Below are 144,179 nucleotides of genomic sequence, written 5' to 3'. Positions count from 1 at the left end.
GGAGGAGAGAGTTGAGAGTCGCGGTCAATGATTTGTAGCCAGAGAAAGAGAGAGGAAGTGACCAGAGAAAATGGTATAAGAATCAACAGTGTCTAACTAGAAATTTGAAAATGATGGATGGTCGAGGAATAAATATGAGAAAAAAAAAAACATAAATCTTCACCGCAGACTGGATTATTGTGTACGACTTTGGGATCTGTTTCCTATAAACCAACTAGGTTCGCTTCTACCTAACTACTATAGGTTCACTTACAGTCTGTTATATTAATTATCACTGCATATACAACCAGCTACAGACCAACATAAAGAAAGCACCAGAAATTTCACTAGATTCAGATATTACGTCACGTTTAAACTGAGTTATAGTGTTTTGGCGACGTAGTGTTATATTAATAACGCAGAAAACTTTCACTTCCCTGTGTGTGTGTGTGTGTGTGTGTGTGTGTGTGTGTGTGTGAGAGAGAGAGAGAGAGAGAGAGAGAGAGAGAGAGAATGTTGAAACTGTTAAAAATCACAACACGAAGTATTAACACACCTCTTTAAGGGCATGGCAGGCCCTACCTTGTCTTCGTCAGGTTTCTAAACAGCAGAAACTTCCATCACTCGGATACCTTCCCTACTGAGTGTCTTCTCGATCATCTCACTTTTATACATCAGCGCCAGGCACAGAGCGACGACGCAGAACATGCTCTGCTCTGCCGCATTTTGCTTGGGTTGACATTTTGTTTTCCGGGATGAATAAACAACGTGACGAGAACAAAACCAGCAAACTTACCTTAGAAATAACAGTAAATGCCTCCCAAGAGAACTGATCGTTGTTGTTATTATTCTTTCTTTAGAGTATCGAGTCCTGAAAATATACAGTATGATATTTGGAGGAATATTTTAGGCCACATATCCATAGTCCAGCTTACGTACTGTATGATATGTAAATGTAAACGATCATAGTCTCATTTGTCCATGTAGTTATGCTTGCTCCAAAATTATCAGCACAATAGAGATTACTACATTATTCTTTTGGTTAATTAATGCAAAATATTTATGTAAGACACAACAGGACATGTAATTTATAATTCAGATTAAATTGTGCAAGGAAAACAGAGCTACCAACAGGTAGCAATGCCCTCACGCAGCTGTAATGTTGTGTGTGTGTGTGTGTGTGTGTGTGTGTGTGTGTGTGTGTGTGTGTTCTTACCTACCTAATTGTTCTTACCTAATTGTATCTTTACAGGAATGAGTCAAGCTCGTACTGTCCCGTGTCTTAAACCATATTTATCGTGCATATCCATAAATTTGTGAATTGTTTTGGCACACACTATTTCATTCGGTAGTGCATTCCACTGATCAATTGCTCTATTTGGGAAACTAAATTTCCTTACGTCTTTTTCACCTCTCTTTTTATGCAGTTTTTTGCAGTGTCCTCTTGGTGATGCTTCCCCATACATTAAGTAATCATTTATGTCTATTTTCTCCTTCCCTGATATGCATTTATGTAGCATAATCATGTCACCTCTTTTCCTTCTCTCTTGTAGTGTTGGTAGATTCAATTTATTTAGTCTTTCTTTGTAGCTTAGATCCCTTAAGCTTGGTACCCATCTTATAGCGGCCCTTTGAACTTTTTCAATCTTGTCTATGTGTTTTTTGAGATGAGGACTCCAGACTACTGATGCGTACTCCAGGGTTGGTCTGATGAATGATGTTATTATCTTTCTTAGCATGGCTTCATTTATGTATGTAAATGCTATTCTCATATTGGCATGCAGTGTATACATATTCCTTAACTTTTCACTGATGTGGTCAGCCGGAGATAGTGATGTGGTCAGCCGGAGATATTCTGTTATTTACAATCACACCTAGGTCCTTCTCTCTTTCTGATGTGTGTAGGGTTTTATTTCCTAACATATAATCCCAATCAGGTCTTTTTCCACTTTTACCAAACTTGATTACATAACACTTGTCTACATTGAATTCCATTTGCCATGTATTACTCCATTCATGAAGTTTATTTAATTCTTGTAGCCCTTTACATGAGTCTGTGTTAGTAATTCTCCTTTGTATTTTTGCATCATCTGCAAACATATTTAGATAGCTTTCATTTCCAGTGTTACTGTCTATATCATTTATATACACTAAAAACATGATTGGTGCCAGCACTGAACCCTGTGGTACTCCACTAGTCACTTCTTTCCATGATGAGTAATTTCCCCTTAGTACTGTTCTCATTTTTCTTTTCATGAGAAAATCTTGCATCCAACAATACAGTTTGCCTCGAATTCCTCCTTGATGTTACAGTTTTCATAAAAGTCTTTGGTGTGGTACTGTGTCAAATGTTTTCTTGAAATCTAAATAGATACTGTCCACCCATCCTTCTCTTTCCTGTAATGTGTCTGTTACTCTGTCATAGTAGCTCAACAGATTAGTAACACATGATTTTCCTTTTCTTAAACCAAACTGTCATTCTGTTATCACATTGTGTTCTTCTAGATGATTTACCCAAGCGTTTCATATAAGCTTTTCTAATACCTTGCTTACAACACTGGTCAGTGACACTGGTCGGTAGTTAAGTGGATTTTGTCTATTCCCTTTCTTGAATAAGGGAACAATGTTTGCTTTCTTCCAAATATCAGGTAGTTTACCTTGGCTCAAGGATTTCTTGAAAATTAAAAATAATGGTTTACTTAACTCCTTTGCACATTCACGTAGCACCCACGATGAAATTTCATCAGGACCATTTGCTTTTCCCTTTGTCTAATTTACTTAGCTCCTCCTGTATTTCTTTTTCTGATGTTTGTATATCTGGTAGTATGTGTGGGCATGCATGTTCCACATAATCCCTTTCAGAATTTTTTTCCTCTGTAAAAACTGATCGAAAATTCTTGTTTAGTGCTTCACAAATATCCCTTTCTTGTGTATAGGTGATTCCATCGTCCGTAATGGATTGTATTTTATATTTTACTTTGGTTTTGCTTCTGATGTAGTTGTAAAATAGCTTTGGTTGATCACTACTTTTATTTATGATATCCTCCTCAAACTGTTTTGGGGCTGCCCTCCTTATTCTTGTATAATCGTTTCTTGCCTGTTTGTAATTATTGTATGCCCTTTCACTATTGTGTCTTCTGTATCTGTTCCACAACAAATCTCTTTTTTCTTCTGATTTTTTACATTCTGTATTGAACCATTTCTTTATTATCTTTTCTGCTTCTTTTTGTTGTGGGATGTACTTCTGGACTCCTATTTCATAAAGTTTCACAGAGTTTTTCATATACAGCATTTAAATCTTGTCCTATAAGCTCCTTTTCCCAAGCAATTTCTAAGAAGTACTTCTATAGGTCATGATACTTTCCCGTTTTATAGTTCAGGCTCTTTTTGTAACTTTCATTGCTGTTATCTAAGTCATATGCAATCCTGAAGTTGCAATTTAGTACTGTATGGTCGCTTTTGCCGAATGGAGGGTGATATATTAAATTGTCAATATCATTTTCTTGCTTATTGCCTCATACAGTAAAATATGAGATCTAGCACTGAGGCTACACCGAGTCCTCTTTTCCTGGTGCTTTCCATTACATGTTGCGTTGTGTGTGTGTGTGTGTGTGTGTGTGTGTGTGTGTGTGTGTGTGTGTGTGTGTGTTCGATAGATGAATGTTAATTTCTTACATTATATTGAAGGCTTAAACAAAGTATTTCATAACAAATCATGTAAAGAAATGCTCTAACATGTTGGTCTGACACTAAGAATCGGTAATAGTTTTGGAGGTCATGGCATCAAGGTTTTCGTGCAAAACCCAACAGTTGGCAATACCAAGTCGTCCACTTTGACCCTATATCATAAAAGATGAATGCCAAAGATTTTGTGAATAATTAATATACTCAAATAAGAGAGAAAAAAAAAAAACATACAGAACGCTGCCTTTTTTCTTATTTTTTCCAGTAAAAAATTTCATTCTTGTTGCTGAAAAAGTCCCACAAAAAATATAACAATGTTGAAACGCAATTATGAACGATGCTCTTCCAGCCCAAATATATCCGTTTGTTATACCACGAACTAATTCTGGCTACCTCTCTCCGCAGAGAGTAAGGTAGAAATTGTTTATGCACGCTTAATAATATGCACATTTACATACAGTACGCATCAAGCACCAAGGCACTGTATGACACAACTCTAGCATGCACACAATATGGAAGGTGGGTGTTAGCGCAAGTCGATGGCATGTGGAGGTGCATAGTACATGGAAGGACTGATGGCCCTGAGGAAACGAGCTTTGAAGCTTGTACCTAGAGTCGGACAAAAAAACAAAAAAAAAACAAAAAAAAAAAGAGGCCCATATAAAATCGCTCATGGGCGAACACATGATCACTCACGTGAAATGTCTGAACAGAGTATAGTAATCTGTGTATATTCCATAACATTCAACCCTAAACCCTCGCCATCCTTTACACAGCATGTTCCTTGAGCTACAGTATATTGCTTCCAGACTGACAAATCTGTCTGAGTGGACACTGCTAGCTGCCCTTTAGCATTCTACATCACCGTTCACAGGATGCTTCTTGCCTCATACAGTAAAATAACCGATTGCAGTTTGAAAAATGACGAATCCTTTAGCATTAGCAACCTCAGTGCATTTTACGTAAAGACTTATATAACCATCCTAGTACATGAACATAATTACCAGCCGCGATAGAGAAGCTGGTACTATTTTCAATTTGTCTGTGTGTGTGTTTCTGTGTCTGTTAGAACGATAACTTCGCATCAGCTTAAAATATCATCACAAAATTTTACAGGTGTGTAGTAGGGAAAATATCACAAAGTTTTACTGGTGTGTTGTAGGGAAAATACAACAAAATTTTACAGGTGTGTAGTAAGGAAAAAAAAAAAGTTGATCACGAGTTCGAAATTGGTGAAAGTAGGTCAAGGTCTGTGTGTCTGTTACCACCATAACTTTGCAACCGCTCAAGATATCATCACGAAATTTTATAGGTGTGTAGTAGGGACGAAATTCTTCTACGAGTATTGTTTTTAGTTTGTCTGTCTGTCTGTGTATCCATGTCTCTGTTAGCACAATAACTTAGCAGCCGCTCAAGATATCATCACAAAATTATACGGGCGAGTAGTAGGGAGGAAAATCTCCTACGAGTTCAAAATTAATGAAGGTAGGTCAAGGTCAAGGTCATATTCCGAGCAGCGCTAAATGTGTATCACCTCGCGGCTGGTGTGATTCCCCCCTTGGGGGGCCTCCAGTTGTCTTTGTTTCTTATTAAACTTATTTTTCTGCTCTTCTATCAGTAGTTTCTCTGCTGTGTTTCTTGACATATTAGTGCTCAGACTACTTTGTTAATCTGTAATAGCCTACTTGTATTCTCTCACCCATACCCTGTGTGCTTCTGCAACTTAATTATAGTAGTAGCAGCAGCAGCAGTAATAGTAGTAATAGTAGTAGTAGTAGTAGTAGTAGTAGTAGTAGTAGTAGGGTAATTTTAATACAGTTTGAGTATAATAGGGATAATGTAAACTCCATAAAATCACAAACTAGAACTACTTACTCAACCCACACAAAATTTTCTATCACTATCTCGTAATTATCACCAATAGTAAATAAACCTTGTTAAGCCAATATGCCTTACAAAACCAAGGTGCCTCTACCTTACCACAACAACACACCACACCCACACATCACACATCACCTGCTGCAGCACCAACACACACACTCTGTCCCAACACCACACACCTCACCACTCACCCCTATACCTTATCGTCTGGAGACCTAATATTACTTAATAACACACACACACACACACACACACACACACACACACACACACACACACACACCACTCTCATCCCTACACCGTAACGCCTGAAGACCCAGTACCACTAAACAAGGCTCCACAGTATTGCACCACACCCATTGGCCACATATTTAACTGTTAAACAAAGACGCGTCGTTTTACTTCATTTCAAACTTTAAATACCTAGCAGTATCAGTTCAGTTGATTATTAATATATGACAGACTAATTAGATATTAAATGATATGCAAAAATAGAGAAAAACGAGCAAACTGCATAACGTCACTATATCATATGAAAAACAGAAGTATAACACGCACATTTTTCCATTTATATCAAATCTAAATTTTAGAATCAAATAGTAACAGTAGTTCTAGTAACAGTAGATTGAATTTTCATTCAAAAGTACTATAAAAAGTAGCCATAATTATTATAGGTATTAATACTGTACCACAGTATAAAAACTTTAACACCATGGCCATGCCACAGTATTGTTGTCAGTGCTCCAGTAGGCAGCATAAGTGCATCAGGTACTCGTGTGCAACAGACAGGTCGCCGTGTACATACTGTAGGCTGGGACCTTTCTGTATGAATATGTTAGGGAATCACAGCCCACCAGAAGCGGCACTTGACCACTTCCAACATGGCAGGCGGCAGAATGGTGACGTGGAAATTAATGAGGCGGTCACTGACAATATACACGATCACACGGATAAGCGTGATGGTGAAAGACCCCATAGTGAAGCTAGGGATAGGGATAGACGCCAAGCTGCAAGAGATATGGAAATGCAGGGTGGGTTAAATCACCATGGGGAAGTGAATAGTAGTGAAGGTGGGGAAGAGAAACATAAGAAGTTTATGACAGAAATGAAACTCAAGATAAAGACCACCATAGAGGAATACCTGAAAGAGGTAAGCATTCAGGTATTATGCGTCCTCAGAACGGTAGTGACGTAAACAATGAGGAAGCAGAACAGCCTCGCAGGTCTATGTGAGAAGGTCATCCCACATGCTGGATGGGCAAGTCCAGAGAAAAGGCAGGTATATACCTGGGTGAACACAACATATAATGAAGTTGTTGGATGGTCGTCAAGTAACTTTTTCACACCTCGCAAATGCAATGCTCTAACTGAGATGATTAAGGAAATCACTCGCCTAATAGCCAATTACAATAATAACTCACTCATTGCCTCATTCTCTCTTAAGGTCCTCGCACTGATATTGCATCTCTTCCTCAACAAGACCCGCCCAAGAGCAAGCATTGTGGAAAACATTAAGGCCATCCAAAGGTGGGTTGAAACATGGAAAAAGGGTGAAATTGACAACCTACTTGAGGAAGCAAGGGCCTTGCAGATGAGAATAAGTAACCGAGGCAGAAGAAACCAGAACACCAACGATGTCGCAAGGATTTTTGGCAGGAAGATGAGACAGGGGAAGGTCTCAATGGTGACAAGATCCCTGTCAGCTGAATCACCAAACGGAGCACTTGACATGACAGAAGAAACACTGCAACAAGTAAAGGAAAAACACCCGACTGCATGACAAGCAAGTGCCCAGTCAAAGCTTGATGGGAACTACACTTCACCCAATCCCATCATATATGACAGGATAACTGGAAACATAGTGTGGAGGAAGGCAATGCACACACAGGGAGGGGCAGGACCGTCAGGCCTGCATGCAAAATTCTGGCGAGTAATCCTCAGTAACATCAAGTTTGGGCAGGCAGCAACAGACCTGTGTAACACCATTGCTTCACTGGCGAGGAAGTCGGAAGGTGGTGAAAGATGATAATGGAGCAGGCAGTTTGCAACCTCCAAGTGTGTGCAGGCCAGAAGGCAGGAGGTGAGGCAGCAGTTCACTCCAAGAGGAATATGTACGAGGAAGAGGACTGTCAAGCAATATTATTAGTTGAAGCCTCAGATGCAATTAATTCCATCAACCGGGAGGCAGTGCTGCACAACATCAAGGTTGAATGCCAAGCATTTCCCCAATATGTGTAAAACACCTACAAAGAACCAGCAGACCTTTACATTATGGGTTAAAGTGCTGCTCACAATGTCGGTGTAATCCAGTCCACAGAAAGAACTACATAGGGGGACCCCGTTGCCACGGATATGTACGCCCTGGCTATGACAGTGCTGCAGCAACAGAACAAATAAGGGGCCACAGTTTTAAAACAAGTAGCCTATGCAGATGATCTCGCAGGTGCTGGCAAGGTGGAAGATGTAGGGAAATGGTGAGACATTGTAACATCTCATGGTCCTGAAATGGGTTACTGCCCTAATGTGAGTAAGTCCATCTTGATTGTGAAACCACCTTACTAACAAGATGCACAGAAGGCCTTTAGAGGCACAAACGTGATAGTAACTAAGGAAGGTCAGAGGCATCTAGGTGCTGTGACTGGAACTAAGGAATATTCAAAGACTACTAAGTGAGTGATAAAGTAAAGACATGGGTAGATGAAATTCATGTATTATCCAGCCACGCACACACAGAACCCATGCAGAGTACAGTGCATTTACGTATGGTGTAAAGCACAAGTGGACCTTCGTGATAAGGACCATAGCAGACATCGAGTTGCTGCTGCAACCACTGGAGGATGGTATCAGGGATTCATTCCTCCCATCTCTGACCAATGGCCATATCCCCACATCAGAAGAGAGGGATCTTCTAGCTGTACCACCCAGGATGGGAGGCCTTGGTATTATAAATCCAGCAGCTGTGGCAAACTACGAACATAGAAATTCACTCAGGCTCACCGAATCCTTGTCACAAGAGATTTGCGCCCAGTGTGAGATGAGTAAAATTGATCATCAAAGGCAGAGAGCCATAAAGACACAGGTAAGCAAGGAGCAAGAAGCAAGACAATAGGACCAGCTGCAGCACAAAACCGAACATCTAACACCAGACCAGTGCAGAAGAGTTGAAATTTCACAGGAGGTTGGGGCATTGAGCTGGCTGACAACCCTGCCCATCAAGGCAAAAGGCTTCCACTTCAACAAACAAGAATTCATTGATGCCATAGCCTTGAGATATGGGCGGCCAATAGAGAACCTACCTCAGCACTGTGCCTGTGGTACTGCCTTTGATGCAAACCATTCAATGGTTTGCAAGAAGGGAGGCTTTGATTGCATCCGACATGATGAAGTACGTGACCTTACTGCCAAAATGCTGCAGGAAATATGCCGTGATGTTAAGACTGAGCAAGCTCTGCTACCCCTTGACAACGACACTTCACCCACAGAACAGCAAACACATCAAATGATGCAAGAGTGGATGTCATGCTCGAGGTTTCTGGACATGTGGGCAGAGGGCGTTCTTCGACATTAGTATTTTTTATCCCATGGCAGCATGCCATCGTGAACTGTCCCTCGAAGCTGCACACTGAAGGAATGTACAAAAAAAACAAAAAAATACAGAAGCTATCATGAAAGGATCCAACAAGTGGACCATGAAGAGAGAACCTGTATTTTTACACAGGAAAAATCACCAGAGAAATTACCAATATGCTGGGAATCGAACCCGGGACTCTCAGGTGAGAGCCAGGCAGCATACCACTACACCACGACCAGATAGAAGTTAACTCACGTTGTCACAATCTTGTAACCAACGTCCCTCCGCCCCCCACTGTGGGCCTCAAGAGGGTGAGTTAACCCCCTGGCACTCGGGCAAGTAGATGCTTTTAATCTATCCCAAGCACTTACGGCAAGTCAGAGAAATTACCAATATGCTGGCATATTGGTAATTTCTCTGATGATTTTTCCTGTGTAAAAATACAGGTTCTCTCTTCATTCTGACTTGCCGTAAGTGCTTGGGATAGATTAAAAGCATCTATCTGCCCGAGTGCCAGGGGGTTAACTCACCCTCTTCAGGCCCACAGTGGGGGGCGGAGGGACGTTGGTTACAAGATTGTGACAACGTGAGTTAACTTCTACCTGGTCGGGGTGTAGTGGTATGCTGCCTGGCTCTCACCTGAGAGTCCCGGGTTTGATTCCCGGCATATTGGTAATTTCTCTGATGAAGTGGACCATGGTCGATTCACTCCCCTTATGATCACAACATCAGGTGGGATGGGTCCAGAGGCGGTGAGATTCTACTCAAGGCTGAAAGAGGTTCTTTCTGAGAAGAAACGTCAACCGCAGAGTTCTATAATGGCCTAGATGAGATGTCGACTGTCATTCTCTCTCGTGAGGTCTGTTCTCCTAAGTCTCAGGGGCAAGAGATCATCAGTCCTCAGGCCTCTCTCTCTTCGTATGGATTACGAAGATACTGTGATCGAGAGTCACATAGACCAGTGACTCCAAAAATTAATGTCTTTATTAAAACTGTAATACTAATAAATACAAAATAAAGTTATAAAAGTAATAGTAGATGGTTGGTAACCACAGCCGTTGGCGTGCTTGGGGCCAACGGATTGTAATATGAGGGTTAGTGCTAACCTTCAAATGACAGCTCAAAATGGTGAACTGTATCAGGAAGATTGGTTTTGATCTTCACAATATAATTCCCCAATGGATGGGGGCGATTTTCGTAGTAGTAGTAGTAGCCATTTGACTACCCTCCCCCCAACTCGCCCCCCCTCCTTCCCTCATATACCTCTCAACTCCATCCCTCCACCTCATCCTCGGTCTACCCCTCCCTCTCCCTCCCTCCAACTCACCTACATACACCCTCTTAGTCAGTCTTTCACTCTCCATTCTATCCACATGTCCAAACCACCTCAGTGAATTTCTCCTAATCTTCTCAACCACATCCACATCCACCCCACAACGTTCCTTCACTTCTTCATTTGTCAACCTGTCCCTCCATGTTACTCCACTCATTTCCACTGCTCTCACTCTTGACTTGTTCCCCTCTTGCAAGGTCCATGCCTCGCTTCCATACGTCAGGGTAGGGATCACAATACTATCATGGAGTGACTTCTTAACTTCCATACTCACCTCTCTGTTTCTCATCACTGCTTTCAGTTAACCAACAACCTTCCTTCCCTGCTGTACCCTTTCATGCTTTTCATCCCCCAAAGTTCCATCCTTACTCATCACACTATCCAAGTACTTGAATGCACTCACATTCTCCATATCCTCATCATCCAACCTCACTGTACACTATGTGACTTCATTCCTCTCAAACACCATAACTTTACTTTTGTTTACTGTAACTTTCAGCTTCCTCCTACTACACACTGTCCCAAATTCATTCACCAAACCTTGCAACTCCCATTCATGTTCACTCAACAATACTGTATCATCAGCAAACAGCGCACCGGAATCTTCCAAATCTCACAATCATTCATTAGAGACTCCCCCACATCCACTGCCCTACCTTGCACCTCCTTTACAACCCCATCCATGTACATATTAAACAGCCATGGAGACATCACACAACCCTGTTTCAGTCCCACACTGAGATCAAAGAACTCACTCAGCTCATCATCCACTCGCACCATAGCCCTAGCTCCCTCGTACATACTCTTCACAGCACTCAAGAAATTCCCCTCCACTCTATATATTCTTAATACCTTCCACATACCTTGCCTATCTATTCTGCCATAAGCATTCTCCAAGTCCATGAAGGCAGCATACACTTTCCTTCCCTTCTCTAGATACTTCTCCAATAAACATCTTTGAACAAATATCTGATCTACACACCCTTCTCCCTTCCTAAATCCCCCTTGTTCTTCTCCAACTAGCTCCTCTGTCATATGCCTAACCCTATCAATGAGTATTCTACCATATATTTTACCAGTCACACTAAGAAGGCAAATACCCCTATCTTTACAACATACTTCTCTCTCCCCTTTTCCTTTGTATAAAGGAACAATTATACCTGATTTCCAGTCCTCTGGAACCCTTCCCTCTTCCCAAGCCAATCTACACAACTTCCATATTCACTTCACCACAGGCTCACCCCCATACCTTAGCATTTCATCACACACTCCATCAATTCCTGGGGCCTTTCCCAACTTAATCTTCTTCATTGCTTCCACTACTTCTGCCCTGTATATATATATATATATATATATATATATATATATATATATATATATATATATGTGTGTGTGTGTGTGTGTGTGTGTGTGTGTGTGTGTGTGAAGCAGATGGGGGACGTGGAAGGTATGTGCAGAATATTTACCGAAGAAATATGTGCAGCATGTGATGTGGTGTGTGGGAGGAAGAGAAGACGAAAGAGGGTGCAAGGAACAACGTGGTGGACTGAAGAGGTGAGACAGGCTGTGGCACAAAAGAAGAAAGCATACAATGAATGGATGAGAAATAGGGGAGTGGAAGAAGTTGAGAGGCGGAAGAGAGAGTTATCTGTAGAAAAAAAGAGAGAGGTGAAAAGATTAGTAAGAGAGAGTAAGAAGAGAGTGGATGAGGAATTTGGAAGGAATTTGAGTGTTAAGTGGAGGGACTGTAAGAAAATGTTCTGGAAAGAGGTGAAGAGAGTAAGACAGGGTGGAAGCGAGGTTAGCAGGGAAATGAAAGATAAAAATGGTAGATTACTAGTGGAGAAAAAGTGGGCAGATGGAGAGAACACTTTAAGGAATTGTTGAACATAGAGGATGGAAGTAATTCTAGTATAAGTGGCTGGGGAATGGCTGGGAGGAGGAGGGAGGTGAGAAGACAGGAAGAAATCAGTAGGATAGAAGATTTGGAAGCAATGAAGAAAGTTAAATGAGGAAAGCCCCAGGAATTGATGGAGTATGTGGTGAAATGCTGAAGCATGGGGGAGAGATAGTAGTAGAATGGATGTGGAAGATGTGCAGATTGGCCTGGGAGGAAGGTAGAGTCCCGGAGGATTGGAAGTCAGGTATAATTATTCTCTTGTACAAAGGAAAAGAGGAAAAAGAAGTGTGTGGTAATCATAGGGGCATTTGTCTTCTTAGTATAATACGAAAAGTGTATGGTAGGATACTTATTGACAGAGTTAGAGAAAGAACAGAGGAATTAGTTGGAGAAGAACAGGGAGGCTTTAGGAAGGGAAGAGGTAGTGTAGATTAGATATTCATCCTTAGATCTTTAGTGGAAAAGTTTCTAGAGAAGGGAAAGAAGTTGTATGTGGCTTTCATGGATTTGGAGAAAGCATATGACAGGGTGGATAGACAAGGATTGTGGAAAGTATTAAGAATATATGGAGCAGATGGGAAGTTGCTGAATGCTGTGAAGAGTATGTATGATGGTGCTAAGGCTGCAGTGCATGCGGATGGTGAACTAAGTGAATTTTTATCATTTAATGTTGGGTTGAAACAGGGATGTGTCATGTCTCCATAGTTGTTCAATCTGTACATGGATGGGGTAATAAAAGAGGTACAAGGTAGGGTAGTGGATGTTGGAGTGGCCCTGGTGAGAGAGGATACTGTTTGGAAACTCCTTGTACTGTTGTTTCCAGATGATACTGTGTTGCTGAATGAAGACGAAGGGGAGCTGCAAGGCTTGGTGGATGAGTTTGGGAGAGTGTGTAAGAAATGGAATCTAAAGGTGAATGTAGGGAAGAGTAAAGTGATGGTCTTTGAGAGAGGTGAAGTCAGTGAATGTACAGCGAGGTTGGATGGTGAGGAATTGGAAAATGTGAGTACGTTTAAGTACTTGGGTAGTGTGATGAGTAAGGATGGAGGTTTGAAGAGTGAAGTGCTTGAAAAGGTACAGCAGGGAAGAAAGGTTGCTGGTTCTTTGAAAGCAGTGATAAGAAACAGGGAAGTGAGCATGGTAGTGAAAAAGTTACTACATGACAGTATTGTGATACCAACTTTAACGTATGGAAGTGAAGCTTGGACGTTATTGGAAGGACACAAGTCAAGAGTGAGAGCAGTGGAAATTAGTTATTTAAGAGGACCCCTTAACCGCGGGGCATCACTTTCGTGACGCTTGGGAGCAAGGGATCATACTGTGTGGCATCACTTTTGTGATTCTGTGTTATTTTGAATTTGCCCGGGCTTTCAAGTGGTGGCTTGTATCATCTATCAGTACTGCCAATGTCCAACACTAGTCTGCACTCCTAATCTCATCTGTACTCCCATCCATTGTTGACAATTGAGTCATTTTTCCCCGTTCTTGACTCCCGTCCCTACCTCCCCTTCATTACCCTATCCTCTCGCCTGCCCGGTCGTGCTACGCTAAGTAAATCTTACCTTGAATTTTTCACTGATTTCATCCATTATAATAAGCCCTATGCCCTATTCTTATACCAAATAATATATACAAGAAAGAAATAAGGTAAGTGATAGTGCCATACACCTAGAACTGGCTAATTATCACCTGACAACACCTCATGTGCACTCGTTCGCTAATTTTCGCTGTAAATTTCCCCTTGAAATATGCCGTATAATCTATATTCGTAATAAAAATATATATAAGAAGGGAAGGGAGAAGCCTAAGTGATATTTACATTTTCCTGGAACTACCTATTTTATTATGTATTGTCTTGGTTTCCTGCCAATCATTTCATTGTTATATATTAGCAGGTCTCACAAGGCTGAAGTTGGCAGTATTGCACTGACCCTAGCCAGGGGGCAGGAGGCCACCACTATCAGTTCACTGTTGTCTTTCAAGGTGAAAATATGTCAGATTCACTCCTGGTAACTTCCGCTACTTTTCAGCCACATGCAACGGGCCCTGTGACCATTACCCCCTACTAAACCTCGTGTGGAAAGAGGTAAAGGCCTGACAATTGAAAGAGAGTGAGTACGATCTTTCTGTTGAGTAAAACAATGCAAGTGGAATTGTAAATAATGTGTAAATAATGTGTAAACAGCAATTGAAAGCAATGAATGTAAATATAAGTGAACAGTGGAAAATAGTTTTATAAGTTACTTCAAGTGACAGTGCATAACACAGTGTAAATAAAATAGAAATGTAAATAATGTAAATAAAGTAGAGAACGTAAACAGAAATGTAAATGAGTAGTATTATAAGAATACGAGTATATATACTAGGAGTAATGAAAGTGAAAGTTTCACTCTAGCATGTATGAATACTATGAGTTATGAAAGTGAAGGTGAAAGTGACATTCACTCTCAATGCTACTATACAAGACGAGAAAGTGAATGCTACGTATTTTACCGAAAGAAATTGAATCCCTACAGTGACAATAAACTACTATTACTGAAGGAAACTTATGGATAAAGACTGTAGATATATATAAGTGTTATATAGTAATAGAAATATAAACTGTGAGTGTTTTTATGAATAATAAATGACACCACCAGCAGCGAACGATCGGAAGTGGGATGGTCATACTCCCTCGTAATTTTCATTGCTTTCACAGTGTTTTTTTTTTTTTAATATGGATTCCAAGCTATTTGAGAATCGTAGAATAGTGTTTCTAGTGATCACATCAGGCTGTAGTAATCATATTACGAGTCGTCGGGAAGTTTAAAGTGGAGACTTCATTACCCAACTTCAGAGGTCTCCACAAGTCCTACGGTACTCGACGAAGGCTCAACAAACACCCTAGGAGAAAGCTGAAGTTATGTGCCATAAGCATATTTGATTTGAATATTCTAGGATTAATAACTGATTTTTGGCAAATATTTTTAGAGAGTCTGTCGGAGCGCGAATTTGCCAGCAGGAGCCACAAGTCAAAGCAAAACAAGCCCGCGGTTTAAGGGTTAAGAGGTGCCTGTGGGTTCAAATGGAGAGACAAGCTGACAAATGAGGATATAAAGGAGTGTTGTGGTGTGGATATGGATGTGATAGGAAGCGTTATGAGGAACACACTGAGGTGATTTGGCCATGTGGAGAAGATGGAGGGTGAGAGACTGACGAAAAGAGTGTATGTGAGTGAGGTGGAGGGAGGAAGAGGGAGGGGGAGGCCGAGGATGAGATGGAGGGATTGGGTGGAGAGGTATATGAGAGAGGGGGGTGTGAGTTGGGAGCAGGGCAGTGAAATGGCGGGGGACAGGGCGACGTGGAGGCGATTTGTTTGTGGCCACCCCAAACGGGATTGAGGCGTCTGCCTATATATATATATATATATATATATATATATTTTATGTGAGGATGAAGGAACCAAAGGCAACGAGCCCGCAAAACTGTTCCTTCCAAGACAAAAACAAAATACAAGAGTGAGCCAAATTCAAGATCCGATCACTTCGAGATATCTGGACACACTGCATTTGAAAGACTAGAGATCATACGAAGCGGGAAACACAGACAGAGGGAGACAGTTCCAGAGTTGACGTGTTGCATAAATGAAGGACTGAGAATAACGGTTAACTCTTGCATTAGAGAGCTGGACAGAAAAGGGAAGAGAGTTTGCTGCTAGACAGGTGCTACGCGGCCGTCGTAGAGGTGGTGGAATGCATGCAGACAGTTCAGAGGAGCAGTGACCATTGAAGTAGCGATAGAAAAGAGATACAAATGCAACAGTGCGGCGAAGAGACAGAGGTTGAAGGGAGTCAGTAAGAGGAGGAGAGTTAATGAGGCGATAAGCCTTTGACTCCACCGTATTGAGAAGTGCTGTATGTGGGGAGCCTTCCCACACATGAGAGTTGAACTCCATGCAGGGGTGGATAAAACCCCTGTATAGAGTCAACAATTGTGCAAGGGTAAAGAAGGAACAGAGTCGACTTAGCACACCCAATCTTTGGAAGCAGATTTTACAAGAGATGTAATATGATCTTTCCAAGATAAGTCCCGAGTAAATGAAACCCCAAGCATGTTAAAGGATGATGTAGGATTAAGCTGAATATTATTAACCCTTACACCACGGGCTTGTTTTGTTTTGATTTGCGGCTCCCGCGGGCATATTCGCACTCCAACAGACTCTCTAAAAATATTTGCCAAAAATCAGTTATTAGTCCTAGAATATTAAAATCATATATGCTTATGGCACATACCTTCAGCTTTCTCCTGGGGTGTTTGTTGAGCCTTCGTCGAGTATCGTAGGACTTGTGGAGACCTCTGAAGTTGGGTAACGAAGTCTCCACTTTACACTTCCCGACAACTCGTAATATGATTACCACAGCCTGATATTATCACTAGAAACACTCATCTATGACTCTCAAATAGTTTGGAATCCATACTCCCCCCAAAAAACACTGAAAGCAATGAAAATTACGAGGGCGTATGACCATCCCACTTCCGATCGTTCGCCGCTAGTGTTGTCTATTATTCATAAAAACACTCAAGCTGTATATTTCTGTTACTATATAACACTTATATAAATCCACAGTCATTATTCATAAGTTTCCTTTAGTAATAGTAGTTTTTTGTCACTGTAGGGATTCAATTTCTTTCAGTAAAATACGTAGCATTCACTTTCTCGTCCTGTATACTAGGTTGAGAGTGAATGTCACTTTCACCTTCACTCTCATAACTCATAGTATTCATACATGCTAGAATGAAACTTTCATTACTCCTAGGGTATATACTCGTATTCTTATAATACTACTCATTTACATTTCTATTTACGTTCTGTATTTTATTTACGTTATTTACATTTCTATTTTATTTACACTGTGTTATGCACTGTCACTTGAAGTAACATATAAAACAATTATCCACTGTTCACGTATATTTACATTCGTTACTTTCACTTGCTGTTTACACATTATTTACAATTCCACTTGCACTGTTTTACTCAATAGAAAGATCGTAGTCACTCTTTTATCAATTGTCAGCCCTTTACCTCTTTCCATACGAGGTTTAGTAGGGGGTAAAGGTCACAAGGCCCTTTGGATGGGGGTGAAAAGTGGCTGAAGTTAGCAGGAGCAAACAGACGTACCTTCACATTGGAAGATGACAGTGAAATGATAGGGGTGGGCCAGGGTGGCCTACCTAGGGAAATGCATTACTGCCAACGTCAGCCTCTTGACAGATGCTAATATATAACAGTGAAATGATTGGCAGGAAATCTAGACAATACAATATAAATTAGGTAGTTCCAGGTGAATATAAATATCACTTAGGCTTCTCCCTTCCCTCTTTATATGTATATTTATTACGAAAATAGATTATACGGCATATTTCAAGCGGAAATAAACAGCGAAAATTAGCGAACGAGTGCACATGAGGTTTTGTCAGGTGATAATTAGCCAATTCCAGGTGTATGGCACTATCACTTACCTTATATCTTTTTTGTATATATTATTTAGTATAAGAATAGGGCATAGGACTTATTTCAATGGATGAAATCAGTGGAAAATTCCGGGGAAGATTTACTTTGCATAGAATACAGTGTGGTGGCCTGCAATAATGAGGCAGTTCCAGGTGAATGTAAATATCTCTTAGGCTTCTCCCTTCCCTCCTTATATGTATATTTATTACGAAAATAGATTATACGGCATATTTCAAGCGGAAATGAACAGCAAAAATTAGCGAACGAGTGCACGTGAGGTTTTGTCAGGTGATAATTAGCCAATTCCAGGTGTATGGCACTATCACTTACATTATTTCTTTTTTGTATATATTATTTGGTATAAGAATAGGGCATAGGGCTTATTTCAATGGATGAAATCAGTGGAAAATTCCGGGGAAGATTTACTTAGCATAGAATACAGTGTGGTGGCCTGCAATAATTATGCAGTTCCAGGTGAATGTAAATATCACTTACGCTTCTCCCTTCCTTTCTTATATATATTATTATTACTAAAATAGATTATACAGCACATTTCAAGGGGAAATAAACAGCAAAAATCAGTGAACGAGTGCACACGAGGTGTTGTCAGGTGATAATTAGCGAATTCTAGGTGTATGGCACTCTCACTTACCTTATTTCTTTCTTGTATATATTATTTGGTATAAGAATAGGGCATAGGACTTATTTCAATGGATGAAATCAGTGAAATTTTCCAGGGAAGATTTACTTAGCATAGCACGGCTGGGCAGGCGAGAGGATAGGGTAATGGAGGGGGGGTAGGGAGGGGAGTCAAGAACGGGGAGAAATGACTAAATTGTCAACAATGGATGGGAGTACAGATGAGATTAGGAGTGCTGACTAGTGTTGGACATTGGCAGTACTAATAGATGATACAAGCCACCACTTGAAAGCCCGGGTGAATTCAAAATAACAGAGAATCACAAAAGTGACGCCCTGCAGTATGATCCCTTGCTTCCAAGCAGCATGAAAGTGACGCCCCGTGGTTTAAGGGTTAAACATTAGTGGATACTCCTTTGGAAGATTTTGTCGGGTTGATAGGTGCAAAAGCTGAGTCTGTGATCCATTAAAAACAATCAGATTATTTTTCTCCCAATTATAGATACTAGCCAAGTCAGACATTAGGTGTGCCATAGCCTCATCCCTTGTTTCTTGAAGTAACTGCTGAGATGGACGTTGCGGGAATCGAATGGAAAGGTGAAGGGTTGAGTCATCAGCATATGCGTGGATAGGGTTTGATGTACATCTTAGAAGGTCATTGATGAATAAAAGGAAGAGAGTTGGTGATAGGACAGATCCCTGATGAACACCACTGTTAATAGATCTAGGAGAAGAACGATGGCCATCTACGACAGCTGCTATAGAACAACCAGAAAGGAAGCTAGAGATGAAGGCACAGATAGAAGGATAGAAACCGAAAGAGGGCAGTTTGAAAATTAAAGATTTATGCCAGACTCAATCGAAAGCCTTTGATATGTCAAGTGCAATGGCAAATTTTTCTCCAAAGTCCCGAAAGGAGGATGACCATGAGTCTCAAAGGTAGGTGAGAAGATCGCCTGTGGAGCGTCCCTGATGGAACCCATACTGATGATGAGAAAGAAGGTTGTGATAGAAGGGATGCTTTAAAATTTTTCTATTAACCCGCCCCATCCCGACGTTTTCTGGGCAGTGGTACGCCCCAGTCCCTGTTAGGACTCCATATTATAATTACAAATCATAATAGATAAATTGATAAATAGATAGATAGAGAGACAGATAGAAGCAGGAAGTCAGATGATGAGAAGGTATTGTGTCTGCGAGAATCGAGCAATGCTAAACATGCTTACACACTCTTAACTCAATGAATGCTTTATAGGCACATGACAGCGCCTAGTGACCATACACACACATACACACGTACTCACACACAGGCTTCTAGAACTTTCCAACCACAGTGTAACACACGTGACACGACCCCTGCTACACCAGAATTTAGGAAGCAGAGACAGAAGGAGAGAGACCATAGAATCGGCAGGGAGTAGGGAGGAAGGCTTAGCAACTTGGAAGAGAGAGAGAGAGCGAGACAGGGAGGTAGCTAGCAGGACTCTACTTATACTCACTCATGTGTGAGAGACTTTGTTAATATTTCCAAGACAAATAAAATAGTCCCATACTCTTCTTTACCTCTCCTGTCATTGCATGACAAATGGGAACCAAGATTATCTACTTACAACAACTCAAGTATAACAAACGCTCGTCCACAAGTCTAATATATATAACTTCTCTACAAGTAACTACAAAGTCTTTTTATGACATTTGGTAGCAGCGAACGTATACGAACCTCGTCTACGAATCAACAGTGAATTCCTACAAAATATCAAGATTGAAAACAAAAAAATACCTCACACAACCAACAACTCACAACCAGCTCCTGACAGTTCTCACCAACCCCCCCTCCGTCTCCATGATCATCACCCTGATGTAGAAGTGATCACACGACGCCTTGCAAGTAGTTTAACAAAATACTGATACAAACAATCTTGCAATTTCTACGACGAATCAACGAACTACAACCTTCTACAATCAACTGCAGGTAACAACTTATAATCTTCTACACGCACCTACAAGTAGCGGCAGTCTTCATCCCACAACGAGTAAATCACAAACAACAAGGACCGAGAATACATCAAGAAAGAAAAAACAAAACAAACAAACGAAGAGAGACACGACTCACAACAACCAGACCTCACCCTCCTCTCTCTGCAACATCCACCCAACCTCCACCGCTGATGCAGGAGTGAAGAGGTCAAGACGACGAAGCAAATACCAAGCCCATATTCACAACTCATCTTACTCACTCACCTTCACTCAAGTTACTCATCGCTACTCATTTACTCACCACAGCTACCAGTGTGGGAAGTCGACGTCACCATACGTGTGCTGAGACGACGACAAGCCGTGTGTCTGACACCCCACAACACGTCAATCAACCTGTGAAGAACAACGCTATCACCACGTGCAACACCACTCACACCATTTCCACCACGGTAAAAATTAGTGAGTTACATAGTTACTTCATCTATACGATACACAGTGATAGACAACACATTTTGCACAAACATATAAAACGTGCTGTATACAGTAGTTACAACTTACGTACACATACTTACTTCAGTTATCTGCATAACTCAAACACTAAATAAGCACCAGCAATAAATATTCTACACTGTATATATTCATTCATTTATTATAGCACTTATTTACTACCAACGAGTGTTACCATTTATACCTACATAAAATACGTTAAAGCTACCTTGTGGAAACAGATAATTTAAGTTACAAGGAAAACCAGAAAAGAAAAGAAAAAAAATGGCCAACACAAATGACGTTAGCAAGAATGAACATCAACACAATCATGAAGACAAAGATTTCCACACAGTGCTGACACATATATTGGCCACGATAGGTACAAGTGAACAACAAGTCAGTGTATATAGTTAATACTGTATATAGTGTATATATATTTTTTATATAAAATAACAAAATATGGGACTATATAATATCATTTTCAGTTATATCTGTGCAATATAAACTAAACCTTAAAAAAGGGTGCTAAGGGAATTAGCCAGTAATTATGCAACCATGAACAACACAGAAAAAGCGTACACAAGCGAAGAAAAACAAACTATAGAAAATCCATAAAAAAAAAGAAAGAAAGAAAAAGTAATAGAGTAAGATCACATAACAAACAAATGAAAATTAGTGTAAGTATTACTACAAATGCCAAAATACCACATAAACTAGAAACAAAAAAGCAAATTGTTGTCTCCACAAGCAAGTGGCATGGCACATCATCACTATCATCGACCGCAGCATGACCAGATTCAATGTCAGGACTGCAATTATTACAATTATGTAACTACAAACGATATGTAACAATTATGTAACGACAAAGGATTGCATTTTGTTACACTTGCGACAATTATGTAAATACGAACGATATGTAACAATTATGTAACTCCATATTATAATTATGTAACGACAAACGATTGCATTATGTTACACTTGCTACAATTATGTAACTACAAACGATATGTAATAATTATGTAACGACAAACGATTGCATTATGTTACACTTGCTACAATTATGTAACTACAAACAATATGTAACAATTATGTAACAGTTGCATTAACAAGATGTAACTTTTATGTAACTTTAACTACAATTATAAGGCCAACACAATTATGTAACAGTTGCATTAACAAAATGTAACTACAATTATAAGGCCAACACAATTATGCATTACCACAATATTTTTTAACAATTCATAAAATGTTACAATTATGTATTACCACATATTACTACAATATTATGTAGTCATACAATTATACCACAATTCTGTATTACCAGTATCATCATACAAGTTAGGTGAAATATTAGACATTACTAAAGGGATAACTCAATATGTAATGTATAACCTAGTAGTATTACCATTGCACAATTATATGCGTATGTCTGTTATACATACATATCTTACAAAATGTTATACAACAACCATTGCATTTATTCAAATATGTATACAACTTGTTTAAAATGTAATATTACTGGATAATTTCTATTTACTATGAATGTTATATGTATACAATATTATAATCAATATTATGTACTAATAGATTAGCATATGTCAATGATAATTCCTGTCGGAGGACCTTCAGCTGCGCGGCCGAGCATATGTTAGGACTCCATATTATAATTACAAATCATAATAGATAAATAGATAAATAGATAGATAGAGAGACAGAAGCAGAATGTCAGATGATGAGAAGGTATTGTGTTTGCGAGAATCGAGCAATGCTAAACATGCTTACACACTCTATACTCAATGAATGCTTTATAGGCACATGACAGCGCCTAGTGACCATACACACACATACACACAGGCTTCTAGAACTTTCCAACCACAGTGTAACACACGTGACACGACTCCTGCTACACCAGAATTTAGGATGCAGAGGCAGAAGGGGAGAGGCCATAGAATCGGCAGGGAGTAGGGAGGAAGGCTTAGCAACTTGGAAGAGGGAGAGAGAGAGCGAGACAGGGAGGTAGCTAGCGGGACTCTACTTATACTCACTCGTGTGTGAGAGACTTTGTTAATATTTCCAAGACAAATAAAAATAGTCCCATACTCTTCTTTACCTCTCCTGTCATTGCATGACAAATGGGAACCAAGATTATCTACTTACAAACAACTCAAGTATAACAACCGCTCATCCACAAGTCTAATATATATAACTTCTCTACAAGTAACTACAAAGTCTTTTTATGACATCCCAACATTTTTGGACCTTTTTTTTTTTTTTTTGGCTCAAACATCCGCTTTTGGTGAGAAACATCGAAAATTCATAGAGAAATCGCTCACCTGAGGTTTAACATACTCGATCTAGGTACGAGTACCTCCTTACCTGACTGGGTTTTCTAACAGGCTGTCACCAAAGAAAACGAGTTCTATGGGAGGGTAACTATTTTATCCACTCATAAACAGTATTTATTTATTTACCTGGTACGGATTTATATGTAGTACAAGAGTACATTGGTTTTCAAACAGTAATATAGGCATTATAAGCATTGTTTCACTCATTAACTCATCACCATTCATGACCTTTTTTTCCCACATTACCTGATCATCATTTCTGACTGTTTCTTCCTCTAATGGTATGTAAACTTTGTCCTCCACATTGTCATCTATTGGGGAATCACTCTGGCCCTGAATGTCTTTATTGGCCAGGTCACTGGTAACAGGTGAATTGCCGAGACAATGGCGTGCAGGGGGGGGGAGAGGTTATGAGGAGTAAGGCATTGTCCCTGCTTGGCATCTTGTAGAGGAATAGAGGAAGGTGTCCCGTGTATACGTGCCAAAAATCACTCGTGAAATCACTCGCGAAAATTAAAAATTGTGCAAATTAGGGACCTTGGAATGTTGCCCCGTTAATTCACGTCTCCAGGATATGAGCGCACATCATGTGAGGACGTGAATTCACGTCTCCGGGACGCGGCAGGTTAAGAACAGACTTGAAAAATTTTGAGATACAGGATGTTAACCCGCCGCGTCCCGGAGAGGTGAATTCACATCCTCACATGATGTGCATTCATATCCCGGAGACGTGAATTAATGCGGCAACATTGCAAGGTCCCTAATTTGCACAACTTTCAATTTTCGCGAGTGATTTTGCAAGCGATTTTTGGCATGTATACACGGGACACTTTCCTCTATTCAACTACAAGATGCCAAGCAGGGACAATGACTTACACCGCATAATCTCTCCCCCCCCTCCGCACACCACTGTCTTGGCAATTAACCTGTTACCAGTGACCTGGCCAATAAAGACATTCAGGGCCAGAGTGATTCCCCAATCGATGACAATGTGGAGGACAAAGTTTACATAACATTAGAGGAAGAAACAGTCAGAAATGATGATCAGGTAATGTGGGAAAAAAAGGTCATGAATGGTGATGAGTTAGTGAGTGAAACAATGCTTATAATGCCTATATAACAGTTTGAAAACCAATATACTCTTGTACTACATATAAATTCGTACCAAGTAAATAAATAAAAACTGTTTATGAGTGGATAAAATAGTTACTCTCCCATAGAACTCGTTTTCTTTGGTGCCAGCCTGTTAGAAAATCCAGTCAGGTAAGGAGGTACTCGTACCTAGATCGAGTATTTTAAACCTCAGGTGAGCGATTTCACTATAACATTTTCGATGTTTCTTACCAAAAGCGGATGTTTGAGCAAAATAAAAAAAAAAAAAAAAAGGTCCAAAAATGTAGGGACTGGGGCGTACCACTGCCCAGAAAACGTCGGGATGGGGCGGTTTAAAGCAATTGGATGATAGATAGAGGGTTGGGAATGGTCACCCTTCTAAGGGACTGGCTGAATGAGAGCAAACTTCCAGCAAAAAGGAAAGATACAAGTTGACAGATAAAGACGAAAGAGTTTGTCTAGGCAATGTCTAAGCACAGAAGCACAGTTCTTGAGAACAACAGGAGGGACTCAATCAGGCCCATATGCCTTATTCGTATTAAGGCCTGTGATGGCAGACAATACATCAGCTGAAGAAATTTCAATGTCAGTCATGAGGAAGTCAGAGAGGGGAAGTGATGGAGGAACAGCACCGGAATCATCTAAGGTGGATTTGGAGGAGAAAGTCTGAGCGAAGAGATCTGCTTTATCAGTAGAAGAAATAGCTACAGAGCCATTAGGGTAGAAAAGAGGAAGGAAGGATAATGAGGTAAAGTTGTTAGAAAGGTTTTTGGCAAGGTGCCAGCAGGAGCTGGAAGAGTTCGAGTTAGAGAGTTGAAAGCATTTAGTACGGATGAAATTATTTTTAGCAGAGCGAATTACAGACTTAGCACGATTCCGGGCAGAAACGTATAAAAGATGTGATTCAGGGGTGGGTTGGCTCCGGTACCTTTTATAGGCCCTCTCCTTGTTGCGGACAGCATTAGAACAAGAGTGATTAAACCAAAGCTTTCGTGCATTAGTCAATGGATATGAGAAAGGAATGTATGCTTCCATGCCAAAGAGAATAACCTCCGTAATGCACAAGGCACACCCAGATGGCTCCCGGCCATGGAAGCAATAATCATTCCAGGGAAAATCAAAGATGTACTGCCTGAGGGCCTCCCAATCCGCAGCTCCAAAATGTCACAGAAGACATTTCTTTGGAGGGTCCCGCAGGTCATCCTGGAGTGATAGGACAGGTTAAGCTGATAAGGTTGTTATCGGAGGAGCCCAAAGGAGAGAAAAAATTAACAGTGTAAGCAGAAGGATTAGTTGTAAGGAAGAGGTCATGTATGTTGGAGCTCTCTCCAAGGCCTTCAGGGATATGGGTAGGGTGCTGTACAAGCTGCTCTAGGTCATTAAGGATAGAAAAGATGTAGGATTGTTCACCAGGTAAATCAGTGAAAGAAGAGGAGAGCCAAAGGTGGTGGTGAACACTGAAATCTTCTCTCTCTCTCTCTCTCTCTCTCTCTCTTTATATATATATATATATATATATATATATATATATATATATATATATATATATATATATATATATATATATATATATATATATATATATATATATATATATATATATATATATATATATAGATAGATAGATAGATAGATATAGATATAGATATAGATAGATAGATAGATAGATTGATGAGAGAGTTCAAATACCTGGGTACAGTGATAGAAAAGAGAGGAAAATGTGCAAAAGAAGTTTTAAGTAGAGCGACACAAGGAAGAAAAGTAGCTGGTGCAATGATGGCTTTGATAAGAAATAGAGGCTTGAGTGTTGCAGCTGCACGAGGCTTATATGAGGGAGTGTTAGTGCCAACTTTAACATATGGATGTGAGACTATGGTGTGGCATGAAAATGAAAAGTCAAGAGTAAGAGCAGTGATGGGACTAATGAGGAATGTATGTGGAGTACAGAGGGTGGATAGGATACGAAATTATGTGATTCGTGAAAGATGTGGATTGAGGAAGTCGATGCACACCAGAATTGATGAGAGTGTACTGAGATGGTATGATCATGTGGAGAGAATGGATAACAATAGAGTGGTGAAAAACGTATATCTGAACGAATTTGAAGGAAGGAGGAGGCGAGGTAGGCCAAAGAGAAGGTGGAGAGGTATGGTGGATGAATGTGTGAGGAAGAGAGGGTTGCAAGTTGGTGAGGCTAGGGAGCTGACAAAAGATCGAGCTGGCTGGATGAATGTTGTGAGAAGTGCATGATCAGGGATTTCGTACCCCTTTTTTACGTGGCAGTGTCCGGACTGACTCAAATGAATACGTTTATGTGAAGCTACAGAACGTGGTGAATGTTTGTGGCGTATCCGATAGAGCCAGGATTCCGTGTGCTTGAGTGATGAGTGAATGGAAGCGTGGCCCATTGGACTGGGCAAATTTGGGCTGTCTGGACATTGATACTCCTCACCCTGCACCAGGGTGGGAAAGGAGGTCCGGATGATGATGATGATGATAAATATCTTTATTTCAACAATTCAGGTCACTGAAATCGACACAGTTAGGCTAGATTCTGTAAACGGGGGGGGGGGGGGAAGGGTTGGTATAGAATTTATTAATTCTCAGTACTAGGGTTCGCTAGTATGCTGATTATGACCATCCAATAGGAGTAAGAATAATGGAAGACTAACAACATTGGCATAAAAACTATAAACCAGTGATGTGAGGACAAGATCTGCGTGGTTTTTGTTGGTCTCCTCCTGATATCCCATTAAGACTATCATCATCAGCCTCGTAAGCTGAATATGACCATGCTAGGAGTAAGAATAATGGAAGAGTAATATCATTGGCATAAAAAGTATGAACCAATGATGTAGGGAAAAGATCTGCTTGTTTTTTCTTGGTCTCCTCTTGATACCCCATTAAGACTATCATCATCAGCCTCTATTGGCTGTTTAGTCGTGTCCACACAAACTTCTTGCTGGCTTGGGAGGGTATGGTTAGGAATCTGGCATCACTGTAACCTATACCATAAACAGTGCCTTCCCTGGACGTAGGTGTATATGCGAGTAACTTAAATAGGTTACTGTGACCCAGAACACCCGCCCGCATCCGCCCTCGTTAGCAAGGATTTGGCATGGCCGTGGCCCAAGACGCTGAGACGCCTCTCTGGGGCTAAGTAATACTGTTTGGAGGTATCAAGGATGGAGTATTCGAGATTGGTGCCATCCTGAGAGGCAAACACAACTGCAGTTCAACGGTTTCTCACAGCAAATGCCACAATGTTTTTAGTTTAATCTCAGGCACGAATATTAATGGATTTAGTCCGTAAAGCAGTTTCTTGTTGAAGTACACTTGTAGACCGGAATTATACTTCACATCATCATTCAGGCACTCATATTTTGATTTTAGGTAATGTTTTCTGTGATGGAAATATCGTAATTCTGAGTTTCGAAATTCACTGCTTACGGTTTAGTATTTATCGTTCAGCTTGATCAGTACTTATCACTGCAACTCTACCTGTTTGTCTCATGGAATAACTTACATGGATGGTATCGTAAATTAATAGTACATGTATTATTTATTCTATCAATGAAGTACTTTACCATGATTTTTTTTTTAACGAGTTTGACACTGGGCAAAGGCTTCAGGGCCTATTCCCAAGTCCCAGTAGTCCTCCCTGGGGCCCAGTAGTCCTCCTACATCTCCATGTGTCACCACTTCGGCGCTAACACCCACCATCTATAATAAATACATGCTAGGGCTGTTACATACAGGATAGTTGTACTGGTATTAGCGGGGGTACTTTTATGACATGTCGGCAGGGCATCTGGTAGATCAAAAAAGTCTACTTTTTAAGAAATTCAAATCCTTAAACTCTTCCCTGCCCCAGCCAGGATTCGAACCTGGGTCCGTTAAGACTGCAGGTCGCCTCCCTGCCAAATCTGCCACCGCCTCCCCCGATGATGACCTGTATTTATAAACGCTTATTAGATTGCCTAGTTCTGCCTGTTCACTGATCTATAACCTCAATTCGTACACTTTAATGTGATACCTAACAAAGTCCTTTCCATTCCTGATCGGCTATTCTAATTTATGTTTATGGTCAATAGTTCATTGGTTGATCCATAATTTTGAGAACTGACAAGGTAATATATATTTTTGAATGTGAAGGATTATATTTTTTAAGTTATACTCTGTTTTCCATCCTTTGAGTTCTATATCATGAAATCGGACAAGAACGCTTCATTTTCTGATCTTAATGAACATCTATAACCATTCATAATAAACACAATTTGATATTCCTATAAGTTATGCATTAGACTATGTATTATCCTTGCCTTCATGTTTAACTTTGGACTACCGTATTTTTCTTCTTGTCGATACTTTAATTGATTTCATTGCACTCATTTATTCACTGTTTGCCCAAACAACCGCATGCCCCGTGTTTTTTTCGTTGCTCCTTCATGCACAATAGAATTTCACTACTATTATTTGGGAGTTTCTTGATTCGTATTTCCCATGTTGGTCGTTTATTCTGTTTATATTTTTGTTAGTGTCATCTCATATTTCATACATTTGATGAGACTACTTGTTTTGAAACACTAAATTACTTTTACTCTCCCCTGTCTCACTCTTAGATACTGTACTATCGCTGCTGCTTTGAAATAACATCTCTGTGTCTGTTTTATGAGATGTACAGTCGGTCTCAAAAGTCCTGTCGCCTGTCCTGCATTTTATTCACCATGAACTTTAATTTGGTCTTGTGAGGTGGGAGCACCCATCACCCATTCACTTAGTGTAGTGGTACCGTGTTTTTAGGGTAGCTGTACATCGAATGGCAAGCCAAATGATTTCCTGTAAACCAGGAAATCATGTACAACGCAGGGTGGTAACCTTATAATTAACCGACACGTCTTTCCTACGTGACATCAAATTGGTTAGAGGAGGGTTAGTGCCCCTCCCCAGAAAACAACTAATTAAAAATACAAATAAGAAGTCTTGGACCAGGAATGACCAAAAGATGACGACTAAGGACCGAACAAAGGACATGATACGGATGGTGGCAGGGAATGTAAGGGGAACAAATGATGAGGTGAAAGAGAAAGAGATTGTCCAGGTGTTTGATGGTGCTAAAGTGGATGGATGTGGATTAACTGAAACTAAATGAAGAGGACAGAGTGAGAGAATGGGAGTATGGATGGGTTATATGTGCAGGAGTAGGTGAGAATGAGAGGGCAAAAGAAGGAGTGTGTATTGTTGTAACAAATGGAGGGAGAATATAAGAGAGTATGGATCAGTTGGCTCAAGGATTGTGTGGGTAAAACTGAAAGTTGGACTACAAATGTGGGCGATTGTGTGTCTGTATGTGCCAATGCAAGATCGTGCAAGCAGAGTGAGAGAAGAGTTCTGGACAAATGTGAAAGTGTGCATGGAAAAGTTTGAAAGGAAGGAGTGTTTTTCATTGGTGATATGAATGGTAAAGTAGGGAATGTGAAGGTGGATGGAGTAGTTGGTGAGTGGGGTGTGCCTACTGAGACAGATGAGAATGACAGTGCTTTAGTGGACATTTATGCTGGGAGGGGGTTAGTGATAGCCAATACCCTCTTCAGACACAAAATGATCCACAGGTATACATGGCGAGTGATGAGAGGGGTGGATGGTGAACTGAATGAAAGGAAGGCACTGATTGATTATGTGTGTGTGTGTGCATGAAAGGATACGAAGATGTGTCGTGGATGCAAGAGCACATAGAGGTTGGGTGAGTGGACTGTCTGACCACCACTTGGTGGTGAAGTTATGGTCTTCCAGAGAGGTGAAGTCAGTGAATGTACAGTGAGGTTGGATGATGAGGAAATGGAAAATGTGAGTGAGTTTAAGTACTTGGGTAATGTGATAAGTAAGGATGGAAGTTTGGAGGGTGAAGTGCTTGAAATGGTACAACAAGGAAGAAAAGTTGCTCGTTCCTTGAAGGCAGTGATAAGAAACAGGGAAGTGAGCATGGAAGTGAAAAAGTTATTACACTACAGTATTGTGATAACAACTCTGAAGTATGGAAGTGAAGCTTGGGCATTTTTGGAGGGACACAAGTCAAGAATGAAAGCAGTGGAAATGAGTTAATTGAGAGGAGCCTGTGGAGCCACATGGAGAGACAGACTGACAAATGAGGATGTGAAGAAGCGTTGTGGTGTGGATGTGAGTGGGATAGGAAACGTTAGAAGAAACACATTAAGGTGATTTGGCCATGTGGAGAGGATGAAAAGTGAGAGAATGACGAGGAGAGTGTATGTGAGTGAGGTGGAGGAGGAGAGAGGGAGGGGAAGGCCAAGAATGAGATGGGGGGATGGAGTGGGGAGGTATATGAGGGAGGGTGGTGTTGATTGGGAGCAGGGCAGTGAGACTGGGGGGGACAGGGTGACGTGGAGATTTGTTTGTGGCCACCCTGTAAGGGATTACGGCGTCTGGCAATAGATAGAGATAGAGTAGTAAACAACATTGATGACAATGATCTATATCTAAAAAAAACTGTCAGTGTCGCCTGCTTCTCATTACCTACAGTATAATTGTTTTTATACATACAAATGCTGGAGATGACGACAGTACCTTTGATGCCGATTATACATTAACCAGGCACCATACCATTCCTTCATGACGCAAACCTCCACCAAAAACTACCCAAACCCTGAGGCACGATATATTGAAAAGTCAGCAGAAAGTAGTTTGGCACCTCGTAATGCTTGGTATGCCTGAACGTTGAAGGATGGACTATGAAGCCATTACACTGCAGTATGGTTCTGATCAGCAGTTGTATGTTATTTTTCACTTTATGTTTCTGAAGTCAATTTGTTTCTCCGTTTGTTAATTGCAAAGTCAGTCTCCTTGTACTTTTTTTTTGCGACTGAAACATTAAGGTCAGTGTATTCGGATATTATGATTATTTTAAATTCACTATGGGTACCATTTCGAGAATACTGGTTTGCAGTCTTACTTATGTTTTAACCCCTAGTCTTTCACTGAAGTCTACCAGTCCTATCAATAACAATCAGTTATTGTTTATTTGTTTCCTGCTCTTGTTTATTACATTTCACAACTCATTAAAACTTCTTTATCATAGAAGGATGCAAAAAAACTATAATAAGTCGATTTTCACCTTATATCTAGTATAAATTTACAGTGGAACATATGCTCTTGTTTTCATGGCTATAAAGCTCAATTCCTTATTAAATAACTCTCCATAATTTTCCATAACGCCACACTTATACCTCAAAGTAAAGACAGCAGGGTCATTCGATACTCAAAAATATTGGTTTCTCATGTCATCAGGATACATCTTGAAAAAAATAAACATCATCTATCTTTAAGGCAAAAAACTCTCAGAGGTTAGATGTTTGCCAGCTTGACTTTTAACATGGACATTTATCACCTCTTTGTGAGGTACAGACCGCATGGTTCGTGTAATTCATCATTTAAGGATATTTGAAACTTTGTGGAGTTCAAGAGATTTCGTTCATTTTATCCCTTCCTCTAATACCCTCTCCTTTGCTGAAGAGTTGCATTACCACGCTTACTGTATTTCATTTATACTTGCTGAGGCGCCTGTACGTCCGAACACACACACACACACACACACACACACACACACACACACACACACACACACACACACACACAACAGAGAGAGAGAGAGAGAGAGAGAGAGATTATGGATTTTTAATACAAGAGTTAACAGGTATGGTCAATTTGTCATATATAAAGCAGGTCATCGTTTCAGTTTAATGTTTAACATTCAGCTGCTTCGAACTGAATAGATCATGATACTGATTTTTTTTTTCTTTTTTAACATAGTTTTTGAAGACTGCTTCTGAAATAACAAGAAATCGTATATACTGGTGCATCTCTGAAGTCGGTGTGTCTGAACTACTAATATATGTGATAAAGTTTTGCCATCTTTTTGCTTTACCTGGTCATCATCATATAACCAAACAAATGCATATCGACGTTATTATTTAAGCAAACTTTGCAATAAATCACAGCCACACCAGCACCACACTTACACTGTCAGCCACACCACCACCACACTAACACTTTCAGCCACACCACCACCACACTAACACCGTCAGCCACACCAACACCACATTAACACAGTCAGCCACACCACCACCACACTAACACCGTCAGCCACACCACCACCACATTAACACAGTCAGCCACACCACCACCACATTAACACCGTCAGCCACACCACCACCGCATTTACACCGTCAACCACACCACCACCACACCAACACCTTCAGCCACACCACCACCAAACTAACACCGTCAACCACACCACCACCACACTAACACCTTCAGCCACACCAGCACCACACTTACACTGTCAGCCACACCACCACCACACTAACACTTTCAGCCACACCACCACCACACTAACACCGTCAGCCACACCATCACCACATTAACACTTTCAGCCACACCACCACCACACTAACACCGTCAACCACACCACCACCACACCAACACCGTCAGCCACACCACCACCACATTTTACACCGTCAACCACACCACCACCACACTAACACTTTCAGCCACACCACCACCACACTAACACCGTCAGCCACACCACCACCACATTAACACCGTCAGCCACACCACCACCGCATTTACACCGTCAACCACACCACCACCACACCAACACCGTCAACCATACCACCACCACAGTAACACCGTCAACCACTCCAGCACCACACCACCATCGTCAACCATACCACCACCACACTAACACCTTCAGCCACACCAGCACGCCTCCACACTCTCAAGACTTACCAGCGTAAGGGCAATGGTCAGGCAGGGGTGGGAGAGGCAGTAGGCGGCGCAGGTCAGGAGGCCAGTGACATGGACAGGCATGGACGCCCGTATTTATGTATTTTTCTACACCAAGGATGTGCATGTACGCATCTGACAACGCAGTATATTGTGGTACTGAGTTGTTTCCTTCTGGTAACATCTGTAGGTGTAAGGCAGGCCAACAGATAAGACTTCAGTGCAAACATCTCCTTTGCAGACGTAGGGCCAAGCTCTATGACTCACCCAAAGCATAACACACTTTTGAATGGAATCTTTCATCTTTTTAAAATGATTTCTTACCTTGCCCTAAGATTATAAATGTCTGACAAATAAATGAGGCAGCTGTACTTAGGGAAACAGGTGAACGCTTACCTGACTATTTTTCCTATAAGCATCTTGTGTTGAATCTGAAATTATATAGATGTATATATATATATATATATATATATATATATATATATATATATATATATATATATATATATATATATATATATATATATATATATATATATATATATATATAATGATGACTGCAAGCCATGCCTTGCCTGGACTCCATACAGAATTGTTGATAGATCAGGGAGTTGGCTATATATGTAGGCAACAGGTCAACTCTTGGATCTGTCTGCCTCATTGTGTAATTCCCTCTCCCAATTATCTCCAGTCTTTTAAACGCAGCTTGTGAAAGCATCTCCAAATGAATGGATCTTGACTTTGGTTCTGTTCCGTTTTTATTTTATTTGTATTTTATTTTTATTATTATTTTTTTTTTTGAGGGAACAACTTACTGCAAGATTCTAGATTTTTGTTCCCTCTTCTCTACAGACAGATACATAGGTAGATAAACAGATAGGTAGGTAGACTGGTATCTGATAAGATTTTTTAAATTATTAATACCTACACTGATAATCCATTATATCAACATCATTAATCATTTATTGTATTACACATATAGCTCTATATTTGCATACAAACATCAAGTAGTTTACCTTTGAAGAGAACTGTAATTGTTTTTTGTCTCAATGTCATTTTGTCATAACGTGGTTGAAAAAGAAAATCTCAGCCTACTGAGCTTTGATGATCGTGGTTTAAGATCCGAACATCGAAATTTCAAGACTATTATGAAGGTGTTGTTAACATTTTAAATATGAGGTGCTACCCAAAAGTTCCAGCAATTGGAACAGAGTGAACAACCGTTTGCAGTTTTGCCTTATGCTGCTAGGAGGAGTCAGCAGCACCCCTTGTGCGTCAGTGTGGACCCTGCCGTGTCTGTGGCGGACGTGTTGTGCTACACTTACTATTGGAACGTGGTGTGTAGGTCGCTTGGCAGTTTTGCAATGGTGGACCAAATAGTGCAGCAATGTCAGGTCGATGTTGATCATTTTCTTCGATATCCAAGGGATTGTTCTCAAGAAATTCGTCCCACCTGGTCAGTCTCTCAACGGAAAGGTTTACTGTGAAGTTTTGCAGCATCTGAGGGAGAACATCCGCCGCAAACGTCCAGAACAGTGAAAGAACAAGGACTGGGTCCTGCATCATGATGGTGCCCCTGCCCACACATCAGTTGTTGTCCAGCAGTTCCTGGCTTTCCACTAATATGGTAGTCATTCCTCACCCACCCTCTTCGCCTGACCTTGCTCCCTGCAACTTCTTCCTGTTTCCCAAGCTAAAATTACCATTGAAAGGGCGTGGATTTGACTCGACTTAGAAGATCCAGACAGAATTGCAGGAGGTGCTCAAGACCATCACGCTTGAAGCCTTCCAGGGATACGTGGACTCATGGAGAAAAATGTTGGGACCACTGTATACATGCCCAAGGGGACTAATTCGAAGGCAACAGTGAGAACTAAGAGGTAAGGTAATAAATTTTCCTACAATATTCAAATTACTGGAACTTTCGGGAAGAACTTCGTATTATATTTTAGTTTACAGATGAACGTAAGGAAACAAAGGAAAGTTTACAAACGACACAACGTTTTGAATATGTCTTCAGATTATTTAATATCTGATCAACGTTTACTAATTATGTCATTCACTCCGAATCGATGTTTACTTTGTTCATTTTTATATATTTGCACACGAAGCTCATTAATTTCATTCGATACCATCTGTTCTCAAAGTCATAATCTGATGTGAACTGACAATACCCTCCTGGAACAGCATAACTGCTTCTCTAGGGTGGAATTCACAAATATATCTACAGTTGACTTCCCGTCACAACATGTAGACGTTTTTACAGAAAGAACTAGACGGGATTTTTTTTTTTTTACTCTTTATAAACCTCTACTATATTTGGTTTCTTAACTAAGATCGGTTTATGAAGCTAGAACAGAAAACAGTTAGATTCGACAGCCTCCTTGTCTTTCCTGCCAATCAAGACCAGAGTTACAGCAGGAAACTGATTTTAAGTGTCTTTGTGTATCTTGATCCTTATATGGAATTTCACTGATAAATCTCAGGTTAACTATAAGAACTGTTAGGTGTGGATATGATTTTTATTTGTCTGTTTAGAGATACAGACCTGAGAATCTAGTGGTATTTCTGAATAACAAATTAGCTTTTGAAGTGAACATTCACTTCAACTATGTCTGAAATATAAATGATATGGTGCGACTGAGAATGTGGTTAGAAATCAGCCAGTAGAAGCCCTCAGACATAACCTTTAACCCTAAACCGTGGGGTTGTTTTGAATTTATTTGCGTGTCCCGCGGGCACATTCGCGCTCCAACAGACTCTCAAAAATATTTGCCAAAAATCAGTTATTAGTCCTAGAATATTAGAATTAAATATGCATATGGCACATACCTTCAGCTTTCTCCTGGGGTGTTTGTTGATCCTTCGTCGAGTACCGTAGGACTTGTGGAGACCTCTGAATTTGGGTAATGAAGTCCCCACTTTACACTTCCCGACAACCCGTAATATGATTACCACAGCCTGATATTATCATTAGAAACACTATTCTATGATTTTCAAATAGTTTGGAATCCATACTCCAAGAAAAAAAAACACTGTGAAAGCAATAAAAATTACGAGCGCGTATGACCTTCCCACTTGCACTCGTTCGCCGCTGGTATTCTGTCATTTATTATTCATAAAAACACTCACACTTTATATTTCTATTACTATACAACACTCATATATATCTGCAGTCTTTATCCATAAGTTTCCTTCAGTAATAGTAGTTTATTGTCACTGAAGGCATTCAATTTCTCTTTGAGTAAAATACGTAGCATTCATTTTCTCGTCCTGTACTCTAGCGTTGAGAGCGAATCTGTCACTTTCACTTCCACTTTCATAACTCATAGTATTCATACATGCTAGAGATAAACTTTCACTTTCATAACTCATAGTATATATACTCGTATTCTTATATTACTACTCATTAACATTTCTACTTACATTCTCTACTTTATTTACATTATTTACATTTCTATTTTATTTACACAGTGTTATGCACTGTCACTTGCAGTCATTTATAAAACTGTTTTCCACTGTTCACTTATATTTACATTCATTGCTTTCACTTGCTGTTTACACATTATTTACACATTATTTACATTTCCACTTGCACTGTTTTAGTCACCAGAAAGATCATAGACACTGTCCATCATTGCCATTGATAAATTAGCCAGTTCACGTTCCACAGCAGTCACTTAGCCCTTTACCCCTTTCCACACGAGGTTTAGTAGGTATAGAGGTCACAGGGCCCTTTGCGTGGGGCTAAAAAGCGGCGGAATTGGACAGGCGCGAATCCGACGTGGTTTCACCTTGAAGACGACAGTAAATTGAATGCTGTGGTGGCCTAGGGGGAGTGCAATGCTGCCAATGTCAGCGTGGTGACAGCTGCTAATATATACACTATGAAATGATTGGCAGGAAATCTAGACAATACATAATAAATTAGGTAGTTCCAGGTGAATGTAAATATCACTTAGGCTTCTCCCTTCCTTTCTTATATATATTTTTATTACAAGAATAGATTATACGGCATATTTCAAGAGGAAATAAACAGGGAAAATTAGAGAACGAGTGCATGTGAGGTGTTGTCAGGTGATAATTAGCCAATTCCAGGTGTATGGCACTATCACTTACCTTATTTCTTTTTTGTATATATTATTTGGTATGAGAATAGGGCATAGGGCTTATTTCAATGGATGAAATCAGTGGAAAATTCCGGGGAAGATTTACTAAGCGCAGCACGGCCGAGCAGGTGAGAAGTGAGTGTAATGGAGGGAAGGTAGGGAGGGCAGTCAAGAACGGGGAGAAATGGCTAAATTGTCAACAATGGATGGGAGTACAGATGAGATTAGGAGTGCTGACTAGTGTTGGACATAGGCAGTACTGATAGATGATACAAGCCACCACTTGAAAGCCCAGGCAAATTCGAAATAACACAGAATCACAAAAGTGTTGCCCCCGATATGATCCCTTGCTCCCAAGCGTCACGAGAGTGACGCCCCCCGGTTAAGGGGTTAAGAAACTTTTCAATAAAAGCCAGCCAATGCAGAGCATGACCCAGCAAGAGCAGCAGGAACGTTCCCTGCAGGTGTGGCAGCCCCGCACCACCTGCCCATCACTTTCCTGCCAGTACCAAAAGGAAAAGATATTACCACACTAACAGCTATAACTTTATGACTGTTCTGTATCAGAGGTATTTATTTTGTAAGCGAAATAAATCATTTGGTAGATGCAGAAGTAAAGTTGAAAAAAACGTTATTAGCAAATGTTTCCAATAATCCAAAGTAACAGATTACTAACAACAGATATGGTGATGATTTTATTGTCTTTGGACTGAGTTTCTGATTCCTCTCTCCTCTCTTTTCTGGCCTCTCATAAACTGAAGCACACAACTTAATAGTAGCAAGAATACAGAAAAATCATCAGTGCTGCAGACCTCTCCTAAGCTTATTAAAGTGTATGGCGACACAGTACCAAAATAACTAAATAAATAATATATTAAACTATAACATTATGCATCTGACAGGGTGGATGTGGTGACTTCAAGGATGTTCTTTCAGTTCTTTATATCCTGGGGTCTGACACAGGTAATTTAGGATCTAAGTGCTGCATTAAGCTATTTGTCCCTCACTTACTGTGGGCATGGCAGAGAATGTAGAGTTGACATCAAAAGTCTTGTCGTCTTTTCTGCTTCTTTCTCTTTCGAAAAATCAGTCAGGTAGGTCAGAAGCAGTTAACACTGATGATGTTAACCTATGGACCAGTGTCATTGTTGTAGACTCTTGCGGTTTTACGAGTCTGAGTTTCCAAGTTCAGTTGGGAGAGCAACAGAACAGAGAACAGGACTCCTTGTGATGACTCGAATATCATGGGAGAGGAGCAGCATGAAACTGTTATACTGTCCTTAGGATCTTATGCTTAAACCTGAAATCGCAAAGTGGGATGCAGCCTCATATGTTTTGAAACCTGTTGTTAGATTTTCCCACCTGTGAAACAGTGTGGGAGTGGGCCTATGGTGTGAGGCCAGCCAGTGAGAAGCAGATGATGAAGGGGTAGCAGTTGCTGGGCAGTAGGAAATTATGAAGGATGGGTGATGTGGCTGGAGAGCAAGGAGAGGAAGTTGGACTGGGAGAGCTATTGCTGAAAGTGTTTGATGAATTCGTTGGGTTCGATGTGGAGAGTCGGGCGATCGTCGGCGGCAGGAGAAGGGCTCCTGGGCGTGGGTTTGCAGGCGTCACAAGACAAGGCATGGTGTTTGGTGGCAGGCGGATTTGTAGTAGTCTTCCCCTTGTTTCTCCTCGGTGATGGTGGGGTGGAAGAAGTGGAAGGGCACACCTCCTGAGTGCACTGGTTGGCCAGTGACACACCGTCAGCAGATGGTGATGGAGTTGCAGGACGGTCTTCCACGTCCTGGAAGATGGGCGGGACGGGAGAGGCAGTGTCCTCCTCGGTAGCTGGCTGTGTGTTGGGCAGGTTTGAATCAGGGTGAGCATTGTCGGTGTTCATGGGCTGTGGAGGGCTGGTGGTGGTGGTGGCAGTCGGCCTGTTTAGTGAAGCGTCGAGCTGCAGCGGTGTTCTGCGGGGTTGGGGAGGCTGCAGCTGAGGGGCACGACACTCCTGACGAGGGGCTCCCTGTCTATCATGAGCGAAGCTCTGTGGGATGAAAAGGCGCGGCAGCCCGTTCTTCTCGAAAATCTGAGGAAGAAGAATGAGCATCGCTGCCTTGTCATCACCACAGAAAGCCTTCGCCGTCGTGATGCACATGGCGACAATGGTATCCACATCCCCAGGACACCAGGGATCCACAGGCCGGCGCCCCTGGGCTGTGGGGCATCACCATGCATAGGCAGAGCCTTGCACAGCTGCACCCCCCGGTCCAGTGACGTCCTTGGGACCCTTCGGTGTCTGGTGAACGTGGAACTCCACTGTCTTGCCCTCACGTAACGAGCGCTGGAGGTGCCGTGAAGTGGGACCAGCGATCCGCAGACGATGTACAAAAACATCAATGCCAGTGTCCTGGTGCCTGATGAAACCATACCTCGCCTTCACGCTATACCACTTCACGACTCCTGTGATGGTAGGCGCTTGTGGCGACTCTTCAATGCCTGTGGTGGCCCCCGTTGATGGGTCGAAGGCCGAGGTAGCAGGAGAAAGCATGGCTGAGGAGATGTTGTCGCCACCGCTGCTGGACACAAACTTATGTTTTGAATGAGTTTTCGAATGCGGAAAAATATTGGAACGTATTTGTCCATTCAATATGGTTGCTAACTGCGTTCTGAAGTGCGGGAAAAAGGCTAGCCACACGAAATATCCACAGACGTTCCATAAATGAAAGTAAAAAGTTAGGGGTTTCTTCTCCAATTTTCGATTTAAGGCTTATGCATACGACTTTAGATTCACACTGTTTCACACACAGTATACATACACAATATTTCTATAGCTCCTCTACCAGAGTAATATATATATATATATATATATATATATATATATATATACAGTATATACATATGTATATATATATATATATATACATATACACATATATACATATATATATATATATATATATATATATATATATATATATATATATATATATATATATATATATATATATATATATATATATATATATATATATATATATATATATATATATATACATATATATATATATATATATATATATATATATATATATATATATATATATATATATATATATATATATATATATATACAGTATATACATATGTATATACTGTAGGGGGGTTTCAAGAATACTCTCCCAGTATCCCTGCTTGTCGTACGAGGCGACTAAAAGGGTTGGTGGTGGTTTAGTGCCCCACCCCGTAAAAAGAACTAACTAAAAAAGCGAACAAAGCGCCTCGGACCCGGACGGGCCATATGTAAGGAACGGATGAAGGACATTTTTAGGGTGGGAACGTGGAATGTGAGAGGAGTGAATGATGAAGTGAAAGAAATTGTTCAGGTGCTTGAGGATGCAAAAGTGGATATATGTGGATTGACTGAAACTAAATGGCAAGGTGAAAGGGTGAGAGAATGGGAATATGGTTTAGGTGTATGTGTGGGAGTCAATGAAAATGAGAGGGCAAGAGAGGGAGTATGTCTGATGATAAGCAAGAAGTGGAAGGAGAATATAAGAGAGTATGGAACAGTGGGTGCAAGGATTGTATGGGTGAGGATGAAAGTAGGTATACAAGCGTGGGCGATTGTATGTGTGTATGCCCCAACAGAGGATCGAGTGGCAAGAGTGAAAGATGAGTTTTGGGCGAGTGTAGAAGCGTGTATGGACAAGTTTGAGAGGAGCTAGAGAGTGCTGTTGATTGGAGACATGAATGGCAAAGTTGGGAATGTACGAGTGGATGGAGTGGTTGGTCAGTGGGGTGTGCCAGCTGATGTAGATGGGAATGGAAGTGCTTTGGTAGACATCTGTGCTTGTAAGGGGTTGGCAATAGCCAACACCTACTTTCGGCATAAGATGATCCACCAGTATACATGGAGAGTAATGAGGAGGATGGATGGTGAACTTGTTGAACGAAAGGCAATGATAGACTACGTGTGTGTGGATGAGCGAATGAGAAGACAAGTGTTGGATGCAAGAGTATGGAGTTGATGGGGGAATGGAGTCTCGGACCATCACTTAGTGATGGCCAAAGTAGAGCTGCAAAGAAAGTGGTTGAGGAGACGAAGGGGAAGACAGGAGGAAGCAACTTCTGTGAGAAGAGTGGAGAAATTGCAAGATAGTGAGAAAATGACAGAGTATAAGAGCATAGTGGAAGAAAGATTGGGAAGGTATGAGCTAGAGCAGATGGAAGGGGTGGAAGACGTATGTAAGATATTCACGGAAGAGATAGGCGCAGCATGTGAGGCGGTTTGTGGAGTGAGGAGATGCAAGGGTGTGCAAGGGACAGCATGGTGGAATGATGAGGTGAAACGAGCTGTGGAACAAAAGAAGAAGGCATATAGTGAATGGTTAGCAAGTAGAGGTAGGGGAGAAGATGAGAGAGAGAAGAGAGAGGTATATGTGAGCAGGAGAAGGGAGGTTAAGAGACTGGTGAAGAAGAGTAAAAAGAAAGTGGATGAGGAGTTTGGGAGGAATCTGAGTGTGAACTGGGGGGAGAGTAAGGAACTGTTTTGAAAGGAGGTAAAGAAAGTAAGGCAGTGTGAAAGGGGAAATAGTAGGGGAGGGAAAGATAGGAATAATAGATTGTTGGTGGAGAAGAGCGAGAAACTGAGGTGATGGAAGGAGCACTTTGAGGATTTGTTGAATGAGGAGAGTGAGAGCAGTGCGAGTATAAGTGGTTGGGGAATGGCTGGGAGAAGAAGAGATGAGAGGAGGGAGGAAGAGATTAGTAGGGCGGAAGTAGTGGAAGCGATGAAGAATATTAAGTTGGGAAAGGCCCCAGGAATTGATGGAGTGTGTGGTGAAATGCTTAGGTATGGGGGTGAGATTGTTGTGGAGTGGATATAGAAGTTGTGTAGATTGGCTTGGGAAGAGGGAAGGGTTCCAGAGGACTGGAAATCAGGTATAATTGTTCCTTTATACAAAGGAAAAGGAGAGAGAGAAGTATGTGGTAACCATAGGGGTATTTGCCTACTTAGTGTGACTGGTAAACTATATGGTAGAATACTCATTGATAGGGTTAGGCATATGACAGAGGAGCTAGTTGGAGAAGAACAAGGGGGATTTAGGAATGGAAAAGGGTGCGTAGATCAGATATATGTTCTAAGGTGTTTAGTGAAGAAGTATCTAGAGAAGGGAAGGAAAGTGTATGCTGCCTTCATGGAGTTGGAGAAAGCTTATGGCAGAATAGATAGGCAAGGTATGTGGAAGGTATTAAGAATATATGGAGTGGAGGGGAAATTGCTGAGTGCTGTGAAGAGTATGTACGAGGGAGCTAGGGTTACGGTGCGAGTGGATGGTGAGCTGAGTGAGTTCATTGATCTCAATGTGGGACTGAAACAGGGTTGTGTGATGTCTCCATGGCTGTTTAATATATACATGGATGGGGTTGTAAAGGATGTGCAGCGTAGGGCAGTGGATGTGGGGGTGGCTCTAATGAATGAGGGTGAGATTTGGAAGCTTCCGGTGTTGCTGTTTGCTGATGATACAGTACTGTTGAGTGAAGATGAATGGGAGTTGCAAGGTTTGGTGAATGAATTTGGGACAGTGTGTAGGAGGAGGAATCTGAAAGTTAATGTAAACAAAAGTAAAGTTATGGTGTTTGAGAGGAATGAAGTCACAGAGTGTGCAGTGAGGTTGGATGGTGAGGATATGGAGAATGTGAGTGCATTCAAGTACTTGGGTAGTGTGATGAGTAAGGATGAAACTTTGGGGGATGAAGTGCGTGAAAGGGTACAGCAGGGAAGGAAGGTTGTTGGTGCACTGAAAGCAGTGATGAGAAATAGGGAGGTGAGTATGGAAGTTAAGAAGTCACTGCATGATAGTATTGTGATCCCTACCCTGACGTATGAAAGCGAGGCATGGACCTTGCAAGAGGGGAACAAGTCAAGAGTGAGAGCAGTGGAAATGAGTTACTTGAGAGGAGCATGTGGAGTGACGTGGAGGGACAGGCTGACGAATGAAGAAGTGAAGGAACGCCGTGGGGTGGATGTGGATGTGGTTGAGAAGATTAGGAGAAATACACTGAGGTGGTTTGGACATGCGAAGAGAATGGAGAATGAAAGACTGACTAAGAGGGTAAATGTAGGTGAGGTGGAGGGAGGAAGAGGGAGAGGTAGACCGAAGATGAGGTGGAGGGATGGAGTTGAGAGGTATATGAGGGAAGGGGGGGTGAGTTGGGGAGAGGGTAGTCAAATGCTGGGTGACAGAGCGACTTGGAGGCGTTTTGTCTGCGGCCACCCTTTGCGGGATTAGGGTGTCGGGCTATATATATATATATATATATATATATATATTTCGTGACGATTGGGAGCAAGGGATCATATCGGGGGCAACACTTTTGTGATTCTGTGTTATTTCGAATTTGCCTAGGCTTTCAAGTGGTGGCTTGTATCATCTATCAGTACTGCCTATGTCCAACACTAGTCAGCACTCCTAATCTCATCTGTACTCCCATCCATTGTTGACAATTTAGCCATTTCTCCCCGTTCTTGACTGCCCTCCCTACCTTCCCTCTATTACACTCTCCTCTCGCCTGCTCGGCCGTGTTTCGCTAAGTAAATCTTCCCCGGAATTTTCCACTGATTTCATCCATTGAAATAAGCCCTATGCCTTATTCTCACACCAAATAATATATACAAAAAAGAAATAAGGTAAGTGATAGTGCCATACACCTGGATTTGGCTAATTATCACCTGACAACACCTCACATGCACTCGTTCTCTAATTTTCCCTGTTTATTTCCTCTTGAAATATGCCGTATAATCTATTCTCGTAATAAAAATATATATAAGAAAGGAAGGGAGAAGCCTAAGTGATATTTACATTCACCTGGAACTACCTAATTTATTATGTATTGTCTAGATTTCCTGCCAATCATTTCATAGTGTATATATTAGCAGCTGTCACCACGCTGACATTGGCAGCATTGCACTCCCCCTAGGCCACCACATCATTCAGTTTACTGTCGTCTTCAAGGTGAAACCACGTCGGATTCGCGCCTGTCCAATTCCGCCGCTTTTTAGCCCCATGCAAAGGGCCCTGTGACCTCTATACCTACTAAACCTCGTGTGGAAAGGGGTAAAGGGCTAAGTGACTGCTGTGGAACGTGAACTGGCTAATTTATCAATGGCAATGATGGACAGTGACTATGATCTTTCTGGTGACTGAAACAGTGCAAGTGGAAATGTAAATAATGTGTAAATAATGTGTAAACAGCAAGTGAAAGCAATGAATGTAAATATAAGTGAACAGTGGAAAATAGTTTTATATATGACTGCAAGTGACAGTGCATAACACTGTGTAAATAAAATAGAAATGTAAATAATATAAATAAAATAGAGAATGTAAATAGAAATGTAAATGAGAAGTAATATAAGAATACGAGTATATATACTATGAAGTTATGAAAGTGAAAGTTTATCTCTAGCATGTATGAATACTATGAGTTATGAAAGTGGAAGTGAAAGTGACAGATTCGCTCTCAATGCTAGAGTACAGGACGAGAAAATGAACGCTACGTATTTTACTCAAAGAGAAATTGAATGTCTTCAGTGACAATAAACTACTATTACTGAAGGAAACTTATGGATAAAGACTGCAGATATATATGAGTGTTATATAGTAATAGAAATATAAAGTATGAGTGTTTTTATGAATAATAAATGACAGAATACCAGCGGCGAACGAGTGCAAGTGGGAAGGTCATACGCGCTCGTAATTTTTATTGCTTTCACAGTGTTTTTTTTTCTTGGAGTATAGATTCCAAACTATTTGAAAATCATAGAATAGTGTTTCTAGTGATAATATCAGGCTGTGGTAATCATATTACGGGTTGTTGGGAAGTGTAAAGAGGGGACTTCATTACCCAAATTCAGAGGTCTCCACAAGTCCTACGGTACTCGACGAAGGCTCAACAAACATCCCAGGAGAAAGCTGAACGTATGTGCCATATGCATATTTAATTCTAATATTCTAGGACTAATAACTGATTTTTGGCAAATATTTTTGAGAGTCTGTCGGAGCGCGAATGTGCCCGCTGGACACGCAAATCAATTCAAAACAACCCCGCGGTTTAGGGTTAAAGGTTATGTCTGAGGGCTTCTACTGGCTGATTTCTAACCACATTCTCAGTCGTACCATATCATTTATACTTCAGACATGGTTGAAGTGAATGTTCACTTCAAAAGCTAATTTGTTATTCAGAAATACCACTAGATTCCCAGGTCTGTATCTCTAAACAGACAAATAAAAATCATATCCACACCTAACAGTTCTTATAGTTAACCTGAGATTTATCAGTGAAATTACATATAAGGATCAGGATACACAAAGACACTTAAAATCAGTTTCCTGCTGTAACTCTGGTCTTGATTGGCAGGAAAGACAAGGAGGCTGTCGAATCTAACTGTTTTCTGTTCTAGCTTCATAAACCGATCTTAGTTAAGAAACCAAATATACTGGAGGTTTATAAAAAGTAAAAAAAAAAAAAAAAAAATCCCCTGTCTAGTTCTTTCTGTAAAAACGTCTACATGTTGTGACGGGAAATCAACTGTAGATATATTTGTGAATTCCACCCTAGAGAAGCAGTTATGCTGTTCCAGGAGGGTATTGTCAGTTCACATCAGATTATGACTTTGAGAACAGATGGTATCGAATGAAATTAATGAGCTTCGTGTGCAAATATATAAAAATGAACAGAGTAAACATCGATTCGGAGTGAATGACATAATTTGTAAAGGTTGATCAGATATTAAATAATCTGAAGACATATTCAAAACGTTGTGTCGTTTGTAAACTTTCCTTTGTTTCCATACGTTCATCTGAAAACTAAAATATAATACGAGGTTCTTCCCGAAAGTTCCAGTAATTTGAATATTGTAGGAAAATTTATTACCTTACCTCTTAGTTCTCACTGTTGCCTTCGAATTAGTCCCCTTGGGCATGTATACAGTGGTCCCAGCATTTTTCTCCATGAGTCCACGTATCCCTGGAAGGCTTCAAGCGTGATGGTCTTGAGCACCTCCTGCAATTCTGTCTGGATCTCCTAAGTCGAGTCAAATCGACGCCCTTTCAATGGTAATTTTAGCTTGGGAAACAGGAAGAAGTTGCAGGGAGCAAGGTCAGGCGAAGAGGGTGGGTGAGGAATGACTACCATATTAGTGGAAAGCCAGGAACTGCTGGACAACAACTGATGTGTGGGCAGGGGCACTGTCATGATGCAGGACCCAGTCCTTGTTCTTCCACTGTTCTGGACGTTTGCGGCGGATGTTCTCCCTCAGATGCTGCAAAACTTCACAGTAAAACTTTCCGTTGAGAGACTGACCAGGTGGGACGAATTTCTTGTGAACAATCCCTTGGATATCGAAGAAAATGATCAACATCGACCTGACATTGCTGCGCCATTGGTCCACCATTGCAAAACTGCCAAGCCACCTACACACCACGTTCCAATAGTAAGTGTAGCACAACACGTCCGCCACAGACACGGCAGGGTCCACACTGACGCACAAGGGGTGCTGCTGACTCCTCCTAGCAGCATAAGGCAAAACTGCAAACGGTTGTTCACTCTGTTCCAATTGCTGGAACTTTTGGGTAGCACCTCATATTTAAAATGTTAACAACACCTTCATAATAGTCTTGAAATTTCGATGTTCGGATCTTAAACCACGATCATCAAAGCTCAGTAGGCTGAGATTTTCTTTTTCCACCACGTTATGACAAAATGACATTAAGTTTGAGACAAAAAACAATTACAGTTCTCTTCAAAGGTAAACTACTTGATGTTTGTATGCAAATATAGAGCTATATGTGTAATACAATAAATGATTAATGATGTTGATATAATGGATTATCAGTGTAGGTATTAATAATTTAAAAAATCTTATCAGATACCAGTCTACCTACCTATCTGTTTATCTACCTATGTATCTGTCTGTAGAGAAGAGGGAACAAAAATCTAGAATCTTGCAGTAAGTTGTTCCCTCAAAAAAAAAAAATAATAATAAAAATAAAATAAAAATAAAATAAAAACGGAACAGAACCAAAGTCAAGATCCATTCCTTTGGAGATGCTTTCACAAGCTGCGTTAAAAAGACTGGAGATAATTGGGAGAGGGAAATACACAATGAGGCAGACAGATCCAAGAGTTGACCTGTTGCCTACATATATAGCCAACTCCCTGATCTATCAACAATTCTCTATGGAGTCCAGGCAAGGCATGGCTTGCAGTCATCAGTCATATATATATATATATATATATATATATATATATATATATATATATATATATATATTATTTCAGATTCAACACAAGATGCTTATAGGGAAAATAGTCAGGTAAGCGTTCACCTGTTTCCCTAAGTACAGCTGCCTCATTTATTTGTCAGACATTTATAATCTTAGGGCAAGGTAAGAAATAATTTTAAAAAGATGAAAGATTCCATTCAAAAGTGTGTTATGGTTTGGGTGAGTCATAGAGCTTGGACCTACGTCTGCAAAGGAGATGTTTGCACTGAAGTCTTATCTGTTGGCCTGCCTTACACCTGCAGATGTTACCAGAAGGAAACAACTCAGTACCACAATATACTGCGTTGTCAGATGCGTACATGCACATCCTTGGTGTAGAAAAATACATAAATACGGGCGTCCATGCCTGTCCATGTCACTGGCCGCCTGACCTGCGCCGCCGACTGCCTCTCCCACCCCTGCCTGACCATTGCCCTTACGCTGGTAAGTCTTGAGAGTGTGGAGGCGTGCTGGTGTGGCTGAAGGTGTTAGTGTGGTGGTGGTATGGTTGACGGTGTTGGTGTGGTGCTGGTGTGGTTGACGGTGTTACTGTGGTGGTGGTGTGGCTGACGGTGTTGGTGTGGTGGTGGTGTGGTTGACGGTGTAAAATGTGGTGGTGGTGTGGCTGACTGTGTTAATGTGGTGGTGGTGTGGCTGACGGTGTTAGTGTGGTGGTGGTGTGGCTGAAAGTGTTAGTGTGGTGTTGGTGTGGCTGACAGTGTAAGTGTGGTGCTGGTGTGGCTGTGATTTATTGCAAAGTTTGCTTAAATAATAACGTCGATATGCATTTGTTTGGTTATATGATGATGACCAGGTAAAGCAAAAAGATGGCAAAACTTTATCACATATATTAGTAGTTCAGACACACCGACTTCAGAGATGCACCAGTATATACGATTTCTTGTTATTTCAGAAGCAGTCTTCAAAAACTATGTTAAAAAATGAAAAAAAAAAAATCAGTATCATGATCTATTCAGTTCGAAGCAACTGAACGTTAAACATTAAACTGAAACGATGACCTGCTTTATATATGACAAATTGACCATACCTGTTAACTCTTGTATTAAAAATCCATAATCTCTCTCTCTCTCTCTCTCTCTCTCTCTCTCTCTCTCTCTCTCTCTCTCTCTCTCTCTCTCTCTCTCTCTCGTGTGTATGTGTGTGTGTGTGTGTGTGTGTGTGTGTGTGTGTGTGTGCGTGTGTGTGTGTGTGTGTTTGTATGTACAGGTGCCTCAGCAAGTATAAATGAAATACAGTAAGCGTGGTAATGCAACTCTTCAGCAAAGGAGAGGGTATTAGAGGAAGGGATAAAATGAACGAAATCTCTTGAACTCCACAAAGTTTGAAATATCCTTAAATGATGAATTACACGACCCATGCGGTCTGTACCTCACAAAGAGGTGATTAATGTCCATGTTAAAAGTCAAGCTGGCAAACATCTAACCTCTGAGATTTTTTTACCTTAAAGATAGATGATGTTTATTTTTTCAAGATGTATCCTGATGACATGAGAAACCAATATTTTTGAGTATCGAATGACCCTGCTGTCTTTACTTTGAGGTATAAGTGTGGCGTTATGGAAAATTATGGAGAGTTATTTAATAAGGAATTGAGTTTGTTAGCGATGAAAACAAGAGCATATGTTCCACTGTAAATTTATACTAGATATTAGGTGAAAATCGACTTAATATAGTTTTTTTGCATCCTTCTATGATAAAAAAGTTTTAATGAGTTGTGAAATGTAATAAACACGAGCAGGAAACAAACAATAACTGATTGTTATTGATAGGACTGGTAGACTTCAGTGAAAGACTAGGGGTTAAAACATAAGTAAGACTGCAAACCAGTATTCTCGAAATGGTACCCAAAGTGAATTTAAAATAATCATAATATCCGAATACACTGACCTGAATGTTTCAGTTGCAAAAAAAAAAGTACAAGGAGACTGACTTTGCAATTAACAAACGCAGACACAAATTAACTGCAGAAACAAAAAGTGAAAAATAACATATAACTGCTGATCAGAACCATACTGCAGTGTAATGGCTTCATAGTCCATCCTTCAACGTTCAGGCATACCAAGCATTACGAGGTGCCAAACTACTTTCTGCTGACTTTTCAATATATCGTGCCTCAGGGTTTGGGTAGTTTTTGGTGGAGGTTTGCGTCATGAAGGAATGGTATGGTGCCTGGTTAATGTATAATCGGCATCAAAAGTACTGTCGTCATCTCCAGCATTTGTATAATAAAAACAATTATACTGTAGGTAATGAGAAGCAGGCGACACTGACAACTTTTTTTAGGTATAGATCATTGTCATCAATGTTGTTTGCTACTCTATCTCTATCTATTGCCAGACGCCGTAATCCCTTACAGGGTGGCCACAAACAAATCTCCTCCACGTCACCCTGTCCCCCCAGTCTCACTGCCCTGCTCCCAATCAACACCACCCTCCCTCATATACCTCCCCACTCCATCCCCCCATCTCATTCTTGGCCTTCCCCTCCCTCTCTCTCCCTCAACCTCACTCACATACACTCTCCTTGTCATTCTCTCACTTTTCATCCTCTCCACATGGCCAAATCACCTTAATGTGTTTCTCCTAACGCTTCCTATCCCACTCACATCCACACCACAACGCTTCTTCACATCCTCATTTGTCAGTCTGTCTCTCCATGTGGCTCCACAGGCTCCTTTCAAATAACTCATTTCCACTGCTCTCATTCTTGACTTGTGTCCCTCCAAAAATGCCCAAGCCTCACTTCCATACGTCAGAGTTGGTATCACAATACTGTAGTGTAATAACTTTTTCATTTCCATGCTCACTTCCCTGTTGCTTATCACTGCCTTCAAGGAACGAGCAACTTTTCTTCCTTGTTGTACCATTTCAAGCACTTCACCCTCCAAACTTCCATCCTTACTTATCACATTACCCAAGTACATAAACTCACTCACATATTCCATTTCCTCATCATCCAACCTCACTGTACATTCGCTGACTTCACCTCTCTCGAAGACCATAACTTTAGTCTTCCCTACATTAACTTTTAGATTCCGTTTCTTACACACTCTCCCAAAATCAACCATCAAGCCTTGCAGGTTCCCTTCGTCTTCACTTAACACACAGTATCATCTGCACACAACAGTAAAGGGAGTTTCCAAGCATTGCCCTCTCTCATTAGGGCCACTCCAACATCCACTGTCCTACATTGTATTTCTTTTATAACCGCATCCATGTACAGATGGAACAACCATGAGGACATGACACATCGTTGTTTCAACCCAACCTTCAAATAGAAAAACTCAGTTCACTATCCACACGCACTGCAGCCTTCGCACCCTCATACATATTCTTCACAGCGTTCAACAACTTCCCATCTACTCCATATAGTCTTAATACTTTCCACAATCGTTGTCTATCCACCCTGTCATATGCTTTCTCCAAATCCATGAAGGCCGCATAGGCTACAACTTCTTTCCCTTTCCTAGAAACTTTTCCACTAAAGATCAAAGAATGAATATCTGACCTACACAACCTCTTCCCTTCCTAAAGTCTTCCTGTTCTTCTCCAACTAATTCCTCCGTTATTTCCCTAACTCTCTCAGTAAGTATACTACCGTATACTTTTCCTATTACACTAAGAAAACAAATGCCCCTATGATTACTACACATTTTTTCCCCTTTCCCTTTGTACAAAGGAATAATTATACCTGACTTCCAATCCTCCAGGACTCTACCTTCCTCCCAGGCCAATCTGCACATCTTCCACATCCAATCTACAACTATCTCTCCCCCATGCTGCAGCAATTCACCACACATTACATAAATTCCTGTGGCTTTCCCGATTTTGACTTTCTTCATTGCTTCTACAACTTCCATCCTACTGATTTCTTCCTCTCTTCTCACCTCCCTCCTTCTCCCAGCCATTCCCCAGCCATTTATACTGGCATTACTTTCATTCTATATGTTCACAAGTCCTTAAAGTGTTCTCTCCATCTGCTCACTTATTCTCCCTTCTCAACTAGTAATCTACCATTTATATCTTTCACTCCCCTACTAACTTCATTTCCACCCTGTCTGACTCTTTTTACCTCTTTCCAGAAAATTTTCTTACATTCCCTCCACATGACAGTTAAATTCCTTCCAAATTCCTCATCCACTGTCTTCTTACTCTCTCTTACTATCTTTTCACCTCGCTCTTCCTTTCTACATATAACTCTCTCTTCCGTCTCTCAACTTCTTCCACGCCCCTATTTCTCATCTATTCATTATATGCTTTTTTCTTTTGTGCCACAACCTGTCTCACCTCTTTATTCCACCATACTGTTCCTTGCACCCCCTTTCGTCTTCTCTTCATCCCACACACCACCTCACATGCTGCACATATTTTTTTTCTGTGAATATCTTGCACACATCTTCCACATCCCCCATCTCCTCCAGTTCATAATTATCCAATCGTTCCTCCTCTTCTCTCTTATATCCTGCCTTTTTCTCATCCTCTTGTAACCTTTCCACTCTCCTTGCATCTACTCCTTCCTCCCGTCCTTCCCTTCTTCTGTTTTTCCATTTTACTTGGACCTTGATTCTGACCACCACCAAGTGGTGGTCAGACAGTCCACTCACCCAACCTCTATGTGCTCTTGCATCCACTACACATCTTCGTATCCTCTCATGCACACACACACATAATCAATCAGTGCCTTTCAATCAGTTCACCATCCACCCCTCTCATCACTTGCCACGTATACCTGTGGATCATTTTGTGTCTGAAGAGGGTATTGGCTTTCACCAACCCCCTCCCAGCATAAATGTCCACTAAAGTACTGCCATTCTCATCTGTCTCAGTAGGCACACCCCAGTCACCAACTACTCCATCCACCTTCACATTCCCTACTTTACCATTCATATCACCAATGAAAAACACTCCTTCCTTTCAAACTTTTCCATGCACACTTTCACATTTGTCCAGAACTCTTCTCTCACTCTGCTTACACGATCTTGCATTGTCACATACACGCACACAATCGCCTACATTTGTAGTCCAACTTTCAGTTTTACCCACACAATCCTTGAGCCAACTGATCCATACTCTCTTATATTCTCCCTCCATTTGTTACAACAATACACACTCCTTCTTTTGCCCTCTCATTCTCACCTACTCCTGCACATATAACCCATCCATACTCCCATTCTCTCACTCTGTCCTCTTCATTTAGTTTCAGTTAATCCACATACATCCACTTTCGCACCCTCAAACACCTGGACAATCTCTCTCTCTTTCACCTCATCATTTGCTCCCCTTACATCTTACATTCCCTGTCACCATCCGCATCATGTCCTTTGTTCGGTCCTTAGTCGTCATCTTTTGGTCATTCCTGGTCCAAGGCTTCTTGTTTGTATTTTTAGTTAGTTGTTTTCTGGGGAGGGGCACTAACCCTCCTCTAACCAACTTGATGTCACGTAGGAAAGACGTGTCGGTTAATTATAAGGTTACCACCCTGCGTTGTACATGATTTCCTGGTTTACAGGAAATCATTTGGCTTGCCATTCGATGTACAGCTACCCTAAAAACACGGTACCACTACACTAAGTGAATGGGTGATGGGCGCTCCCACCTCACAAGACCAAATTAAAGTTCATGGTGAATAAAATGCAGGACAGGCGACAGGACTTTTGAGACCGACTGTACATCTCAAAAAACAGACACAGAGATGTTATTCCAAAGCAGCAGCGATAGTACAGTATCTAAGAGTGAGACAGGGGAGAGTAAAAATAATTTAGTGTTTCAAAACAAGTAGTCTCATCAAATGTATGAAATATGAGATGACACTAGCAAAAATATAAACAGAATAAACGACCAACATGGGAAATACGAATCAAGAAACTCCCAAATAATAGTAGTGAAATTCTATTGTGCATGAAGGAGCAACGAAAAAAACACGGGGCATGCGGTTGCTTGGGCAAACGGTGAATACATGAGTGCAATGAAATCAATTAAAGTATCGACAAGAAGAAAAATACGGTAGTCCAAAGTTAAACGTGAAGGCAAGGATAATACATAGTCTAATGCATAACTTATAGGAATATCAAATTGTGTTTATTATGAATGGTTATAGATGTTCATTAAGATCAGAAAATGAAGCGTTCTTGTCCGATTTCATGATAAAGAACTCAAAGGATGGAATAGTGTGTGTTTGGAAAATAGAGTATAACATAAAAAATATAATCCTTCACATTCAAAAATATATATTACCTTGTCAGTTCTCAAAATTATGGACCAACCAATGAACTATTGACCATAAACATAAATAAGAATAGCCGATCAGGAATGGAAAGGACTTTGTTAGATATCACATTAAAGTGTACGAAGTGAGGTTATAGATCAGTGAACAGACAGAACTAGGCAATCTAATAAGCAGTTTATAAATACAGTTCATCATCGGGGAAGGCGGTGGCAGAATCGGTAGGGAGGCGACCTGCAGTCTTAACGGACCCAGGTTCGAATCCTGGCTGGGGCAGGGAACAGTTTAAGGATTTGAATTTCTTAAAAAGCAGACTTTTCTGATCTACCAGATGCCCTGCCGACATGTCATAAAAGTACCCCCGCTAATACCAGTACAACTATCCTGTATGTAACAGCCCTAGCATGTATTTATTATAGATGGTGGGTGTTAGCGCCGAAGTGGTGACACATGGAGATGTAGGAGGACTACTGGGCCCCAAGGAGGACTACTGGGACTTGGGAATAGGCCCTGAAGCCTTTGCCCAGTGTCAAACTCGTTAAAAAAAAAATCATGGTATAGTACTTCATTGATAGAATAAATAATACATGTACTATTAATTTACGATAACATCCATGTAAGTTATTCCATGAGACAAACAGGTAGAGTTGCAGTGATAAGTACTGGTCAAGCTGAACGATAAATACTAAACCGTAAGCAGTGAATTTCGAAACTCAGAATTACGATATTCCCGTCACAGAAAACATTACCTAAAATCAAAATATGAGTGCCTGAATGATGATGTGAAGTATAATTCCGGTCTACAAGTGTACTTCAACAAGAAACTGGTTTACGGACTAAATCCATTAATATTCGTGCCTGAGATTAAACTAAAAGCATTGTGGCATTTGCTGTGAGAGACCGTTGAACTGCAGTTGTGTTTGCCTCTGAGGACGGCACCAATCTCGAATACTCCATCCTTGATACCTCCAAACAGTATTACTTAGCCCCAGAGAGGCGTCTCAGCGTCTTGGGCCACGGCCACGCCAAATCCTTGCTAACGAGGGCGGATGCGGGCGGGTGTTTTGGGTCACAGTAACCCATTTAAGTTACTCACATATACACCTACGTCCAGGGAAGGCACTGTTTATGGTATAGGTTACAGTGATGCCAGATTCCTATCCATACCCTCCCAAGCCACCAAGAAGATTGTGTGGACACGACTAAAGAGCCAATTGAGGCTGATGATGATAGTCTTAATGGGGTATCAGAAGGAGACCAAGAAAAACCACGCAGATCTTTTCCCTACATCACTGGTTCATAGCTTTTATGCCAATGATATTACTCTTCCATTATTCTTACTCCTAGCATGGTCATATTCAGCTTACGAGGCTGATGATGATAGTCTTAATGGGATATCAGGAGGAGACCAACAAAAACCACGCAGATCTTGTCCTCACATCACTGGTTTATAGTTTTTATGCCAATGTTGTTAGTCTTATTCTTACTCCTATTGGATGGTCATAATCAGCATACTAGCGAACCCTAGTACTGAGAATTAATAAATTCTATACTAACCCCTCCCCCCCCCCCCCGTTTACAGAATCTAGCCTGAGTGTGTCGATTTCAGTGACCTGAATTGTTGAAATGAAGATATTTATCATCATCATCATCATCATCATCATCCGGACCTCCTTTCCCACCCTGGTGCAGGGTGAGGAGTATCAATGTCCAGACAGCCCAAATTTGCCCAGTCCAATGGGCCACGCTTCCATTCACTCATCACTCATGCACACGGAATCCTAGCTCTATCGGATATGCCACAAACATTCACCACGTTCTGTAGCTTCACATAAACGTATCCATTTGAGTCAGTCCGGACACTGCCACGTAAAAAAGGGGTACGAAATCCCTGATCATGCACTTCTCCTCACAACATTCATCCAGCCAGCTCGATCTTTTGTCAGTTCCCTAGTCTCACCAACTTCCAACCCTCTCTTCCTCACACATTCATCCACCATACCTCTCCACCTTCTCTTTGGCCTACCTCGCCTCCTCCTTCCTTCAAATTCGTTCAGATATACCTTTTTCACCACTCTATTGTTATCCATTCTCTCCACATGATCATACCATCTCAGTACACTCTCTTCGATTCTGGTGTGCATCGACTTCCTCAATCCACATCTTTCACGAATCACATAATTTCGTATCCTATCCACCCTCTGTACTCAGTAGTCCCATCACTGCTCTTATTCTTGACTTTTCATTTTCGTGCCACACCATAGTCTCACATCCATATGTTAAAGTTGGCACTAACACTCCTTCATGTAAGCCTCGTGAGGCTGCAACACTCAAGTCTCTATTTCTTATCAAAGCCATCATTGAACCAGCTACTTTTCTTCCTCGTGTCACTCTACTTAAAACTTCTTTTGCACATTTTCCTCTCTTTTCTATCACTGTACCCAGGTATTTGAACTCTCTCATCAATCTCTCTCTCTCTCTCTCTCTCTCTCTCTCTCTCTCTCTCTATATATATATACCTATCTATCTATATATATCTATCTATACCTATCTATCTATATATATCTATATATATCTATCTACCTATATATATATATATATATATATATATATATATATATATATATATATATATATATATATATATATTGTTACATAGCCTATGATTTCATCATCCTTTGTGTAATTCTAACGTACAGTATGCTGCATGTTTGATCACGAGCGTGTTCTACCTCACTCCCCCCTTCTACCCTTATAGTAAAGTAAGTCGTTCTTTCTGTTGTTCAGAGCAGGATTGTCAACTCTTTGTCCCCATGGCTTCATTTGCGCGTCTTTCTTACAAGTTGTATCAAGCTCTGCCGGCCCCTATATAATGAGCTCAGTCTCTACATCATTGCCACTTAGATCTACTCCTCATTTTGTTCACATCTCTGTCCTCCCCTGTACAGTTGTTATTATTGTGAGTGCTCAGGAAGTTTCCAGCCATCTAGCAGCATTGTAATTTGATTATAACTGTTACTGCATTTTTTCTTGTACAGTGTAGCATAAGGTGTTAATTCTTAGGCCTAGTGGGGTTTTTGTGATTAATGTAAAGTTTCATGTCAGCCATTGTTCATAATATTTCGTATCTGTAATAATATATCTTGCATTCACTGAGTATTATCTGGTATTTTCATTTTATCAGGGCTGACTTAGATAAATTTACTCATGCTAATTTCATGTTAATAGAGGCTATTGCAGTTAACCATATATTTAACCTGTTTTTGCCATTACATTATCCTTATGAGTCCTGAATGTTTTGTTGTTAGTTTGAGCATTAAACTTTAACTTGTAATTTTACCTAACTCTTTTTGTTTTGAACCTGGAACTTTATGGGACAGTAGTGATTTTTAGTATTCTCACTTAAAGTGTACATTATCTTTCCCTGTTCCGTAACATAAATTTGGCGACCTCTCATCAGGATATTCAGGATATTATCATAAGGATATTGCTTGATATTTTGTGACTGTGATTTATTCATGATGTCTACTATTACTACGCTTGATGAAGCCAAAGATTTTTTGTCAAATGTGCAAACAGTGTGTGATGTAGAAAACAGAACAAAGAATGAACTTAAGCTTGTTGCTCAACAATTGGGAATTGCTGTTCGCTCTCATCATTCTAAAGATCAAATTGTTGACATGATTAATGAAGGCTTGTTTAATGTAACTCCTCGAAATGAGCAAACGCAGATTGAATTAGCTAAGTTACAGCTAGCCCTGCAGGAGGCTCGTGCCAAGGAGGCTGAATTTCAGGCAAAAGCTAAGGAGGCTGAGGCACAAGTTGAAATTGCTAGGATTCAGGCAGACCATGAGTATCGCATGGAACAAGGTGGAACTGGATCATCTAGCTCTGATGATTTTGATGTGGCTAAAAATGTTAAACTTGTCCCTCCTTTTAATGAATCTGATTTAACAAAGTATTTTCAGTTGTTTGAGAGGGTAGCTACAGGTTTTAATTGGCCCAAAAAGTATTGGCCAGTACTCCTTCAAACTGTTCTCACCGGTAAAGCTCAAGTAACTTATGCATCTTTGCCTCAGGATCAATCTGATAATTATGATGTAGTTAAGAGCTTGATTCTTAAGGCCTATGAGCTTGTTCCTGAAGCCTATAGAGTTAAATTTAGGACAACTTATATATATATATATATATATATATATATATATATATATATATATATATATATATATATATATACTTGTGTAAAGAGAGAGAGAGAGGGAGAGAGAGAGAAGATTTCAGTGTTCACCACCACCTTTGACTCTCCTCTCCTTTCACTGATTCACCTGGTGAACAAGCCTACATCTTTTCTATCGTTAATCACCTAGAGCAGCTTGTACAACACCCTACCCGTATCCCTGATGGCCTTGGAGAGAGCTCCAACATACTTGACCTCTTCCTTACAACTAATCTTTCTGCTTACACTGTTTTCTTTTCTCTCCGTTGGGCTCCTCCAATAACGACCTTATTAGCTTAACCTGTCCTGTCGCTCCAGGATGGCCTGCGGACCCTCTAAAAAACGTCGTCTCTGGCACTTTGGAGCTGTGGATTGGGAGGCCCTCAGGCAGTACATCTTTGATTTTCCCTGGAATGATTATTGCTTTCATGGCCGGGAGCCATTTGGGTGTGCCTTGCGCATTACGGAGGTTATACTCTCTGGCATGAAAGCATACATTCCTTTCTCATATCCTTTGACTAATGCACGAAAGCCTAGGTTTAATCACTCTTGTTCTAATGCTGTCTGCAACAAGGAGAGGGCCTATAAAAGGTACCGGAGCCAACCCACCCCTGAATCACATCTTTTATATGTTTCTGCCCGGAATCGTGCTAAGTCTGTAATTTGTTCTGCTAAAAATAATTTCATCCATAAATGCTTTCAACTCTCTAACTCGAATTCTTCCTGCTCCTTCTGGCACCTTGCCAAAAATCTTTCTAACAACTTTACCTCATTATCCTTCCTTCCTCTTTTCTACCCTAATGGCTCTGTAGCTATTTCTTCTACTGATAAAGCAGATCTCTTCTCTCAGGCTTTTCCCTCCAAATCCACCTTAGACGATTCCGATGCTGTTCCTCCATCACTTCCCCTCTCTGACTTCCTCATGGCTGACATCGAAATTTCTTCAGCTGATGTATTTTCTGCCATTACAGGCCTTAATACTAATAAGGCATATGGGCCTGATTGAGTCCCTCCTGTTGTTCTTAAGAATTGTGCTTCTGTGCTTAGACATTGCCTAGGCAAACTCTTTCGTCTTATCTATCAGCTTGTACCTTTCCTTCTTGCTGGAAGTTTGCTCTCATTCAGCCAGTCCCTAAGAAGGGTGACCATTCCCAACCCTCGAACTATCATCCAATTGCTCTGACATCCTGTATCTCAAAATTTTTCGAGTCTGTTCTTAAAAGAAAAATTTTAAAGCATCCCTCCTATCACAACCTTCTTTCTGATCGTCAGTATGGGTTCCATCAGGGACGCTCCACAGGCGATCTTCTCAACTACCTTTCAGACTCCTGGTCATCCTCCTTTCGGGACTTTGGAGAAAGCTTTGCCATTGCACTTGACATCTCAAAGGCTTTTGATTGAGTCTGGCATCAATCTTTAATTTCCAAACTGCCCTCTTACTGTTTCTATCCTTCTATCTGTGCCTTCATCTGTAGCTTCCTTTCTGGTCGTTCTATAGCCACTGTCGTAGACAGCCATCGTTCTTCTCCTAGATCTATGAACAGTGGTGTTCGTCAGGGCTCTGTCCTATCACCAACTCTCTTCCTTTTATTCATCAATGACCTTCTAAGCCGTACATCAAACCCTATCCATGAATATGCTGATGACTCAACCCTGCACCTTTCCATTCGATTCCTGCAACGTCCATCTCAGCAGTTACTTCAAGAAACAAGGGATGAGGCGATGGCACACCTAATGTCTGACTTGGCTAGTATCTATAATTGGGAAAAAAATAATCTGATTGTTTTTAATGGATCAAAGACTCAGCTTTTGCACCTATCAATCCGACAAAATCTTCGAAAGGAGTATCCACTAATGTTTAATAATATTCAGCTTAATCCTACATCATCCCTGAACATGCTTGGGGTTTCATTTACTCGGGACTTATCTTGGAAAGATCATATTACATCTCTTGTAAAATCTGCTTCCGAAGATTGGGTGTGCTAAGTCGACTCCGTTCCTTCTTTACTCTTGCACAATTGTTGACTCTATACAGGGGTTTTATCCACTCCTGCGTGGAGTTCAACTCTCATGTGTGGGAAGGCTCCCCACATACAGCTCTTCTCAATAGGGTGGAGTCAAAGGTTTATCGCCTCATTAACTCTCCTCCTCTTACTGACTCCCTTCAACCTCTGTCTCTTCACCGCACTGTTGCATCTTTATCTCTTTTCTATCGCTACTTCAATGGTCACTGCTCCTCTGAACTGTCTGCATGCATTCCGCCACCTCAACGACGGGCGCGTAGCACCTGTCTAGCAGAAAACTCTCTTCCCTTTTCTGTCCAGCTCTCTAATCCTAGAGTTAACCATTACTCCCAGTCCTTCATTTATGCAACATGTCAACTCTGGAACTGTCTCCCTCTGTCTGTATTTTCTGCTTCCTATGATCTCTAGTCTTTCAAACGCAGTGTGTCCAGATATCTCGATATGATTGGATCTTGAATTTGGCTCTTTCTTGTATTTTGTTTTTGTCTTGGAAGGAACAGTTTTGCGGGCTCGTTGCCTTTGGTTCCTTCATCCTCACATAATATATATATATATATATATATATTAAGCAACGTTGGGTCTGGTTAGTACTTGGATGGGTGACCGCCTGGGAACACCAGATGCTGTTGGCATCCCTACGTCAAGTGGGGTTGGTGGAGGATTAGTGCCCCTCCCTGTAAAACAACTAACTCTAAGCCCTAGGCCACCCTGTCTGGGATACATGGCGTCTGGCAATGAATGAATGATGAATATATATATATATAATGTGGTTGTTTGTCTAGGAATGTAATAGGAAGATTGTTGGATGTGAGAGTTCTGAGAGGGGAGGGTGGAGGTATGTCTGACCACTACCTGGTGGAGGGAAAGTTAAGAGTAGGTAAGAGATGGGTGAGAGCTAGGAGGGTTAGGTGTGGCAGGGAGGTTTTGAAAGTGAGTGAGTTGGATAAAAGAGAGAAAAAGATAGAGTATCAGGAGAAATCGAAAGATGAGTGGAACGCAGTGAAAGATCGGGAAAATGGCAGCGTGGAGGAGGAATGGCAGTTGTTTAAGAGTGCTGTGGTGGGGCATGCAGAAGAGGTGTGTGGTGTGAGACGTGTGGGTGGTGGTGTAAGAAAAGGAAGTGAATGGTGGTGCGAGGAAGTAAGTATGGCTGTGGCTGAGAAGAGACGGGCATATGAAGTGTGGCTGCAGAGAAAGGATGAGATGTCATATGAAAGGTATAAGGAAAAGAGGAATAGAGCGAGAAGGGCTGTGCGTGATGCTAAAGTGGCAGCAGATGAGAGGTGGGGTAGGCGGCTGACAGAGAATTTTCAACAGAATAAGAAAATGTTTTGGAAGGAGGTGAAAAGGGTGCGAAAGGGAGAGTCTGGGAAGGAAGAACGAGTAAAAGCAGAGGATGGAAGGATGTTAATTGAGATGGATGCAGTAAGGAAGAGATGGGCAGAGTATTTTGAAAGATTGTTAAATGTAGAGGAGGAAAGGGTGGCTGAGATTGTGGCAGATGGAAGGGTGCAAGGAATAAATGTGTTGGGAGAGTTGAATGATTCTTTGATCACGAAGGAAGAAGTGGAGAAGGGAGTAAAGGATATGAAAACAGGGAAAGCTGCAGGTATGGATGGGTGTGCTGTGGAATGCCTGAAGGGTGGTGGAGTGACTATTGTTGACTGGTTAGTAAGATTGTTGAATGTGTGCTTTGAGAAAGGTATGGTGCCAATTGACTGGGCAAGTGCTTGTGTGGTCCCGTTGTATAAAGGCAAGGGTGATAAGTATGAATGTACTAGCTTTAGGGGTATAAGTCTGTTGAGTGTTGTAGGTAAAGTGTATGGCAGAGTGTTAATTATGAGAGTTAGAGAGGGTACAGAGGGAGTGATTTGTGATGAGCAGTGTGGCTTTAGGAGAGGGAGGGGATGCGTTGATCAGGTGTTTGCTGTGAGACAAGTGTGTGAAAAGTATTTAGCGAAAGGCAAGGATGTGTTTTGGGCATTTATGGATTTAGAGAAAGCGTATGATAGAATTGATAGGGAGGCTTTGTGGACTGTTTTAAGATTGTATGGACTTGATGGTAGGTTACTAATAGGGGTGAAAAGTTTTTATGTAAATATTAGAGCGTGTGTAAGAGTGGGAAATGCTGTGAGTGATTGGTTTCCCGTGAGAGTGGGGCTGCGACAGGGATGTGTGATGTCGCCTTGGTTGTTTAATATTTACATGGATGGTGTTGTAAGGGAGGTGAATGCAAGAGTTTTAGGTGGTCTGAGTCTGGTAAATGTTGATGGAGGAGAGTGGAATCTGAAGTAGCTGCTGCTTGCAGATGATACTGCACTGGTGACTGATTCAGAGGAGAGATTGAGACAGTTGGTAGAGGAGTTTGGAAAGGTGTGTGAAAGGAGGAAATTGAAAGTAAATGGGAATAAGAGTAAAATGATGAAGTGTACGAGGTTGATAGATGGTAGGGGGATGAATATAGTTTTGAATGGTGAGTTGCTTAAGGAGGTAGATTGTTTTAAATATCTAGGGTCACATGTTGCTGTGGATGGAAGAATAGATGCAGAAGTGAAGTTTAGAATAAATGAAGTAGGAAAGGTGCTGGGAGGAATGAAAAAAGTGTTTAAATGTCATTTGCTTAGAATGGATGTAAAGAGAAGGCTGTATGAGGGTGTTGTGATACCGACTGCATTATATGGGGCTGAAACATGGAATGTGGGTGTAGCAGAGAGGAAAAGTTTGAATGTAATGGAGATGAGATGTCTGAGGAGTATGTGTGGAGTGACGCGTATGGATCGAGTGCGAAATGATGAAGTGCGAAGAAGAACTAGAGTTGTTTGGGAGATGGCTGGTAGAGTTGAGCAGAGGGTGTTGCAATGGTTTGGGCATATGGAGAGAATGGATAATGAACGATTGGTGAAAAAGATAACTAGATCTGATGTGAGAGGTGTAAGGCTGAGAGGGAGAAACACGAATAGGATGGATGGACAGTGTGAAGAGAGCGCTGGATGCGAGAGGGATGTCTGTTGAGCAAGGAAGAGTGGCTGTGCGTGACAGAAATAAATGGAGAGAAATTGTGAATGAATAAGTGATGATGCAGCCCTGAGGGGATATTCTCCCGCATTTGGTCTGATCAGCTAGTCAGGTCAGGTGCGGGTAAGGGGATGGGTCTGTTATGATGTGGCAGGGGTAAACCAGTTCTGCTGTCGGGCCCTGCTGCGGATGTCACTGATTGCATTGCACAGTTGACCCTTGTGCGGTGTGATGCGGTGAGGATCTGTCCGTTCTCCCCTTTGGGGCTAAGATGCGAATGAATGTGTTTGAATGGATGAGTAAATGGAGAGTGAGTCGTCCTGTCTCGGCTACCTCCCTTTCCTTGGGGGAAGCAGCCTAGGTATATATATATATATATATATATATATATATATATATATATATATATATATATAGATAGATAGATAGATATATTAATCCTAGGATTGGCGCTGTCATTTGATGGTTAGCACTAACCCTCATATTACAATCCGTTGGCCCCAAGCACGCCAACGGCTGTGGTTACCAACCATCTACTATTACTTTATAACTTTATTTTGTATTTATTAGTATTACAGTGTTAATAAAGACATTAATTTTTGGAGTCACTGGTCTATGTGACTCTCGACCACAGTAGCTTCGTAATCCATACCCGCCAGAGAGAGAGGCCTGAGGACTGATGATCTCTTGCCCCTGAGACTTAGGAGTACAGACCTCACGAGAGAGAATGACAGTCGACATCTCATCTAGGCCATTATAGAACTCTGTGGTTGACGTTTCTTCTCAGAAAGAACCTCTGTCAATCTCGAGTAGAACCTCACCGCCTCTGGACCCATCCCACCTGATGTTGTGAACATAAGGGGAGTGAATCGACCATGGTCCACTTGTTGGATCCTTTCATGATAGTTTCTGTATTTTTTTTTTTTGTTAATTCCTTCAGTGTGCAGCTTCGAGAGACAGTTCACGATGGCATGCTGCCATGGGATAAAAAATACTAATGTCGAAGAACGCCCTCTGCCCACATGTCCAGAAACCTCGAGCACGACATCCACTCTTGCATCATTTGATGTGTTTGCTGTTCTGTGGGTGAAGTGTCCGTTGTCAAGGGGTAGCAGAGCTTGCTCAGTCTTACCATCACGGCATATTTCCTGCAGCATTTTAGCAATTATGTCGCGTACTTCATCATGTCGGATGCAATCAAAGCCTCCCTTCTTGCAAACCATTGCATGGTTTGCATCAAAGGCAGTACCACAGGCACAGTGCTGAGGTAGGCTCTCTATTGGCCGCCCATATCTCAAGGCTATGGCATCAATAAATTCGTTTGTTGAAGTGGAAGCCTTTTGCCTTGATGGGCAGGGTTGTCAGCCAGTTCAATGCCCCCACCTCCTGTGAAATTTCAACTCTTCTGCACTGGTCTGGTGTTAGATGTTCGGCTTTGTGCTGCAGCTGGTCCTTTTGTCTTGCTTCTTGCTCCTTGCTTACCTGTGTCTTTATGTCTTTCTGCCTTTGGTGGTCAATTTTACTCATCTCACCCTGGGCGCAAATCTCTTGTGACAAGGATTCGGTGAGCCTGAGTGAATTTCTATGTTCGTAGTTTGCCACAGCTGCTGGATTTATAATACCAAGGCCTCCCATCCTGGGTGGTACAGCTAGAAGATCCCTCTCTTCTGATGTGGGGATATGGCCATTGGTCAGAGATGGGAGGAATGAATCCCTGATACCATCCTCCAGTGGTTGCAGCAGCAACTCGATGTCTGCTATGGTCCTTATCACGAAGGTCCACTTGTGCTTTACACCATACGTAAATGCACTGTACTCTGCATGGGTTCTGTTTATGCGTGGCTGGATAATACATGAATTTCATCTACCCATGTCTTTACTTTATCACTCACATAGTAGTCTTTGAATTCCTTAGTTCCAGTCACAGCACCTAGATGCCTCTGACCTTCCTTAGTTACTATCACGTTTGTGCCTCTAAAGGCCTCCTGTGCATCTTGTTAGTAAGCTGGTTACACAATCAAGATGGACTTACTCGCATTAGGGCAGTAACCCACTTCAGGACCACGAGATGTTACAACGTCCCACCATTTCCTTACATCTTCCACCTTGCCAGCACCTGCGAGATCATCTGCATAGGCTACTTGTTTTAAAACTGTGGCCCCTTATTTGTTCTGTTGCTGCAGCACTGTCATAGCCAGGGCGTACATAGCCATGGCAACGGGGTCCCCCTGTGTAGTTCCTTCTGTGGACTGGATTACACCGACATCGTGAGCAGCACTTTAACCCATAATGTAGAGGTCTGCTGGTTCTTTGTAGGTGTTTTCCACATATTGGGGAAATGCTGGGCATTCAGCCTTGATGTTGTGCAGCATTGCCTCCTGGTTGATGGAATTAAATGCATCTGAGGCTTCAACTAATAATATTGCTTGACAGTCCTCTTCCTCGTACATTTTCCTCTTGGAGTGAACTGCTGCCTCACCTCCTGCCTGCTGGCCTGCACACACTTGGAGGTTGCAAATTGCCTGCTTCATATCATCTTTCACCACCTTCTGACTTCCTCGCCAGTGAAGCAATGGTGTTACACAGGTCTGTTGCTGCCTCCCCAAACTTGATGTTACTGAGGATTACTCGCCAGAATTTTGCATGCAGACTTGACGGTCCTGCCCCTCCCTGTGTGTGCATTGCCTTCCTCCACACCATGTTTCCAGTTATCCTGTCATATATGATGGGATTGGGTGAAGTGTAGTTCCCATCAAGCTTTGACTGGGCACTTGCTTGTCGTGCAGTCGGGTGTTTTTCCTTTACTTGTTGAATTGTTTCTTCTGTCATGTCAAGTACTCCGTTTGGTGATTCAGCTGACAGGGATCTTGTCACCATCGAGACCTTCCCCTGCCTCATCTTCCTGCCAAAAATCCTTGCAACATCGTTGGTGTTCTGGTTTCTTCTGCCTCGGTTACTTATTCTCATCTGCAAGGCCCTTGCTTCCTCAAGTAGGTTGTCAATTTCACCCCTTTTCCATGTTTCAACCCACCTTTGGATGGCCTTAATGTTTTCCACAATGCTTGCTCTTGGGCGGGTCTTGTTGAGGAAGAGATGCAATATCAGTGCGAGGACCTTAAGAGAGAATGAGGCAATGGGTGAGTTATTATTGTAATTGGCTATTAGGCGAGTGATTTCCTTAATCATCTCAGTTAGAGCATTGCATTTGGGAGGTGTGAAAAGGTTACTTGACGACCATCCAACAATTTCATTATATGTTGTGTTCACCCAGGTATATACCTGCATTTTCTCTGGACTTGCCCATCCAGCATGTGGGATGACCTTCTCACATAGACCTGCGAGGCTGTTCTGCTTCCTCATTGTTTGCGTCACTACCGTTCTGAGGACGCATAATACCTGGATGATTACCTCTTTCAGGTATTCCTCTATGGTGGTCTTTATCCTGAGTTTCATTTCTGTCATAAACTTCTTATGTTTCTCTTCCCCACCTTCACTACTATTCACTTCCCCATGGTGATTTAACCCACCCTGCATTTCCATATCTCTTGCAGCTTGGCGTCTATCCCTATCCCTAGCTTCACTATGAGGTCTTTCACCATCACGCTTATCTGTGTGATCGTGTATATTGTCAGTGACCGCCTCATTAATTTCCATGTCACCATTCTGCCGCCTGCCATGTTGGAAGTGGTCAAGTGCCGCTTCTGGTGGGCTGTGATTCCCTAACATATTCATACAGAAAGGTCCCAGCCTACGGTATGTACACGGCGACCTGTCTGTTGCACATGAGTACCTGATGCACTTATGCTGCCTACTGGAGCACTGACAACAATACTGTGGCATGGCCATGGTGTTAAAATTTTTATACTGTGGTACAGTATTAATACCTATAATAATTATGGCTACTTTTTATAGTACTTTTGAATGAAAATTCAATCTAATGTTACTAGAACTACTGTTACTATTTGATTCTAAAATTTAGATTTGATATAAATGGAAAAATGTGCGTGTTATACTTCTGTTTTTCATATGATATGGTGAAGTTATGAAGCAGTTTGCTCGTTTTTCTCAAGTTTTGCATATCATTTAATATCTAATTAGTCTGTCATATATTAATAATCAACTGAACTGATACTGCTAGGTATTTAAAGTTTGAAATGAAGTAAAACAACGCGTCTTTGTTTAAGAGTTAAATATGTGGCCAATGGGTGTGGTGCAATACTGTGGAGCCTTGTTTAGTGGTACTGGGTCTTCAGGCGTTACGGTGTAGGGATGAGAGTGGTGTGTGGTGTAGCGGCAGTGTGTGTGTGTGTGTGTGTGTGTGTGTGTGTGTGTGTGTGTGTGTGTGTGTGTGTGTGTGTGTTATTAAGTAATATTAGGTCTCCAGACGATACGGTATAGGGGTGAGTGGTGAGGTGTGTGGTGTTGGGACAGAGTGTGTGTGTTGGTGCTGCGGCAGGTGATGTGTGATGTGTGGGTGTGGTGTGTTGTGGCGGTAAGGTAGTGGCACCTTGGTTTAGTAAGGCATATTGGCTTAACAAGGTTTATTTACTATTGGTGATAATTACGAGATAGTGATAGAAAATTTTGTGAGGGTTGAGTAAGTAGTTCTAGTTTGTGATTTTATGGAGTTTACATTATCCCTATTATACTGAAACTGTATTAAAATTACCCTACTACTACTACTACTACTACTACTACTACTACTACTATTACTGCTGCTGCTGCTGCTACTATAATTAAGTTGCAGAAGCACACAGGGTATGGCTGAGAGAATACAAGTAGGCTATTACAGATTAACAAAGTAGTCTGAGCACTAATATGTCAAGAAACACAGCAGAGAAACTACTGATAGAAGAAGAGCAGAAAAATAAGTTTAATAAGAAACAAAGACAACTGGAGGCCCCCCAAGGGGGGAATCACACCAGCCGCGAGGTGATACATATTTAGCGCTGCTCGGAATATGACCTTGACCTTGACCTACCTTCATCAATTTTGAACTCGTAGGAGATTTTCCTCCCTACTACTCGCCCGTATAATTTTGTGATGATATCTTGAGCGGCTGCTAAGTTATTGTGCTAACAGAGACATGGATACACAGACAGACAGACAAACTAAAAACAATACTCGTAGAAGAATTTCGTCCCTACTACACACCTATAAAATTTCGTGATGATATTTGAGCGGTTGCAAAGTTATGGTGGTAACAGACACACAGACCTTGACCTACTTTCACCAATTTCGAACTCGTGATCAACTTTTTTTTTTCCTTACTACACACCTGTAAAATTTTGTATTTTCCCTACAACACACCAGTAAAATTTTGTGATATTTTCCCCACTACACACCTGTAAAATTTTGTGATGATATTTTAAGCGGATGCGAAGTTATCGTTCTAACAGAGACACAAACACACACACAGACAAATTGAAAACAGTACCAGCTTCTCTATCGCGGCTGGTAATTATGTTTATGTACTAGGATGGTTATATAAGTCTACGTAAAATGCACTGAGGTTGCTAATGCTACAGGATTCGTCATTTTTCAAACTGCAATCGGTTATTTTACTGTATGAGGCAAGAAGCATCCTGTGAACGGTGATGTAGAATGCTAAAGGGCAGCTAGCAGTGTCCACTCAAAGACAGATTTGTCAGTCTGGAAGCAATATACTGTAGCTCAAGGAACATGCTGTGTAAAGGATGGCGAGGGTTTAGGGTTGAATGTTATGGAATATACACAGATTACTATACTCTGTTCAGACATTTCACGTGAGTGATCATGTGTTCGCCCCTGAGCGATTTTATATGGGCCTTTTTTTTTTTTTTTTTTTTCTTGTCCGACTCTAGGTACAAACTTCAAAGCTCGTTTCCTCAGGGCCATCAGTCCTTCCATGTACTATGCACCTCCACATGCCATGGACTTGCGCTAACACCCACCTTCCATATTGTGTGCATGCTAGAGTTGTCTCATACAGTGCCTTGGTGCTTGATGCGTATGTAAATGTGCATATTATTAAGCGTGCATAAACAATTTCTACCTTACTCTCTGCGGAGAGAGGTAGCCAGAATTAGTTCGTGGTATAACAAACGGATATATTTGGGCTGGAAGAGCATCGTTCATAATTGCGTTTCAACATTGTTATATTTTTTGTGGGACTTTTTCAGCAACAAGAATGAAATTTTTTACTTGAAAAAATAAGAAAAAAGGCAGCGTTCTGTATGTTTTTTTTTTTCTCTCTCTCTCTTATTTGAGTATATTAATTATTCACAAAATCTTTGGCATTCATCTTTTATGATATAGGGTCAAAGTGGACGACTTGGTATTGCCAACTGTTGGGTTTTGCACGAAAACCTTGATGCCATGACCTCCAAAACTATTACCGATTCTTAGTGTCAGACCGACATGTTAGAGCATTTCTTTACATGATTTGTTATGAAATACTTTGTTTAAGCCTTCAATATAATGTAAGAAATTAACATTCATCTATCGAACACACACACACACACACACACACACACACACACACACACACAACGCAACATGTAATGGAAAGCACCAGAAAAAGAGGACTCGATGTAGCCTCAATGCTAGATCTCATATTTACTAGGCAAGAAAATGATATTGACAATTTAATATATACCCTCCATTCGGCAAAAGCGACCATGCAGTACTAAATTGCAACTTCAGGATTGCATATGACTTAGATAACAGCAATGAAAGTTACAAGAAGAGCCTGAACTATAAAAAGGGAAAGTATCATGACCTAAAGAAGTACTTCTTAGAAATTGCTTGGGAAAAGGAGTTTAGAGGACAAGATTTAAATGCTATATATGAAAAACTCTGTGAAACTTTATGAAATAGGAGTCCAGAAGTACATCCCACAACACAGAGAAGCAGAAAAGAAAATAAAGAAATGGTTCAATACAGAATGTGAAAAATCAAAAGAAAAAAGAGATTTGTTGTGGAATAGATACAGAAGACACAATAGTGAAAGGGCATATAATAATTACAAACAGGCAAGAAACGATTATACAAGAATAAGGAGGGAAGCCCCAAAACAGTTTGAGGAGGATATCATAAATAAAAGTAGTGATCAACCAAAGCTATTTTACAACTACATCAGAAGCAAAACCAAAGTAAAAGATAAAATACAATCCATTACGGACGATGGAATCACCTATACACAAGAAAAGGATATTTGTGAAGCACTAAACAAGAATTTCCAATCAGTTTTTACAGAGGAAAAAAATTTTGAAAGGGATTATGTGGAACATGCATGCCCACACATACTACCAGATATACAAACATCAGAAAAAGAAATACAGGAGGAGCTAAGTAAATTAGACAAAGGAAAAGCAAATGGTCCTGATGAAATTTCATCTTGGGTGCTACGTGAATGTGCAAAGGAGTTAAGTAAACCATTATTTTTAATTTTCAAGAAATCCTTGAGTCAAGGTAAACTACCTGATATTTGGAAGAAAGCAAACATTGTTCCCTTATCCAAGAAAGGGAATAGACAAAATCCACTTAACTACCGACCAGTATCACTGACCAGTGTTGTAAGCAAGGTATTAGAAAAGCTTATAAGAAAAGCTTGGGTAAATCATCTAGAAGAACACAATGTGATAACAGAAAGACAGTTTGGTTTAAGAAAAGGAAAATCATGTGTTACTAATCTGTTGAGCTACTATGACAGAGTAACAGACACATTACAGGAAAGAGAAGGATGGGTGGACAGTATCTATTTAGATTTCAAGACAGCATTTGACACAGTACCACACCAAAGACTTTTATGGAAACTGTACCATCAAGGAGGAATTCGAGGCAATCTGTATTGTTGGATGCAAGATTTTCTCATGAAAAGAAAAATGAGAACAGTACTAAGGGGAAATTACTCATCATGGAAAGAAGTGACTAGTGGAGTACCACAGGGCTCAGTGCTGGCACCAATCATGTTTTTAGTGTATATAAATGATATAGACAGTAACACTGGAAATGAAAGCTATCTAAATATGTTTGCAGATGATGCAAAAATACAAAGGAGAATTACTAACACAGACTCTTGTAAAGGGCTACAAGAAGAATTAAATAAACTTCATGAATGGAGTAATACATGGCAAATGGAATTCAATGTAGACAAGTGTCATGTAATCAAGTTTGGTAAAAGTGGAAAAAGACCTGATTGGGATTATATGTTAGGAAATAAAACCCTACACACATCAGAAAGAGAGAAGGACCTAGGTGTGATTGTCAATAACAGAATATCTCCGGCTGACCACATCACTATCTCCGGCTGACCACATCAGTGAAAAGGTAAGGAACATGTATACACTGCATGCCAATATGAGAATAGCGTTTACATACATAAATGAAGCCATGCTAAGAAAGATAATAACATCATTCATCAGACCAACCCTGGAGTACGCATCAGTAGTCTGGAGTCCTCATCTAAAAAAACACAGACAAGATTGAAAAAGTTCAAAGGGCCGCTATAAGATGGGTACCAAGCTTAAGGGATCTAAGCTACGAAGAAAGACTAAACAAACTGAATCTACCAACACTACAAGAGAGAAGGAAAAGAGGTGACATGATTATGCTATATAAATGCATATCAGGGAAGGAGAAAATAGACATAAATGATTACTTAATGTATGGGGAAGCATCACCAAGAGGACACTGCAAAAAATTGCATAAAAAGAGAGGTGATAAAGACGTAAGGAAATTTAGTTTCCCAAATAGAGCAATTGATCAGTGGAATGCACTACCGAATGAAATAGTGTGTGCCAAAACAATTCACAAATTTAAGGATATGTACCATAAATATGGTTTAAGACACGGGACAGTACGAGCTTGACTCATTCCTGTAAAGATACAATTAGGTAAGAACAATTAGGTAGGTAAGAACACACACACACACACACACACACACACACACACACACACACACACACACACACATTACAGCTGCGTGAGGGCATTGCTACCTGTTGGTAGCTCTGTTTTCCTTGCACAATTTAATCTGAATTATAAATTACATGTCCTGTTGTGTCTTACATAAATATTTTGCATTAATTAACCAAAAGAATAATGTAGTAATCTCTACTGTGCTGATAATTTTGGAGCAAGCATAACTACATGGACAAATGAGACTATGATCGTTTACATTTACATATCATACAGTACGTAAGCTGGACTATGGATATGTGGCCTAAAATATTCCTCCAAATATCATACTGTATATTTTCAGGACTCGATACTCTAAAGAAAGAATAATAACAACAACGATCAGTTCTCTTGGGAGGCATTTACTGTTATTTCTAAGGTAAGTTTTGCTGGTTTTGTTCTCGTCACGTTGTTTATTCATCCCGGAAAACAAAATGTCAACCCAAGCAAAATGCGGCAGAGCAGAGCATGCTCTTTGCCTGGCGCTGATGTATAAAAGTGAGATGATCGAGAAGACACTCAGTAGGGAAGGTATCCGAGTGATGGAAGTTTCTGCTGTTTAGAAACCTGACGAAGACAAGGTAGGGCCTGCCATGCCTTTAAAGAGGTGTGTTAATACTTCGTGTTGTGATTTTTAACAGTTTCAACATTCTCTCTCTCTCTCTCTCTCTCTCTCTCTCTCTCTCTCTCTCTCTCTCTCACACACACACACACACACACACACACACACACACAAGGAAGTGAAAGTTTTCTGCGTTATTAATATAACACTACGTCGCCAAAACACTATAACTCAGTTTAAACGTGACGTAATATCTGAATCTAGTGAAATTTCTGGTGCATTCTTTATGTTGGTCTGTAGCTGGTTGTATATGCAGTGATAATTAATATAACAGACTGTAAGTGAACCTACAGTAGTTAGGTAGAAGCGAACCTAGTTGGTTTGTAGGAAACAGATCCCAAAGTCGTACACAATAATCCAGTCTGCGGTGAAGATTTATGTTTTTTTTTTCTCATATTTATTCCTCGACCATCCATCATTTTCAAATTTCTAGTTAGACACCGTTGATTCTTATACCATTTTCTCTGGTCACTTCCTCTCTCTTTCTCTGGCTACAAATCATTGACCGCGACTCTCAACTCTCTCTCCTCCTCAGTTATCAGTCCATTCCACTCCGTTTTGCTCCATACCCGCCTCACCTCCTCCAAGATATGCGAGACTCTGTACTTCGAAGCTCCTGCCTCTTTCACACCATCACCCCATCTCCTCTTTGGTATCCCTGTTCCGTCATTGCCTCTACCTTTAATTTTATTATTACTTTGGTAGTCTCTCATCACTCTTCTCAAGACCCGTGTCAGCCATAGGCCTTTACTCTTGTCGGCTAAGGAAACTCCCAAACACCTCTGTCTTAGCGATGTAATTTGGGATATGGCTAGTTATTATCAATTCCTACATTATTTATGATGAATGTCGTGTTATTTCAGTTATTTAAATGACCTGCAAGATGATAATAAGGAGTAATGTGCAAAATAGATTGCATAGATGAGGTGTTTGGGAGTTTTTTTTAACCGACGGGAAAACGGCCTATAGTATTACAGGGAAAGGAATGGCACCACGAATGTTGACTATTCCAGTTCTATACAACTGTACTAATATGCATGAAGGAATGAAACTAACCATCAATAAATAGATAAAAAATGTAGGCAGAAGAAAAAGAGGTGAGTGTATAGACTGATTTGTGTCACTAAACCGATTTTGATGGAGACTGCGTCTAACACAATCACTACGAAGGTTTAGATTATCGTGAATAACGTTGCCTGAAGGTAAAGGGAATACAAGTACAGAAAACACCATATTACTGAAGGATCAAATATAAAAGCAAGCAAAAAAAAAAAAAAGTCAGAAGAACAGTGTGCTTAATATTAACGAAAACAATAGTGATTTATTACTGCAGAGAAATGAGTCCAAGGCAGGACTGCAGTCAATGAAAGGAAAAGTCTTAGAGTACAACATGTTTTATAAAGCAGATATTACCCATACCCGACATCCGTACACTGCACAAGGGACAATACGGATCCTGTATAGAGTCGGTCAGTGTGAAGGATCTTGAGGAATACCAAGCATCCACACTCACAGTACTCACAATCTCTTTGAGTCCAATATGCAAGAGCAATAATGTTACCTTTCCTAGAGACAGCACAACATTGAGAACACTTATCATGATAAATTAATAAAATAAGCAGAATGAGATTATGATTCACATAGTAGCCAGTCCATTAAAGGTAAGGGGATAGTCATTTATGTGACTTTGGACACAGACTCAGCAATCCAAACGACACTTTGGCAGAGAGAAACACACCATCACATGTCGCATGTTGGACATTAACCCACCGCGTCCCTTTGATGTATATATACGTCTACAAGTTTTGTCACTGCCACTCCTGTTGACATATATAAATGCGGTTCAATTGCAAGGTCCCTAATTTGCACAATTTTCAATTTTCGCGCGTGATTTTTGGTACGTATACACGGGACACCTTCCTCTACAAGATGCCAGGCAGGGGCAATGCCTTACCCCGCATGACCTACCCCCCCCACACGCCATTGTCTCAGCAGTTCAGCTGTTACCAGTGACCTGGCCAGTAAAGAAATATTGTGCCACGGTACGAAATTCAGGGCCAGAGTGCTTCCCCAATCGATGACAATGTGGAGGACAAAGTTTATGTGGCATTAGAGGAAGAAACAGTCAGAAATGATGATCAGGTAATGTCGCCAAAAAAGGTCAGGTATGTTGATGTGTTTGGTGAGTGAAACAATGCTTATATTGCCTATATTACTGTGTGAAAACCAATATACTCTCGTACTACATATAAATTCGTACCAAATAAATAAATAAATACCGTTTATGAGTGGTGTGGAATAGTTACCCTCCCATAGAGCTCGTTTTCTTTGGAGCCAGCCTGATAGAAAACCCAGTAAGGTAAGGGGTACCCCTACCTGTATAGAGTATTTTAAACCTCAGGTGAGCGATTTCTCTATGTTTGGTTTGAGCCAAAAATTTTTTTTCCAAAATTGGTTGGGATTGGGGGGAGTCAGTGGTGGAAAATCGGTTGGGACGGTGCGTGTTAATACTGAATCATCTGTACGCAAACATTCTAGCTTGAATGTGATTGAATTAACGGGGGTATATTACATAATGTGCCAGTCAGTCCTGTGAAAGTTTAGTAAACAGTCAGAAAGAAATGCAACTCCATAACTTATTCCGTGATCCAGCTAAGATTTATATCACGATCTTACCTCTCATAAGTTGCGCTAAATTCACGTTTCACGCATTTGAGGTCTTCGAAATCATTAAAAAAAAAATCATCATCTATGATCTCACTGATAATAAAGTGGGAGGTTACAAGGAACAGAAACAGAAATTATAAAATAACCATGAAGCAATGACCGGTAACTAGTTCACCCATCCTCTCAGATATCGATATTCTTTTATTCATTTCACAGGCCAAACGATTCACACGAACCTGGACTTCAGAATGCCTGTGAAATAAAGCTATGCCGTCGACTGCCAAATTAAACAAGTGGTTACAACCCTCACTGAACTTGGCAGCCGACGGTGTGGTTCCATGCCACAAGCAGAATAACATGGACAAAGAAACCAAGAGGAACAGATGAGAATTTTAAAGTTAAGGTTTATCCTCCATTTAACTATCTCGGTGACCACTCATATTTTCTGAATGCCTGCTGCCTGGGACTCGGAAGACAGGAAATTGGGCTGCAAAATATTCAATATATCACCTTGCCAACGCCTCATAAGAAACTGAAAAAAAAAAAAAAACAGTGGTTGGTTAATTCGGCCTTGTAATTCCTAGCACCATATTTAAGCTCGTGACTCTTGGTGATCAAACTATTCGAAAATATTGTTAATTTTTTCATGCCAGCTGGTGATGCATTCGTCAGTCAAATCAGCTCACAACTGGGAGAACCTGAGTTTGTTTTTCAACATTGTGTTAGGGACCTGGATGTAAACTGATACTGCGGGTCATATCCTATGGGAAAACTGAGACGGGGATAAAAGCTGTCTGCAATAACCATCCTGGAGCTGTTAATAGTCAGATCTAAAGCTTGTATTCTGGAAGCTCCCAGACACCTCTTCCTATCGATTTCATTAGGGATATTGGTGGGTAATATTTATTTTTGCTTGCGTTATTTATGCTGGGTATGGCGATACTGGAAGTGTTTCTGTAACAGAAGAGGACATTATGATATAACAAATAAATTGTATCGCCTAGGAAAAGGTGTTAGGGAACTGCCTTAGCCGACGAGATGCGGGCATCAGTCGTTTAAACATTTCATCACAGTACCGTCTTAAATTAGTTTTCCTGCTGGCAGTTAATATTATTTTGGGAGAGACCATTAGTAGAGGTGAAGTTAATGAAGACTATATTTCACTTTCCCAGGGTCATGTTCTCATCAGATAAGGAAGCTCCCTAACACCTGTTCCTTAGTGATTTGTTTTTGAACAAGGCTGGTTAATATCAGTTTGTATTTAATTTGCGCTGGGAATGATAGTATTTTACATATTTTAATGAGCAGAGTAGGACAGGAAAAAGTATCTCGATAAGTAAATAAATTGTCAAGGAAGAGCAGTTATCGAGCTCCTAAACCGATGGAAATACAGACACCAGTCCGAAAAGTTTATCCTATTCCGAAAAGAATTATCTGGAGGTGTGAAAATTATAAAAAAAATAAATATATTGGTGATTAACCCCTTAACCACGGGGATGTCGGGAATGCGCCGTGCCCGTCCCGCGGGGATAATCGCGCTCTGACTGACTTTTTAAAAATATTTGCCAAAAATCAGTTATTAGTCCTAGAATATTACAATTAAATAAGTGTGTGGCACATACCTCCAGCTTTCTCCTGGGATGTCTGTTGAGCCTTTGTCGACTACCATTGGACTTGCGGAGACTTCTGAAGTTGGGTAACGAATCACAACTTTACACTCCCCGATACTCCATAATACGGTTACCACTGCCTGATATCTCTATTCTATGAATTTCAAGTAGTTTGGAATCCATATTCCAAACAAAAAAAAACACTGTGAAAGAAATGTAAATTACGAGCGCATACAAGCTTTCCACCCGCGCTCGTTCCCCGATGGTATTCTGAGGCGGAGCTGTCATTTACAGTATTATTCATAAACACACTCACACTTCATATTCCTGTACTTTATTACACTTATTTAGATATACAGTATTTACCCGTAAGTTTCTTTCAGTACTAGTAGTTTATTTTCACTCCAGGCATTCACTTCCTCGTTCAGTATACAAGCGTTGAGAGCGAAGCTTTCGCTTTCACTTTCATTACTCCAAGTATTTATACACGTTTGAGCGTAGCTTACACTTTCACTTTCATTACTCATCTTCTTATATTACTAATTATTGACATTTCTATTTACATTTTCTATTTTATTTATATGATTTACATTCCTATTTTATTTACACTATGTTATGCACTGTCACTTGCAGTAACTTATAAAACTATTTTCCACTGTTCAATTATATTTACATTCTTTGCTTTCACTTGCTATTTACACATTATTTACATTTCCATTTGCACTGTTTTAGAGTCACCAGAAAGATCGTAGTCACTGTCCATTATTATCATTCATAAATTAGCCAGTTCACGTTCCACAGCAGAGTCACTTAGCCCTTTACCCCTTCCCACACGAGGTTTAGTAGGGGCAGAGGTCACAGGGCCCTTTGCAGTGGACTCAGAAGTGGCGGAATTGGACAGGTGCGAATCCTACATGGTTTCACCTCGAAAGATGACAGTAAACTGAATGATGTGGCCTATGGGCAGGGAAGGATTGACATTGTCAGCACAGTGACAGCTGCTAATTTATATGCTATGAAATAATTGGCAGGAAATCTAGACAATACATAATAAATTAGGTAGTTCCAGGTGAATGTAAATATCACTTAAGCTTCTCCCTTCCTTTCTTATATATATTTTTATTATGAGAATAGGTCATACGACATATTTCAAGGGGAAATAAACAGGAAAAATTAGCAAACGAGTGCACGTGGGGTGTTGCCAGGTGATAATTAGCCCATTCCAGATGTATGGCTTTTTATATATTATTTTGTATAAGAATAGGGCATAGGGCACATTTCAATGGATAAAATGAGTGGAAAAATCCGTCCAGGATTTGTGTAGCACAGCACGGCTGGGCAGGCGGGAGGAGAGGGTAATGGAGGGGAGGTAAGGAGGGGAGTCAAGGACAGGGGAAAAATGGCTAAATTGTCAAGAGTGGATGGGAGTACAGATGACATTAGTAGAACTGACTATAGCTGGATACTGGTAGTACTGATAGATGATACAAGCCACCACTTGAATGCCCGGGCGAATTCAAAATAACACAATCACAAAAGTGATGCCCCGTGGTATGATCCCTTGTGCCCAAGCGTCACGAAAGTGACGTCCTGCAGTTAAGGGGTTAATAAGTAAACATAGGAACTTTGGTTTTGCTGATATAGGAATAAATATCTTTCATAATATAATCTTGAAATCTCCAGGCGATTTTATTGAGGTTGGGAGAAAACAATCTGAACCTGATCTTGGGCAGTCAGATGTATCTTTCATGAACCCCTTGAATATGAAAAATTCTTCCTGAGATTAATATTATTTTCTGGGGGTAACAATAAACTTATGACACCATCTCGGCAGCCTAACCAGGTTAATCATCTTGACGGTTTTATGCACCTTGTAATAGACTTGATATGACCTTCAGTAAACTCTTCAACAAATGTTCTTCATACTTGCAGTAAAACTGTTTAGTGAAGGCCTGATAAATTGAAAAAGACGTCATCGGATTGAGGTTAACCCTGTCCCTCATGTTACGTCTTTACGTTATTACTAACACAGCCCGGTGCTTGTGCTATGGTGAGGGATGGGCGAATCCTCTCCTTTGTGCAGGCACACAGATTTCTTTGTAAGTTTTAGTGTTTAGTGCTATTAGTGTTTATATTTTATTCCTTTTACTTTATCGTATCGTTTGATTCACTGCTGTCCGGTGCGACAAGGGAGTTGCACAGTCGTTTTTTTCTACAGGTTCATCAATCACTCAATCCTAACAGCACCAGATGATTACAGTCAGTATTGGGAGTGGTTTCCCAAACTACCTTGACTGGATATACCAGTAAAAAACTCCTTTACAGTTTGAAATCCTTTTAAGCTGAAACTAAATTATTTGGATAGAACACAAATACACTGAAAGGGCGTCATCGGACAGGAGATAAATACAGTATTTTATGGCAGGTCTATCTGCATTTTGGATGCACAGAGTTTTTCATCATCATCATCATCATAATCATCATCATCTCCCTCTATATGGCTTTTCCCTTGCGGGGGACAGGGGACAGGGCGACATGGATATATATATATACAGGGTGATTCAGACTTGCCTACATTAAATTTGAGAACAGCCTCCTTGCATAATTCTAAACAACAATTACTCTGTAGCATAATATCGAAATAGACATAGTTTGGTTGTTACAACACAATTACGGTGCTGTACTAATGAAGGTGAAACATGCAGGGGAAACCCACGTAGAGTTCTTTACAAGTTTATTTACAGTCCGTTCCCAAGTGTATTCACACCTTAATCATGGCTTAAGCATCTTTTAGTGACACGTAATTCACAACTTTAATCACAGTTCACACCTCTCTTTGTTACAGGCTAGACTTGCCTACATTAAATTTGACCACGACCTCTTTGAACAATTCTAAACAACATTTACTCTACTGTATAGCAAAATCTTGAATTATACATAGTTTGGTTGTTACAGTACTTTTCGATGTTACATGGACTGTGTACTACCAAGTGAGGTCAATCCTCATTCGGTTATTCATGTTGTCTGGGGTTCAGCTGTGTTCGAATGAGGTAAACGTGGTGGGGAAGGGGATTTAACGTGGAGTGGTTAGGGTGAACCCCACATCACTCCCAGCGAAGCCACAATGCAGGCCAGACATATCTCTACCTTGCTGGAGATACGGTGTAATACAGGTATTTACTAAATCCATTGACGGATGTGTGATGTATACATTTTACATAAGTGACTGTTGTACACTTGTTACTTAGGACTCTGCTTATACTGTACAGTGTGATAACAATGCAGTATTGCTTCTAATCATTTCTGCCAACGTTTGTTCTCTTACATCTCTAGGTCTCGTGTGGGTACTGGATCGGGGTGCTCATCACCATGAACGTCTACACAGATGTGGAGTATGCAGATATGCACCTCATGTTAGGGGCAGCAGGTGGGAATTCTGCACAGGCTGCACGTCTTTATGCAGAACAGTATCTGAACCGACGGCACCCAAACCCACGAACATTTACAGACATTGATCGTAGGTTGAGGGAAAGGGGATCTGTCCGTCGATTTGCAGAAGGCGCTGGAAGATATCGACACAGGGCCCGGACAGATGAGGAAATCCTCAACCTGGTAGAGGCACATCCACACACCAGTACACGAGCAGTTGCAGCTGCATTGCATGTGTCTCAGTCACATGAGTGGAGATCACTGAACAGAAACCACCTGTACCCATATCATCACCAGAGGGTGCAAGGGTTGGAGCCGGCGGATTATCCAGAAAGGATTGCATTCTGTCAGTGGTATTTACGACAGCATGCCGCTGATCCTCAGTACACCAGCATTGTTCTGTTCACTGATGAGGCTACATTCACACGTGATGGTATCTTCAATACACACAACGCACATACATGGGCAGGTGCAAACCCTCGCACAACAACACGCAGAGCACACCAGGTGAGGTTTTCCATAAATGTATGGGCAGGCATTCTTGACGACTACATTATCGGACCTTATCTGTTACCGCAGTGGCTGACAGGTGACGTGTACAGGAAGTTCCTGGAAGAGACACTGCAGGTGCTACTTGAAGATGTGCCACTGGGAGTACGACGTCGCATGTGGTTCTTGCATGACGGTGCACCTGCCCATTTTTCCCGGACATCAAGGGATTATCTAAATATGCTTATCCCAATAGGTGGATAGGACGTGCTGGTCCTGTTCCCTGGCCACCCCGCTCTCCAGACCTGAACCCTCAAGACTTCTATTTGTGGGGTCATCTAAAGACCTTCGTGTATGACACAGCAGTTCAAACAAGACAGGACTTAAGACGTCGAGTCTGTGACGGGTGTGAGCACATTCGACACAACCCAGGCATCCTGGAACGCGTCAGGCAGTCGATGGTACAACGTGCAAAGGCATGCTTAGTGGCACGTGGGGGACATTTTGAACATTTTCTCTAGCCTGTAGCAAAGAGAGGCGTGAACTGTGATTAAAGTTGTGAATAACGTGTCACTAAAAGATGCTTAAGCCATGATTAAGGTGTGAATACACTTGGGAACGGACTGTAAATAAACTTGTAAAGAACTCTACGTGGGTTTCCCCTGCATGTTTCACCTTCATTAGTACAGCACCGTAATTGTGTTGTAACAACCAAAGTATGTCTATTTCGATATTATGCTACAGAGTAATTGTTGTTTAGAATTATGCAAGTGATGAGTCCATATTATAATTACAAATCATAATAGATAGATAGATAAATAGATAGATAGACAGCTCCATGCGAGCCTGGGAAAGGGAAATGATCTTGCAAGTTAACTGAGGAAATGTCGACGACACATAGGAAGTAGCAATGTCAGGAGATGATGTAGGTAGTGTGTCAGCGAGATAGTAGGGGAACAAAGCCTAGTGACATACACACATACTCACACACAGGTTTCTGGAACTTTCCAACCACAGTGTAACACACGTGACACGACCCCTGTTTCACCAGAATTTAGGAAAGAGAGCTCAGAAGGAGGCTAGCATTTGAACAGACAGGTAGTGGAGAGAGTGAACAAGAAAGAGGGGCTCAACTAGACTTACTTATTATATTGTCTCTGTAAGACATACCCTGCTCAACTTAGATTTCTCTGAAGATAATAAATTAAGATCAACTCCTGTATTCATCTTTAATTTCTACTACAAGAAATCGAGAGTGACAACTAAACCACAAAACTTCTCTACAAGTAACTACAAAGTCTTTTATGACATTATTACTAAGTCTTTCATGATATTATTTGGTGGCAAGCGGAACTACGGACATCGTCTCCAAATCAAAAGCGAATTTCTAAAAAAGCAGGCAAGACTCTACAAGATTAGCTTCAGTTCTACAGTGAATTCCTACAAAATACAGCCTACAATGCAAATAGCCTACAAGTCTACAAAACAACTCTATAATCTTCACGTAACTTCAAGCAGCAGCAAGAAGAATAAAAAACAAAGCAAGTAAAGAAGAGGAAAAACCAAAGCAACAAGCAAACAAACCCCCACCACTCTCTCCCGCCTACCTCCATCGCTGACGCAGAGGTCAAGACACGCAGCAAAACACCAGAGCCACATTTATAACGCGACTTACTCACCTTTCTTCACCCAGCTTACGCATCGCTACTCAGTATTCACCACAGCTACCAGTGTGGGAAGCCGACGTCACCATATGCTGAGATGACATCACAACGCGAGTTTGCCACGCCAAGCAACGTGTGACTGACACCAGGCACTTCTCACCCACTACTCATTACTCATTATTCACATAGCTCCTACTCATACTCATTTATTTCCACAGTATTGAGTTGGAAATTCGACGTTCTATGCTGAGGTTTGCCTGTGACAGCTGTTAACCATCACAAGCACCAGGCCATGGAATTTCCTGAGTAATATCGTCCATCAACACAGCACTAGAATTATCAAGAGATCTTCAATCAACCCTGCATTTTTCTTCCGAGATCGACAGTTGCATCGACACACCTCTACGATCTGTATCAAGTGGGTAAAATTATACTTACTCATTTCTTCTCAGTGCTAAAATTAGCTATATTCAACTTCTTTATTTATTTCTATATATACACTTATACACTCACTATCTATCATTTATTTCAACTCATTTACTCATCTATTTAGTTGGGACATAAATAAACAAAAGGCGTATTTCATAACACCATATCTTAATGACAGGAATATTTTCGCCACCACCCACGTTAATACCAGATGACACACAATTAGCCACAACAACAGATTCACAATTAGGAGAGCACCAAGGCAACACACCCCTTGTACAAACCTCACTACAAATTAAAGACCAAGAAATAAATACGTCAGTTCCAGATGATGAGTGGGAAACCCCCTCTGACGTAGCAAGTGAGGACTTTGTCGCTGACTTGCACACGTATGCCAATACACTTAACAGGGTTCACCGTTCCGGCCGAATATATTCCACCATTCCCTCACACAACGATAAACAAGTCCAAGTTAAATTAACAGAGCAAACAGTGAAAATGAATCACGAAACAAATACCGCGGATCTAACAACCCCACCCCATGTGTACGTGTACCATGAAGATAAAACTGCCCCAAAATTCTCTGGCACAGTAAATGATCGCATTGATGTAATTTCATTAGTTAGTCAGTGCGAACAAATGTTCATCAAGCGCCACATACTAGATGAACAAGAGAAAATTGCCATTTTTTCATCTTGCATAAGCCAGGAAAGATGTCCAGCAAGCAATTTATTGAGATCAGACAAGCTCCTTAAAGCTAGGACATATGATGAATTTAAAACTGAATTTTTGAAGAAATTTTCTGGAGGTATGAACTTCTTGCCAGGTATAATTCCAGAATTACATAAGATTCTAGATCTTGTAAGGGAGCACACTACAAACCATGTGCTCAGTGAAATAACTGCTGATGTTTCCACAATCAAAAGAACATTGTTAGTTACTTTGGAAAACTCAAATTGGATAACAGATGATGGAAAGATGTCCCCAGACCTCGTCGTGGACATCATTGGTTATGTAGCTGCCTTGTGTAAATTACCTGATAGGACCCTAAAGATCGCCAAAACGATCGCGTACACCCCAGGCATGTGCTTACTAGACTTAATGAACGAGGTAGAGATGCAGTGCAGTAAAGCAGGTATGGTCGACACACCCGCACATTCTAGTAGAATGAGAATACCTGAGACAGTATCAGCTGTGAAAACATCTACACCGACCCCAAACAGAGAACAAAATCAATCGCGACCCGAAAGCAGGCAGAGCAAACAACCAAACGTGACGAGGGCTCGATCACAGACACCAGGCTACAGGCAGTTTCATAAGTTTTCGCGCAGCCCGAGCAGGTCTCGCGCCATAAACAACACTACTTATGGGAAGTCACCTCGTAGGTCACAGTCAAGAGATAGGTCCATTCTATGTCATTATTGTGCAAAACCAGGACACACAAGGTATGAATGCAAAAGAGGACAGACAAAAGACACAAGGATTTGGTTCTTACTGTAGGCATCATAGATACCAAGGGCACTGGACCAGTGACTGCAAAACAGTAGAAAAAACTGTGTCTGTGTTCAAATCGGGGGAAGACCAAGTCATGACAAAAAACGAACAAACGTAAAGAAAAACAAATCTAAAATTCACATAGGAGGCATGTTGGGAAATGAGTGTATCTTGATACCAGCTGTATGTGAGGATCAAAACGTTTCCTTATTTTTAGATACAGGCTCTCCAGTGAACTTAATAACACATGAAGAAATAAATAGAATTCTTAAAAATAAGAAGAAAGTAACTTTTCTGGATGAAGCTGATTTAGATTTATATACGGTAGACAGAAACCAAATTACAGTGAAAGGTATGATAAGATTAAATATTAGTTTCACAGAGACTACAAGACCATTATCTGCATTTTTCTATATCGTTGAAAACTTAGCAATTAAAGCTCATATGTTACTGGGCTTAAGATCCATGAGAGCAGAGAACATAACTATACTCCCACAAATGAATGGAATAGACTTTGACAATGAATTCATAAAGGAAATACCATCAGAGCCCTCATCGATTGGTAAAAGAGAGCCAAAAAGAATTGGTAATATTAAAGGCTTAAACAAACATACACAAACAGATGAGTGTATAGATCCACTCCCACCACCAGCCCCATCCTCCAGAATTAGTGACCCAGATAACAGTACTGATTTATCAGTTTTTCCAGCCCATCTCACCAATGATTTAGTTATACCACCTAATTCCTACATGAAAGTTACCATAAAGAGCAAATTTCGGAATAATACTGTTCTTGTCTTAGAAGAATTATGTAAAGTAAAGGGATTGTCAGTAGAAAACGCATTATATCAGATGAACGACGAAGGGCAAACTCAGATATTCATAATTAATCACATGAATGGGGAAGTTCAGTTGAAAAAGGGGACTTGCATAGTTAATACTGAAAAATGTCCTGCCCCTGTGAAGGAAATAGTTATAGCTGGAGTGACAAGTGAGATAAAATCTACGGATAGAAAAAGAATTAAAAGAAAATTTAATTCACTCAGGTGAATTTGATGAAGAAAATGATTTGTTAACCCTGCTGGAAACACACAGGGACACCATAGCATTACCCGGAGAACAATTAGGGTGTACTAACTTGATTAATCACATGATTAATGTGCACCCAGAAACACCACCAATTTTCGTACCAGCTTATCACATCCCACACTCCCAACGTACACTTGCAAATCAGTATGTCGATGAAATGTTAAAACTTGGAATTATTGAGCCTTCAGTCTCCCCGTGGAATACCCCATTATTCTTCGTGCCCAAACGAAATGGAGAAATGCGTGCGGTAGTAGATTACCGTAAACCAAATAATCACACAATCCCAGACCGATTTCCCATGCCATTGCTAAGCGACGTTCTACAGAATATTGGACCTGAGAATAACATATTCTCAACCATCGATCTCCTAAACGGCTATTATCAGATCCCGGTTTCGGAGGAGTCACGTAAATACACTGCCTTTTCCACAAACAGAGGCCATTACCAATATACAAGAATGCCAATGAGACTGAGGACAGCCCCAGGCACATTCCAGCGTCTTATTAATTACGTATTGTCCGGAATTTTAGGACAACGAATATTTGTTTATCTTGACGATATTATAATCGCAACGAAGAATATTAAGGATCATCTCAGGAAATTAGACTTACTCTTACAAAAGCTTAGTGATGCTGGTTTAAAAATTAAGCTTTCTAAATGCAAATTTTGCCTTAAGGAAATAAATTTCTTAGGCCACAAATTAAGCTCTAATGGTATTCACACCACTGATGACAAAATACAGGAAGTGAGAGATTTTCCTGAACCCACTACGACTGACGAAGTTAGACAATTTTTAGGTCTGGCTGGGTACTCATTCGTACCACAGTTTTCTCCTATAGCCTTTCCTCTATTCCAACTACTCAAAAAAGATGCTATATTCCAATGGGAAGAACAAAAAAGGGCATTTAACAATCTACAAATTAAACTAACAAATGCACCTTGTTTAGTATATCCAGATTACACAAAATCATTTCTTATTTGTACAGACGCATCAGTTAAAGGATTAGGGGCTGTACTGATGCAGGAAGATAAAAGAGGAAAAAATCAACCAATTGCATTTGCCAGCAGACAAACAAGAGGTGCAGAGAAAAATTATTGCACTACAGACTTAAGAGGCACTTGCAGTGGTTTTTGCATTACAAAAGTTTCGAGATTTGGTATATGGTTACGAAATCCACTTATTCACCGACCATAAACCACTAGTGGGTATGTTTAAAGAAAAACTCCTCTCTGGGAGGAGAGCAAGATGGAAATGTACAGTTGAAAACTACAATGTACAAATTCATTATATACAAGGTAAAATGAACATAGTAGCTGACGCATTATCTAGGAACCCGAACACAATTCAGGTCGCGGCATTAGATCTCAAAGGAAATATCCCAAACCACGATGATATCACAAAGGCACAAAGACTTGACCCAATATGGTCTAAAGTTATATACAAGTTAGAAAGTGGAGATGACATACAATTACCCAAACTGCATGTCCCACTCGAACAATTCACAATGGTCAATAATACATTATACAAGATTAACTCTAAACAACCAAAACGCCAAAGAAATATTAACCAGTTGGTAGTACCTAATGACATGATACCCCAAGTATTACGAACGATACACGATAGCCCACATGCAGGACATCCTGGAAAGGATAAGACATTCAAACAAGCCCAGCTGTTATATTACTGGCCTTCATTAAGAAAAGATATAAACAATCATATAGACAGATGCGAATCATGTGCGAAACACAAAGGATACCCAATCACACCTGCACCGATGGGTAATTACCCTGTACCACATCAACCTTGGGACGTTGTCGCTGTTGATTTACTCAAGATGCAATTATCATACAATAATAACCTATACCTATTCGTAGCAACGGATCATTTTTCCCGTTATGTCATTTTAGCTCCAATTAAAGATAAGACAGCAGAGACAGTAGCAAAGGCAATAACAGATAATGTAATATGTCGCTTTACTACCCCAAAGGTACTAATAAGTGATAATGGAGGAGTATTTAATTCAGAGATCTTACAAGAAATATGTAAACAATACAACATCAAAAAGGTTAACGTTTTAGCCTATCACCCTGCATCGAATGGGTTGGTAGAGAGACAAAATAAAAAAGTATTAGATGTGCTACGACACATTCTCAGTGAAAATTATGCAAGCTGGGATGATTGGATTCCCAGAGTAGAAGCCTCAATTAATGGATCTATAAATAAATCCATAGGTGACACACCACATTTCATTATATATGGGACAGATAAAAAACTACCATATGAGCTCCTAGAAGGTGACAGTCTGCCCATATACAATTACGATGATTACTCTAAACTCCGTTTACGTGAATTCCAGGACATACACAAAAGAGTCAAAAGACAATTAACGATGTCCAAGGAAGAAATGACGGAGGCATTTAACAAGAAGGCAAGAGATTCACCTATCAGCTTAGGAGACATTGTTTATGGTATCATTCATACGAGAGACAATAAATTATCCCCAAAATTTGATGGCCCATACAGAGTAATTAACATAAAAGCAAACAAAGTTTTAATTAAGTCACTGTCAAGTGGCGAAGAGAAACAAGTTCATATTGACCATTTAAAACGAGTTTCAAGGGAATTATCCAATAATTATTCAGCATCGGATACAACCGAACAGGCGAACGTACCTCAAGAAACCAAGCAGGAAAACAACAATGATTACAAAAAGAAATTAAGGTCGCATACCAAACAATCGAACATAGGAGCAACTGTTCCAATAAAATCTACAGTACATCATTTACGAGAATTAAATATCGATTTAAATTCCTTCTATAAATGAAATAACAATCAACTGTAACGCACATCATTACTATCATCGACCACAGCATGACCATATTAGGAAATTAATAGATTTTTTTTTCGGTAGGTTACGATGAAGGAACTTATGCTATGGATTCTCCTCTACATAGCAAGAGGATATGCGCACTTAGACCCCCAACACATAGTACGACAAGGATGCCTCATAGCTCCAACGGCCACGATTACAATCGTTAAGGACGTCATGAGTACTGAAATAAGTCTAGATTACTTGTATGAATTACCTACTTATCTAGACAATCTTGCGAAGCCTATGCGAACTCTGGACTTCATGATAGGAAACTATGTTTCACAAGCACATAACACAAAGGAAGTGAATGAAATGGTAAAGTTAGTGAAATGGAAACTAGAACAGGCAAAGTCAACTATGCTCATCATGATCCAAGATCTCCCATCTTATGGAACGGAGGTATTGAGCGACAGGAACAACATCACACGTACTCGCCAAAAGCGCGGTTTGTTCGACCTGGGTGGCGCAGTTCTTGGGAACATCTGTGGATTGGCTACAGAGGATGACCTTAAAGAAATAAACAACAAATTTAATAAAATAGCTCAGATACTAACATACCAAGATAAATTCATCACAGGACAGAACTCAGCAATGAAGACAATTGTGAAAAATCTGAAAAAAGGCAGAAAACATAGCTCTCGAAAGTGTAGATAAAATAAATGAAATGGAAGGAAACATTACACTTTTCCAACACTTCTCCATCATCACAGAACATATTGACACGATTCTACTCCAATTAGACAACACTAGAGATCGTTTCAGGGCACTTATGCAAGGAATTTCGAATGCTGGTGATGGCAAGATCACAACTGACTTACTCCCAGTTCATGAGCTACGTCAGATAATTAGTCAAGGCATACATAAACATAAATTGAAGCCTTTGTTCCGAAGTAGGGAATTCATGCAATATTATCCATATTTAGAAGCAACACTAACACCAACATCAGTAGTAGTTCATGTACCATTCATAACTGAAGACCTGTTCACAGTATACCAAATACACCCCTTCCCCTATAAAAATAACAACACTTTGGTCATCATCAACATCAACACAGACACCGAACTCATCATGGTCTCCAAGAGACGGAACACTGTCACTTTCGCAAGTGAATCAACGATTGAACGAAAGTGCCACACATCCTTACATGCTGTTCATCTTTGTCCTGCGTACATTTTCACGTTTCAGCCTACTGATACAGTCCCTTGTGAAATGGCTATCATCAGAAATGACAATATTCATAATCATTGCAACTTCACTTTTGCTCCAGATAAACTTGTACACCATCAACGCATCGGACACTCACAGTTTTTTTATTTCACTCATAACACATCAGTTTACATAGTCTGTCCAGATATACCACCATCTCATACTTCAGCCTCAGGATTATACATAGCACCAGACTACTGTGCGGTATTTACACCAGCCATGTCTACTTTATCCACCATCAATCACTATGCCATCCTCAATCATACACACAAACATTTCCACCCACTGCCTGATATGGACTTAAACATGAGCACAAGTATTAAGTTGACTTCACCTAAGTTTGAAACTATGCAGCTGATCAATGAAACAATGAAGCCCTGGGAAGATTTGAGTTTAAGTATGTTCAACCCATAATATGTGTATAGCCCAGCACCTACTGTCTTTATAATCTTCTGCATTGTATTTGCAGTACTGCTGTTCGCAATGCACAGAATGTATGCAAGAATTGCTAATTTGGAGTCAGTATTTAGTGGGGGGAGAGTTAACATCCAAGTTAACCCCCCTGAATGAAGTGTACATATTTTGTGTATAGTATTATATTTATAAAAAAAAAATTACAAAGAAGAATGACCCATGATATAGAAGTATGGCATACCAGTACCATTATCTTTAAATGAAATATTAATAACTCTTACCATAATCTTAATTTTAAACTATTTTTTTCTTGCATGTATGCATTTCACTACAATAACCCAAGTACATACTGTATTACAGTTAAATAGTTTACCTTTAGTGCATTTATTCAAATATGTATACAACTTGTTTAAAATGTAATATTACTGGATCATTGCAATTTACTATGAATATTATATGTATACAATATTATTATCAATATTATGTACTAATGGATTAGCATATGTCAATGATGATTGCTGTCAGAGGACCTTCAGCGGCGTGGCCGAGCAATGTTATGAGTCCATATTATAATTACAAATCATAATAGATAGATAGATAAATAGATAGATAGACAGCTCCATGCGAGCCTGGGAAAGGGAAATGATCTTGCATGTAACTCTGAGGAAATGTCGACGACACATAGGAAGTAGCAACGTCAGGAGATGATGTAGTAGTGTGTCAGCGAGACAGTAGGGGAACAAAGACTAGTGACATACACACATACTCACAAACAGGTTTCTGGAACTTTCCAACCACAGTGTAACACATGTGACACGTCCACTGTTTCACCAGAATTTAGGAGAGAGCTCAGAAGGAGGCTAACATTTGAACAGACAGGTAGTGGAGAGAATGAACAAGAGAGAGGGGCTCAACTAGACTTACTTATTATATTGTGTCTGTAAGACATACCCTGCTCAACTTAGATTTCTCTGAAGATAATTAATTAAGATCAACTCCTGTATTCATCTTTAATTTCTACTACAAGAAATCGAGAGTGACAACTAAACCACAAAACTTCTCTACAAGTAACTACAAAGTCTTTTATGACATTATTACTAAGTCTTTCATGATACAAGGAGGCCGTTCTCAAATTTAATGTAGGCAAGTCTGAATCACCCTGTGTATATATATATATATATATATATATATATATATATATATATATATATATATATATAATAACCTAACCGAACTCTGCTCAGTTGAATGGTCCTCATTCGCATTCACTCACGTCTCAAAGTTGCAGAATCTTGACTCCACTTCACAGATATCAACATCCACATACATCCCTCTTCAAGCAAGACACACGCCTCCCCCGATGACTCAGAAATATCGATATTCGATTATTGACATGGGTCGTTCTCCAAGACTGACTCCATTTAACTACACCAAACAGTGTAAGTAGGCCATTATATACACCGATCGGTTGTAATGCTCATAGTTTTATGTAAATTTGCCACCTAGCACATTATTATTTTTTTTTTCACTTTGAAGTTCATGTTCATATTATTTTGGAATTTGACTCTGGCAGTTGCATTGCAAGATTTTATTTCAGTTAATTGATGAGTTAATAATTATTTTTAAAGAGATATCTTGGAACCTTTTCTTGGCTGAATATTCTGGACATAATGTTTGGAAGGAATGGTTCTTAGCCTATCTTTCTTCACCTACCGGCTCATAGTCAATAAGCTCATTTCTTCAGACGTCAGTGATCCGCACGTTACACAGAAACCCTAAAGCTTTAGAAAGGAGCATTCCTTCCAGAGCAGTATAGGGTTAACAGTAAGAACAACACAACAGAGCCACTTTCACACACGCCTCGAAATTAACAGTGTGTAACCTGAGTGTTTGTTGCCCCAGGTTCATCTGGTTGGGAACCCAGTGAACTGCAGGCTGAAACTGCATTTCATCTAAAGTTCACCATCCTCGTTTCGAATGAAGGGAGAAAGCTGTTGAACGTTTGTTTAACCAGGAAGTGGAGTCATCCAGTCATATAGGTGTCACCATGCAAAGGCGTCCTTGTAAAGAACCTCGATACACATGAAAAACAAACAAACAAACAATGGCGTCCTTGTGAAGAACCTCGGTAGGTTACAAATAGAAGGAAAGGACACTTTATTCCTTAGTGGAGTATGATACTCTCTAAGAGAGTGGAATATATTTCTCCTATTATCTTCGAGGATCAGAATCAGACTTAGGATAAAAGATGAAGATTTGTTATTTTGTCACTACACAAATCTGTTTCTGCACGAAGAAATACAGGCATAGGGAGGTTGTGTACTCACATTTCCTTATCCTTTTGCAAAAAAGAGGTAATGGTGGTATTGTTACCTCTATATTAATGTAGCAATATCTCTTACTTCCACCGTATTATGCACAGTCAATAAATAACCTTCAATTAAGTATTAGGTAATGTAAGTTGCGGGAACTAGTCCAATGATGGGGTAATTTAGTCTGGGTTAAGGCACACTCAGATCTTGTGACCTTGAGTACTGAGATAATCTGCATAAGCATATACAATTGAATATATGCTTATACCATACTGTATATATTGTATTAGTTGCAACCCTTGGCTCATGTGAACATAAACCTGGTGGACTGTAGACTAATGTTTTTCTACTGTAGTCTAGCATCTTCCAATTGTAGGATTGAAAGGGAGTTGATGGATGTTTGTGCTGTGTGTGTGTGTGTGTGTGTGTGTGTGTGTGTGTGTGTGTGTGTGTGTGTGTGTGTGTGTGTAACCTCCCACAGGAACCACGTTGTCATTGTGGGGTGCATGCATACCCCATAAATCTGGTGGGCCATATCGGTGGGGGGGAGATCCCTTTGGCCTCAACAGATGTACAGGGTTACCCATGCTGAAGGGTCCATCAGTGAGGGGTCAGACTGTGTACCCATCCATCCTTGGATGCGTTAAGGCTACGTGAGTAAACCCCGAATATGAAATTCGTGAGTGATGTCCTCCAGAAGGCAGGGCATGACAGCCAGAGCTCGGGCAGACTCCTGCAACCCTGGTCAGTAGATAGGTGCTGTGAATCTTCATGTCACCGTCACAGACTATGAAGGGCCACGTAATATGGCGGTAGGACTGCGCACTCTCACCACCACACCAAATGCTTTCATTGTACAAGCACACCGGTATATTCACCTCCCATTTAACCCAATCATCAAAACTAAATGCCCTATGGCGACAGGATACGGTGATTGTGACAGATCGTGGAAGGTAGAAGTCGCTAGCTCGAGTCCTGCACATTGGCTGCATTGGCCCAGTGGTCGCTGGCATAATGGCATAGGAGCATGCCATGCCCTCAGCAGTATCCATTGCGACTAAGCAGCCAGAAATGGGCACCCAGCTGGTTAATCTGATGAGGAGGGGTTTAGAAAAGGTAGCCTAAACATTTGGTGCTCTACACCTGGTCAAATGACCGCGTTTGTCAAGGCATTCCACGCTACGGTCAAAGAACCAAAAGAGTCCCTCTGACTCATGTAACCAGGAATAAATGGACCATGCTTGATTTTGACCAAAACCCAGAACCACGCCGTAGGATTACCCTTACTGCCCTTGAGCTAAAACAATACTAAACCGACACTGCTGCTGTACCTGAGACTCACCTCTCCAGAGAGGACAACTTGATAGGAGGAGAAAGGTATAATTATTTCTGGAGAGGATACTCAGACAACCTACCATAGAAGATCCAAGAATCACCTGTGGGTATATCAGAGATGCTGATGTCCTGGCACAAACCTCTCTTTAATGTCAATATAAAACACTCATCAGTGCCTATGCTCCAACGCTTGACTCTGAGGACATCGACAAAGATGCCTTCAACGACTTTCTGGATGCTACCATTTTCCCAAAACCACATAATGACAAACTCAGCCTGCTTGAAGATTTTAATGCCAGAACTGGAAAAAATACACCTCTGGAAAGCCATTCTAGGCCTCCATGGAGTTGGTAACGTGAACGACAATGACCTTAGACTGCTTTCATTATACTCATAACACAGTCTTGTCATCATCAATGCCGTTTTTCAACTTAAGAATAAACAAAAGACACGTGGATGCATCCACGATCTAGACACTGGCACCTAATTGATTATGTCAATATAAGGCAATGAGATCAAAAAGAAGTTCTTATAACCCAGTCAATAAGAGGTGCTGGATGCTCAGCAGACCATAACATTATACTTGCCAATCTGCAACTGGTCATACGCACACATATGCACCGTAGACCATCCTCCAAGAATATGAACTTCACTATTTTAAAGGATGCAGCAACTTGTAACAGCTCCTGCAGTACTATTACAGACAAGCTCTCTCAATGCCCACCACTTGACCTAAGCAACAATGCAACAAACCTAGACACAGAATGGCCGAAAATGAAGACAATGCTTCACGGCACTGCAGAAGGAATCCTAGATTTCTTTACCCACTGCCATAATGACTGGTTTGATGATCATGCTGAGGACATACATTACCTTCTTGCAATGAAGAATAGAGCACATAACAACTGGTTGGCTCATCGTAGTTCCCTAACCCTAAAAACTGAATTCCAGGATCTTATAAACGAAACCCAGAGGCAACTGCCTGACATGGAGAATAAATGGTGAACTGAGCAAGCAAAACAGATGCAAAGACTAACTGATATTTATGACGAACCTGGATTCTACAAGTCCATGAAAACAAAGTCCGAACCAAACACAACATAGACATTATACGTTCACCCGAGGGTGAGCGCCTGAAAGACAAGCAAGCAATCCAAGAAAGTTGGGCACAACACTTCAACACCTTACTGAATTGAAGAAACCCAGGGTAACACAATATCCTTCATGACATCCCAAATGCTCCTCAAGCAGCAGGTCTCAATGTCCAACCTACACTTGGAGAAACTGTGCAGGCCATCCGATTTATATAAAATAACAAAAACGCAGGCACTGTGGAATACCATCTGAATTAATTATTGAGGGTGGCCAGTTAGTCCTCCAGTGCCTTGATAATCTCATTCTGAATATCTGGAATAAAGAATAAATTCCATCTGAATGGTGTACTTCTGATACTGTAACCACCTAGAAGAAGAAATGGGACTGCTCAAATTGTGACAACAGTAGAATTATCTCCCTCCTGGTGAATGCTTGCAAAGTACTAGCCAAGATAATGTTATCCAGACTGAAAAATCATCTGACTGAGTCAACACTTCTTGAAACACAATATGGATTTAGTAGGGTAAAAAAGTTCCTGTGATACGATCTTATGATCTTTGTTGCCAGACAGATACAAGAGAAATGCCATGAACAGAACTGTTAACTGTATATATATTGCATATTCGAGAGCTGATCTTGCAAAAGTATTTGACATTAACAACAGAGAACTTTTATGGAACGCCCTCTCAAAATTCGGAGTTGAAAACAAATTTTTTACTATCCTGAATAGTCTGCATGACAACATGAATGTTCGTGTGTTCATAGGTGGAAGCAAATCCGTGCCCATCAAAGTGGACATTGGGATAAAGCAAGGATGTGTTCTGGCTCCTGTTATTTTCAACATCTGTCTCACTGCAGTCGCCCTTTTAAGTCACCAACAAACGAATCCTGATGATTTAATAAAAATCCATTTCCGTCTAGACGGTAACTTATTTAATCTCTGACGTCTTCAGTCACAGTCAGAGACTTCACTTCTACAGTAGAGCTTAGAGCTATGCTATTCTTACACATACCGCAAAAACCCTACGGCAGAGTGTTGCCATCATTTCTAATATATACCATGCAATGGGATTCTGAATGTCAGTAAAACAGAAAAATATATCAGAGAAACACCATAGCAGAGCCTCATACATTTCAGATAAACGGCTACAATGTAAAACAGGTGGAGAATTTTACCTACCTTGGATGTGTGTTCACAGATAAACATAACATTGATGCAGAAGTCCTTGCACGAATTAACCACGTCTCGGCATTTTCTGGACGTCTCAGACTCAGTGTCCTCGAATGTATCAGCCTGAGTATCGAGAGAAATGTTTCAGTATATACATCTGTATGCCTCGCCACTCTCTTATACGAAGCTGAATTCTAGACTACCAACAGGCTTCATATCAAACAGCTTGAGTCATTTCACATGCAATACTTGCAGTGCATCCTAGGATTCAAATGGGACGATAAAGTCCCTCAGTTGCAAATCCTCCAGTGGGCAAAGTGAACCAGCATAGAAACCATGATGTCCTAAAAATTTCTGAGATGGGTCGGACACGTGTTCTGCATGCCAGAGCACAACTTCCAAGCCAGGTTCTGTATGACCAACTTCCTGCAGCACATCACAACCCAGGGGGACAGAAGAAAAGATAATTATAAAGATCATATAAGGACAACTCTGAAGAAATGCCATAAACATACCAAAAGATCTTGAAACCAATACCTCGGACAGAGAACAATGGCAAGCCCTCTGCAGTGAAGGAACAATTCTTCTTGAAGAAAACCGGAAACTGGCCTGAGAAAAGCGTAGACAATGGAGGCACAACCAAAACAGTTCTCCCATCAAACCAGGATGTGATATGCCGACTGTGGGGTAATGTTTGTTGATCCAGCATTACTCCGCACAGTCACACACGTTGGCATAAAGACAATGAGAAACACACCATCCTAGTGAGTATAGCAGGCGTTGTCTTCTATAGCAGAAGGACAGTTTTAAGTACGTAAGTGTGTGTGTGTGTGTGTGTGTGTGTGTGTGTGTGTGTGTGTGTGTGTGTGTGTGTGTGTGTCTGTCTGTCTGTCTGTGTCTGTCTGTGTCTGTGTGAGAAAGAAAGAGCAAATATGCATCGCTGTTACTCAAACATCAGAAGATCGTACAAGAAATTACTGGATTATTTTGATTTAATATTTCATTCATACCTTAGCACATAAATAACGCTGCATTAATGTTTTGTCTGACACTGTGAAGTAAATTCCTAAGCGTCTAATCCTATACCCATCTGTGATGGCAGTTCGTTTGCATATAGTGAGGATGTGGCTGGAAGGCGTATCGGTGAAAGACATTGCCCTGGAGACTGGTGCAAGTGTCTCCTCGATCTACAGATGGATTCACCGCTGGCAGCAGGAGAGAAACGTGGATGCCAAAGCTTGTCAGAGAATACGTCAGCTCGGAACCACATCCTGGACTACGAGTATAGCGACAGGAGACGACACACTATCCCAGCAACGCCATTTCATTCCCATGCCCACAGTTATTTGTGCAAAATTAAACATTGTCTCTTGGGACGCACATACTCTTCCTTTTCATGCTTAAGAAGTCAGTACTCTTGGAATAGCCAAATAGTCATTGTGGGGATCAATAAATAATACGAAAATCGCGGGACATCTCTTGGAGTCTCGTGCCTCGATCAGTTGCCAATCAGTCTTGATTTGAGGTTACAGAAAAGCGTGACAGGACTAAACTGGCGGCGAAACTTGGAACGCAAGACACTAAAGCTCTTTAGGAATACCACTGTGTGTGTGTGTGTGTGTGTGTGTGTGTGTGTGTGTGTGTGTGTGTGTGTGTGTGTAATAAGGCAAAAGTCTACATAAATAACAATATATCCTGTCTACGTTTACGATCCTGAGTGTAAATCCCTTTGCCTTCTTCATATCAGTCTTTCTCTCATTTGACGATCATTATTATTCTTTTAATGACATATTTTACGGAAGGAGTTTCATTGAGGATGATTCTGACTCCTTCCCGGCAAGAGGAATTCTTATCAGGAGGTTAAAAAAATAATATTCTGCAGTATGTCACAATGTAATTATTTAGCAGTTTTGTATAGTGTGCATTAGTGCCGGATTACTTTCCTTGCTTGGCAGCAGGATACCATTGCATATCTCTTAAACCACTCACTGCGATGTATTAGTTACTCTGGCAACCCACAACCTATTTCATTCAACTGGGGAGACATTTCATAGTGATGGGGTGATTAACGTTATATCGAACCCCTCCACTTTGAAGACGTGAATGAGTTCACTTTCAATACATAACTTGCTCATCATCTTCAGAATGTGAAATCGTATACCAGTAGATGAAAATACATCTCAAGTGACTCATTAGTACCCTGTCCTAGTAACTGCTTAAACTGGCCCATGATTTTCGGTGTAATATATTGTCTAACTGAATAAATGTATATGCTTATCTCATTCAGTATCATAATATGTTTTCCAGGTAATTTCATTGATTACTAAAGTGCTTTGTGGTAGGTGGTGGCGACCATCATCCACTCACTTGATGTAGTGCTGCCTACTTCTTCCTTAGCCTTTATCATTCTTTTTCTGTGCCTGCCCTCCTCTCTTCCTATTTCTCCCATCTTTCCTGTCACTTCTTATTGCTTTTCTTTCCTTTACAGGTGGCTTTACATTAAGTTACAAGCCAAATGGTTTCCTGTAAGCCAAGAAACCATTTACAACGCTGGATGGTAACCATATAACCAAACAATGCGTGCTCCCTACGTGTCAACAAGTGGGTTGGTGGAGGGTTAGTGCCCCTCCCTGTAAAACAAATAACCCAAAGTCAAATGGCCACCCCTTTCAGGATTGTGGCGTCTGGCAATAGATAGATAGGCTAAAGTGCTCAGATGGTGGAGAATTTGGCATTACGTTTCTCCGGTTCTCTGAGACGAAAACAGACAAGCAGTAATTGTCAGACACTCTGGCCTCTTGGCGCAAACGAATCATTGTGAATATAACAATAATCCAAGTTAATCATCTTGGGGGATCCTAGGAAGGCACCTGTAACCATCCAGGAGGCCCTAGGAAGACTAATTTCTGACCGGTCTCTCAGTGACACCGACTCTGTCAGACTGGCCCCTGGGCCGGTCCGTCACAGAATAAAACCGTAATGAGATATAAGGGTTGGCGTACTCATAAAACATGTCAGCGTTGTTAAGTGCTTAACAGACCAGGATAATTTCTTCAATATATTCTATCGGTTATAATAAGAATGATCTCCCCCCCCTCCCATTAAAGACAAATTGGCAATTGGTGAAATTGATGAACGCAATGAACAGTAATATTATTTTGGCACTAACTTAAGTACACGACAGTCTCCGAAAGTCCCGTTCCTCCTCCTGCCGCTCAGCAACTCGTAACCTAATATTAGATGGATTAAGATTGCATACAGTCACTGTAATATGTTTTGTTACTTACACAATTTAGTTTTACCCAGTTGTTAGTTACAATTACTATATATATTGATTGAGTTACAAATGGGCAGCAGAAAGAACGAACATTTTGAAACAAGAGTGCATTTACGTCAGTTTCAAATATAAATAAATTCGTTGTCTTCATGTTTTTCATCCTCTCCCAATCTGCCTTTTATATGGGGAAGACAGATCCTGACCATTGTTCTTTAACTTGCTAAGAACAACAATAAGTGAAGGGAATAATGGGGACAGTAAATATGAAACAAAATTATCAACAGAGCGTTGCGGCTTTGTGTACCTGAAGGTTAGATGACAAAGTCTCGGATTTTCGTCACTGAAGGAAGCTCCATACCACCACTTCCTTGTGGACATCTTTTTGGATATGGATGGTTACTTTATTCTCTAGGTTGTATGTGCAGAGTAAGGCGAAATTGGTAGGATTTATGCAACACAAAAGAGGACAGGAAGGTGTAAAAAAAATAAATATATCGCCAACGAAAAGGTGCTATAGATCTTCCTCAACCAACGAGAGTATGCGTCTAATTAACTGTGGGTGATGAAGCAGGCCCTGATCAACGACACGGCTTTTGGTGATGATTATACAGTCTCCTTCACCAACCCGCGTCTGCCAGGTCCTTAAGATGTACAGTTACATTCGTTAATACACCTACACTCATATTTAGTTTCAGTGCACTATTTTATGAGTACATTTGAAGGATATGTGTGGTGGGTATCGGAAGAGCACATGCCACAGAAGTGTGTGTGTGTGTGTGTGTGTGTGTGTGTGTGTGTGTGTGTGTGTGTGTGTGTGTGTGTGTGTGTGATCACTGATCAATGTAGTATTAGTGGTAGTACCAGTAACTGCAAATCCCGGCTCATCAGAAATGTGAACCCGGTGGACTGGGGACTAAACTTACTTTCCTGCTACATCTCAAAATTATCCTTCTGGGAGATAGGGAAGTAGATGAGGGACATTTGTATAACCTGGCGGTGGAGCCGCCTGGTTCCATCTGTGACACTGCATAAAGGTGTCCATCTTTATCACAATGCATTTCTTCTTCAACTATATCATTACTTCAAGTGTCTGTCTGGGCACTTAGATGTATGTGTATTTTTCTTTATGCATGGAAGAAGAAATCAAAGGGCGGGAGCCTGCAAGTTTTACCTTAAGGAAATAACAAAAACAAGGTTAACAGATAGCCAAGTTCAAGATCCAATCATTTAGAGATGCATGGACACACTGTGTTTGATTGATTGGAGATCATTGGCAATAGAAAATACAGACAAAGGGAGACAGTTCCAGAGTTTTGCTGCTGCATAAATGAAGGACTGTGAGCAGTGGTTAACTCTCGCATTAGAGAGCTGAACAGAAAAGAGATGGGAGTTTGTTGTTAGACGGGTGTTATGCCCTCGCCGTAATGGTGGAGGGATGCAAGCAAAGAGCTCAGAGGAGCAGTGATCATTGAATCAGCGATAGAAAAAGAGATAAAGCAACAGTGCAGCTAAGGGACAGAGGTAGAAGGAAGCCAGTAGGAGGAGGAGAGTTAATGAGATGAAAAGCCTTTGACTCCACCTTGTTGAGAACAGCTGTATGTGAGGAGCCTACCCACGCATGAGAAGTGTACTCTACACAGGAGTGAATAAAACCCGTGTATAAAGTCAATAACTGTGCAGGGGTAAAGAAGGCACGGAGTCGGCTTAACACACCCAATCTCTTTTACGAGAGAGGTGATATGTTCTTTCCAAGATAAATCCAGATTTAATGAAACCCCAAGTATGTTTAAAGGTGACGCAGGATTGAACTGGATTTAATAAAAAATTAGGGGGTACTCCTGTGGAAGATTTTGTCTGGTTGATAGATGTAAGATCTGAGGTTTGATGCATTAAAAACAAGATTATGTTTACCCCAATCAGATGTATGAGCCGAATCATACATTCGGTATGCCATGGCCTCATCCTGTGTTTGCTGAAGTAACTGCTGAAATGGAAACTGTGGTAGGTGAATGGAAAGGTGGAGGGTGGAGTCATCAGCTAATGAGTGGATAAGGTCACATGTAAAGCTTATAAGGTCATTAATGATATAAAAGGAAGAGAATTGTTGATAAGACAGAGACCTGAGGAACACCACTATTGACAGCTCTAGGAGAATAAGGGTGCCCGTCTACAACAGCAGCAATAGAATGAGCAGAAAGGAAGCTAAAGATGAAGGCAGAGAAAGCTAGAAATAGTAAAAGGGCAGTTTGCAGATTAAAGATTTATGCCAATTTTTAATATTTATGCCAAACACGATCGAAAGCCTTTTAGATGTCAAGTGCAGTGGCAAAGCTTTCTCCAAAGTCCCGAGAGGACGACGACCAGGAGTCCGAAAGGCAGGTGAGAAGATCGCCAGTGGAACGTCCCTGGCGGAACCCATTCAAGTGATCAAAAGCAAGGTTATGATAAGAAAGATGCTTTTTGTTTTTGTTAAAAATAGACACCAAAACATTTGAAATACAGGATGTTAATGTAATTGTTCGATAGTTAGAGGGCTGGGAATGGTCACTATCCTTTGGGACAGGCTGACTGAGAGCAAACTTTCAGTAAGAAGGAAAGGTATAAGTTTACAGACAAAGGCGAAAGAGTTCATCTAGGCAGAGTGTAGGCACAGAAGCACAGTTCTTGAGGACAACAGGATGGATCCCGTCAGGCCCATATGTCTTGTTAATACTGAGACTGGTGATGGCAGAAAATACATCAATTGAAAGCATTTTAATTTCAGCCATGAGGAAGTCAGAAGGGGGAAGTGATAGTGGAACAGCACCGAAATCGTCCAAGGTGGAATTGGAGGAGGAAGTCTGAGAGTAGAGTTCTGTTTTATCAGTAGAAGAAATAGCTACAGAGCATCGGAATGGAAAAGAGACAGAAGGATGATGAGGTAATGTTGTTAGAAGGGTTTTTGGCATGGTGCCAGAAGGAGCAGGAAGAATTGGAGTTTGAGAGTTCAAAGCATGTAGTACAAATGATATTACTTTTAGCTGAGCAAAGAACAATTAGCTCAATTCTGGGCAGGAACATAAAAGAGATGAGATTCAGGAGTCGGTTGACTCCAGTACCTATCGTAGGCCTTCTCTTTGTTGTGGAGAGCATTAGAAAGAGCGTGATTAAACCAAGTTTTTTTTAGCATTAATCTGAGGACATGAGAAAAGAATGTATGCCCAAGGGAATAACATATGTAATGCACAAGGCACACTCAGATTGCCATGGAAGCAATAATCATTCCAGGGATAATAAAAAAAGTATTGCCTGAGGGCACCCCAATCTGAATCTTCAAAGTGCCACAGCCACTGCTTCTTGGGAAGGTCCACATGCCTTACTGGAGCGATAGGATAGGTTAAGATGATAATGTTGCGACTTGAGGAGCCCAATGGAGAAGAAAGTGTAACAGTGTAAGCTAAAGGATTAGTTGTATGGAAGAGGTCGGGTATGTTGGAGCTCTCTGCAAGATGATCAGGGATATGGGTAGGGTGCTGTACAAGCTGCTCTATGTCATTAAGGATAGAAAAGATGTAGGTTTGTTCACAAGGCGCATTAGTCAAAGGAGAGGAGAGCCAAACATTGTGGTGAATATTGAAATCTCCTAGAATGGAGATTTCTGAGAAAAGAGAAATCGATAGAATGTGTTCCATCTCAGAAGTAGGACAGTTGGAGAGATTTTCATAGTCAGTAGAATTAGGGGATAAGTAAAGAGCAGAGATATATTTACTCAGAGAATGACAGGAATGCAGAAGCCAGAGTAGAGAATTCAGAAGATTAAAGTTCAGGAACACAAGAGCAAGATATGTCGTTGTGTACATCTGCACAAAAACCACCTTTGGCTTTGAAATGAGTATTGGCAAGGAAGAAGGATACAGAGAAGGGTTTGCTATCAGTCGCCTCAGACAGATGGGTCTCAGTTAGGAAGAGAAGATTAGGTTTACAGGAGGAGAGGTGGTGCTCAACAGAGAGAAAATTGGAGGACAGGCCGCGAATGTTGCAGAAAGGAAGAAGTGGGTCAGATTGTGGTTAAAGGTATCTCACTGGGTCGTCACTGGGAGAAGGGGAGATGGTCGGGGTTTTGATCTCCCCCCTTCTCCCTCGCGGACTCCGAGGCTTGGTTAATATCTACAATTTTTCGTTTGTAAAATTTTTAATAGGAAGTGAAGTGTGTAATGTGCATGAAGTCTGGTGTTGACAGTTAGAGGAACTTGTATTGGAGAGCATGTGGCCTATTCGCTTTGTTACTGAAACATAATAAAAGTTCAGCAAAGGGGGATGGTCAGGAGCTAGTCCCGAGGACTGATCAAATGGGAGCTCCAGCACTCCCTGTGTCTGCTATACATGCCACAAATTTACAAGCTTCAGTGCCACATATTTGTTTAGTTATAGATAAAGACCTGAGAAAGGCCACACATACCATGTGGACATCGCTTTAGGTTTGGTAAAGGGTGTGTGTGCTCTGTTTCAACTACCCACTAGAAATTTATTCACGTTTTTATATATAAAGTGAAACATTGCGTGCCCACAAAGAAATGCAAAAGAATTTAGACTGAACCACTGGAACTGCATTTAGACTTTCAAGTGAAGAGGCATAGCCTCCGACATTAATTGTCCTGTTAGAAATATGCATTGTTTTCCGGTTACAAGAATGGAATTTTGGATATATTTGCTTACAGGCTAAAGTAGGTGTTTGACACGATAAGATTTAGGCTTGGGGACTAAGCACAACCTTAATCCTTGACCCTCCACCCCCCCTGCCCAGAAAAATGAAGAGTAATAGTTTTCTTGGTTGAGGAATGAAATCTCGCATTAAATGTTGGGACTGAGTATCCCAACCCCAGGATTGTACAGTTCTGATGCACAGAAAGGGATTAGATGAATGAATGGAATGAAATCTCTTGTGTGCATTAACCCCTGCGCGTCAGCTAGCCGTCACGATTCAGGCGGTGGAGTGCCACTGACTGACCGGATATGCTGCAAGCACCTTTCCAGCACCCTTTGAACTCACGACCATTTTCTATGACAACCATACGGTAGGTAGGTAACCAAGGTACACCACTGACACACGGCTCTGTCTGTACAGGGCACTGGTAGAGTGTAGAGTGATGTCTTCCTTATCTTCCTCGTCCGATTCCGATTGTATCATCAACCTCTGGAAAAGTTCTGCCTTTACTGCCGGGGAAAGGGCTCAGTGACTGTAGCAAGTGTGTGGGAAATTGTAAATACTTAACAGATATGCACAAGTGTTTTTTTTTTTTTTTATACATAAGTGAAATGTAAGATATAAGTTATATCTAGTGTTATGAAATAAGTGTTTTACAATAAGTTTTATAAGTGCATTGCAATAAGTGATACTGTTTATGGTTATTTGTGAAACAATGATTGGAAGTACCTTGAGTAACCCTATCTAGTACAATGAAAGAAAACCAAAAGTGCATTGGAGAGGGAGATCACATTGTTGACTGTAACTAAATTTTTCCCCTCGTTACTCAGAAAATAATGGTATGTGAGCATTAATGTATTTGTTAAGTAAAGTACAAGAAATGTAAGTTGTGTATATCATTAGTACTATTTTCACGATGCCTCTGATTACTACAAATTAGTCACAATTTCTGTATAATTACCTCATACCCAACCACATTTCGTGAAACAGCCAGAGCATTTACTTCTCAAAGTGCAATTTTTTTTTTTTTTTTTTTTTTTTTATGTGTCCGACTCTGGGCATAGGCTTCACAGCCTGCTATCAAGGCCCAGCAGTCCTCCTACATACCATACACCTCTACATGTCACCACTTCGGCGCTAACACCCACCGTCCATATTGAATACATGCTAGGGCTGTCTCATACAGGACTGGTGTATTGGTATTAGCGGGGGTATTTTTACGACATGTCGGCGGGTCTTCTGGTAGATCAGTAAAGCCTGATTTAATGAAATTCAAATCCTTAAACTATTCCCTGCCCCAGCCGGGATTCGAACCCGGGTCCGTTAGGACTGCAGGCCACCTCTCTCCCGATTGATACAACCGCCGTAATCGTGACGTCAAGTGCAAATATAAGTGCTGTAGTAGGGGGAAATTATTATAACTGACGCAAGAAGTGAGTACAGAAAATAAAGAGCTGCTCTTTTCCTATACATCTATGGGGCATAATGGCACTGTGAAACGGGTGGAAAAATCTATGGGGAGCCACATGGACAGGGTGATGACTCATCCTTTTGGTGGCGAGTAAGGAAAAGTCGAAAGAATGGATGGAATTTTCCAAGAGGCCGGGCAGTGTTACAATCACCACTCCAGTCAGTGCTGCCAATGCTAGCCAGAAAGTCCAAGGTCACTGGCAGTAGGGCGCACCCGGATTAGCCCGCCAAAACATGGAAAACCAGTCATCTTTAACATATCCTTACTCATTGATGGGACCACTTGCAGACTTTGAGATAATTTCATTTGAAAGACGAAGAGTTGAAGAGTCTTACATATACTGACTTTCTTCTCTAGTTATAATAATTTGGAAGATATCAGGGTTTGAAATAAGGGTACTTTTCCCAAAATCTCGGAAGTTCCCTGTAAGGAGGAGTGGACAGTGGTGGGAAGGTCCCGGTAGATAAGGGTTAATATGGACTAAAATAGGTCACGGGGACCAATAGATGTAAATACTGACCTACACTTCAGATTCTCGATCCCTCATCATCCCCCCCCAAAAAAAAAAAAAAAATTCTCCAAGATCAGTAGATGAATTAGTGGATGTGTTATTTGGTGAAGAAATTTGCGTGATTGCTGTTTCGTCCATCCACGAAATTGTCTACCTTTAAGGATTTATAAAACACCGTCATCAATTTTCCGTAATATGGCTAGCTTTAGCAAAGATGGGTAGCATGGCAAGTTGCATGTAAACACAATTTGGCTTCACATTACAAACAGAGGGAGGCTTAATGTTGATTTTGTTGTCAGAGGCTCATCTTTAGGTAAGTCCAATGGACTGCAGAGTGATGGTGCCCTTCTCTTGTAGTCCACAATCTTCCTTCCTAGAGAAAAGGAGTGAGTTGTGGGATATTGTATAAACAGACTGTGGCTCCTCAGTGCCAGTGTGTGAATGTGCCCCTCTCCATTTTGTTTTGATAAAATTATATTAATGACCAGGTGGGCAAGTCAGCATTTAGTGAGCTGCACAGTTAGCTCCTTTCACTTCTGCTGGATGCAGCAGGGAACTATACCCCCAAAATTGTGGAAAGAAATGCAGCCAACAAAAATGGAAAGCTGGCAAACGTGAGTATAATCCTCTCATATTCTTATCCCATTACCCCTTCTCTGTCCTTCCTTTGCTCAACGCTGGTGTCGGTCGGCAAGGCAAGTCATTCTCTCTCTCCATTCAGTGCATGAACAACATCTGGGGACAGTATCCGTCCTCTACGAGCTGTGCACTAGCATTTTCTCGACTCTGTGTTGCAACTTTCACGGTTGCATGGTAAGCCTGCATTTGCGGCAAGTGCCCTTGTTTCATTTTGTGTGTGTGTGTGTGTGTGTGTGTGTGTGTTTTCTAGTTTCAGTCTGTTAATTTCTGGTTTGCAGCCCCACACTATGTGCAGTTTTTCAGTTGATATGACTGCAGTGGTTTGTTTCCGCCATGCTAGGCTGTCAGGAATTGAACTGCTGTCTTACTATACGACATCTGAAAATATGTTTTTTAGTGTGGCTGCTGGCTCCTCATGGAGCACAGATTTCATCAAGTAGGGCAAGCTTCCTCTACTGCACGGTGCTCATCCTAGACTCTGCTCGCATGGAGCTACGACATGTTTTGTTCCATTTGTGTTATTTTTCGTAGTTATAAGCTTTTTGGCTTAATTGCCTTAAGCCCCAAGGTCCACACAGTGGTCTGTCTGTCCAAGCATGACGAGCTATTTCCATCACACTATACTTTTCCTCTCAGGCCAGATTTTAGTTTTTTACAATTCATAATGTCAATATAGAGTAGTTTTAGTATGCTGTGTGAGAATGAGGTTCACAACTTTTTCACTGTATTGTAGCTAGGCAGAATTCTTCTGTCATGGTATGTTTACCGAGGCCATAATTGGTCTAGTACAGTAGTGTGTGGCTTGCACAATTGCACACAGTTTTCAGTCTGAATGGGCACAACGAGCTATTTCCATCATACGACGCTCTCCCTTGTTTTCCCAAGGCTCTACTCATTGTTTTCTCCTGATGGATAATTTAGCATTAGTTCCAAGTTCAATTGGTTTTTCTGGCCCATGTGGCACACAGTGTTTACACTGAGCAAGTACTGTGAACTGCTGTCACTGCTTTAGCCCGAGGCTCAGGCCATGGTTTTACTTCTTAAAGCTTACTTTGGTGATTGCCTTCACCACATGGTGTGCAGCTTGCAATCTGCATGTGCCTGGCAGGCTACCTCCTTCCCAGTTTGTTTGCCCTAGGTCATGTTCGCCCTGGTCTCCGGCCTTAGGTTCCTGCCATGATATTTTCTATCTATCTATCTATTGCCAGACGCCTCAATCCCGTTTGTGGAGGCCACAAACAAATCGCCTCCACGTCGTCCTGTCCTCCGCCATTTCATTGCCCTGCTTCCAACTCACACCCCCCTCTCTCATATACCACTCCACCTCATCCCTCCATCTCATCCTCGGCCTCCCCCTCCCTCTTCCCCTCTCCACCTCACTCACATACACTCTCTTCGTCAGTCTTTCACCCTCCATCCTCTCCACATGGCCAAACCACCTCAGTGTGTTCCTCATAACACTTCCTATCACATCCACATCCACACCACAACGCTTCTTTATATCCTCATTCGTCAGTCTGTCTCTCCATGTGACTCCACAGGCTCCTCTTAAATAACTCATTTCCACTGCTCTCACTCTTGACTTGTGTCCTTCCAACAATGTCCAAGCTTCACTTCCATACGTTAGGGTTGGTATCACAATACTGTCATGTAGTAACTTTTTCACTTCCATGCTCACTTCCCTGTTTCTTATCACTGCTTTCAAAGAACCAGCAACCTTTCTTCCCTGCTGTACCCTTTCAAGCACTTCACCCTCCAAACCTCCATCCTTACTCATCACACTACCCAAGTACTGAAACATACTCACATTTTCCAAAGCTTCCTCATCCAACCTCACTGTACATTCACTGACTTCACTTCTCTCGAAGACCATAACATTACACTTCCCAACATTCGCCTTTATATTCTGCATCTTACTCTCCCAAACTCATCCACCAAACCTTGCAACTCCCCTTCGTCTTCACTTAACAACACAGTATCATCTGCGAACAACAATATAGGGAGTTTCCAAACACTCCCCTCTCTCATTAGGGTCGCTTCAACATCCACTGCCCTACCTTGTATCACCTTTATAACCCAATCCATGTACAAACTGAACAGTAATGGAGACATGACACAACCCTGTTTCAATCCAAACTTCAAATAAAAGAATTCACTCAGTTCACTATCCATACGCACTACAGCCTTAGCACCCTCAGAAAAATAATTTCACGGCATTCAACAACTTCCCATTTACACCATATATTCTTAATACTTTCCACAATCCTTGTCTATCCGCCGTGTCATGTGCTTTCTCCAAATCCATGTAGACTGCATACAACTTCTTTCCCTTCTTTAGAAACGTTTCCACTAAAGATCTAAGAATGAATATCTAATCTACATAACCTCTTCCCTTTCTAAAACCTCCCTGTTCTTCTCCAACTAATTCCTCTATTATTTCCCTAACTCTGTCAAGAAGTTTCCTACCATATACCTTTCCTATTACACTAATAAGACAAATGCCGCTATGATTACCACACACTTCTTTTTCCCTTTTTCCTTTGAACAGGGAATAACTATACTTTACTTCCAATCCTCCTGGACCCTACCTTCCTCCCAGGCCAATCTGCGCATCTTTCACATCCATTCGACTACTATCTCTCCCCCATGCTTCAGCATTTCACCACACACTCCATCAATTCCTGGGGCTTTCCTCGTTTTCACTTTCTTCATTGCTTCCACAACTTCCAATCCTCCCAGGCCAATCTGCACATCTTCTACATCCATTCTGCTACTTTCTCTCCCCCATGCTTCAGCATTTCACCACACACTTCATCAATTCCTGGGGCTTTCCCCCATTTTGACATTCTTCATTGCTTCCACAACTTCCAACCTACTGATTTCTTCCTTTCTTCTCACATCCTTCCATCTGGCAGCCATTCACCAGCCACTTATTCTCGCATTACTTTCATTCTCTATGTCCAAAAATTACTTAACCCACCGCGTCCCGGAGACGTGAATTCACGTCCTCACATGATTTGCACTCATATCCCGGAGACGTGAATTAACATGGCAATATTGCAAGGTCCCTAATTTGCACAATTTTCAATTTTCGCGAGTGATTTCGCGAGTGATTTTTGGCACGTATACACGGGACACCTTCCTCTATTCCTCTACAAGATGCCAAGCAGGGACATTGCCTTACACCACATAACCTCTCCCCCCCCTCCTCGCCATTGTCTCGGCAATTCACCTGTTACCAGTGACCTGGCCAATTAAGACATTCAGGGCCAGAGTGATTCCCCAATCGATGACAATGTGGAGGACAAAGTTTACATAGCATTAGAGGAAGAAACAGTCAGAAATGATGATCAGGTAATGTGGGAAAAAAAGGTCATGAATGGTGATGAGTTAGTTAGTGAAACAATGCTTATAATGCCTATATTACTGTTGGAAAACCAATATACTCTTGTACTACATATAAATTCGTACTAAGTAAATAAATAAATAGTGTTTATGAGTGGATAAAATAGTTACCTTCCCATAGAACTCGTTTTCTTTGCTGCCAGCCTGTTAGAAACCCCAGTCAGGTAAGGAGGTACTCGTACCTAGATCGAGTATTTTAAACCTCAGGTGAGCGATTTCTCTATGAATTTTCGATGTTTCTCACCAAAAACGGATGTTTGAGCCAAAAAAAAAGAGGTCCCAAAATGTCAGGACTGGGGCGTACCACTGCCCAGAAAACGTCGGGATGGGGCGGGTTAGAGTTCTCTCCATTTGTTCACTTTTTCTCCCTTCTCCATAAGTAATCTACCACTTTTATTTTTCACTCCCCGACTAATTTCTTTGACACCCTGTCAAATTCTCTTCACATCTTTCCAGAACATTTTCTAACATCCCCTCCACTATACACTCAAATTGCTTGCAAATTCCTCATCCACTCTTTTCTTACTTTCTCTTACTAATCTTTCACCTCAATCTTCCTCTCCACATATAACTCTCTCTTCCGCCTCTCAACATCTTCTACGCCCCTGTTTCTCATCCACTCACTATATGCTTTCTCTTGTGCCACAGTGTGTCTCATATCCTCATTCCACCATGCTGTTCCCTGCACCCCATTTTGTCTTGTCTTCACCCCCACACACTACCACACATGCTGCACAAATTTCTGTGAATATCTTTCACACACCTTCCACATCCCCTATCTGCTCCAATCCATAATTACCCAATCACTCCTCCACTTCTCTCTTATATTATGCTTTTTTTCCATACTCTTGTAACCTTTCCACCCTCCATGTATGCACTACTTCCTCGTGTATTTTCCTTCTTCTATTTCTCCACTTCTTTTGGACCTTGATTCCCTTTCAAGTACTTCACTCTCCAAACCTCCATCCTTACTCATCACACTACCCAAGTACTGAAACATACTCACATTTTCCAATTCCTCACCATCCAGCCTCGCTGTACATTCACTGACTTCACCTCTCTCAAAGACCATCACTTTACTCTTCCCTACATTCACCTTTAGATTCCGTTTCTTGCACACTCTCCACCAAGCCTTGCAGCTCCCCTTCGTCTTCACTCAAAAACACAGTATCATCTGCAAACAACAGTACAGGGAGTTTCCAAACACTATCCTCTCTCACCAGGGCCACTCCAACATCCACTACCCTACCTTGTACCCTCTTTTATTTCCCCATCCATGTACAGATTGAACAACCATGGAAACATGTCACATCCCTGTTTCAACGCAACTCCAAAGAGAAAAATTCACTTAGTTCACCATCCACACGCACTGCAGCTTTAGGACCATCATACATACTCTTCACAGCATTCAACAACTTTCCATCTACTCCATATATTCTTAATACTTTCCACAATCCTTGTCTATCCACCCTGTCATATGCTTTCTCCAAATCCATGAAAGCCGCATACAACTTCTTTCCCTTCTCTAGAAACTTTTCCACTAAAGATCTAAGAATGAATATCTGATCTACACAACCTCTTCCCTTCCTAAAGCCTCCCTATTCTTCTCCAACTAATTCCTCTGTTCTTTCTCTAACTCTGTCAATAAGTATCCTACCATACACTTTTCCTATTATACTAAGAAGACAAATGCCCCTATGATTACCACACACTTCTTTTTCCCTTTTCCTTTGTACAAGGGAATAATTATACCTGACTTCCAATCTTCCGGGACTCTACCTTCCTCCCAGGCCAATCTGCACATCTTCCACATCCATTCTACTACTATCTCTCCCCAATGCTTCCGCATTTCACCACACACTCCATCAATTCCTGGGGCTTTCCCAATTTAACTTTCTTCATTGCTTCCACAACTTCTATCCTACTGATTTCTTCCTGTCTTCTCACCTCCCTCCTTCTCCCAGCCATTCCCCAGCCACTTATACTCGCATTACTTCCATCCTCTATGTTCAACAATTCCTTAAAGTGTTCTCTCCATCTGCTCACTTTTTCTCCCTTCTCTACTAGTAATCTACCATTTTTATCTTTCACTTCCCTGCTAACCTCACTTCCACCCTTACTCTCTTCACCTCTTTCCAGAACAGTCCCTCCACTTTACACTCAAATTCCTTCCAAATTCCTCATCCACTCTCTTCTTACTCTCTCTTACTAACCTTTTCACCTCTCTCTTTCTTTCTACATATAACTCTCTCTTCTGCCTCTCAACTTCTTCCACGCCCCTATTTCTCATCCATTCATTGTAAGGTTTCTTCTTTTGTGCCACAGCCTGTCTCACCTCTTCAGTCCACCACGCTGTTCCTTGCACCCCCCTCTGTCTTCTCTTCCTCCCACACACAACATCACATGCTGCACATATTTCTTCTGTAAATATCCTGCACACACCTTCCACGTCCCCCATCTGCTCCAATTCATATTTGCCCAATCGTTCCTCCACTTCTCTCTTATACTCTGCCTTTTTCTCATCCTCTTGTAACCTTTCCACTCTCCTTGCAACTACTCCTTCCTCTTGTCTTTCCCTTCTTCTATTCCTCCATCTTACTTGTATCCTAATTCTGGCCACCACCCAGTAGTGGTCAGAAAGTCCACTCCCCCAATCTCTATAAGCTCTTGCATCCATTACACATCTTCGCATCCTTTCATCCACACACACATAAACAATCATTGCCTTCCTTTCATTCAGTTCACCACCCACCCTTCTCATCACTCGCCATGTATACCTGTGGATCATTTTATGCCTGAAGAGGGTATTGGCTATCACCAACCCCCTCCCAGCATAAATGTCCATTAACGCACTGCCATTCTCATCTATCGCAGCAGGCACACCCCACTCACCAACTATTCCATCCACCTTCACATTCCCTTCTTTACCATTCATATCACCGATCAAAAACACTCTCTCATTCCTTCCAAACTTTTCCATGCACACTTCCACATTTGTCCAGAAGTCTTCTCTCACTCTGCTAGCACAATCTTGCGTTGGCGCATACACACACAGAATCGCCCACATTTGTATTCCAACTTTCAACTTTACCCACACAATCCTTGACCCAACTGATCCATACTGTCTTATGCTCTTCATCCATCTTTTACTCACAAGTATACATACTCCTTCCTTTGCCCTCTCATTCTCACCTACTCCTGCACATATACCCCATCCATACTCCCATTCTCTCACACTTTCTCCTCTCCATTTTGTTTCAGTCATTCCACATACTGTACATCCACTTTTGCACCCTGAAGCACCTGGACAATCTCTCTCTCTTTCACCTCATCATTCGCTCCTCTTACATTCCACGTAGCCATTACCAAGTCCTTTGTCTGGTCCTGGGTCGTCATCATTTGGTTAGTCCTTGTCCGAGGCTTCTTGTTTGTTTTTTTAGTTAGTTGTTTTCTGGGGAGGGTCACTAACCCTCCGCCAACCCTTTTAGTCGCCTTTTACAACAAGCAGGGATACTGGGGGAGTATTCTTGAAACCCCCCCTACCCCCAGGTGGGTAATTCAATGTTTTTTTCTTTGTTCTCAACCACATGGTTGCCGACCCCCACCCACAGCTCCTCTAGGAACAGGAATGGGCGACCACCTGTGTATCTTCCTATGAGGAACTTTCCTGCTTAATCCTCTTTCCCCCTCTACCCCCCCTTCTCCCACTAATATTTGTCCCTGGGGTTTTGTTTTATCTTTAGGGTCATGTTGCTAGGGAGGTTCCCTTGAGCAGAACTTCCCCTAGTCCCACGTGAAGAGCGACAGGGGAAAGGGGAGGAGGTAGCAGTCCTTTGTTTCTAACTTCTGTGATTCTGTGCATGCCTCCTTCCCAGGCTGACATTCCCCATCCAAGATCAGTCTTCTCCTTCGGAGGATGCTCTGGGAGCCTATGTAGGGATGGCCATATGCTTTGGAAGTCTCATACCTGATGTATGGAGGGCTATTTCTTCATTTTCCAGTGTTGTGGCACCTGCTGTCTGTGGTGTGATGCGCTGTCTACTGCTTACAACTTGGACAGCCTCCTGGAATACACCTGCCTGGTAGCCCATCGGAAGAGGGCTCAACAGTCAGCAGCTCACCACAGAGAAAGCAGAGAGAACAGTGAGATGGTTATGAAACTCGGTTTCCGTTTGTGAAGGATGTCCGGTGATACAGCTCCGTCCTTCAACATCTCTGCCCGGTCTGATGAGGCACAATTAGAGGGCAAGACAGTAGCCATAGATGGAGGTGTAACAGCACTACCCGTGACAACGCACGTGCACCTGGGGTATCAAACAGGAAATTCATCACTGCCTGCTCCAGCCATCCAGAGCATAGAGACAGGTGAACAAAGGCCATGACATCCCCCACACACCCACTACACTCTCTCCTGAACCATAGCAAGGCTCTCACTCACCACTACCAACAATCCCTGCAGCAGAGGGTGACTGCGGAGATCGATTGCTACCACTATTCATTCCCTCTCACCTCACTGACCCACCTCACCTTGCTCCCATGTCTCCATTCCTTCACTTACTAAACACTGGTATTCCCAAAGGCCCCCTTCGTCACTGTCCTCCCTCTCCTCATCCCCTGATTCTCGTAAGTCACTTGACTGGGAGTCCAAACGGGGTTCTCCGGTCCAGAAGGGGAGCAGTCCCCAACCCTCTTTAAACAACTACACACCCTTATAGTCACAGGGGGAAGGGAACGAGGAGGACGAGATAGCCAGACTTAGTGAAGACCACCTGCTTTAACTGTCAGTTAGTCCTGAAAGGTTAGGAGCTGCTTGTGCAGGTCTCATCCATTAAAATTTTCACAGAGCATTTGGACAAATCATTATTGGAATGCCAGAACATAGAACAGTGATGGGTCTTAACAGTGCAGGAATCCATGGAAGTCCAGTTCCCCCTATCTGGCTTTCGATGGTGCAAGCAAGAGCAAGGCCTTTCACGACCAATGCTACAGCCATCACAGATGCCTACAGTGGTGAGGTAATTGCCGTACCTTCCACTGAAAAAGACAGCATTGTGCAGCTAATGGTTTCAGAAGACAACACTACCAACATTGATGGTGATGCTGTCCTTTTCCTGGGCCATATGGGAACTTGACAACCACGACATTTGGAAGGGGGCAATGTTCTCAGAGTAGTTCGCCCTCTCATTGTCACCAGCCTACTTCCTGCCATGCATAGAGGAATGGACTGACTCTTACAAAGTTCCCTATAGGATCATGCCTATTCAGTTCCCAGTGTCAATGAAAAGCAGTGAAACTGTCATCAAACTACTCAGGTTCTGTGCTGGTACTCGCATCTCAGTTTCAGCAATAGTTTAAATGGCTTGCTATTAATCTCCATTGCAGACAGTGACAAACTGCATTAACGTGAAAAACATGGCGTTCATCACGACGGAGTGAGTGGCAAGGGAGGCAATCATCTGGGAGGCTCCCTTTTCTTCTAATCATGTCCTGGATGCATACGTAGAGGAGGCATATACTCACCTCCCACGTACCATACACCCCCCGATCTCTGCTCTAACCTTTCTCATGCAGCGGAGATCGCCTTCTCCTCATTACAACAAGCTCTCCAAGTGTACCAGACTGGACGACAAGGCACCAGCCTCATCGCTGAACACATTCAGCATGATAAAACGGCACAAGGCCCCTACTCTTTAAAACTTATCACTAGCAAACGAGTGTCACACAACAAGCACTGATCTAGAAGGCTTACGTACTTACCAGTCAACATGCTGGCCTATCGGTCTTTGCCTAGCTCGTCATGTCTTCATCAGACTAACAAAGGTGCTGGTGCATCATATCGTGACAGAGGGGATCAATGTATTAATGTATTTCAAGAACTGGCTTCTTGCAGCAGCCACCAAGGAGGAGTGGCAAGAAAATTCAAGCTAAGTAATCGAGTCATGTGGGGAGCTTGGCTTCAAAATCAATATGGAAAATCTTTGTTGACCCCTGTGAAGCAAGTAATCTGGTTAGGTCTGGAGTAGAACACTAGGCAAGTATGAGTTCGTTTTTCCCCGGGCAGTGCATGTTGCCTTCGTGAAAATTGTTTAGGACACTTCATGCCAACCTGAAGTAATGAGGACGTGGAGTGCCACTGTTGTGGGTACTGAACTTGGCTGGTTGTGCCACTACCATCTACCACAGGAGTTAAAGGTGATCCCAGGAAAAAGGATGTTGGACAGGAGACGTGCTCCATCCAGTCCCTGCCAGCCCCAGGAGGCTACTTTCATGATGGATGGTGCCAGACTCCTACGATTGTAACCAATGCCTAAGACTTGGGAAGGCATTTTGTCATGAGTGGGGCACCAACAACTGGGGGCTTGGACATAGAATGTGTCAAGCACATAAATATCAGGGAATTAGGGGTGATGCAAAGGCACAACCAACTGGCGATGCATTGCATGAAATAGTATGGTACGTCAAGGTCTGAGCCCTTCCTGGCACAGACAGAACAAATCCAGTGGCTAACTCACCATTGCCATTGGTACCTGTCGGCTCAGAATATTCTTGGGAGGAGAACCAGAGGACCAATGCACACTCCAGGTTTAAGTTAGTCTCAGTTGAATGGACTTTCTGGAGGGTTATATTCAACTCATTGGTTCTCAGGTATGGCCACATGTAGGTGTACCTCTTTGTCACCAAAGACACATTGCAGTTACTGCTCCATCTATCCAAGGTGCACTGTATGCCGACAAGTGGCCCAATTGCGATAGAGGAGGACTGGATGAAGTCGACACTCACATACCTGTTTCCCACATCTGCAACCAAAGTTCTCCTAAACATAGTTAGCGATTTCAGCCTTGATTGTGAGAAGTCTGGTCCTAGTACCAGAGTGCTGCAAAGGGTAAGCCCCAACCCATTGCCTCTAGGGAGAGAGTGCCTCACCAACCCGTAACAGAGAAGCTCCGAGCAACATTGAATTTTCATGCATGATATTTCTCTAGTGGGTTCTATCCTCTGCCGAATTTCGTGGAGGATATGCTACAAACGTTATGGGCCTCCTCCACCAATCCCTCCGGACTGCTTTCCTCTGTTTCTGAGTGGAATAGAAAGGCCCTTTAGTAGCAGAGTCCCAGGTCCTGTCATTACCTCCACCAAGGAGGTTATGTCTTACCCTGCATTGGTTTGTTTGTTTGTCTGTCTGTCTGTCTGCCTGTCTGTTAGCATGGTTACTCTAGAAGTTATGAATAGATTTTGACGAAATTTTGTGGAACTGTGGGCCATGGGCAAAGGAATAAGTGATTAAAATTTTGGGCCAGATACGGATTCAGAGTATCCCGCACAAAATTCTCCAAAAGTTCTCAGTGAATTTCAGTTAAATTTTGTGGAAAGGTGCGCCAAGGACCAAGAAAGATTTGATTAAATTTGGGGTCGTATCCGGATCCTGTATCCACGGATCCGGATCCGGGATTACTCAGAAACTTGTGAATGGATTTTGATGGATTTAGTGGAAGGGTGGGTCAGTGGCCAAGGAAGAAATTGTTGAATTAGGGGAGGATCCGAATCCGGATCCGGAGTATCCCACACAATATCTCCAAAAGTTCTCAATGATTTTCAGTGAAATGTGGAAAGGTGGGCCATGGACCAAGAAAGAACTGATTAAATTTTGTGGCGGATTCGGATCCGGACCCGGATCCATTTTAAGGGAAATGGCATTGGTGAAGATATGTGCTCTGTGAGAGCTTTCTAGTTTGTATCGAGTTTGGTACAGACGAAAGGCAGGATGGGGACTGTCTTAAATTTATACACCGTTCCCAGCATGCACTATCTTTGCATAGGATGGATTGGCGGTGTCCCTAGTGCCATCTCCAAGGTCGCTCGCAAAAAACGAGAAACAAGACTTCAGGCTTGCTCCTCTCACAATCCCAGCCTGTAGGATATGTACTGTCCACCATCATCTATGCCCAGTAGCAGCGCTTAAGCAGTGCCCGGAAGTTTCAATAGGCCAGACTCGAGAGAGACATTGTTCTGTGCAGATCTGGGTGCCCCCTTTTTCAGTGAGGGCACTCTCAGCTTTGCAGAGAGTCTACTAGTAGTCTACTATCACCCGTGAAATAATAATGGAAGTAGACTTGGTAAGTGATCCGTGAACACACGGTCTTCAGGGAATAGTGGCATCCCTGGCATTTCTTCATACACACACTCACTCTCACTTGAACAGAGAGGTGGCCTGTGAAGTTCAGGGACGTCCTTCATCATAACATACATAAATCACGCCTTGGGGGATGCACCATGCATAGCAGTAAGCGTCTTCCCAGGCAATAACCAAGAAAAATAACACTGCACTCCATACCCTCATAGAAGTGACACTTACACTTTCTCTCGCTGTCATGCTACTCCATACCAGTTAGGAGACGCCTGCGCAATGTGCACCATCCCACCACTGGGTTAGCGGGGAGGGAATTTGTCAAAATTGAGCACTTGGTGACAAGTTTTGGAAATTTGGCATGATGGTAGATATGACCTAGGAGATTTCAAAAACCATCGCATACAAAGTGAGACTGCCCCCTGGTGGCCGGTATGTGCAAAATCCAATATGGCCACCATGAAAAAAGAAAAACGTCATATCACAGTCAGTATTTGTTCTAAATTCATGGGTAATACTTCTTTTTCAACATTTTTGATGATGGAAAATGTGTTTCTGGTGTTGTTTTGTAACTTAATGTTGTTTCTTTTTCAGAGTTTCAAGGTGAAAGTTGTTCCTGTGAACCTGATGTAACTGCATCCGTATCAACATGAGTGAAGATCAACCCAGTGTAGGAAGAAGGACTACAGACTGGGTATTGTGTTGCCTGTGCCAAAGCAAATCTAAAAAGGATTTGCGCTGTCCATTCAAGAAAGAATGTCATCATGAGGCGTACAAGTCTCTTGAGAAGGATCTCCTCAATTTTGTTGAGAATGATATCCCGCTGCCACTTGGTGTTACCTTGAACTGTCTTGATGATGGTTCTGGAGTTGCAATCACTTTGTTGAAAAATGAGGCCAAATATCACAATGGGTGCAAAAGTGGATTTTGCTCCCATGTGGTACAGAGAGTTGGAAAAGAGGGCACGGGATGATAAATCTGATGAAGAGGACATGGTTAGTCCTAAAAAGACAAGGTCAAGTTTCAGTGCCTCACTTGATAGAGATAAAAAACAGTGTGTCTGCTGTGAAGGGTTTGAGGAGGAGGAAGAGGAGAGATTGTTCAGTGCCAGAAGTGTTAATTGTGGAAAGAATTTACATAAATGGGCCACAGAATCAAAGAACTGGGTCGTTGTTGCCCGCCTGAGCACTGCCATCAACCCTGATGATGCAGAGGCTGCAGACATCCACTACCATGTATCCTGTTACACGAAGCTAAAAAATGAAGCCAGAGCAGCCATGGCAAAGGAAGCAAATGACAACAGTTCTCCAAACCAAACCTATGATCCTCTCATAATTGCTCAGATTGTGACTCACATGAAGGTCAGCCAGGCTGTCTTCAAGTTGGCTGATCTCAGAAAGCTCTACGACAAGCAGCTGGACCAACTTGGTTCTGACTGGCTTGGAGTATATGTTCACCCAACGAGGTTCAAAGACAACCTGCTCGAAAAGCTGGGGTCTGAGTGGTCTTACTTTTCAGTTGGACGTGATGTTTACATCTCGCACAAGAAGAAGGTCGGTGCTGCTTTGGCTGAAACTGCCAGGCTGCAAGTTACAGATGATGAGGCAATGAAGATTGTAGAAGTACGTCTTATACTTCGCAAGTAAGTCTTGCTGCAGCATATGCCCTTTGATGGTTCATTTTCCTCACAAACCTCTTCTCACCTTGATGAATGTCTTACTTGAAGGGTCGAGTTCCACTGAGGAGAAAATTGAAGAAGATCAGGCTAGTGTCAGTGGTAGAGTTAAAGTGGCTTGTACCATTTCACAGCTGATATGCAGCAATGCTGCGAGGAGAGCAAGTGGCGCCCTCACACTGTATCAGAGGAAGGAAAGAGAGACTCTATTTCCTTTGTATGTGGGACTGAAACTCCATGCAAGTAACAGACAGAAAGGTATGATTAACACGTTTCATTCCCTTGGGGTGTCTGTTTCTTATGAACGGGTCATGGAGGTCAGGAAGAGGATAGCCCTTGCAGTGTCAAAGCGCTTCTCTGAGGATGGCGTAGTGGTACCCTTGAACATCAAGAAAGGTGTGTTCACTACAGGTGGGGTTGATAACATAGACGAATCAGGTCGTGTAGAGCTACATGGCACTGCAATCTCTCTCACAAACCACCTCACTGCCAATAACCTGGGAGTAAACCCACCTCCTCTGTCACTCGCTGACCTAGAAGATGCCTCAATCAAACTTCCAGAAGAATTCTCTGTTGTGCCCTACGTTGATGATTATGCTGGGGAAATAACTCCATCACCAATGCAAGATGGTACAGCCCTGTCAATGTGTACTGCAAACCCAGCAAGTATCCCTGAAAAGGGATGGCTTGACCATGTCCAAAGAGTTCTCACTCAAAATCAGGGAGAGTTACAAGAGCTGCCTGTGAAATATTCTGGCTTCTTTTCTCACAGTCAGTCTGACGATGTCAGGCCAAGGGCTGTCGTGGGAGTTTTTCCAGTCTTCTATGAGAAGGTCTCATCTATGGCCATGCAGAAACATTCCATGCTTGTGGTGAAGAATGCCACACAGTTTGCAAATCCAGGCCAGGTTCCGGTCATTGAAGGGGACTGCCCTCTGTGCGCACAGCAAAAAAAGTGTCAGTGGTTGTTCCCCGAGGAGGTTGGGGAGTCAAAGATGATTTGCTTCATGGGCTTCCTCCATGTTGAGATGGCGTCCCAAGAGTGTAGGGGCAAGCTGTTGGCCGGCTCCGGTTGGGAGCACATGTTTCATCAGGCTAACATCTTCACACCAGGTGTTGCTGCCTCCCTTCTTGCAGGGAAACACAAAGAGGACAAGGTATGTGTACCAGCTGACACTGGCCTGGCTCCATGTCCTGGAGAAGCAGGCATATGAGGAGTACTGCAATCAGACCTCTGGTCCTCACCTGAGCTTGATGTGGGAGCAGCAACTTGCACACTCTAGCCCAACAGTTTCTTACTGGACAATGGTGAGAGACTACCTGCTTGTCAACAGCCAGTTTGTCCGTGGACAGCGGACAGATAACTGGCCTCTCACCTTGGAATCTTGCAGTGGGCTGTGTCCATGGTTCTTCGTATTTAGACACACAAACTATGCTCAGTAGATGCCTGTCTTCCTGTGAGACATGGCCCAACTTCCAACGATCCACCCCTCAGTCCACCAGGCCTTTATGGAGAGCAAGTTTGTCGTCCAACGCAGTGAGAGGAAGTTCTCTCTGATGGCTTTAGACCAAGGCCAGGAGCACCCAATAAAGTTCTTGAAAGAGGACGGAGGAGCAAAGGGCCTGTATGGGCAGCAGGAGGAGAAGGAGGTGATAGAGCTGTCAAAGCCCGAAGTTGGAGTTTGAAACCAGTTGCTCTTTCACAGAAGATAGTAAGCTGAGTATTGAACACCCTGAGTCAGCTGCTACCGACCAGAAGCAGTTTCTGAATCATCTGAAATCCCTGCTAAAACTTGTCAGTGAGGGTGTGATCATTGACCCCTTAACAGAGACTGGTCCAGAGTTAATCACCTTAGACACTAGTGAGGTAATGGACCCTGAAGTAGCCAAATCATTGAGTGATGCACCAAACATTGGTAAAGCCATGTTTGCACAGTTTGTAGAGGAGTGCATTAAGAAACGCGTAAAACCTTTGTCTGATGTCATCAAGAGACCAAACATGTTCACATTCTCAAACAGACCCCCTGAAGATCTGAAGAAAGGGGCTGACAAGATCGGGTCTGCTAAGGCGAACTCTGCACTGGTCACAAAGCTGTTCATGTCTCTCCAAGCCCGACCTGATGCTGATATAGATGACTTCTTCAAGCATGAGAACAACAGTGAGCCTCCATCCCTATCAGATCAGGGTAAACTTAGGTCAGGGACTAAATCAGACATCCTTCGTTGGCTTCCAGGTATGCCTGATGCTGGTCGCTCTCTTGCAGCAAAGGAGGCTGCCGTGGTAGTGTTGGATAAGGCAGCAGTGGTTCACTTTGTGAAACCCCCATGTGCTAGAGGCTTTGTAGAGTACACTCAAATGCAGTTGTTGCCCTACTTGCAGAGCCAGATGACAAACAGTACAACCAGAGTGGATGCAGTGTGGGACACCTACAAAGAGTCAAGTCTCAAGTCCCAGACCCGTGGCAAGTGGGGTCAAGGCCAAAGAACCAGAGTCTCACCCACGGTTCCTCTGCTCAAGGGTGCTCAGTGGCAGAATTTCCTAAAAGACAACCATAACAAGAATGACTTCTTCCAGTTTGTGAGTTGGGAGCTGCAGAAATGCACCACAACACCTGATCCACAGTTCCACCTGTTAACCACAAGGGGAGAACTTGTCTTGACCGACAAGCAGGTTGACCTCAGCAGCTTGTCTCCATGTCAGCAGGAGGAGACTGACACGCGGATGATGTTGCACCTGCATCATGCCGCACAGCAAGGTCACACAAAGACCTATCTCAGGACTGTGGACGGCGATGTTGTGGTGCTGGCCATCAGCCTCTTCCAGGAGTTGGGCCTATCTGAGCTGTGGATTGGGTTTGGCCATGGCAAAGCATACAAAGACATTCCAGTCCATTCAATTGTACAGATGCTGGGGCCTCAACACACTAAAGCACTTCCAGTCTTTCATGCCATGACAGGCTGTGACATTGTATCAGCTCTGTATGGCATTGGCAAGAAGACTGCATGGAATGCTTGGAAAAGCTTTCCCCAAGTCACTGAGACCTTTGTAGCTATACTTCAAGACCCAGCATGTCTCAAACCTGATTCTCAGCACATGCAACACCTGGAGCGCTGGGCTGTACTCATGTACAGCAAAAACAGTGACACAGCTTCACTGGATGAAGCAAGGAGGCAGATGTTCAAAAGTAGTTTAAAGGACCTAGATTCCATCCCACCAACCCAGCATGCCTTCCTCCAGCATGCGAAGCGAGCACTTCTTTGTGCTGCATTTATCTGGAAGCAGGCCCTCCTCAGAACACCAGAAATTCCATCTCCTGGCGACTGGGGCTGGACATGGAATGCCAGAACCAGAGAGTGGGTCCCACACTGGACCGACCTGCCAGTTGTGAGCCAAGCATGTTCTCTGCTGCTGCATTGTGGGTGTACAGTTGCCTGTAGCGGCAACTGCAAGTGCAATAGAGCTGGTCTTCGCTGCACTTCTTTGTGTAAATGTCAAGGAGGCTGCACAAATAGTACCTCATAGGAACCTGTCCGATGGCATATTCTGTTGCTTAGGTTTGACTGTCACCTATGATTAAGTATGATTAGACCCTAAAAATGCACTTTAACCCACCCCGTCCCATTGACGTATGGGTATGTTGCAACGTTTTGCATTTGCCAGTCCCAGCGACGTACCGGTACGTTGTGCAATTGCAAAGTGCATAATTTCCACAATTTTCAAATTTCGCGCTTGATTTTCGGTACATATCGTCGCTTGACCTTCCCCTACCTGCCACCAGGCGGGGACACTCGGCGACCCGCGCTCACCCGCGGCTTGTTCACTCACCTGTTAGCAATGGTCCTGCTCAGACATGGCGATGAGAGGTCTCTCAGAGGTCGAAATTCAAGCCGCCCTGGACGCCTTTACAGGCGATAGTGACTCCCCACTGGATGACGAGGTTGTTGACAAAGATTATGTGCAGCCAGAGGAGGAGGAAACCACCAGCAGTGATGAAGAAGTCCCATCCCCCAGGAAGCAGCAGTACGTGACTTACCGTGCTGCTAGAGAGGGGCAGCCAGCCAAAAAACCACGTACAACATCCTATGCCCAGCCCCAACGTGATGTGGAACTGGAATTTGATGACGAGGACGAGGACAGGATGAGGACGGAGCCGTGGGACGTGCTGCAACATGGTATGGACGTGAGGTGATTACTCATCGTGGCCCCGAGCGCACACCACGTCAGACGAGCAGGTATGGGCCTAGTATTTTGTTTGGGGAGGTAGGAAGTGCCGTGGAGGGAGTGGGGAGTGAAAGGGAAAGTGCAGGGAGGAGTATGGAAAGTGAGAGTGGTGTGAGTGAGTCATCGCTCTCCCTAGGTAGTGTGAGGCGGCGGGGTGTATCACGTGGGCGAGTGCGGGTGCGTTCTGTATCACGTGGGGTTGTGATGGAGGGGGAAGGTGGGGAGGAACCACTCCCAAGCACGTCTTATGCTCCCCAATATCCCCAAACACGTGGGCGAGTGAGGGTGTGTGAAAAATCATGTGGTGTTGTGATGGAGGGGAAAGGTGGGGAGGAACCACTCCCCAGCACGTCTTATGCTCCCCAATATTCCCGAACTTCATCCCCACAGCCCCCTAATGTTCCTCAAGGCCGTAAGGGTAAGGGAAAGGGAAAGGCAGAGGGAAGAGGAGTGAGAGTGGGGAAGCCCTCCACACTCCTTCTCCCCAACCTCCCCCACCAGCATCTCCTCCCCACCCAGACGAAGGCAGTGATGGGGACGAGGGATTTGTGGGATGGAATTGGGAGGATGGGAGTGATTTTTCTCCCCTCATTCACCCCTTCACTGAGCATGGACGTGCTGGCTGCATTGCTCCCAGAATTCACCATAATTCCACCAGGATGGATTTTTTCCACCTGTTTTATAGTGAGGCATTCGTGGAGCAGATTGTTGACCAAACCAACAGTTTTGCAAGCACCCACCACCGTGAGAGTGAAAGATTGGGAACAAGGAGCAGGCATTCTATCATATATGATTACCCTGTCTCCAATTCAATTCAATTCAATTTCAATTCAATTCAAACAGTTTATTAGCCATATATATATATAAATATATAGGTACATTTTTTTTCTTTAATACAAGATATATAAACGTGGCTGGGACTGTTAAATGAAGCATTTTTTACAGTCCCCTAAGAAAATATAAAGAAAATAACGACGCCTTGTAAATGTCCAGTACTTATATACAGACAAACTTTTGCATATATTGTACATTGCATATATGATCAACATATAAATCGCAATAATTATATTTACAATGAGCTTAACTTCCAAAATATATACATGAGATTCTATTAACGAATTAATACACATAAATATAGAAACACTTGTATATACACATACATACTCATATGAATGCCTAGTGGATGAACAATATATGAATGACTAATGAGTAATTAATATGTGCTAAGTATATATTTCTTTGTATTTATTTTAAACGTGGCTTTGTTATTAATACATTTTAAGTGTTCAGGCAGATCATTCCATTTTAAACATCCATAATACGTTACAAATCTTTTTTGAGATTCAGTAACTGGAAAAAGTGGTCTAATCTGATTTCTATTTCTGGTATTTATATTATGTATTTGATATGCTCTCTGCAGTTCAACAGAATTAATTATATACAGTTGTTCATGGAAATATTTTAAACATTCAAGTACATAAATATCGCTAATTTTAAGAATTTTGTAGTTTTTAAATATTTGTTCAGTGTGTTCATAATAGTTAACCTTTGCTATAGCTCTTATTATCCTTTTCTGAAGCAACTGTAGTGGTTTTAAATTAGTCATGTGTGCCATACCCTAAACAACATTACAATAATGTAAATGAGGATAAATTAATGTGTAGTATAGTGTGAGGAGTGTGTCAGTGGTTAATAAATGTTTTACTTTATGTAGTATGCCCGATAATCTAGAGACTTTATTGTGTATATATGCTATGTGGTATTTCCAATTAATATTTTGATCTATCAAAACTCCTAAGTACTTAACTGAATTCGAACTTTGTATTGTTTCCCTGCATAATTTGATCGTAACATTTCTTTCCAAGATTTTATTGCCAGCAAATACTAGATACTTTGTTTTTTCAATATTTATAGATAGTTTGTTTGCTGTTAGCCAAGTTGTAACATAATTTAATCCAAGATTTAATGTCCTTGACAACAAGAGTATATCATATGCTGAATAAGTGATATTTGTATCATCAGCAAAGATAATAAATTTTAATAAGTCTGATGACTTAACAATATCATTTATGTATATCAAAAATAGTAAAGGACCTAATATTGATCTTTGGGGAACTCCAGTTTTGATTTCTACATCTCCGGACAATATTTTATTTACTGAAGTATACTGCTTTCTATTGCATAAATAGCTCTGACACCATTTAAGACATGTTTTTCTTATACCATAATGCTGCAGTTTCATAATTAAGATTTCATGATTTAATGTATCAAAAGCTTTTCTTAAATCCAAAAATACTGTTATTACATACTTGCCCCGCCCTAATTCCTGCAGCACATGGGTCATTAATTTTGTAATTGCTAATTTAGGAGAAAGATTCTTCCTAAATCCAAACTGAGATTCAGTTAGGATTTTATTAGTTGTAAGAAAATAATTCAGTCTATCGTACATAGTTCGTTCATAGATTTTACTTAAAACGGGAAGTATTGAAATCGGTCGATAGTTGGAAACGTCATCCATTTTTCCCCCTTTGTGAATAGGTATGAGTTTAGCCACTTTTAACCTCTCTGGAAAAATACCTGATCGAAAAGACAGATTAATTAATTTTGAGATAATGGGAGCCAGGATTGTTACGGTTAATTTTATTACCGTAACGTGAATACCATCATATCCAGGTGCTGAATCTTTTATAGATTTTATTATAGAAATAATTTCTTCCTCTGATGTATCCAGCAGTATAAAGTCTTGGTACGTGTTTGACATATAACACATGGGAGATAAATTACAGGTTGGAAGCTTACTAGATAACTGAAGACCGATATCTGAGAAGTAGTTATTAATGTAATCACTTATAGTTTGTGGATCACTAGTATCACAGTTGTTGATGTTCATACATTCTATGTTTTGGTTGCTTTTATCTTGAGAGTTGATCATTGATTAATTTCCACGTTCCTTTAGAATTACCTGCAGTGTCTTTAAATTTAGTATTATAATAACGCTTCTTGGCTGTTTCCAACATGTTGTTAACCCTGTTTCTGTATTCCCTATAACGAGCTCCAAATGTCAAAGAGCGTTTTATATCTTTCTTGTATAATTTATGTCTCTCCTTAATATGCCCAAGTAGCTCGGATGTGACCCATGGTTTGTTGACTTCTTTTGCTTTAATTTTTATTGTTTTAAGGGGAATATTTTCTTCTACTACATTTGTTATGGCATCTGAAACTATATTGTATGCAGTGTTTGGATTATTATCCATGTGTATGTTATTGAACTCCTCTTTCACAGCCTGGCATAAAAGCTCTTGATTGACGTTTTTATAATCTCTATATGAAAATATTAATGGTTCTTTTTCAATCTTATACAATGAATAATTGGAGCAAAATGATCAGTCACATCGGTCAACAAAATGCCGGATCCTGATATATAATCGAGGCTGTTAGTCCATATATGATCAATGATCGTGGCACTCTTCTTATTTACTCGTGTTGGTTTATTGATGCATGGATAATATCCAAAACTGGCTAGTAAATCTATGAACATTCTAACATTTGTTTGTGAATTATTAAGTAAATTGATATTAAAATCTCCTAACAAAATACATTTTTTACCAGTTGCAGCTATGTCCTTAAGAATTTTTTCTAATAATTCTATAAATGACAGGATGCTTGCATTTGGTCTCCTATACAGAACACCACAAATTATGCGTTTACTTAGGTAAGAGGCTTCAATAAATACTGTTTCAATAGTATCACTCATCATACATAAACTATCACAAACATGGCAAGAAATAATATTTTTCACATACAGACAAACCCCCCCTCCATAATGATTCCTATTATTAGTATATAATTTATATCCTTTCAGTTTATATAAATCCTCAGTATCTTTGGAAAGTCGTGTTTCACAATAAGCCATTATATCAATATTATGACAATTTGCAGAGATACCAGAATATAATAAAAACTTTTCTAAATTAGTGGAAATACTGTTTATGTTGTAGAGTAACAATATGGGACAAGAAGTTTTACTGTTTAACAATCGATCAAAATCTTCTTGATTATGATATTTAGAAACAGGCAATGAAACACTTAAACCACTTAATTCATCAGATTTACTTAAATCATTTGAATCATAATTTACACTAAAATGATAATGTAAAGTATTAAATTCATCGTATGTTAACACTGATGAACTCTCATGCAACAGCTCAAGAATTTCATCATCATCCAAGTGAGGAAAAAAAAACCATTATAAATGAAAACTGTACATTATTTGAGTACTATACAATTTTTCATATCCATACAAGTACTTACAGGGCACCTCTTATCTTTTTCGATCTTGTACTTCGGACCATTGCGTTGTCTCTGAGCTCCTCATCTGCCCGGTCGGCTAAATGACTTGGAGGGCGCTGCACTGACGCAGCCTCAGCAGTAGCTGCACTCGCAGCTGAGCGGCTCCCATCTAGCTGAGCAGCAGCCCCCAAGCAGTCAGCACCGGCCGGGACAGCATCAGCCACAGCACTCAAATCAGCCCGATGTTCCTCTGTGGTCTTCGTGTTGAATCCCTGCAACAGTGATATCCTTTCCTTCCTCTCTCGAATGATTAACTTTGTATGATTGAAGTAGGCAATTTTCCCTTCAGCTCTTGCCCTCTTTAGCTCCGGTAATTGGGCTCTTCTTGCTTGTACAGACGATTCACACAGGTCCTCACTAATATAAATGTTTGTGTTTTTAAGTTTGGCAGAGTTTCGTAGGGCAAGCTGACGATCTTCAAAGTTATTGAAGCGAGCCACCACAGCACGGGGACGAGTGACTCCCGAATTGGCAGTATGGCCCACTCTGTGAGCCCGATCAAGCTGAACTGGGCCCAATTCCAGCTTATCTCGAAGCAGTCGCTGAATCTTGGCCTGAGTTTGTTCCCACGTCTCGTTTGGGTTTTCCTCGAGTACGTCAAATCGAAGATTGTTCCGTCTCAAGTAGTCTTCCTGGTAATCCATCCGTTTGTTTAGCTTGTTTATCTTCTCTTCAAAGGTAGATTTGTTGTTTATTTCCTTCTTCAGTGCAGCCAATTCTTCTTTGAGAGTCTTATTATCATGCTTCAAGTTGTCCACTTCCTTCTGTGTGAATTCCAATGACTGAGTCAACTCAGTGTTTCGTAGCTCGAGTTGCCTCATTCTGTTAGTCATGTCATTCAGAATTAACTCCATTGCATCCTTATATGCTTTCTGTTGCATTTCTAGCATGATCTTGTTGTCCTCTGCCGTCAACATTTTCTTTGTTACAAAGTTGTTAGTTGCCTACTTGCAGAAGTTTGTCTTCTCTAACAGCAGGCCAGGCACGGAGCAAAATCAGCACGTCCTCTCGATAAGGCGGCCAGAACACCTCTCCCTTTCAGAAATGTTCCTATTTTTTGCCCTGGTCCTTTTGATGGGTATTATACGAAAGAACAGAATTCCGGCTTACTGGACAAGGGACCCTGTTATGCTTACACCAATATTTGGGCAAGTCATGAGCCGTAATCGCTTCCAACAAATTCTAAGTCGCCTCCATTTCTATGATGCTGATGATCCTGCAAATGCGAACAACACAGATAAGATGAGGCGAATTAGGTTGGTCTTTGATCACCTGAGGCAAACCTTTCGTTCGTCATTTTATCCCTATAGAGACCTCGTCATAGACGAGAGTCTCGTGTTGTGGAGAGGTAATATTTCATTTAGGCAGTATATACCCAGCAAAAGGCACCGTTTTGGGTTCAAGATCTTTGTTATGTGCGACTGTAGGACTGGATACGTGCAAGACATAGTCTTGTACACCGGTGCACAGACAGACATAATAGAAGATCGGAGTATTGGACTGTCGGGAGCAGTGGTAAAGACAATGATAGAAGACTACCTTCATCGTGGTCACGTCCTCTACCTGGACAATTGGTACACTAGCCCTCTTCTCGCTCATTATCTACACATGCATGAAACGGGAATCTGTGGAACCGTGAAGGTGAACCGGCGTCACATGGTCAAGGTAGGGAGGAAACTTGACAGGAATGAGGTTGTCTTCTTCAAAGCCAACAACATACTTGCAACTGTGTGGAACCATAATAGAGAAGTAAGCCTCTTGTCAACGGTTCACCGCCCCTTGATGCACCGTACTGATTCCGTTGATTACCGGAGTGAGAACAGGCGTCACATTTGGAAACCTGAGTGTGTCATGGACTATAACATAAACATGTGCCTGGTGGACCAGTCAGACTCCATGATATCGACGGTAGAGTGTGCCAGGACCACGATGAAGTGGTATAAGAAACTGTTCTTTCACTTGCTAGACATCACTGCTCTGAATTGCCACCACCTTCACGCCATGACAACAGGAGTTCAGGAAACCTTTGAAGGGTTTGTGAGGGAGCTCACAAGAGAGATGTTTGCACGGTATGCTGTTGAAAGGCCCCAACATCGCACCCGCACTGCCCCTATTGCCCAAACTCCCCTGAGAATATCCGGCCGCCATTTCCCCACTCCTATCCCTCCCCAGCCAAACAGACCTAGGCCCCAACGCAGGTGTCACGTGTGTAGCAATTCCCGGGTGAGACTCACCACACAGAGGAAGGACACCCGCTATGAGTGCGTGGAGTGTGACGTGGGTCTCTGTATTCACCCATGTTTCAGCGAATATCACACCTTGATGCAATTCTAATATGGTGTGAATGCGATAGGACACTGAAACTATGAAGTAAATGCGACAAACAGACGCTCCGTGAAATTATCAGTCCAGTTGATCTGAAAATATTAGAATAAAGTGCATACTGGTATAACATAAGTGCAAAAATAGTATGTAAGTGTATAAATATGCTGTAAGTGGAAACATACCTAGCGAGGGTTTTTTGATGCGATATTCTGTCGCTCAGTGCAATAAATAAGGCCCGTAAATATGTAAATATTATTATTGGAAATGCAAACGGGTATAATATAAGTTCAAATTATTGTAAGTGCTGAAATATATTCTAAGTCAAAATATTCCTAGCGTGTGTATAGAGATGCGATATCCTGACGCTCAGTGGAATGAATAAGGCCCGTAATTATGAAAATAGAAGTCAACAAGTGGGAAAGTGTGTAATATATGTGAAGAATTTGTATGTAAGTGTTTGAGTATTATGTTGGTCAAAACATTCATTGCGAGGGTATTTTCATGCGATATTCTGACGCTCACTTGAATAAATAATGCCAGTAACTATGTATAGTGCAGTATAGGGGTGTAAACGTGTGTAATGTAAGTGGGAAAGTATAATTGGAGTGGAAAAATAAAGTAGAAGATGAAACACGAGTGTTTGAGATTGTGCTTGCTATGTGAATATGCGCTAGCATTTCGCTAAATGCCCTCGTAATGAATGTAAATAATTGAAAACATTTAGAGTGGTGGAGGAAAGGTTCTATGTAAAGGAAAAAATAATAGGAAAGTGATAAAACAATTGGGTATGTTGAAATACGAGTCATAGCGAGGGCGCTTAGTAAGCCGGTGGCGCTATACTTATGCTGCATGTCATCATAATGAATAAAAACATCTGAAAACATTTACAAACAGTAAAAATAGGTAAAATGTCATGAAACCGAAGTATACAAGTAGAAAAAATGATATGTTGACTGATGCAAGAAACTTAGCACATAGCATGTTACCACTCAGACCTAACTCTCTATGCTCACGCGAAGGTACAATGCTTATTTTTCATATATATATATATATATATATATATATATATATATATATATATATATATATATATATATATATATATGTGTTTGAAATTCATTATATTGTTACTCTTATTGTTTATTAGTTCAAATTCAATAAATGTTGAGGTGTTGTTTGTTGTTTCTCCCAATATTTCCTACCATAGAAAACGTGAGCGCCTCACACGTCAATGATAGAATACGATACCTGGCGCGGGGGACCTCACCTGTTCCGACCACTTATGGACCACGGTAAGCCCTTTCTTGGTGATTTTCCTTTGTTTCTCAACAAAAGCAGAAGTTTTAGCCAAAATTTTTTTTTCCAAAATAGCTCAGGATAGGGGGATGTCGGAGGTGCGGAAAACCTCGGGATGTGATGGGTTAAAACAGAAACAACACCAGAAACACATTTTTCATCATCAAAAATGTTGAAAAAGAGGTATTACAGATGAATTTAGAATAAATAGTGACTGTGATATGGCGTTTTTCTTTTTTCATGGTGGCCATATTGGATTTTGCGCATACCGGCCACCAGGGGGCAGTCTCACTTTGTATGCGATGGTTTTTGAAATCTCCTAGGTCATATCTACCACCATGCCAAATTTCAAAAACTTGTCACCAAGTGCTCAATTTTAGGAGATTCTGACAGATTCCCTCCCCGCTAGGTGAGGAGGGCAGCAGGCGTCTAGTCATCACCAGAAGTAGTGCAGTGCACCTCCCTTGTGCTCTCTATCACAAGATTATTTCTTTGGTTCGTTTGTGATCTTGGCAGAAAAAGAAAAAAGAATTAAATCAGTGCAAGCGAATGACAGTGAAAAAATAAAAATAAAATATGGGTGATATAATATGAAAAGGTGAAAATTAATGTGTGCCAACTGTATCTCTCTTCTGTGCTATGCGATCCATCATTGTGATGTCTTGGCCCTAGGACCCCGTACCATGCACATGCCTTGTATCAAATCAGGCACTGAATAATTTACCATTTACACACGTTGTCCACAAAAAAAAAAAAAAAAAAAAAGGAAAAAAAATGTCATGAAATGTCCAGTGATATACCTAGCCTGAGAGCTATAGTCCGTGATCCTCAGTGTGTATGTTCCTGTCAAGCATTAAACTTTGCAAAAAAGAAACTATGTCGTTTTACAACCTCTTTCCATCCTTTTGGTATGGAGCTATCTAAACACAAACTCCCCAACATTGTCATAACACCAGCTTTGAAGAATGTGAAAAGGCTCTTTATGTCAGGGGCGAGGGGGGTGTTCGCGTTTATCATAATTACCCACCCCACTTAACATTCTCCCCAAAGGTGATCTGGTGTTATGATAATGACCTGTCTTGCCAACACCTGCGTTATGGGGTAAGAGGGTAAGAGTATGGAGGGGATCGTACACGTGTTTGTTGGTTTTGTCAATGTTTTGGGGAATACCCTCCTTGGCATAAATAGGGAATTCGTCGTCAGCTTCAAAGCCAATATGTATATAAGTGACAGCAGCTAGAAGAAAAAGCAGTTATTAACTTATTATAGATGCGCATTACATGGATATGAACCTTCACTTAAGATACAACAGCCGTACACTAATATACACTTGGAGGCCCTTTGAAATGTTTCTTATTACATTTCCAGTGAGATATATGTTTTTTACTAACTATATGGTACAGTAATTGGGCGTGGCCACCATTTCCTCCATGTAATTCATCTTTCTCGTGACTCTACCCGAGTGACAAGCCAAATGGTTTCTTCTAATCTAGGGAAACATATACCATGATGGGTGGTAACCCTCAGTCGGTAGAGAGGTGGCCTGCAGTCCTACCGGACCCAGGTTCAAATCCCCGCTGGGGCAGGGAACAGTTTAAGGATATGAATTTAATAAAAAGCAGTCTTTACTCAACTACCAGAAGACCCGCCGACATGTCGTAAAAATACTCCCATTAATACCAATACACCAGTCCTGTATGAGACAGCCCTAGCATGTCTTTAATATGGACGGTGGGTGTTAGTGCCGGAGTGGTGACATGCAGAGGTGTATGATACGTAGGAGGACTACTGGACCTTGAGCGCAGGCTGTGAAGCCTATGCCCAATGTCGGATACATTAAAAAAAAAAAAAATACATTTAACCAAATCGACGCTTTCTGGTCTATTGGGTTTTGGACAATAACCATAAGGATTTCAGTCTGAGGGTTGTTTCGGGATCATTGCTATAACGATGCCTCTCGGGCTTATCGTGGTTTGTCACCCTTGCCTTAAATGCCTGTACATAGTATCTTGGCTCCAGACCCCTATCCACTGATGAGGAAAAGAGTATTGCATGACAGATACATGAAGTTTCCACATTGCTAAAAGGCTGATTGCCCTTACAGATATTGGCCCTAAGGATGATGAATCTTGGTCTGCTGCTGGTCATCTTTGGCGCCGCAAGTGATGCAAGGAGCTCTCTGCTTACACCTCTTGCAGGTACAGTTGCTTACAATATGCACACACGTTCAGTGCACACATATACATTCAGTGCACACATATACCTTTATGCATATATGGTAATTCTTCCATGATTATGAAGTAATTATCACTCACATATGAGTAGGTCTCACACTGTACCTTCTTGGGCTCAACCAACACTTACCTAATTTCCCTTGTGAACGTGTTCATTGGATATTTTTCCCCCACTGGCCTGTTTCCTCAGGAGCTTTTTTTCCCCCATGGCCCAATTATCTGCCTCTTACCCACACCTATTTTTTGCCACTAACCTATTTTCTACATTGTACTTATACCTCCCCCTGAATTTTTGTTTCCCTTATACCAATCTCTGGACTAATTTTTGTCATGGAGTTATTTAACTTCATGATCTGTTTACTACATGGAACTATTTCTGATCCATGGAGAAATTTTTTCCACATTTATATATTCCTGAATGGACTCTTCTTTCTTGAGTGAAATTCCTCAAGTAATTATGTTTCCACAAGAGATCTATATTCCCATAGGCCAATTTCCTTTCCACAGAATAATTGTAATGGTAACAGTAATATCAATACTAATACTAATTCTAATAATAATAATGATATATCTATCTATCTATTGCTAGACGCCTTAATCCCGTAAGGGGTGGCCACAAACAAATCACTTCCATGTCGTCCTGTCCCCCGCCATTTCATTACCCTGCTCCCAGCTCACATCCTCCTCTCCCAGAGACCTCTTCACTCCATCCCTCCATCTCATCCTTGGTCTCGCCCTTCCTCTCCCCCTTCCACCTCACTCACATACACTCTCCTCGTCAGCCTTTTGCTCTCCATCCTCTCCACATGTCCAAACCACCTCAGTGTGTTTCTCCTTACGCTTCCTATCACATCAGGGGCACGGTGGCTCAGTGGTAGAGCATCAAGCTCGTAATCGGGGGATTGCGAGTTCGAGCCTCGCCCGGGAGTGCCGTGCCGGGAGTGGTAAAGTGCTCCTGTAACCTAGCGGGGCTATATGATCCAATACAGGGTCTAGCTCGGGGGAATGCCCTTTCTCCCATTTTCCTATCACATCCACATCCACACCACAACGCTCCTTCATTTCCTCATTTGCCTGTCTGTCTCTCCATGTGACTTCACATGCCCTCTCAAATAACTCATTTCTACTGCTCTCACTCTTGAATTCTGTCCCTCCAACAAGGTCCAAGCTTCACTTCCATACGTTAGAGTTGGTATCACAATACTGTCATGTAGTACAGCAGCTTTTTCACTTCCATGCTCACTTCCCTGTTTCTTATCACTGCTTTCAAGGAACCAGCAACCTTTCTTCCCTGTTACACCCTTTCAAGCACTTCACCTTCTAAATTTCCGTCCTTATTCATCACACTACCCAAGTACTTAAACACACATAGTAATGATAATATTAATACTAATAACTAGAACACGGCAATATTGTCCAAGGAATATTTTGATAAAGATAAACTTCCCATAGCCATTACATGCTACAAGCCGAGCTATAAAGGGACCTTGAAATCAAGGTCACTGATATTGTGCATGTCACCTTAGGCATTATAGTCTATTAGTTTACCAAGTTTGGTGGCTGTACAGTAGATTTAATCCTTCATGGAAAATCAGGTGACATGCAAAATATAGGGAAAAGCTCAGTTTTTATTTTTTTTTTCTTATCCCAGTAGATCTCAGAGAATAATTAAAAGAGTAGCACCATATTTCTTTCTGCACTGTGTCTGCCTTTAGTCTATGTTTCAGTAAAATTTTAGCTTCCTAGCTCAAGCGGTTCTTGGGATAGGATGGCTGAATCACTTTTCTATGTTCGGGGTAACATCCGGAAAGCCATATGACGGATTGCCACCATTTTTGGCTAAAAAAAAGTGGACAGCTCTCTAAGTTGACCCAGCTAAAAGACTCTAGGCCGAACAGAATTTGTAATATCGACTTTCTACTAAAGTAATAATAATAATAACCACTAGAGAAACAAAACTTTCCACAGAGTTGTGGGAAATCTTAGTAAAAATCATTAGCCACAGGGATCTATCTTTAATAGTTTATAGACTTACGATTCCATTTGGTCCAAATTACCCCAAACACCTATTACTTTATGGGTCAATTCCAGCAACGGATCATGTATCCAGGATCGTCATCCTAACTTGACCAAAATTAATACATATATATATATATATATATATATATATATATATATATATATATATATATATATATATATATATATATATATATATATATATATATATATATATATATATATATTTTACGCGAGGAAGAAGGAACCAAAGGCCATGAGCCCGCAGTAACAGTTCCCTCCAAGAGAAAAACAAAATACAATAGAGAGCCAAATTCAAGATCCGATAATTTTGAGATGCCTGGACACACTACGTTTGAAAAACTGGAGATCATAGGCAGCAGGAAATACAGACAGAGGGAGACAGTTCCAGAGCTGACCTGTTGCATAAATGAAAGACTGGGAGTAACGGTTAACTCTTGCATTAGAAAGCTGGACAGAAAAGGGATGAGAGTTTGCTGCCAGACGGGTGCTACACGCCCGTCGTAGAGGTGGAGGAATGCAAGCAGACAGTTCAAAGGAGCAGTGACCATTAAAGTAGCGATAGAAAAGAGATAAAGATGCAACAGTGCAGCGAAGAGACAGAGGTTGAAGGGAGTCAGTAAGAGGAGGAGAGTTAATGAGACGAAAGGCCTTTGACTCCACCCTATTGAGAAGAGCTGTATGTGGGGAGCCTCCCCACACATGAGAGTTGTACTCCACACAGGGGCGGATAAAACCCCTGTATAGAGTCAACAATTGTCCAGGGGTAAAGAACGAGCAGAGTCGGCTTAGCACACCCAATCTCTTGGAAGCAGATTTTACAAGAGATGTAATATGATCTTTCCAAGATAAGTCCCGAGTAAATGAAACCCCAAGCATGTTCAAGGATGATGCAGGATTAAGCTGAATATTATTAAACATTAGTGGGAATACCTGTGGAAGATTTTGTCGGGTTGATAGGTGTAAGAACTGAGTCTTAGATGCATTAAAGACAACCATATTATTTTTACCCCAGTCAGAGATATGAGCCAAGTCAGACATTAGGTCTGACATAGCCTCATCCCTTGTTTCTTGAAGTAACTGTTGAGATGGGCGTTGCGGGAACCGAATGGAAAGGTGAAGGGTGGAGTCATCAGCGTATGAGTGGATAGGGTTAGATGTACAGCTTAGAAGATCATTGATGAATAAAAGGAAGAGAGTTGGTGATAGGACAGAGCCCTGAGGAACACCACTGTTGATAGATCTAGGAGAAGAACAATGGCCGTCTACAACAGCGGCTATAGAACGACCAGAAAGGAAGCTAGCGATGAAGGCACAGATAGAAGGATAGAAACCGTAGGAGGGCAGTTTGGAAATTAAAGATTTATGCCAGACTCGATCGAAAGCCTTTGAGATGTCAAGTGCAATGGCAAAGCTTTCGCCAAAGTCCCGAAAGGAGGATGACCAGGAGTCTGAAAGGTAGGTGAGAAGATCGCCAGTGGAGCGTCCCTGACGGAACCCATACTGACGATCGGAAAGAAGGTTGTGATAGGAAAGATGTCTTAAAATTTTTCTATTAAGAATTGACTCGAAAACTTTTGAAATACAGGACTTTAAAGCAATTGGACGATAGTTGGAGGGTTGGGAATGGTCACCCTTCTTTGGGACTGGCTGAATGAGAGCAAACTTCCAGCAAGAAGGAAAGGTACAAGTTGACAGACAAGGGCGAAATAGTTTGCCTAGGCAGGGTGTAAGCATAGAAGCACAGTTCTTGAGAACAACAGGAGGGACCCCATCAGGCCCATATGCCTTGTTAGTACTGAGGCCAGTGATGGCAGAAAATACATCAACTGAAGAAATTTTAATGTCAGCCATGAGGAAGTCAGAGGGGGGAAGTGATGGAGGAACAGCACCGGAATCGTCTAAGGTGGAATTGGAGGAGAAAGTCTGTGCGAAGAGATCTGCTTTATCAGTAGAAGAAATAGCTACAGAACCATCAGAGTAGAAAAGAGGAGGGAAGGATGATGAGGTAAAGATGTTAGAAAGATTTTTGGCAAGGTGCGAGAAGGAGCGGGAAGAATTATATATATATACTGTATATATATATATATATATATATATATATATATATATATATCTATATATATATACTGTATATATATATATATATATATATATATATATATATATATATATATATTTTATGTGTGTGTGTGCGTGTGTGTGTGTGTGTGTGTGTGTGTGTGTGTGTGTGTGCAGGGAGAGAGAGAGAGAGATTGATTGATTGATTGATCGTAGTAGAAACTGGCGGCGCAACTGCTAAGGTCATATGCTGCCGGACAACAAGCTAAAACACATGGCAAATAAATTTTGCATAGTTAATAACTTTTTCTAGAAATAATACACTGAAAATAATAAAAGAATAGTTAAAAGAGAAAACAATTTCTTATAAAAGTGGAAGAAGGCCTGCCTCCTGAAGAAAACCAAAAACATCAGTAAACACGCTATGGGCTCCCCCAAGCATCGAGGAGAGACGGTAGGCACCATCTACCCCTGTATGCCTATGGAGGAATCTCCAACGCAGGTCCCTCAAACTTGGACACTCGACCAGCAAGTGACGGACAGTAAGGGGAACAAAGCAATCATCACAGTACGGTTGAGTCTCGCCACTCATCAGGAACCCATGTGTAAGCCGAGAGTGCCCAATGCGAAGCCTAGCAAGAGCTACCTCCAATCGCCAAGGCATGGAAGGGAAAACCCTTGGCACAACCACTCTCTGGAAGACCTCTTTCAGCTTATTATGAGCAACACCATCCCAGCGTCTCTGCCAACACACATGCATTCTGTCCCGCAAGTAAGGTGTTAGATCAGGTGCAGGAAGCGGATATTCTGTTGGGGGCTGTTGAGTAGCCGTAGCCTTGGCCAATGCATCCGCAGTCTCATTGTCCACCACACCAACATGTGCGGGAACCCAGCAAAAATCCACTCTCTTCCCCTGACGACGAATGAGGAACAGCCACACCAAAATAGCTAAAACTAAGGGATGGGAAGAGTTAAAAGAGTCCAGGGCCAAAAGCGCCCCTTGAGAGTCGCTAAAAATAGTAAAATAATTGTCAGGATGAACAAACACCAACTTCAAGGCTTAAATGATGGCTGACAACTCCGCAGTAAAAACTGAGGCAACCAAAGGAAGACTACCTCCACGGCTAAAATTGGGAAATACCACTCCAAAACCAACACCTGATGCGGATTTAGAGCCATTGGTATACACAGGCACAGAACCACCATGAATAGAAGAATGTTCTAAAAATAACCTTAAAAGACACTGAGGAGTGACAAAATCCTTTGAACCTGCAATAGGCCTGCAGAAAGTTACCTTAGGCAATATCCAAGGCGCAACCCTCGGGATCCGAACAGGACTGACAAGTACTGCCGACAAACCAAACCCCTCCATTATATTCTGAACCCTATAGCCAAATGGATGAGGCATGTGAGGGTGTCTACTATAACACAAAAGACAAGACTGTTTCGTCACACCCTCACAGACAAGTGAGTCTGGAAGGCGACGAATCCGGAGCCAGCACCGTACTGCAACAGACTGACGCAGTAGATCTAAGGGAGGCACACCAGCTTCCACCAATAAGCTGGGAATTGGAGAGGACCGAAAAGCCCCAGTTGCAAGGCGAAGACCAGTATGATAGACAGCATCTAGAGTTTTTAGTCTTGATTCTGTGGCAGAGGAATATACCTCACAGCCATATGACAGCTTAGAGGTTACAAATACCTGAAACAAATGCAAGAGTGTCCTTCGATCAGCACCCCAAGAGGTATGGGACAGAACCCTCAATAGATTGAGAGCCTTCATACATGATGTTTTAAGATTTGCCAAGTGTGAGATCCATGTCAAACGACAATCAAAAGTCAGGCCCAAGAATTTCGTCTCTGTCACACAACGGAGTCTCCTGGCACAAAACCGGAGATCTGGGTCCGGGTGTACCTCTCATCCTACAGAAGTGCATAGCCAAGTCTTTGAAGGGGAAAACCGAAAACCCTTGGAAGTGGCCCAGGCAGAAATCTTGTCCAAGGCAAGTTGCATCCGCTGCTCAATAGCAGACATGCGGGAGCCAGAAAAAACTATAGCTAAGTCATCCACATAAAGGGATGAGGATGAGGATACCCCAGCAGGCACAGTGTCAATGATACCATTAATGGCCACTGCAAACAGGGGAAACACTTAAGACACTCCCCTGCGGGACACCTTCCTCCTGGCACAGTGGCGCAGAGAGGGTAGAACCCACACGGACCCGAAATACACGATCAGTCAAGAAGTCTCCAAGCAACACAGGCAGGCGACCACGTAAACCAAAGGCATGAAGTTGTTGGAGGATGCCATGGTGCCAGGCAGTGTCATAAGCCTTCTCAAGGTCAAAAAACACAGCCACAAGATGTTGCTTGGAGGCAAAAGCTTCACAGATTAACGTCTCAAGCCTGATAAGGTTGTCTGAAGTGCACCGTAATTTACGGAAACCACTCTGCGACGGAGAGAGAAAGCAACCCTTCTCCAGAAACCACATAAGCCTGACATTGACCATCTTTTCGAACAGCTTGCACAAACATGGTGTTAAAGTGATAGGGCGATAGTTGGAGATTTGGGAATGGTCTTTACCAGGCTTGGGAAAGGGGAGGACAATACCCAACTTCCAACTCCTCGGAATAGAGCCCTCACTCCAAACCCTGTTAAAAAGGTCCAATAAAAACTGAAGTGAATCAGTCGGAAGATGACGCAGCATAGCGTATGGAATATCGTCAGGCCCAGGAGCAGTGTCACGACACTCAGAAAGGGCAGCACGTAGCTCACAGAGGCTGAAATCTAAATTATACACCTCTCTGCCACAAGAGCAAAAGTCAAGACCCAGCCTCTCCTGATTCCTACGAAAGGTGGCAAATGGCTGAGAAGGATCCTTTTTGGAGACAGCGTAAAACTGATCTGCAAAAGCAGAGGCTACTGCATCTGGTGCAGACAAGTTCTCCGTGAAGGCGCAACACCGGAGGGGAGGGGGGCGAGAACCTACCAGAAATCTTGCGCAATTTTTTCCACACCACAGACATTGAAGTTGAAGATGTAATTGTAGAAACATACGACCTCCACAAGTTACGGCGAGCATTCTTCATGACCCATCTATAGCGAGCATGTGCTTTGCGAAACTGTATTTTTAGAAAATCAACATTACGATTGGCAAAATACCGACGAGCAGCTGCTTTGTAAGTTCTCTTTGCTATGGAGCAGTCATCATTCCACCATGGCACAGGTCTCTGGGAAAAAACACCAGAAGTCTGTGGGATAGAATGAACCCCTGCTGAGAAAATGGTCTTAGTAAAAAAATAACATTCTGGGCATCCTCGATAGTTGAAAAATCAGTAACCCTGTTGGCAAATACACATAGTTCCTCAAAGAGAGACCAATCAGCCCTGTCCAGACACCAGCGTGGCAGACGGGCTACAGGAACAGAGCGAGTAGGCTGGACCACTACAGGATAATGGTCACTACCATGTAGATCATCCAAAACCTCCCAAGAAAAATCAAGGGCACAGTTAGAGGAGGAGATGGTAAGGTCAATGACAGAATACGTGCCAGTCTGAACATGAAAATGGGTCGGCCTTCCATCATTTAGGACAACCAAATCTAAATCCCCAACCAAAGAGGCAAGATCACCCCAGGGATTTGAAGTGAGTCACCCCACAAAGGATGGTGGCCATTAAGGTCACCAAGGAGTTGGAAAGGGGGTGGAAGTTGGCTGATAAGGGTTTCTAGATCAGCACGTATAACAGGAACGGAAGGTGGAAGGTACAGACAACAGATGGTATAGCACCTCCCAAAGTGCATCTGTACTGCTAGAACTTGAAAGGGCGACTGAATCTCAAAGGAAATAAAGGGGACATCAGAACGGCACAAAATTGCACATCCACCACTGTGACCACCAGGAGGAGATGCATGGAAGGCTTTATACCCCCTAATGGAAGGGAACTGTCTGTCCCCCACCATTGTCTCCTGAAGACACACACATAGTGGGTTCATAGCAGAGAGTAATAACTGCAATTCCTCCCAATTTGCCATGGCACCTCTACAGTTCCACTGAAGACAGATTGGTACCGATTGAGCCATAGTGATTAGTATTAAATATTATGAACTTAGAAAGCTATGTAGCAACCTCGTTGTGAAGGGAGTGAAAGCCCTTCTTCCTAGGCGTGAAGCTCTGCCTCACCAACCGAGAAGGCAATGAAGATTTAGAGTTTTCATTGGTGGAAGTACCCTTGACCTTAGACATGTCCCGCACATCGCAAGAATTAGTCCGAAGCACAGAGACCTTCTTGGAAGACCCACGTGCCCCGTCCGCACACCCATGTGAGGGTTCAGCTGGCACCTCGGGGCCAACCGAACCCCCCTCCAACCAAATCATCCAAAGGTTGGCCGCTGGGTGACGGATCAGAGGGAGCAATCGACTGAGCTCTATGAGTATCTAAAGACCCAGGCCCCACCACACCTGAGGAAGAGGCAGGGACGGGAATCCTAGAAGGGCCATCATGAACACCCACAGACTTAGACGCCACCACTGGCTGGGTTGTTGAGCGAAGAGCCCCCTCAGAATCCTCATGTGGTACAGAAGTTTGAACCTTAGAAGGAGGGGAGTCACCCAAAAACTCCTCACTCCTCACTCGTTTGAGGTTGGCAGATGCAACCTCCATCTCTGCACCAGAACTTAAAGCATTAGAAACTATAGTGCCACACTGTAAAGAAGAGTGAGCAACAGTAGCAGAGCGGGCAGATGGTACAGGAGCAGCAGTCGGTACGGAAGTAGCAGCTGATACAGAAGTATGAGAGACGCTGGTTTTTTGGGATATGTCAGGACAGGGATGCACAGGAAGGACATCGGGAGTTTTGGATGTGTCAAAGCAAAGTGTAGCATCGAAACGTGTGTTTGTCACAGGAGGAACCGGAGGAACTGGGATGGGGGAGGCACTCCCAGATGCTGGAAGAACCACCGCAGAGGGGACATCCCCAGAGACAGGAGGCACCTCCCTGGAGGAAGCACAGCTGCTTCCAGGCTGCACTCCCTCAGTGGAACCCCCTGGGCGGGAAGGCCGGGAAGTAGAACCCCGAGAATTTGATGGGGCATTGTGTGATGGCAGGGGCACCTGCCGGGTAGCTTTATGGCGAGACAATGCAGCAGCAAAGGTAACCCCAGGGCGAATGAACCGCTCCCTTACCCTGGCCTTTGCTTCAGAAAAGGAAATTTTCTCCTTCGTTCGGACAGAAATGATCTCATATTCATATTTGTATACTTCGCAATTCCTTGAGGAGGCTGCATGTGCTCCTCCACAGTTCAAACATTTAGAGGGTTGAGAACAATCATCTATACCATGAGAAATTCCACCACAATTTCCACAGACCTCAGGAAGGCCAGATGCTTCCCGCCTGCAAGAACGGCGGACGTGACCAAATCTTTGACAATAATAGCAACTTCTAGGTCGGGGAACATAAGGTTTAACCTTTAGCTTCCACCACACAGCAGTGATAACCTCCGGCAAGGTAAGACGGTCAAATATCAAGATAAGAGTGGGCGTGGGGGTTAAAACCCCATCAACCTTCTTCATAATTCTCTGTACTCCTACAACACCCTGAGGAGCCAGCCCCTCTAAGAGGGAAGAATCAGGATACGAGATCAAGTCACGAGAATACACAACCCCTCGGGACTGATTTAGGACCAAGTGACGCGAGGCAGATACAGGATAATCAGCGACCATAGTTAGGGACTGGATGCCTGAACTCTCCTCTTCATTCTTGGCTTCTAGCAACAGAGAACCATCACCCTGCAAAGAGACCTTGGGGGCAAATCCACATGCTGTAACCAGACCACTGTGAATCTTAAAACAGTTCAGGTTCTGGAAGGAAGTACCATCATTAGTTTTGAGGACTATATACTTTGT

Source organism: Coenobita brevimanus, chromosome 33 (genome assembly GCF_032717465.1).
Source record: "Coenobita brevimanus isolate Jiangsu-jjx chromosome 33, ASM3271746v2, whole genome shotgun sequence".
Classification (NCBI taxonomy): domain Eukaryota; kingdom Metazoa; phylum Arthropoda; class Malacostraca; order Decapoda; family Coenobitidae; genus Coenobita; species Coenobita brevimanus.
Note: the sequence above shows the minus strand (reverse complement) of the source record.